The sequence below is a fragment of the Phoenix dactylifera genome, chromosome 1 (assembly GCF_051530095.1).
Source record: "Phoenix dactylifera cultivar Ajwa chromosome 1, Ajwa_hap1_PhDact_Kaust_v1.1, whole genome shotgun sequence".
Taxonomy (NCBI): Eukaryota; Viridiplantae; Streptophyta; class Magnoliopsida; order Arecales; family Arecaceae; genus Phoenix; species Phoenix dactylifera.
This window is the reverse complement of record NC_143190.1, coordinates 9,692,283-9,836,272: the sequence shown is the minus strand read 5'-3', so window position 1 is coordinate 9,836,272 and position 143,990 is coordinate 9,692,283. Positions and strand designations below refer to the sequence as shown.

The 143,990-nt window shown below is 38.8% G+C and overlaps 9 protein-coding genes, 1 long non-coding RNA gene and 3 pseudogenes across 10 annotated transcripts; 5 read left to right on the top strand and 8 right to left on the bottom strand.

The window, feature by feature from the left end:
* Window positions 1-22,714: 22,714 nt before the first annotated feature.
* LOC103716163 (uncharacterized) lies at window positions 22,715-25,004 on the top strand. Its single transcript, XM_008804050.5, has 3 exons — window positions 22,715-23,836; window positions 23,979-24,168; window positions 24,252-25,004. The coding sequence occupies exons 1-3, from the start codon at window positions 23,456-23,458 to the stop codon at window positions 24,812-24,814; spliced, it is 1,134 nt and encodes a 377-aa protein (XP_008802272.2). The 5' UTR covers window positions 22,715-23,455; the 3' UTR covers window positions 24,815-25,004.
* A 13,509-nt stretch (window positions 25,005-38,513) lies between these two features.
* LOC103716162 (GDP-mannose 3,5-epimerase 2-like) lies at window positions 38,514-45,338 on the bottom strand. The gene is made up of 7 exons (XM_008804049.4): window positions 45,224-45,338; window positions 43,542-43,958; window positions 40,026-40,119; window positions 39,801-39,930; window positions 39,559-39,691; window positions 39,039-39,246; window positions 38,514-38,953 (listed from the first exon to the last, which is right to left on the bottom strand). The coding sequence occupies exons 2-7, from the start codon at window positions 43,955-43,957 to the stop codon at window positions 38,798-38,800; spliced, it is 1,137 nt and encodes a 378-aa protein (XP_008802271.1). The 5' UTR covers window position 43,958; window positions 45,224-45,338; the 3' UTR covers window positions 38,514-38,797.
* An 8,339-nt stretch (window positions 45,339-53,677) lies between these two features.
* On the bottom strand, window positions 53,678-55,110 carry LOC120104038 (uncharacterized). Its single transcript, XR_016400363.1, has 4 exons — window positions 55,025-55,110; window positions 54,585-54,793; window positions 54,376-54,456; window positions 53,678-53,936 (listed from the first exon to the last, which is right to left on the bottom strand). It is a non-coding gene; the product is annotated as an uncharacterized LOC120104038 (long non-coding RNA).
* On the bottom strand, window positions 54,889-59,576 carry LOC149768484 (uncharacterized). The gene is made up of 8 exons (XM_089930275.1): window positions 58,881-59,576; window positions 56,716-56,892; window positions 56,392-56,636; window positions 56,072-56,275; window positions 55,877-55,969; window positions 55,686-55,787; window positions 55,197-55,589; window positions 54,889-55,089 (listed from the first exon to the last, which is right to left on the bottom strand). The coding sequence occupies exons 2-8, from the start codon at window positions 56,882-56,884 to the stop codon at window positions 55,042-55,044; spliced, it is 1,254 nt and encodes a 417-aa protein (XP_089786401.1). The 5' UTR covers window positions 56,885-56,892; window positions 58,881-59,576; the 3' UTR covers window positions 54,889-55,041.
* Window positions 59,577-61,675: 2,099 nt separating this feature from the next.
* Window positions 61,676-64,083, top strand: LOC103696603 (Pentatricopeptide repeat (PPR-like) superfamily protein). Its single transcript, XM_008778283.5, has one exon. It carries the CDS (start codon window positions 61,743-61,745, stop codon window positions 63,381-63,383), a length of 1,641 nt encoding a protein of 546 aa, XP_008776505.3. The 5' UTR covers window positions 61,676-61,742; the 3' UTR covers window positions 63,384-64,083.
* A 2,210-nt stretch (window positions 64,084-66,293) lies between these two features.
* LOC148715034 (uncharacterized) lies at window positions 66,294-70,929 on the top strand. The gene is made up of 7 exons (XM_088720616.1): window positions 66,294-66,828; window positions 68,194-68,296; window positions 70,034-70,103; window positions 70,214-70,252; window positions 70,386-70,503; window positions 70,599-70,656; window positions 70,789-70,929. Exons 1-7 carry the CDS (start codon window positions 66,737-66,739, stop codon window positions 70,885-70,887), a joined length of 579 nt encoding a protein of 192 aa, XP_088576742.1. The 5' UTR covers window positions 66,294-66,736; the 3' UTR covers window positions 70,888-70,929.
* Window positions 70,910-78,705, top strand: LOC103696600 (uncharacterized). Its single transcript, XM_008778279.5, has 10 exons — window positions 70,910-70,965; window positions 71,050-71,110; window positions 73,564-73,623; window positions 73,724-73,743; window positions 73,820-73,885; window positions 75,984-76,151; window positions 76,332-76,589; window positions 76,946-77,158; window positions 77,800-78,071; window positions 78,226-78,705. Exons 3-10 carry the CDS (start codon window positions 73,584-73,586, stop codon window positions 78,368-78,370), a joined length of 1,182 nt encoding a protein of 393 aa, XP_008776501.2. The 5' UTR covers window positions 70,910-70,965; window positions 71,050-71,110; window positions 73,564-73,583; the 3' UTR covers window positions 78,371-78,705.
* A 1,143-nt stretch (window positions 78,706-79,848) lies between these two features.
* Window positions 79,849-80,914, bottom strand: LOC103696599 (chitinase 2 pseudogene; annotated as a pseudogene).
* A 7,199-nt stretch (window positions 80,915-88,113) lies between these two features.
* Window positions 88,114-89,559, bottom strand: LOC103696602 (chitinase 2 pseudogene; annotated as a pseudogene).
* A 6,286-nt stretch (window positions 89,560-95,845) lies between these two features.
* On the bottom strand, window positions 95,846-96,926 carry LOC103696601 (chitinase 2 pseudogene; annotated as a pseudogene).
* A 2,062-nt stretch (window positions 96,927-98,988) lies between these two features.
* On the bottom strand, window positions 98,989-105,644 carry LOC103696597 (uncharacterized). The gene is made up of 2 exons (XM_008778275.5): window positions 105,343-105,644; window positions 98,989-101,491 (listed from the first exon to the last, which is right to left on the bottom strand). The coding sequence occupies exons 1-2, from the start codon at window positions 105,469-105,471 to the stop codon at window positions 101,390-101,392; spliced, it is 231 nt and encodes a 76-aa protein (XP_008776497.1). The 5' UTR covers window positions 105,472-105,644; the 3' UTR covers window positions 98,989-101,389.
* A 14,155-nt stretch (window positions 105,645-119,799) lies between these two features.
* LOC103696596 (CBL-interacting protein kinase 4-like) lies at window positions 119,800-121,702 on the top strand. Its single transcript, XM_008778274.5, has one exon. It carries the CDS (start codon window positions 120,074-120,076, stop codon window positions 121,367-121,369), a length of 1,296 nt encoding a protein of 431 aa, XP_008776496.2. The 5' UTR covers window positions 119,800-120,073; the 3' UTR covers window positions 121,370-121,702.
* A 2,465-nt stretch (window positions 121,703-124,167) lies between these two features.
* On the bottom strand, window positions 124,168-142,939 carry LOC103696595 (bZIP transcription factor RISBZ2-like). Its single transcript, XM_039114298.2, has 6 exons — window positions 142,042-142,939; window positions 140,479-140,575; window positions 132,188-132,377; window positions 125,415-125,490; window positions 125,208-125,333; window positions 124,168-124,775 (listed from the first exon to the last, which is right to left on the bottom strand). Exons 1-6 carry the CDS (start codon window positions 142,510-142,512, stop codon window positions 124,485-124,487), a joined length of 1,251 nt encoding a protein of 416 aa, XP_038970226.1. The 5' UTR covers window positions 142,513-142,939; the 3' UTR covers window positions 124,168-124,484.
* Window positions 142,940-143,990: the final 1,051 nt, after the last annotated feature.

The following is a 143,990-nucleotide window of genomic DNA, read 5'->3' as shown; positions in this document are numbered from 1 at the left end:
ACCTTTTTGACAAATCAAAAGGCTGAATTTGACTTAGTGGCTGGAGACAAAGTTGTAATCTTTAAGTTATCTTTCCAACCTGATAAGAATCATCTCAAAAGGACATTTGGTTGAAAAGTTACGGCTAAAAGATTACACATATGTCAACCTGAATTACAGCTACGGATAGATAGATTGCAGACCCTATTATTCATAGCTAACGTTCAAATTTGAAAATATATTAAATATAAAAGTTTTAGATAAATAAATCTTCTTTTCATATCATCAAGAATTGTATTAATATTATATTTCAATAAAAAGTTATGCCGAAAATACTAACACATGTTCAGAATTCCAACATTTGCCTTCAAAAGAAATCTCAATTTCTAATTTTCATTTGTTTGCTATAATCATAATAATGAACTAAGTTTATTTGTTTGTTATCATCAAAATCAAATAGTAAATCATTGAAACAATAGGGTTAACAATAGGAAAAAATATTTTTAGAGAGGGTCAGTATGTTATATAATTGGCATGCCATATGCTGCTTGCCAAGCATTTCCCATTGCTTGAAACATGTAAGACTTAAGTTTACGTTTGTTTTAGGGCCAAGTAGTTGCCTCTTATAACTGGAGTGGGACTCCAAGGATGTGTAAGATGTGGTTGTAAGTTTTCAGCCGTTGTCCGTTCTGTGAATCACCATCTTTCCTGGCAGCAGTATGTTCTAGTAGCTTTGCCCAAACGAAGACAATATGACATTTTAGATTTCCATGCAACCACTATTGGATTTTATGGACACCAGAAGATTAGAACACAAAGAAACATAAATCAAACTAGAATAGATCAAAACATACTTTGAGAGTCCTGAGCAGTCAATAATTGTCACGACCCCCGCCCCGTTCCCGGCGGGCCGCCGCGACGGTCCTAGGGTGCGGGTAGGCATAAGGCCACCAGCCACCGCGTAGAACCCTACTACCTATCAATCATCAATAAATCTTGAAAAATTTGGCATGATGCATGCACAAAATGATCACTTTTCCTATAGTGACCTGTCAGGATTATCTCAATACATACAACACACTACCTGTCAGAGCAGCAATCACATAATCCGTCACATAATGAACCTGGACAATATATATCAATACAATATCTCAGGCATATAACTCATATGTATAAAAATCTGGTTCCCATTCCATCCATGGTCAAACCCATATCCACAACAGGATCTATGACTGTAACTATACACTATATACAATAGAAGGTTTATAATACACCAAAAGGGTATAAACCTCTATCTACATTATACTATACTATACTATGGAGCGGCACAGCTAGCAGGCAACCACTAATCCTGCTCTTCTCTATACAATACCTGCCCTGCAATCAAAAACACCAAACTGGGGAGTGAGTATATAAATACTCAGTGAGTGGAGTAGAGAGTACTATGCACATGAGACCAGATATAATCATGGCTCGAGGTGAAATCTCAAGATCAATAATAAGATGAACATGATCTCAACATAGAGAATATGGAGTAAGTCATCAATATCACCACAATCAATATCAACTCATCTGAAGCATATATGGAATAATCAAGTCAACATATATGCTGCTCATGAATATGCTCAACATGTCATAGTACCGAATCATATAAATCAGGTGTCAATAGGCTGAATCATCAACAAGACAGCTATCGGGAGGTGGGTTTTACGCCCCAGGCGAACCAGCAACAACTCTCTACTGCCATATGCATACATCGAATATGACACCACACCAATATGTAAATCATCACTAGACAGCTGTCGGGAGGTGGGTTTTACGCCCCAGGCGAACCAGCAACAACTCCCTACTGTCACATGCATATGCAGGATAAGACACCATACCGATAACATAAATGCTAGACAGCTGTCGGGAGGTGGGTTTTACGCCCCAGGCGAACCAGCAACAACTCCCTACTGTCACATGCATATGCAGGATAAGACACCATACCGATAACATAAATGCTAGACAGCTATCAGGAGGTGGGTTTTACGCCCCAGGCGAACCAGCAACAACTCCCTACTGTCACATGCATATGCAGGATAAGACACCACACTGATCATGTAAATGCTGGCCAGTATCCAGAACAGAAATCCATCTCACATCTACATACTAAACGGCACCTCGCGGGAATTCTACATCCGCGGAAAGCCATACTGCACCTCGCGGGGTCTTACTATGCCCGGCGGCAAGCAGAATATAAGTCGTAGGACCGGCCGATCCTACGCCTAGGGCCGTGTCCCCCCCTAGGAAGGGACTGGGCTCCGCCCACCCAGAAGGCTACTATGTGCACAAAGGCCGATGTTCAACCCCATCGACTATAGGTGTCCTGCAGATACTGCCAAGCCATGCATAAATGCCATAATGCACCCTCCCAATACTCTACTAAAAAGGAGTATAATCAAGATTACCACTCACTCGATCATGACCCAATCATAAACTAACATCAGGGTTGGGAGTGAGGAATCACGGGAGTACAATGCAACTCAATATACCATGAGAAGGGCTGTACAAGTCTTTGAAATAGAGGAAATGAAATCAATTTACAAAAGAAATCATTTCACAATTCAGATCCAATTTCATTACTCATAAAGGAGTATAATCAAGCTACGACTCACAAGTCTTTAAAATAGAGGAAATGAAATCAATTTACAAAAGAAATCATTTCACAATTCGGAATCAATTTGATTACTCATCAACCCCTCGTAATTTCTCTCAATGTTCCCTCAAATGCGTGCACAAGATAATCAAGTATGGAGAAACAAAATTATAGAGGAATCTACTACAATATCAATCAATATGCTCAAGTGGAATCAATTCACACTTGGCGACATTCATGAAAATGAATTAAGGATGCTCATGGTGCAAAGTACATGACTCCCACTCACCTGTCAATCCGGCACAGCCCTGATACGCCTCCAAAAATCTACAGCAGGCAGTGGGGAACTTCTTCCTCTTGTTCCCTAGCTTCTTGCCCAACTGTGACATGCATTTACAATACATTTAGTCTTGTATCAAGGGCCATAATCTACGTGCCAATTATAATATAGGGAACTTTAATTGATTCAACTCCCCCGTTCCCTAAATCTTTTCTTTTCTTTCTCTTTTTCTTTTTCTATTAATTAACTCATCATTTATGTGTATTAGGGACTCCCTTGCACGAGTACAAGGTCTCCCTTAGCTTAATCTGGGCTTAATACCCTATTATGGCATGAAATCCCCTATTTTCCACCCGGATGAACAGTAACCCGAACTGACAGTGGGTTACTTCATCCCGGTTTTGATCCACTTTCAGGACTCCAAATTTGATGAAATTTTTACCTAACATTCTACACTCACAGAGGATTCCCAAGAGATAACATGCATCATCATCGGAGGCCGTTTGACCCCCTAAATAATTTGCCGAAGTTGGGACTTCGACACAGTTTTTCCGTAGTGCCGGAAAAATTTGTCAAAATCCGATTCTTCTTCTTTTAACCACCTCTACAACCCTTATCCGACCCCTCTAGACTATATCCACCCTTTGTATAGCCTAATGTCATCAAAAGACTAGATAGGGATGGATATTTACCTTTTTCTTTTTGGAAATCGAGGTCCTTGCGTAGAGGGGAAGGAGATCTACGTTTTTTCCTTCAGCTGGAAGTGCAACCGGGATCCCTTTCCTCCTTGAATCCCCTTCCTCTTCTTCTTTCTTCTTCTTCTTCTTCTCTTTTTCTTTCTTTCTTTCCTCTGTTTCACGCCTGAGAACCCCCTCCCTCTTTCTCTCGGTTTCACCAGCTCAAACCCTCCAATTAAATCACATCAAAACACTATTCACCCTTTGTTTAATATTATTAAATTCTCATTTTGCCCCTAACACTTCAACATATCTACCGTTATGCCATTAACTTTTGATTCCTTCCAATTTTACCCTTACCACTTCAACGCATCTACAACTATGCCATTATCTTTTGATTCCTTCCCATTTTACCCCTTATATCAATTTTAAAGGACTATTCTATCCCTTTTATATAAAAAATTTTTTTTTTTGGGGTTATTACAATAATGATTGCTGCAACAAAAACTTGCAGAAGATAAAAGCACAGAAATGGAATAGATCTTCCTCTCCTTCTCCTTTTTTATGCCTGTCTCCTCAATGGTATAGGTGCTTCAAAAAAAGCAAAGATCTTAATGCCCTAAAATTTCTCTATAGACAGATATATATAGAAGTAGAATGGAGACTCAGTCCAATTAGTAATATTAATGACAGAGCCTATTAACCAAATCTAGCCTACACCAATACTTGCTACACCACATGATTAAGACAACAGACCCCAAAATAACCATATGATCACAAATTAATTATGAGCTTCTTAATATTCATTCAAACAGTAACTTAGCCTGTATTACGTAACAAATCAAATTAAAATCAATCCATAATCAATGGAAGTCTACCTTTATGATAAATTTCAACATTCTCCCACTTGGACGATATTGATTAGGACTTAATTTTTCTAAAAAAAATATATTTATTATATACATATATATAATTCAAAAAATGATTCCCAAGCTAAGTTTACTTCATGTGGCCACATATAAAGATATCCTGAATTAACAACATCTTAAGTCAAAAATCTGGTCCAACAAAACCACTAACATCGAACATAGTGGTCTTTATATCATTTATTGATACAAGACCCTTCTATGGTTAAATGTTAGTAACTTATGGACGTGGATCTCAGTAATATAGTGCGTGTAGTGTAAACTTTGTATCCTTATGTAATCAAAACCTATAAAGTTTATTATCAATCCACTTTATGGTCTCAAATGAAACCCCTTTATACTTTCAAATGATAGCTGCTATAACAACTCTAAGCTTATGTCACAATTTTACCTTTATGTATCAAGACAAATCATGATGTCAATTATAACATAAGCAATACCTATATGCTTAAGTAATACCTTTATGTTTAAGACTTTTATTTAAACAACATTTACAAACAACTATATGTGCACAAATATAAATGTGATATTCCAATGTGAAAACAATGGAAAGGATACTTTATGACGTCCAAATAATATTTAACAAAACAATGCTCCCACTAACCAAGTCTTCAAAAGACCCCAATAGACCCATGTTTGCAACATGTTTAACAAATACATTAGATCTAAGTACTTATATCAATGGATCCGCCAGCATTGCATCAGTCTCTATATGCTCAATAACAATATCTTCCTTTTTAACTAAATCTCTGACTACGAGATACTTTATTTCTATATGTTTAGAAGCATTGGAACTCTTATTGTTCTTCGAAAAGAACATGATAACACTATTATCACAATAAATCTTAAGTGGTTTCAAGATGTAATCAATAATCATAAATTCTGAGATAAAGTTTCTCAACCAAACAACATGAGTTGCAGCTCCTAACATATTACAAGCTCTACCTGCATAGTAAAAGATGTCACAAGAGTCTGTTTTATACCTTTTTTCAAAAAATAACTCCTTCAGCCATCATAAAAAATATAACAAGAAGTAGATTTTATATCATCCATGCAACCAACAAAAAACAAAAAACAAAAAAACAAAATATATAGTTACCTCAAAATGAGCATACCTTCAATAGGCCAGCATAAAAGTTTTTTTTTAGTTTTCTATAAATATCTCATGACCTTTTTAGCTGCCTTTTAATTCTCCATATTTGTTATATATCTATCAAGTACACCAACAACATACGCTATATCTGGTCTAGTGCAGACTTGTGTATACATTAGACTGCCTACAACATTGGAATAGGGTATTCTCTCTATGGATTCTTTTTCTATATCATTCTTAGGATTCTGAATTTTGCTAAATTTATCTCCCTTGACCACAGGTGTCATCTTTAGGTAAATCTACTCAGTACATGATCAATATAAGCTCTCTAAGACAACCCCAATACACCACAGGTTCTATCCCTGTAAATCTCAACACCAAGTACAAATAAGGCTTCTCCAAGATCCTTCATATCACAAACCTTTTTTTTTTTATACAACGGTACCTCACGCTATAAGCATGAGTGTACCCATAAGAGTCATAGTGAAGAAGAAGGTGGAGAGGGGAAGGGTTAGACTCGAAACTCTTCCATATGAGTTCTCTTGAGTGGTGTGCCACAAAGGAGGCGACCCAGTCTGTTACACTATTCGATTCTCGAAGCACATGAGTGGCCCAGAATGCCATAAGCCCCTTCATGAGCTCACACATGTCATGCAGTAGCGGGTGCCAGTCGCCTCGTCCGTGCCTATCAACACTTTGCTAAATCCAGCCGATCACCATGGCAGCATCTCCTTCAAGGTGGATACACCGCTCCTAGCGCAATCCAGGCATAGGTAATACCCTCCCAAGTTGATCTCAACTCTACACCACTGACAAACTCATTAAATATGTGTCATCCCCCGATCGCCACCAGCCTACACTCATGATCCCTGATCATAAAGCCTACTCCACCATTGTCTCTCTCCTCGGAGATGCTACCATCAAAGTTGACCTTGAGGAAGCCAGGGGTGGGGGTTCCCAAGATAATATGATAGTCCTGGGCGCTACATGAGCTAGATAGGAAACCCAGATGTCTCCGGCCAACCCAGGTGAGGTCACAGTAGTACCACCAATGATCTCTACATTATGGAGTAGGGCACTATCAACCACTTTCCTCGGACGCACTTTCCTACCCTTAAATATCTAGTTGTTCCTGTTTAGCCAAATGTGATAGGCCACATAGGTACATCTAACCCTCTACTCCATAAAGCTCGGTCTTCGCTGGGACTCTTTCAACTAGCTCAAGAAGTCGTCAATAGAAGTCACTCCCTGCGGCAAATCTACAACACAACCCCAAACCTGCATTGCACAGCGGCATCTAAAGAGTCCATGACTGATGGTCTCCTCCGTATCGCGGTACTCTTCACAAACTCAAGCAACCCGCACCCCCTCCTGGCCAAGACTCCTTTGGTCGGCAAGCAACTCTATGCCACCTTCCATAGGAACAGGGCAAATCGAGAGTGGATACACATCCTCAAGATCTACCCTCCATCAATCCATCGAGTCGACCCCTCGTTGATCATGGTTGCAGCTCCTGGGCCTTAACCCTATTTTCCCTCGGACGTACTCCAGACCCTCCTATCCAAGGTCTCCATTGAAGGTAGTGGCACGACCAAGATCCACTCTGCCAACTGCACCCCAAAAGCTTGGAGGATGAAGTCTTCATCCCATCTCTTCTCACCGAGCACAAAGAGTTCACATACACTCCTCCCCGCCAAGCGACCTGGTTCAAACATGGTGGACCACTGTCTGAGAGGCTACTTTGACACCCAGCTATTCTCTAAGGCATCAATAAACTGACCATCGCCAATAGCCCATCTGATCATCGGCATCATCATCGAGGCACAGGCACAGATCTCTCTCCAGATGAAGGAACACCGGCGTCCAGCGTAGATAGGGGTGCAAATGGGTCGGGTCGGGTTGGGTCCTGAGTGACCCCGATCCGATCCGGTTTTTTGTTCGGGTCCTAATTTTGGACCCAGATCCGATCCGATTAAAGATCGGGTCGGGTTGGTTCCGAGTCGGATTCGGATCCGAGTCGGATCAGGTTCGGGTCCGGATTAGATCAATTTTTTCGTGCTTTTGGGAAAGAATTTGGGCAAATCTAATTTGGTCATATCATAATTATGAGGTGCTGGGTGACCCATGACTTGAAAGACTTGCAATCGAACGGATGACCCATGACTTACTAACTAAGTCGGTCTGCAAGCCAAATTTCATATCACACTATTTTTTATCTATATGACTGATTGGACGGAACTTGGTGTCTCCCGGCTCCCGTCTCACGAGGACAAAAAAAATCCCAGACCTTCTTCCAAAATCCAATTCCATTGCGGAAAACTGGCACATGACCCATATTCAGTTCAGTGTTCCCTCACTTCCTCCCTGCAAAAGTTAAAAAAAAAAAAAAACAAAAAACAGAAGGAAAAAAAAATAGCCACCGAGACACCAGAGGTATCAACAGTGTAATAGATCGAGAGAGAATCCTGATGGACCAATAGTGCCACGACCCACACACACAAAAAAAAAAACTCTCTTTTGCTTCCCCCCCCCCTCTCTCTCTTCGGGTCCATTCGGGTTGGATCGGGTCCGTTCGGTAAATCCAGACCCGACCTAAAAAATGATTTGGATCCAATTTAAGACCCGACTCGGATCCACGGATCCTAAAATTCGGATCGGGTCGGGTCGGGCTACGCGGGTCGACCCGACCTATTTGCAACCATAAGTATGGAAGGCAGAACCAATCATCCCCTCTCTGTACTTTGCCCTCATCAGCAAACTCCATAGGCTCTCTAGCTTCAGAAAGTATCTGGCCGTATGTCTAGCTACCATAATCTCCCGCCTAGTGATCAGAGAGTAGACGCCCATGCCCCCATAGCTAGTCACCTTAGATAACATATATTTAGCCTTATGCAACAACCTAGAGTGATTCACTTTATTTTCCACAAATCCAAGAGAACTCGTAGTGTCATCAAACTTAAGATACTATTGTCTCGATGCTTGCTTAAGACCATAAATAGATTTCTTAAGTCTGCATACCATATGCTCCTTTTCACTTCTCAACAAAACCTTTTGGTTGATTCATGTAGAGTTCTTCATGAAGATCACTATTCTAAAAAGTTGTCTTAACATCCATCTGATGAAGCTCTAGGTCAAAATAGGCTACTAGTGCCATAATTACTCTGAAAGAATCCTTACAAAATATCGGAGAAAAAGACTCATTGCAATCTATGCCCTCCTTTTGAGTTAATCCTTTTGCAACCAATTCGGCCTTGTTGCATCCAATATTACCATTAGAGTATTTCTTAGTTTTAAAAATGCATTTACACCTTACAGGCTTAAACCCTTAGGTAATTCCACAAGATCCCATACTTAATTGCTAGCCATGGACTGCATCTCATCATGCATAGCTTCAAGCCACTTATCTGACTGGAAACATAAATAGCCTAATCATATGAGACTAGATCAACCATATGACCAATATCATAGTCATTCTCACCTAAATAGACCATATGATCCTTAGGAATGAGTTCTCTAAGTGATCTTCTTATTGGTATTTCATTAATTGGTTGTAGAGGTGATATAATCAATTCAATTGCCTACTATTGTTCTTCCACTTCCCTTTCAATGGGACAAAATATGACCTTTTTCATGGACAACAATAATATAAACAATAACTTGTCTTTCCTCCAATGTCATATCTATAGTATGAAAATATCTTTAATTGTCCATACCGGACTTTAGAAACCTAGCATGGATAGACTCAACAATCTTTGTGCCTCTATTAGGGCGTAGAATCTATATCCTTTAGAATTACCTGGATAGCCAATGAAATAACAACGAGTGGTTCTAGGTCCAGACTTATTCTCTAATGGATTATAAATTTTAACCGCTGTAGGGCAACCCTAAATATGAACATGCTTAATACTAGGCTTCCTTCCAACCCACAACTCAAAAGGTGTCTTGGGAACAATCTTACTAGAAACCCTATGCAAGATATAGATGGCGGTCTTTAAGACCTTACCCTATAGATATCCTAGTAAATTGCACCCACTCATTTGCTTCTAACTATATCCTTAAAAGTACAATTATGCTTCTCAACTACACCATTTTGCTAAGAGGTTCCAGTCATGGTATATTGAGCAACTATCCTACATTCCTGCAAGTACTTGGCAAACGGTCCTATTTATTGGCCAAATTTATCATGCCGGCCATAATATTTACCACCACAATCAAATCTCACTATCTTAATTATCTTCCCACACTACTCAATTTTAAAGATTTTAAACTTGTCAAGTACTTCTAATTTTTTTCTTAAGAAGGTGGATGTACCCATAGCAAGAAAAATCTTCAATAAAAGTAATTAAATGCCTACTACTCCAAATAATAGGATCTAGGGGTCCAATGATATCTTATGAATGAGTTATAAAAGTTCATTACTATGTGTGGATTTCTTTCTTTCACATTTAGTAAATTTGCCCCTAAGATACTCAACCCAAGTATGAAAATCACCAAAGTAAAACGAAGACAAAATTTCATCATCAATTAACCTTTCAATCCTCTCTTTGGAAATTTGACCCAATCGCTTATGCCACAACATAAAGAATTTATCCTTAGCCAATTGCTTTTTAGAGACAATACCATCTACATACATGTTTTTTTCATCTCTAGCTAACTCTTACCCTTGAAATATTCAAATTTCTTATGTCCCTTCCTTTTACAGAAGAAGCACTTGAGAGCTTTTTTAATAGTAGCTTGTGGGCCTTCGAGATTCTTATTTTTACTCTAGAATTGTGAGTCTGACCTTCCCTTTTGAAACCACTACCCTTTTTTCTTATTATATGTGGGACTCTTATGGTGTTACTCATACACCACATTAGCACTCTCACCCTTTTTCCTAAAATATTTTTTCTTTTTTTTGAACACAAATAGAAATGAATTCATTCACATTCCATTTATCCCCTTGGGTATTATATGTGATTTTAAGCCGACTAAATTATGCAGGGAGAGAATTGAAAGGTTGATACACAAGAAAAACATTAGGGATAAGGATCTCAAGACTACTTAGCTTGGATACAATACTCTCTAGTTTCATGATGTAAGCCCTAACACCATGAATACCATAACACCTCATATTGATTAATTTATCCATTACCTCTCCAACCTCAGCCTTATTAGATTCTACATACCTCTTACTTATGGCATCAAAGAATTGCCAAACTTTACCATTATCAGGTATAACATCTTGAATGGAATCAAATATGGACCTCTTCATGATCATCAGACTAAAACGGTTTGCTCTCTCCCACTTTTCATAGGCAACCTTTGCTTTAAAGTACATCATCCCTGAGTGCAATATCCAAATCCATCAAACCCAATTCTAGCTAAATGTCACCCATTTTTTTATATTTTGTAGTTTATTTCAGTCAGAGTTTCAATGGAAGCAATAGTATTATTCACAGCAAAGGTGCTAACTGTTGATAACCTCAATGCAATTAATTAATGGACAGATATGGGTAACCAGTATGCTTAAAGATATTTATTGGCATTGCTTCAATGAGAGTCGCTGGTGCAATGCCACAAACTTTCTTTGGAAAGAAAGTGACCCACATAAGGTACCCTCTCCAGTATATAGTAGAATCAACTAGTAAGGTTTTATCAACTTATTTCCATCTACTTTGGTAGAGTGGATTCTTAGACCATACACACTCACTAGTCAAAAATATTCTATTTCAAAATTATAACATGTAATGAACTTTCTTTGGAGAGATGATTGTGTGCAATAATTTCTCAATGCTTCTCAATCCCTTTCAAAATATCAAACAAAAGGATCCCATAAATTTCAGTGAATGGGCCACTTTGGTGGTCACCATCCATTGAAATCCACAACTTTCAAAAAAAATTAGGGGTCAACAAGCCATTCCCATAAATCCATTTATTAACATTGATGCACCAATGGCATTTATAAAAATTAATATTACTCTCAATCCCTTGAAACACCAAACAGATAGATTTTGCAAATCTCAATGAATAGGCCACTTTAGTTGTCACCATTCATTGAAACTTATAACTCTCTAAAAATAGAGATCTACACAAAATATATCATTATTCAATCCAAATGTGAGAGCACGTAAAATTTATAACAACATTTTTTAGGACCCTTATGCAATACTTATATATGACGGGGATCGCAACATAATTATCAGAGTACCATTTCGTAATAAAACTTTCATACAAAGAGAAATGAATATTAATGAACCTTTTATGTTGAAAGTTCTATTACAGGGATTAAAATGCAATTTACTGAAGACTTTTATGAAATAAAACACTTCTTTAGGGGCTAAATTGATTTTTTTTTTTGTTTTCCGAATTTAGATTTCGGGTCGAAACCCAAAACCTGAAATCCATTAACTTTTCTTCTTTCTCACGATTGGGCGGAGGAGGGCGCCAAATCGGGCAGCCCATCCTTGCCCAAATCACCACCGGCAGCCCTGTCCTCCTTTAATTAGAGTCCGCTAGCCTCTCTCGGAGACACCGACCACCACTTTTTTGGCCCAATAATAATATAGAAGTCAAGTGGGACCAGCCCAATTAGTAATGTTACTGAGTTCACCTATTATAAAGCTCATTAACTAAATCAGGCTTACAGCAATACTCGCTATATCATATAACTAAAACAATATAGTCCAAAATAATCATCCAATCATAAATTAATTGTGAGTTTCTTAATATTCATTCGGACGACAATTTAGTCCATATTACATAACAAATCAAATTAAAATCAATTCATAATCGGTGGAAATCTACGAGAAATTCCAACAATCATTGCATGGAGGGTTTTAAGCGGATTGTGGCACAACGGGTGTCAAAATTTGGCCAAAAGTTTATGTCTAGGGCCAATGTGGGAGTTTAAGTGACATTAAAATAGTCGCGTTGGTTTTAGTCCCGCTGTTTTTTTTTTTTTTTTTTTTGCTGCTAAGGCGGGTGGATCATACTTGACGAGTACGGATACACCCAATAAAATCAAAAAACAAAATACCTCGAAATGCCACGGGCAGCTCCCCATCTCCAGTACATAGGGTACTGCTATAGTAACTGGCTACATAATCAATCATCTAGTTCGCAGCCCCATTGGCTTCACGGAAAACATGTTTGACCTGAAAGGCCCCTCTGTCCCTCACCAATGCCCAGATGTCTCGGAGCAAAGGGTGGACGCAACCATTATCCTTTGAGCCTCTCCGGATTCAGCTGATGACCGTGGCTGAGTCTTCCTCTAAAACAATGGAATTGGCTCATAAAACACACCAAACGTGACAGAGATGTGACTAAAAAAAACAGAGACTTTAAACTTCTTAATGCTAGGCAGGACGAAAAATGTCCCCAGGCGACGAACAAGGAACATTAGGTGTCAATAATGGTTGTTAAACTCCGTTTTGTTATTTTGTGTGCACAGCAACTCGATGGTCCATCGAGTCAAGCATCCAAGTTGCCGAAAAGGTACGGCATAACTCAACAAAGCCATGCTGATTCGACATAATAACGATGGTTCGGACGCGGCTGTTATTGAATTTTAAGCCTGAAATTTGTTTTTTAATGAAATTAATTCATGACAGCGTAACTTTAGAAGGCCAGGGACGAATTCTTTTATTTGGAGGAAACAGAGGGACTACGTCCCAGTGTTGAATTGGTAATCTCCAAGATTCTGCTCCATGTCATTGAGGGACTTTTTTTGACGGTTATTCTTAAAACATGGAACATGGCTGTTTTCGTTGTAGTTATTTTATGAAATTTGGGTGCTGTTTGGTATTATGTTTATTTTTTTGCTATTTTCAGAAATATTTTTTTAAAAAATTTTATAAATATAAATATATTTGATATAATTAATTATTTTTACAAATATAAATCCGGTGATGATGATGGAAATGATGGTAGTAGCTGCCGAGATAATGAAGGCACTAGTGGTGTTGATGGTGGGGGCAGTGGTAGAATAGCAGAGATGATGATGATAGTGATGGTGTGGTGGAGGTGATGGCCGTAATGATGCTGGCGAGGGTCATAACTATGCAATGTAGACAATGATAATTGCAGTAATGGTATGGTGAAAGTGGCAAAGATGATGGAAGTGGTGGCAATATCGGTAGAAGCGATGATTGTGATGGTGACAAAAATGATAGCAGTAGCGGTCGAGGTGATGGTAAAAATCTGAGTTTCTTCTTTTTAAATATATTAAAAGTGAAAATACTTTCATTTTTTTGAAATAATAAAAATAATTTTTGAAAATAAAAAATCCCTCAATTTCTGTGATTTTATTTTTAAAAATAAAATAAGAATTAAAACAATGCGAAGTAGACCCTTAGTTTTTTCAAATTTTTAATATAATAATTTAAAATATTTTTCGCACTATTTTCTTTATAAATTAAAGACATCCACGCAAGGGGAAGTCATGTCTCTACACATTATAGTCTGAATAAGAAACTAGGTGGATCATCTCTATGAGAATAATCAAAAGTTATCATGTTGAGCTATTTTTCCTTCCTTGAATTACATATCCTAGTTGTGATTGTTGTACACGTAAAATTACTGATCTTTGATATAAAAAGTTTGATCCAGATATAAAAATAACATTTTGAGAAAGAAAAAAAAAAGGAGACTAATTGCTTATGATTTGAAAATTATATAAACCAAAAGCCATGCAACTAATAAATCTAATCAAGACTAGCTCAACTGGTTGGTATTCTCTCTCCATTAGGAATAGGTCTAAGGTTCTAATGGTGGTTTTATGAGATTGAGGAACATCCAAACCGTTCTTAAATCTAATATCCATCGGTTTCTGAGACTAACTAGAATTAGTGAAAAACTGTATGCAATTAAATTTTTTGAACTTTATTATTGTTTTGATGAAATAAATTTGTAAGTCATATTCAAATAATGCTTAAAAGGAGATGATAAAGTGGCGTTGCACCAATCTAGGTGTATGAAAGTTAAATGTGATACAGAGGGCAGCAACCATGTGTTAACTCTTTGGACCCTTTAACTGTCCTTCTAGCCACTTGAGGTGTCTTTATTTCTCTTTCAATCATTTGCCCATAGAAAAAGAAGAAGGAATTCAGAGTCTCTCTTATGAGAGTCATTTGGATCTCATCTATTTTCTCCGACTTGGTAATTCAGAGACTCTTTTTGCCCTTCTTGTGTAATATAAGTTAAGGTGTTTTCAAGTTTATATAAAACAAAACTCTTTTTGCACAATATGTTCGCATTTTATCTCCGAGGCATAAAGATTTGTTCTAAAACTGGCCGTCTATTTAATATGGTCATGACCGCATGGTGTTCACAATGCATTGGATTCTCATTCCTGCAAAGAAGTACACACATTTCAGAACAGATCCTCAAAGGAGAAAAGCTTCAAGTGAAAGCGGACAGAAACCGTAAAAGCTTCAGCAACGGCTGCTTCAAAAAACAGCACCCCAAAATCAGAGAAATCAGTGTGACTCAGCATAAAAAAGAAAAAAATAAAAAAAAAAATAATTAATTATATTTATATAGAGGTTAATGGAGCTGTAGACTGAGTGACTTTTTTTTTTATAGCTAATCACTCTAGAGAGCTTTATGGACCGGTTGCCCGTGACAATTTTTTTTTTTTTTTTTTGGATAAGTTCGTTAGATTCGCATGACTATATGCCCTCCTTATCTTGACAGTTGTTGGATATAGAGAAAAAATAAAAAATAAAAAATAATTTATAGTCAATTATATTTATAAAAGAGCTAATGAAGTTGTAGACTGGTTCTATTTTTTTTAAGCTAATCATTCAAAAAATTCTCTAAACCAGTGACAGAGTTGCCCAAAATTTATTATATTTTATTTAATTGTTTTAGATGCAGGAAAAAAAAATCCCCACAAAATATAGTGTGGTCCGCATCCCAAAGGATCGTGACTGTATATGTCCTGCTTCGCCCTGACGACCGTCGGATAATCCACTGCTCCCTCTGAGATCAGCCGGAAGAATGGCGGAACTCGGATTGCTTTGACGTCTGTGCAAATGGATGATCCAACGGTTCCGGTAGAGAAAGAAGGCGTATTCTTCTTTCGCACGATGGATACAACCACGACCCTCCCACCGCACGAGGAATCCGAGTGGGCCCCAGAGACTTCGCGTTAGAGTCTGCACCGTGACATCATCTTAACCGTCGCCTTCTGCTTGACCGTCAGGATACGGACACGAAGACGTGGCGTCTCGTTGGTGAACAACGTGTCACGCCTCTTGTTTTCTTTTGGGGAGTATAAAAAAAAAGACCCTTCATCCCCTGCCTAGATTACAAAAATGCCACTACTTGGACTTTTGTTACTCATAAGAGAGGAGATTATTATATGAGTATGGCTGCTTTCAGGCTATGTCAGTACTACTGACTGAATTATTTTCTATATGCAGCTTATTATTTTAAAAATATTTTTTGAAAAAAATTATATATCTGCTACTTCTTTTTTTTTTGTCAACTTTTTTTTTTTTTTTTAATTAGCTGCACCCATATCGTAAGACACCGTTGTATAAAAAAAGTATATAATTGTAATATCCATTCTCTTTTTGTAATTTTAAAATTTTTAAAAGAATATTTATCGAAAAATAAAAAGTGTGGGATCATAGAGTAGAATCCTACTTAATTCAAGATCGACCAGGAGCAAAATTACGACCATTCTTATATAGTATATAGGTACATCGATGAGATAAGATTAAACATGAATAGCAACAAAATAAAATAGGCCTTTGGCCAGTGATGCGTATCATAATTTGCCATCTTCTTTTGGTTTTTTCAGAATTAAGTTTTCTAAAGTGGAGTATAATAAATTACAACCTCCCTGTACTTCTTTTAAATCAAAGATCTACTTCTCACTGTCATTTTTATCTGATATCCATTACATTTGCTCGGTTAAATTATCCCAAATGAGCTTTTTTTAGCATATCTCAAGTGTGTGCTACTTTTAACCTACTCGATTCTAATTGCCATGTTTTTCTACATTTCCACCTATTATTTTCATCAACTCTTAGAATTTCAATCCATGTAATGCACTCGATCCTATAGTTATTGTTAACTAGGTTACCCATATTCATACCGGATAATCGATGATAATATGTTCCAAAGGTGGAGGAAATACATCACTTATTCTACGTGTCGAGGTATCTCTTTCTACTCGTAACGAATTTAACCATCTTTTTGTCTTTAACTTTTGCATATCGCTTTAAATTTGCTATTCTTCACCTTGCTAATGTTTTGAGAAATGCATAGGAAAAACAAATCATGCAGGTAATATGGATGCTTATTTGGATTCAAATCGTGCATTGCATGTACAATGCTTAGGGGTTCTAAGTGAAGCCACCAATCTCATGAGACCTCCGGCCACTCCAGCTACTCTAACCTCCACTGCACCAAAGAGGTTAGCATGTTGCAGATCCTCATTTCGGAATTATCACTTCATACATATATAAAGATGCTGGGTAAAGCAATTTATCTAGAGTGATAATTATGTTTGCTTAACCAAAATGAAAACAGAAATAAAAGAGACTTCCATTTTGATAATTATGCTTGCTAACTCCACCAATGTGCCGTGTTTCTTTTTTTTTTTCCGCTGAAAACGGTAGTATCATACATAACGTGTACGGATACAGTCAAGAAAGTCAAAAAGCAAAATATCACGGAAAGCACTCGGTAACTCCGTCTCTTCTATCTAGAGATGGTCTTCAGAGTGGTTGGCAACAAAGGACGTCATCTAATCTGCAGCCTCATTGGCCTCTCTAGTGTGTGCTTTGGTTCAAGGTCCAATAAAAAAAAACTTGCTTTCAAATGAAAAAGTGGCGGTTTTTGCCATCTCATACTGTAATGGTTAAGATAATGCAGTGAGATGACATATGATTGAATAAAATCAATTCCTTTTCAAGAGAAAGGAGGGGGAGGGGGGAAATATTTTCTCAGCTGGACCATCTTTATTGCGAATGCAAGGAAAATTTTGTAAACAAATAACAGGTGACTACAGATCGTATCACCAACACTGAATAGTTTGGAGAAGAGCAAACAGCACCACGTAGTTGCCCACATTACCTTATCCACCCTCATTTGGCAGTGTCCAATCAAACCACTTCTCAAAACATATGGGTTAGAGAAAGGAGATAATATATATCCCGAGACTAAAGGTAATCAGTGGCGACCAACCAGCTCAAATCAATCCTTATCCATCCCATCGTTGTCTGCATCAATACTTAGCTCAGTAGATGTTACACCAACTTTGGTGCAATCGAAGCTTACAAAAGGATACATCTTTCTTGCAAGAAAAAGAGAGAGGTAGTGGGTGGGTCGTGCTGTCATCCTCCTCCAGCATTTCCAGCAGGATATAGGCGATAAGGTTACCATAAAGCAGACCCTGGCCAAGTACAAGAAGCTATAGGAACTGTGTATCATTTCCTCTTGGACCAGTCCTTTGAAAGCAGCTCAGACCAGCAAGAAGTACAGTTATAATAGAGGAACAGTCCTGCTCTTTTATTGGAGTCTTCTTTTTCAGTTAATGCGGAGACCTGTTCATTGGAGGATTCATAGCTTCCCATTGATTGCTAGAAATGGTTTCCAGCTAGTGGTGTTTTGTATTAGCCAGTTCATTTTGTTTAGTGTTGCAACAAAATCTAGATGAGAACTAAGAGAGAATTTTATTTTTAAGGTGTTTTCCATGAAAACAACATTTGAGGTGAACTCTTAGAATATACTACAATTTGCAGGTGTGAGGACCACAATAAAGACTTTTAAGCTTCCATGATGAGCTCTAGATTGATCATTAGAGAATGGAGCCCATTTAAATACTTATCCAATTGTGAGAAATATAGTGATGATATCCTGTGGGGCCCCTTTCAGGGCTTTACTTGTTGGCAGATAAATTGAGGTCTTCCATTTGAGAACAACTTGTTTAAAAATATTCAACATATACCTTCTATAGATCTTGACAAGAAATGTTGTTCTAAACAAGCATCCATTGGAATTTAATCACTCATTGGTCCTTCTGTAATATTCAATGATCAAAGGTTATTTGTTGTAGCACCGAAGTGGGTCCCGGTCACAGACTTCATGAGACAATTTGTACTCGGCAATAGCCTCCTTTGGTCCTTATCCAGTATAGAATAGACCTCTAACCATGGAACAACTGGAGAGACCTTCAAAGAAGCATGCATCAGGAGGAGGACAAGAAGAAGAATCTAAAGCCACAATCTCAGTGCTCTAAATATCTTTTCAATCTCATAGAGTAGGTTTGATACATGTTTGCTGGATCCGATTGTCAAATGCTGGTTGAAATTAGTACCAACTTGATAAAATGGACAGCCTATTATTCACAATGGATCTATGACGATGAGAACCATCTTTTTGGCTAAATGGCTAAGTAGTAATGGCTACTTATGTGTAATTTTTTTCTCTCTTTTTTGAGTCTAATTTGACAAAACGTAGGAATGATGTTAATATGACAACTCTACGATTGTTCAAGCCTAGAATTGCTTTTAATGATTGGTTATGAAAGAAAATGAATGCCTTTCTACATCCAAAATTTTGTTTCTAGTATGTTGAGGTGGGAGGAAGTGAAAATAAAATGGTTTCTAAACTCAATGTAGTAACTTGAAGGATTCATATTTAGAGGAAAAAGAAATCATAACCTCAAGGATTAGTGGCATTTTAGTGACAAAAGAAAAAGTCTAATGATGGAAGAGGTCGCTCCTCCCATTAACGACAAGCAATTCACACCTACCATAAACTATTGGCTACATGATAGGATTCCTACATAATAACTATGAATTGATAGATCACTTAGGACCATCCATTGTCGCATCCACTTAACAAGGTCATGCCCGTGATCGGGTAGCTGGGATAATCACTGCTGCTTTTAAGTGTTATTTGTCATATTTTACCTCTCTCGCTGCTTTAAATTGAACCTAGGATTGTAATTTTGAAGTAGACATGCTTGACTACCCTGGCCAATGCCATGTATTTTGCTCAATAAACATTGAAAATCTAGAGTTTTATGTGAAAGAACCACCGGTAGCAATCCAAGTGTGAGGATCTATGAGGGCATGTCTTTAGTTTCATATCAATTATGTACTAAGTAGATCTTAGATACTTATACCTAGTCAAAAAATTTAAATAATACCTTCTCGCTAGCCATTGGTGAGGTTATAAGTTGTCACAGATGACATCAGAATAGATGTAGCCATGGCCATAGCACGAGTTCATTTGGATTTATACCGGATTGATCATAGTGTTTGTAATTAGATCTAAGTAGATTTCGGGTTTTAGTCTGATGAGAATACGAAGATTTAAATAGAAAGAGTACATGAGAATCCATTACTATGTACTATTAAGTAAATCTTAGGTACCTGTGCATGGCTAGAGGTTTTGGGTTGTTACACCAAATCTGCCATGTGCTGATCCATTTGTAGTTTTGTAACATCTTCATTCGATTAGACCCATTTTGATCATCTGCCACTCTGGAGAAAAAAAAGAAAGAAAAGAAAAGAAGAGGAAAAACATTGGAGGGCAATCTCCAATACATAGCAAGTAAATATACCAGCACATGGAATCTCAAACTCTAATTGCATCGAATTATCTATACAGAGATCACAATTTATCTGGAGATCACAGTCTCTAACTACTACATTCTTTAACAACTTCTCTTATAATATAAATAGTGTACTTAATTTTCCCTGTTGATCGATAGCGGTCTGGTTGATGTTTTGTGATACTTCATAGAACTCCAACAAGCTCAGAATAGTGCAAGAATGGAGTTGGTTTCTGTATGTAGTCATGGATGCAGTCATGGATAATAACACAACATTCATTTGTAGGCTGTAGCTATCACAGGTCACAACTAGTATTTAATGGTAATTGACGGATTAGAACATGGAGCTACACTATGAATGGTAATGCTAGATAATCAATTAAGCAAGGATCTAGTGTTTACCTTTCAAGCCAAAATCATGTCTAGAAATTTGTTGCGCCTCGTCGACGCATGAGATCGTCTGAAGCCTCTCAGATCAGGATGAACTCGTGTATGAACTCATTGATACGTCGAAGTGTAAGATTGCATTTTTCCCTTTGTTTTGTCTCAAACAAATTGCTGGTATTCAATTTGATTAACTACTTGCATACATTTTTATTCCGTGCATGTCTTTTTCTAATAGAAATTATGAAATTCTTATACACAATATAGAAAGCCTCTGTGCCTACTTTGTGCTGACTTAATGACTCTCAATCACTATACATGGCTCCAATCTATTCTTTAAAGGTCTATCAAATCCTTTTCTTCCGCATAATTTAAGCATCCTAAATGGCAGATGATTTTTTTATTTCTATGTTATTAGGTAACAATGATGCCATTTGAAAACAAGGGACTCTAGAATGCGTATACTTCGGTTTATATCTTTGTACATTGTATTCTAGTGACCAAAATGCATCCGAGTTGTCATGTCCAACGTCTTCCTTGGCTTTGCTTCAGAATATTTGGGCCATGATGAGTCGAGATGTTGCATTTTAGATCAAGCATATATATAGAGACCAATGGAGCTACAGATTAGGTAGCCTCGTTTGTGGCCGATCGTTCTGAAAGAATCTATTGGTGGGGAAGAGAGAGTTGCCTAAAGCACACTAAAATTTATTATTTTTTAATTTTTTAAAATATATTTATACTAGGTGTTAAAAAAACTTCATTTTTTTGGTACAACGGCGGCTCACACCCTACGGATATGGATGTGGTCAACAAAATCCGAAAACAACAAAACAGATAGAGAACTCGGCACTATGTCATGCTCCCTCCATACAAAATCTCCAAAATGGTGAGCCAGAATGGAAGCAACCCAATCAACAGTGCAGTTTGCTTCTCTGTAGACATGTGTGGCCTAATAAGTACTACACTCATGCAGTAGACCGCGGATGTCCAGTAGTAGCGGCTTGCCCTCGTCTGCATGCCCCTGATCCCTGATCCAATCAATCACTGTGGCCGAGTCGCCCTCCAGGATGATTCGGTCCGCACTTAGAATCCGTCGGGCATAGGAGTTGCCCTTTCAGGCGGCTCTGAGCTCAGCACACACCACCGAAGAATCGAAGATGCGCTAAACCCCCGCCGCCATTAGTCTGGCCTCATAATCTTTGATGATGAAGCCTACGCCTCTACCTCTTCTGTCTCCGGTCACATTACTATCGAAATTCACCTTCAGAAAGCTGGAGGTGAAGGTACTCAGGATACAAAAACATATCTAGATGCTGAAAGATCAAAAAGAGGGCCCTAGATGAGCTGACCCCCCACTGTCACTAGTTTGGTCTCATGATCTCTGATGACGAAACTTACGCCTACGCCTCTTCTGGTCCTAGTCACATGGTCATCGAAATTTACTTTCAGGAAGCCAAAGATGGAGATACCCAAAATACGAAAATATATCTAAATGCTGCAAGTGCAAAAAGAGGGTATGAGATGTCTCCGATGGGTGAAATCTCCTTTGCTCAACCCCCACAAGTTACCTGCCCCATCCTCTCGTGCCACAAACGTGCAAGCTTCCATGCATTGAATGACGTTCAAATAAACCCATCTCGTCTTTTCCCACTTCCCGGCGGTATACGGAACGAATTATACCTTCAGTGCCGTGTTCCCCCGACACAGTCCCTATCGGAATCTCCTATCAGACAGTTCCAAAGCTCCCGCACGATCATTCAGTACGAGCGGAAGTCCGCATAAAATCTAACAGTTACGCGTCGCGGGGTCCGGCGCGCTCTCTCGTGTCAGGGCGTACGGATTTCCAGCTGGGGACCATTGAAACCGCTTGCTCGAAGGAACCAAACCCCTGAACATTCACTTATTTACCAAAAAGCAACGTGCCCAGGTCTCGCCCCTCTGATGGCCAAGTCAAGCGGTGACTTAGATCGTAAATATTGGTCTGTCATGGTGGTATCTTTGGCATATGGAATAGAGTACCGACTCTAGTGCGTCTTCCCGATGTGCCCCTTTTGCTTCGAGGGGGCAGTAAGGTGGGACCGCGGTACATCGGTAATTCTTTAAATGTGGAGGAGCATATTTGGAAATTGGCGGCCCACGGAACTAAAAGAAGGGGGTGGCGCGTCGGGCGCTGGGTCGGAAGGGGGAACACGTGGAGAGATCGTGGAGCGGATATAAACCGCTCCATAAACCGCGCCACGTAGCGGAGCCACGGTTGGGCTTTATCCTCGCCACGTCGGACCAGGGGCCCCGGTCCCGAGCTCGATTTAAACCCTCTCCTCCCCTGGGCCTCAATTCTCCCCTTCAAAGCCAAAGCCCGAGCCCCATTTTCCGATCGCCGCCGGAATTAATGGAAGAAATATCCTCTCCGGCCGGCGGGACTTCTCCTATGATTGCCTGAATCTCGACGGAAATTTCCTCCTATCGAGGGCCTTTCTCTAAATGCAAAGTTGACACCTTTATGGAGATCGAAAGAAACTCGTTTCGATCGATGGGGACTTGGTTTTTGAAGAGAAATTGGAGTGAGATTGGTGTATGGATGGCTTCTTCGTCTTCATTAATGAGTTTTTGACTGCGAGCACTTCTTATTCCCCCCCCCTTTTTTTTTTTTTTGGTTCTTTTGGTTGTGGCTTTGATTGGAGCTCGGTTTTGTTCTAGAAATCGCCAGAAGTTTCTAGTTTTAGTTTCGTTGCGTGCTCTTGTGATCAGGGAGTGGAAAGGGAGGAATCGGCGTTGAATCTTCGCGTTTATCTCCAATTTCGCCAATTTTGTACCTTGATCTCGTGATCTGGGCGTTGAATTTGGTTAGGGTTTTAGAGTCTGGGGGGTTTGGGAATGGAATAGTGGTTAGGGAAGGGTTGTTATAATCTCCGAAAGCGATGCCGTTTCAGATGAAGATCCAGCCGATCGGGCAGAAGGGAGCGGTGCGGACCGATCCGGCGAAGCCCGCCGGCAAGTCGCGGCTGAAGCGGCTCTTCGAGCGGCAGCTCCCGAGCGTGCTGCGGATCTCCTCCGCCGAGAAGCTCGCCGGCGCCGGCGACGACAAGGACAAAGAGAGGGACGATGGCGATGTGGTGGACCCTAGCTCGGTGTGCCTGGATAGAATGGTGCTGAGCTTCATCGAGGAGGGAAACGAGAAGCCGCCTCGGAGCCGCTGCAACTGCTTCAACGGAAACTACGACGACAGCTCCGACGACGAATTCGACGTGTCCGCGGGCGATGCCTCCGCCACCTCCGGCGACGCCGCGGAGATCCTTAAGGTAGTTATCATCTTACCGAATCGGACCGATCTCCATCATTTCACGACGATCGTCGCAATCTTGTAATAATTTTCTCCTAAAGTTTACCATTTGTAATCGATTTCTTTTCAAATTTAAAACATCTGTCCCCCTGTTAGTACAGGGCCTGGTGCCATGTGCGAGCGTCGCGGAGAGAAATCTCTTGGCGGACGCGTCAAAGATCGTGGAAAAGAACAAGACCTGGAGGAACAAAGACGATTGTCGGAGAATCGTCACCGACGACCTCCAATTCCTTGGCTACGACGCTTCCATCTGCAAGTCCCGGTGGGAGAAAACCCCTTCATTTCCGTCCGGTAACCATCTCCCCAAACCCTTCTTTCTCTGTGTGCGTGCAATATCTATCGATGAGAGTGGCTGATTGATGATGGGACGGCAGGAGAGTACGAATACTTGGACGTGATCGTCGCCGGCGGCGAGCGCCTCCTGGTGGACGTGGACTTCCGATCGGAGTTCGAGATCGCTCGGTCCACCAAGCACTACCGCGCCGTCCTTCAATCCCTGCCGTTGGTCTTCGTTGGCAAGCCCGACCGGCTTCAGCAAATCATCGCCGTCGTCTCCGAGGCGGCGAGGCAGAGCCTTAAGAAGAAAGGCCTCAGCTTTCCGCCCTGGAGGAAGCCGGAATACATGAAGGCCAAGTGGCTCTCCCCCTACCAGCGATCTACCGCCGCTGTCAAAGCCCAGCAGGAGAAAGGAACCGACGACGGGAAGGCGAAAGCGGAGAGCGATAGCAAAGTGCCCTGTTCCATCTCTGCCGTTAATTTTTCAGGTGAATTCGAGCTTCGTTTCGAAGAGCCCGGCCGTTCTCCGGTGGCTAATTCCGGCGTGTCGCCGGAGGAGAAGATCACCGTGGTGGTGTCGCCGTGGCAGCCGCCGGAGATGAAGCCAGAGACTGGGAAGCCGGGGACCAAGGTCGTCGCCGGCCTAGCTTCCGTCCTCTGAGTCCGAATTTTTGTTGTTTTTTCCGAAAAATTCGGTTTTTTTTTTATATTCGCTTTTTTGCCGGTTTTGTTGAGAGAGATATATATTATAAATTCTCTCTCTTTCTTTCTTGCCCTCGAAGGGATTGTAAGAACTAAGAAGAGTTTTGGTTACCTACTGATATGAATATAACCTAATATTAGATTATGAATATCAAAATGTAAAGATAGAAATTTCCCTTTCTATTTAAATCATGAAGCCAAGCATCTGGTACGTATATTCTAATGATTTATTTATTTATTTTATAATTTGTTATAATATTAAGAAGCTTTGTTTACGGTGTTCTTGGATTCAAAGTTTTTGGCAGTGGCGGTCTCCTGCAGGGAAACAGAGCAATGGAAGAGACGGAATAAAGGTTCTTCTCTCTCCCCTTTTATTTTTTAATCTCTCCTTCCAATATTTTGAGCAATTTTAAATTCAGAAAGAGAAAAATATGGGGGGAATAGAAGCCTGACTGCATTAGGTCTCGTGCACTCTCGGTTCCCGTGTAACGGAAAACAATCCCATGCTAATCTCGTGATCTTTCGCCCCACTTTTTATTTATACATATTTATATATATTAAATATAAAATATTATGTGAAGTTTCTCTAAAAATAGTTTACGAGCAAAGATATGAAGGCTCCATCGCCCGCGGAAAATTTAAGAATAAAAATGGATCAGATAGTTTTCTTCTAATTTATTGATATGATATTAACTTTATTTATTTTTATCTAATAATATTTTGCATTGTTTGGTCATAAAAATTAATTATTTGATTTATATTCATAATTATATCTATATTTTTACTATCTTATTTGCATCCATATTTATTTAATATTTATTTATGTAGTTATTAAATAAAATTAAAATAAAAATAAATATTTTTGATATGCGATGGAGGCGGGACTGTAGAGCCGTCCCTTTATTTTTTTTTACTACACTTCCTTTGTAAACCTTGGGAGCAATGATCGCGCTTTTTCCTGGGCTTTTGAAAGTGGGGTGGGGGTAAAAATGAAAGGCGGTGGGTAAAGTGGGGTTGCCCCAACTTTGAGGCAAATAATAAAAGCTTGTTTTCAGCATCTCGGAGCGTCGTCAAAAATAATATACTCTTATATCTCCCAGGGCCAGTCACCGGCTTCCGTGCACCTCCATCATTCCCGTGATCTTAGGTATTGATTTGCCGCTTTGACTGCCATTTTTACCCTGTGACTTACCGGTTCGACTAACGCTTTGACGATCTGGTAGTGGTAGGTCTCCGAAGACTCATTTGGTTCAAAAAAAAAAAATAAAGAAATCAAAAAAATAGTTTTATTATATTTAGTTGATCAGAGTGTATTTCAGATTAATTTATATTTAATTAAACATTTAATTTTTAAAAAAAATTATATGAAATATCTATTATATATTTAATAAAACAAAACAAAAGAGGCGGGCGGTGTCTTCTGCATTTTTTAATAAAATATAAAAAAGTTATTACCATAAAATTTTATTTTTTATTTTTTTGTTAACCACTCTTTTTTTTTTTCTGCGAACTAAATAAGTTCTCTGTGTTTGCTATTTTAGTTTTGTTCTATTATCAATGGGTTTTTGGAGGATGATCATTTGTTATTTAGCCATTATTTTATTAGGAAGATGGTTATATGGAATAATGGTATTACATCAATGGTTGTTATAGGAGAAATTATGGCTGCGATTTTTAAACTTTTATGTTCATGGGTAAACTGATATTTTGAGGCTGCGATCTGCATGGCAGCTTTTAAATGATTTTTTCTTTTTTGTTTAGTGAGTAGTTATTTGATTAGAAATGATCTTTTCTTCGTTGTTACGTGTGTCATGGTGCTAATAGCTAGTAGCTGCAATGAGCACCATAATTATTTTCAAATAAATCTGAGTCCAACGTTGAATCGGACATATAACTGATGTTAATTTAGTTACAAAAAAGGAAAGTAATGTCATTGTGGCCCATTGTGTGGGCATATTGCTATCATTGAAATCTTTTTTTCTTTTTTTTTTCCTTTCTTTTTTTTTTCTTTTTTTTTCTGTGGTGAAAGAGGAAGGGGGGAGGAAGGGCCAAGCCCACCTCCACGTAGCAACCAGAAGAATGTTTGATGGGGGCAAAAATGACCGTGTGTTGAGCATCCTGGCAGGTTTTACTCATATTCTCTCCACTTGTGGGCCCAGCTCGGTTTCTACTCTAGACTCCAGCATGAACTCTCCATGTGAGTACGTCACACCTGGCACCACCGAGGCTATTAGAGGACCAATAAGTCCTTCTATCCTATATATCCGAGCAGGAAGTATTTATCTTTTTAGAAAATATTAAGAAGAAAGGACTCGAGCAGCGGATAGATAGCCGTTATTTCTTGTGTAACAACTGGAAACGGTCTTGAAGAAGGCAACGGTAGGTAACGTGGAATTGGAGCTTCAGCATCAGGCTTTTTTGCTGCTGCACGTCATCCGCGGCGTATTTTAACTCGTTTCCGTACCCACCTTCTCTCTTGGGGGGACGCTGCTTTCTTTCTTTCACTCCATCTATCTAAAAAGAGGTGCGAGGGCCCTTTCCACTTTGAAGACATGATAACAAAGGCTTTCCCATAAGTCTTCCATATCCCCTCCTAATAATGAGTACCGTGATGATACCAAATTACCATTACTAATACTTGCTTTCCACAAAGCAACTTCCCACCAACTCCCCTCCCCTCTCCCACCTTCTGAACCCATCATTCCCCTGGACCCTCATGGGGGAGCAAGCCACCCTCACTTCCAGCCCCCACCCTCCTTTCTTAACCCTAGTTCATTAAACTTTTTTTTTTGGTACAACGGTTGCTCATCCTACTTTGGTATAGATGCAGCTAGCAGAATCAAAAACGATAATCTGGCATAACTATGAAGGAGGGACCCTCTGGTATGTCCAAAAAACCTCTCTGAAGGGCTGTGTTGCATAGGAGGCAACCCAATCGACGGCCATGTTCGCTTTCCGATACACCTGCATTATCTGAAAAGCATTGTAGGCTCTCATCGTTCGCCGAATGTCGCAGAGTAAAAGACTCACATCCCTCCTCTTATATCCAGTCGATCATTATGGCTGAGTCTCCTTCGAAGATAATGCGCTCCGCCCTCAGTCTTCGCCCCATGTAAAAGAGATTTAGCTTCACTCCTATAGTTTTCAGCCCATTGATGCTCCGTCTGCCCGTAGCAATAATTTATGAGTCATAACTCTTTATCACAAAAAGAATGATACTAATATTTAAATTTCAAAGTCTACACAAAATACTCTTCTATTGCTTGTTGAATTGACATCATATAAATTAACAACTGTGTGGAGAAGCACTTTTAAAACTATATGCTGCCAAAGCATTTCTTTTGTAAGAGAGCAATGAATCCATGATGGTTAAAAAAATAAAAAAGAGGAAGGAATGGAAAAGAGCTCCCATGGAGAAGGCACAACCTGTCCCTGCTTTACTCCATTTATATCTAGAACTCAACACTCCATGATTCTCTATCAAGGTGTACCATACTAAAGAAAAAGGCAGAGAAAAGCTTCTTTAATCTTCACCTGGCTTCCTAAAATTCCCACTGCCTGGAAAATGACCGCACTACGGGCCCTCTCTACCTTATATTGAATAGGGTACAAAACTAGCTGATCACTGACATGTTATATAAACAGCAAATACTCAAGCTTCGTTTGCTCGACCAAGCTTAAAGAAACCCGTTATCAAGCCAATCCCCAGTTCTTAAAAAGAAGAAAAAAACAAAAAGCCCATGCCTAGCTTTTGCTTATTTTCTGTGTTATGAAAACCCTATTTTAGAGTTAACAAATAAATTTCTAATATCAAAGAGATAGTTACACAGACGTACATATATATATATATATATATATATATATATATATACATATATATACATATATATATATATATATATATATATATATATATATATATATATACATATATATACATATATATATACATATATATATATATACATATATATATATATATATATACATATATATTTATATATACATATATATACATATACATATATATATATATACATATACATATACATATATATATATATATATATATACACATACATACATACATACATACATACATATATAAATGGACTAATTAGTTTCCTCTCGAGATGATAAGGTATCTACGCATCTCAAGCTCAAAATTGATAATAGGATTTTGAAATTAAAGACTACACTACTTTGGAATATTCCAAATTTTAGATATTGAAAAGTTGTTTGTGCGCATGCGGGTGCACGGGTGGTTGTAATTACTGAAATATATACTCTTTAGTTGATCATAATTTTCTTTTCTCACAAAAAAATATCATATATTTCTTTCTAGCACCAACTATAAACGTTTGTATGTCCTCTATATTTATCTTATGAAGATTCAAGAAGCAGAGAGGACAAGAAAAGTGAAGCTCGCAGTTACTGACTTCTACTTATCTTTGTCTATCTACTTATATTTAACTACTTGATTCATAGACTATGGATCTCCAAATCTCGTGTTTTGGAGTCTAAGTAGTTTAAAAATAGTAGACTACATCCAATAGCATAAATCATTGATGTTGGAGCTGTTTGATTTTGGTTAAATAATGATTAAAAGTTTTCATACTTAAAATATATATATTATGTATATAGGTTAAGAAGGGAGTATGGTGTGGATGGTTGGTGTGTTGGTTTGAGGTGGATGAGGTTGTTGGTTTGACTCTCTCTTCCCTCCTTTTTTATATTCTCATATGGAGGATTTATTTACGTGAAGGAGAGGCAGCTTGGTTATATTGCTTGGTTCTCTGTGCCTGTGCTCGTCCGACCCAAGGTTCTTTGCGCCCGAGCCTGTGCTCGCTCGACCCTGCTTGTCCGAGGTTCCTTACGCGTGCGACCTGAGGTTCTTTGCGCCTATGCTCGTCCGACCCATCTCGTGCATGTACTCGTCCGAAGCGCGAAGAGCCGAGGTCGTATCTCGACCGTGCTCATCCAAGAGGAGCCGAGGCGAGGTCGGACCACAGGTGCGATGAGCCAAGAGGTGCGTGGGTTGTGCCTCGCACCCAAGGCTCGAAGAGCCACGTCGCTTCCTCACTTGCACCTTTTCACAACCGACCTCTCATCTACTGGCCCTACTTCCGGTGTTTTTTCAAACTTTCTTACCTGTTTTGACCGTTGGATCGGTTTTGGGTCGCATCTGTCCCAAAAAAGTCTATAAATATTCCTCTTCTGATTAGACAGAGGACACAATCGAAAGCAGAGAACTTCTATTCTCTCTTTCTGCTATTTTTCTTTCAATCAACGGGCTTGCTGCATACTGATTCTAGGTTCGAAGGCTTCTTTGATCCGTGCAAATCATTGAGGCAGAAGGAACAATGCGAGAGGCTGTTGTATCTCAAGAATAGAATGACATCCAAGCCTAGTGCACTGTAAGGCGGCGAAATCTACTTCAAGGAAAGTGACCGACATACCATGCCTCAGCATCTCGGGTTCCATTTTTCCACTTTCTCTATTTATTTTCTCTAAGCGTATTTCTTCCTATTATTTGTTGAAGTAGAATATTTTAGATTTTACTAATTATGGGACAGTTTATTCCCAAAAGGATCCATCTTTGGAACCATATGCATTCTAATCGATCCCCCTCCAAAAAAAAAAGAGAGAAAGACATCTCCTCTCTTTCTGGCACACATTTGGTGTACCACAAAAGGTATTTCCCGCTTACTAGAATTTTACCAAAATATAAGTTCTCCAATCTCTTTCTTTATCACAATTCCCGCTTATTCAAAACTCTTTTTTATTAGAACTTATCTTTTCTTCCATAATTAAAACTTACAAATTAGTATTTATCTTTTAAAATAAAATTATTTTCTCTCATATTCTTAAAACATTTGGTGTTTGTTCTCCATCTTCAATGCATTCTTTTCACTCAATTTTTTTTTTAACAAAAAGAAAAATTTATCGTGCATATGTGTGAAATATGAAGAACTAGAGTATATATATAGCGCTTCTTTATTCCATGTAGTTCCTTCTCCCTTGTTTTCTTTTTCATTCCATCAGCGAGGCATGTGCAGTGCATCTACTTTGACGCATATGATGCGAAAGCTTGCATGCTGAATTACCTTCATATAACACCTCGCATGTGTTAGCGAAACCAGTTTTTCAAAAATATATATGACTTTTATTTTCTGAAAAAGTTTACACATGCGAGCCTTGAATCTTTATATTATTTCTGAAAAATCATAGCAAGTACATAGCAAATGCTGGATACTACAAATAACATTTGTGACACTTTTTTCAGAAAAAAATCATTACAGACCTTAAGGTCTTTAAGTGATCCTTTGAGAAATTAAACCATTATGTACGTGAGAGAAACTTCTTGTTTCCAGTAGAAATGTTTTAGATCACTTTTATATAGAAAATTTGAAATATAATATAAAGTGATGAAACAGCCAAAGAGGCTGTTGTAAAGTTTTTCTCTTTTGAGAAGAATTAATTGGACAAGGCCCAACTATAATCCAGTTAGCCTAGTCTAATCTTCAGCGAAAATACAGAACAAAGGATACAAATCACATACAACCACCTCTCTTTAACTCGACTATTTCCTCTCAAGCAATTATGAGACCTTCTTATGGTTGGAATAATCCTCTTCAACTTCCTTCTAAGAGCAACTCAGGAATTAGTGGGTCAACTGAAACTTGACTTGCACAACCACCATCTTGACGCTCAGCCTTTTTCTCTCAATAACCTTTCAATTCGTTTCAACCACAAACTCCAGCATTTAACACCAACCTCTTGTTCACCGCCGTGGTAACTGTGTTCTTTCCACAAAGTCTCTCCAAAGTTCACAGTGTTAGTGCTTCGATTGATAAGGGGGTTGAGTTGACCACTCTTGGAGACCGCCTTCCAAACCTGGAGGAAAAACTCACAACTAAGGGCTTGTTTAGGAAATTCAGAGGCATTAGATTGATTTTTTTATTAGATTCATGAAGTGGGCAGTCTATTTGAGCAGGCTCATATCAATCCAATACCTTTCAGCATAAAAATCCTGTAGGAGGCAAAAAAAAAAAGGACCTATTGAGGTATGTTTTTCTCTTCTGGCCAACAGGCTCCGAGATGGGATACATTCTAAGATTAGTATGAGCCTTTAGAAAAATATGGGTTGGATGTGGAAGGAAAAAAAAAATCTGCATAGGTGTTTCTTTCATTCTGCAGTCCAACAAGCCTATAGATGAGATTTAAGGCAAATTAGGATGGGCTTTTAGAAAAAAAGGGACTAGGCAAGCTAACAGGCCCAATTCCTATAAGAAATCTAGGCCAACAATGCTAGATTTCCCAAACTAGCCATAAGAGCTTGTTTTGATTTTTTTGCAAGATTGGACTGAAAATCCTTCAAAAAGCGGGCTTGCTGGCCCATGTAGCTCGCATCTTCCAAAAGCCTGCCCAAATCCAAACCTTTAGGTTTTCTCATAGGATTTGGTGTAAAACCCAACAAACTAGGCCCAGTTCACTTGATCGGCTCATCCATTTTTGGCCCAAATCGAAAAAAAAAAAAGAATTTCAGCACGTGTTTGGAGGGAAAAGAATTTCGATTGGAGTCTTCTTCCTCCCGAGATCATTGAATGGACTCTAACTCTGGGTCGGATTCTGGTCATGGCCGAGCCTATTTAGAGGTCCTTCCGGTCTCTTTTCCACTCCATCGGAGGTCCAACCTCGATCGGAGCTCCCCGCCAGAGGATTTCTTCAAATCCTTCTTCGATTGTCGATCGCCTTCACCCCGTCACTGAAAACCAGGTAAGGACCTGACCTTCCTTGAGCTACTCTTTCTCTTCTTCTTTCGGGGTCATTGGGAGCCCCAATTAGACTGGTGATCGCTGGATTTTTGATGAAAAAAGGACGATGTCCTGTTTCCTCTGTTTTGGTAGGTCAATCCCTATTTTTCTTGATTCCATCTGTTTCCGTCACCGATGCTCGTCGTCGTAGTCTTCCTCCAATCCCTCGCAGTGGCAGGGGACCATGGCAGGAGCTCCGACCATTGGAATGCTTGATTTTTATGGTTAAAAGGGTCGGAACTCCTATTTTGAGTGGTTTTGGCATTGCCAACCACCAATCGCCACCGGCCACCTGCTAGCCAGTCGTGGGTCTCCTGACCTCGGACATGACCCATAGTTACCCTCTTCTTTCCTCTTTCTCAATTAGAGATAGAAGCTTGCTCTCTCTTTCTCTCTCTAGACATGCCTAGGGATTCTAGTTTAAATCTTATCCTCCTTTACTCAGATCCAAGTTGACCCCTAGGTAAAGGCCCTGAACTGCTCCGATACCGGGGAGGTAGGCCGGCCCGTTATCTTGGTCTTTTTGGAATTCAGTCATCATATAACTTTATTGAGTCATTTAAATAATGTCTTTTTGGAATTCAGTTCACCTTATTCAGACAGACCCATGCAGTCGGGTACCGCCGCTTAACCGACCTTACCTTTCTTTCATCCTAATTTGGGCATGAGATTTTACCTCCAATTATATCTTAATTTTTAACTTTGTTTGGCTTCTAAGATAATGATAAAATTAATTGTATTTCAATGATATTAAAGCAGGCCAACCTGACCCATCTAACTGAAGTAAAATTTTGAAGCAAGAAGAGGTAAGTGATCTAATGCTTCAAAGTATATTTCTGATCTTTGGTAAAGTTATAATTAGTTTATTAACTTTAAATATAATCTATATTTTATACTTGATTAAACGGGTCAAACATGTAATTATAATGATAATAATTATTTTAAAATATGTTATGTGATTTAAAAAATATGACCGGATAAATTATAAAATTTGTTTTATATGTATGTATTCTCAGTACAGTTATGATCTGGCTTCCCCAATGGGGATTATTCGTTAGCCTTGTCGACTTGTAATCTGAAAAACTAGTTTCAACACTAAGCTATCGGTGATTAGAATAATGGTATCTATTATCTAACATTTTGTGCACCATGTATCTGACTTATGCCACTAGGTTATATAGCCATAGCCTGATATTGAGTCTAGTAATATTTTATAAAAATAATAATAAATTTCAAAAGAGATATATATACTATTTGAGATTTGATTTATTCGAATCAATATTATGCTATTTAGTTATTTATTTATTTGGTATTCTTAGACCCCACTTTATGGTATTATGTTGATTAGTGTGCTAGTATAACTCATTATTCTTTCTTTCTCTATTTTTTAGATCTTGAGTCATTATTGCTCGGGACTTGAGGAAATGCGCAGATCTGTTGAAGATATTCGCAATTATTGAAGTTCTAGTTTAGACTAGTTTAGTTGAATATTTTATTTTATTTGAATAATAATAATATTTAGTTAGCATATATTGACTATGATACTTTGAGATAATTAAAATGATTTGTTTAGATCTTGATTAAATTAATTTTTTGTGAATCACAAAATTATTATTATTGCTTTGAGATTATTTGTTGTGCTCTGGGCTCGAAGCGTAACATTTGGATTGAGAGGTGTTTGGTTGATAGATTAGCCATGCTTACATAAGCAGTCTAATCCATGAATCCTGCAAGATTTTCAGTCCCATCCTGTAAAAATATTCAAACAAATATTTCAAAGAGATGGCTTCAATCTCTGGTTCCTTTCCACATAAGATACACCTAAAAGGATTGTGGAAACCTCTTTTGATCAAGTTATCGCCAGGCAAGACTCTGTTTTGAATTGCCAGCCAAGATAAGATTAGCGTCCTGGTAAGGAGGGGACGATCCTATAGAGATTTAGCAAAGGCAGCCCAGACTCCTCCATTTTTGAGAAGAAATTTCCATCAGCGCTTCATCTCCATTTAACTACATCCCCATAAGAATTCAGAGCACTTTTTCGTGGTAATTAATTAATCAGAGTCAACTTGTAGCTGTTATAACAATTCTTTGTACCGTTTCTTTCCTATATATAACGTAAAAGATTGCATGATAGACTCCCTTCCGTATGCCAGATTGCCCTGGAATGCAATTATTTCTCAGGTTTATGGAGACTCTCTCTCTTCTAAAAAGTCAGTCGTGTGATCTTTGTCTTTACGGAATTCTTTGAGAAATCACAGTGCAAAGCATATGCAAGTACCTGCAAACGGTGGAAGAAACAATTTCTAGTTCTACAAAACTACATTATTCATGAGAGGGCTACGGGTGTCATGAAAAGTAATTATCTTTTCTTAGCTCATTGGATGCCACCTTATTTATGGGTATTGAGATTTTACTTCATGGTGCCTATCCAAGTCATGCGCATGCATCATTTTATATATTTTACGTAATGATAAGGAGTGGGTTTTAGTAAGAGAGGAAACATAATACTTTTGCACAACTACGTACGTAATTACCTCGTCTAGATACATCTTTAAATTGTATGAAATTGACACAGTTTCCTAACTTTTACTCCAATACCAACTTGCTGCATTGCTAAAGGTTTATAATGTAAACGATACTAAAGAAATCCTAATGTTGCTTGGCTTTGAGATAGGAAAATCCAGGATTCTAAAATTCTATTATAATAGGAGTCCCACACTTTCTATCCAAATTCAAAATCATATATTAATTATAACAAAAATTTTAATTTTATTTAAACAAAAGTATTTTATAGCAAATAAATATTATAAAATTATATTAAAATCACTACTTGTCCCAAAAGCTTAAGCTGATAAGATGAGGTAGATTTATTTATATATTTTATATTTTTCTTACAAATTACATAAAGAGACATATTAGCATACAAATTAAAATATTATTCAGATCAAGAACATGGTAAAAAATATATAATATATTATAGCGAAGTAATCTTGGAACAACATGAGACATATTAGCGCATAATATTCATGGTTAGATTTTTCTAGAAATTTTAGGTGCCACATCCATTGCATGTACACTATTAGCTCTTCTAAATAAATGCACTCCCTAGTGGAGCATGGTAGACGGAAACATTTGTCTGCTCCTAATTTTCCATGATGGAGATGAGGAAGGACAAGGAAAAAGACCCCAGGAACGCCGGCTTCTACAAGCTTTCGAAGACACTAAAGAGATATCCCGTGGGACTTTGCGCTTTTGCAGTCACACATTGGGCCTCCTTTAAGGGCTCATTTGGTTCGCAAAAAAAGAAGGAGGGAAAATATAGTCAATGGAAAAGTAATGAGATGCATCTTATTTGGTTGGAGTTTTCAAAGGAGAGAGACGAAAAGTTGTATTCCCATGGAAATATGATTTCACGTTTCATGAAAAAGTTATTCCTATGAGAAATGAAAAAGTTACTTTCCCATGAGCCAGAAATCACTCCATTTTTATTTTTTTCAAAAAAACCTTTCAACATTAAAGAGGCATTAAAGACCTAATTTTTATTAAGGGTATAATAGGAATTACACATATGGTCAACCAAACATAAACACTTTGGAAATCTGTCATTTTTCTATTGTCAACCAAACATGCCAAAAGTATTTTCTCAGGCATCCTCTTTCCAGAAATCTGCATTCCAAGAATCATATTCCTAGAAGAAAAAATACTTTCCGTAAACCAAATGAGCCCTAAATAACGAGGGCGGGCGGCGGTACCGAGATAGGCGGCAGGAAGAGGCTCGAGAGTGTGACGGGCTGGGAGATAGTAAGGGAAGGAGCAGAAAGAGAGATTTTTTTTTTTTCGATTAAGATGCCTAATGAAGCAGCTGCAACTTATCTCATAGCTGTTTATGGTTGATCTATTGCAAAATTATTTTCAGTTGCGATGGGACAAGCAACTCAATTTACTATGTAATTCAAGTTGCAAGCATTCTTCGTATCTACAACTTGACCTATATGCAGCTTCACTTGCAAAACTTCGAACAACCTCTTAGATTTCTTAAATGGGCTAAACCAAATTCAAGGCCTGCTCACTAGTAGCACATAATCTTGAGCTTGGGTCGAACATGGGTTTGACTATACTTAGATCAGGCTGACTGATGCCTAGTTCAACCTGTCTGATGTACATCCCTACTCGCTGCTATTTTGGCCAAACTGGTTGCACTTTTTTATATTGCTTGATGGATGAGAAGGTCCCTCCATGATCTGAAGTATGGTCTGCCAGGTTCATAAGACCGTAATCAAGGCCAATTCTTGCGTAGTTATCATCTGGTTAGTTTACTACATCAGATTCAGAAGCATTAAAAATACATCTCCCAATCTAGATGTTGGCATGAATGCAAGAGTAACAATCTACCATCCACACAAGTTGTGGGCCTGTTGGCCCTCCCCGTGATCCAGAGAAATTATACCCTACACCACATGCACCATGCCAAGCAACCTATCTCGTTCTTATGAACTCCATTCATCTTATGCGCATCCCGATGATCATGAATGAGTTGAGGTGATTAGCACGGTGCACAACCAGATTGGTACATATGGTGTAGGGGATAATTTCTCCAAGAACTAAGGTACCAAGCAGGCCGGGCTTTCCGAAAGCCATCTTAAATTTGTTAACCTGTTAGCTTGGTTGGCTAGGATCCAACTCTCCGTAGGAGAGGTTCGGGGTTCAATCCTTACGACAAATATCGAACATATTATCCTTAAAAAAAAAATCCGGAATTTATGGACACACTGCATACTCCGGCACTGATCATCAGATGTGTGAGGAATGAAGCTTGGCCTAGTAAAATCTATGTACTTTTATGCAACACTGAATGCAATGAAACCAAATTATTTTGAGAATGAATTCTTCATAACATGGCCATCTCTAAAGTCTATACTTAATAGCACTTATCTTCCATCTAAAGCCATTTACACAACATGACATCAAGATCTTGCCATCGACTATTAGTCCATTGGTTGGCCTTCCACTGGCAATAGGAAGCCTTGCTACCATCTATGTCACAAACTTCTACCCTGTGGTGGAGGTTGAGAGGACTCCAAAAAGATGCCTAAAAGCATGCAAACCAGTCTACTCCAAAAAAGTTGGTGAATGAGCATCAATGACACTAGAATAAATTGCTGGTCGTAACATCTCCATCTCATTTCGTTCAATCAAAATACGGCATTATTATATTTTCACAGCGGGATAGCCAGATATCAAGTCCTGACTCTGACCTCATTTTATTTTCAAGAATAAAATAAGCAATTCTTCTAACAAATTTGCAGAGTTAAATAGGGCACTGCAATTATACCATAAAAACCAGAGAAGAAGTGTGTTTAAATCAAATCAGAATGCTTTAGCAAGATCAGAGAACTTTGCCTTCATCTTCTCTCTTACTATAGTAAGGCAGGGAGAATGAAGTGGAATAACAAATAAACAAGGGACAATACCTAGCCTGCTCATAGGAGTCCAGAATCTGTATTGTTTATACTGCAAGTCAATGTAACAATACTTCTGCTATTGTCCTCTGATGGTTTAATTAATGAATTCTCACTTCTATTTTGAGCTCTTTCTGATTTAACTAAGAGTTTTTGGCATAGATAAAAGAAAATATAATGGCCTGCAGAAATACCTGACATAAACCCCCAAGTAAAGAATTAAATTTCCAGCAGATGGTAACTATGCTTCCTCCCTATCTTATCATTTTAGTTCAACTTCCAGCTTCCAGAGCTAGAGAAATAAGATTGTTCTAAACTAACATGGCAAGTGCAAGGATGATTTCTGGAGACTGGCTTGCCTAAAGACTGTAAACACTAAAGATTAAACAATAAAGAGAACATATCCCACTAATTTATTATTTGTATCTCATACATAGAAAAAAGCATGCAGGCAAGCGCCCATACCATTTCTATAGTGTAACATCTTAAAAAACATGTAGGCATAGCCTGAAAAGACTTCTAATACGATGAGAACAAACTTAACCCCTAAATAAACTCTGAAACAATAACAGAGAGCAGAGTAAATTCCAGAAATTCCCCTACTTCCAAACTAGATAGCTGTAACGTTCTCTCTCGAGGCAAATAGTAAACGCAAGCTTATCAACTTCATTCTTTTCCATCTGCTGCACGAAGCGAACCCAACTGGACAGGCGCCTGAGTTCCAACCACTTTTGAAGTCCCATACACAGACAAGTCAACACCCTTTGTTTTCTCTTTTTCAATTTGCTCCTTGATCCAGAAGTATGTGACCCTCAGCCCGTCCTATGGAATTTAAAAGAAAATCAATGTACGAGATGCTAAAACCAAACAAGCTAGATGAGTTCAAATGAAAGTAACTCTGCCGTACCTTCAATTTCATAGTAGGGGCCCAGCCCAATTTCTCCTTAATCAGTGTGTTGTCAGAGTTTCGGCCACGGACACCCTCTGGACCAGGAATATGATGGATGGGAAGCTTCTTGTTCCCAAAGCTAAGTACAATTTCAGCCATCTCATTCATACTCACCATTTCATCACTTCCAATATTCACTGGCTCTCTGAAGTCTGACTTTGTCAATCTAAAGCATGACAATAGATTTTTAAATGGAAATCAAGAAGAGAACGACCTCTATTTAAGAAATATTTAGAAACCAAACAAAAAATATCACCATTTAAAAAATTCTGTCTCTATTTATTGATTTATTTATGAAATTTTCCAGAATCTGAAGTTTTTATAATGCAATTGAAGAAGCAATCAGGATAATCAGTAAAATCTGTTGTTTGTTTTGCTAGTTTAAGAAGCAGAATCAAACTACCGGGCCCGGCATACAATTTTCAGTATTGAAAATAAAGCATCTAAGTAGACATTAAGTGTGGAGTCAACTGATTACCTCAATACACCTTCCACGCATTCATCGATAAAAGTGAATGATCGTGTTTGCTTTCCATCACCCCACATCTCAAACTTATCTGTTGATGTAATTGCCTTTCTACAGAAAGCAGCAGGGGCTTTCTCCCTTCCACCTACAGTGCATCATAGAAAAGCCTCAGAAGTTGTTGCTGAAACAAGTAGACCATCATGCAATCACTGGATTCACTAACTTATAAAATAGACTGGTAACTCACAAATTACCTTTCCATGTTCCAAATGGACCATATATATTGTGAAACCGCCCAACGCGACACTCTATACCAAAGTCCTTGGTGTAGTGCTTGCACAACTCCTCTGTTGCAAGCTTCTCCAATCCATAAGCATCTTGAGGCTACACGAGAAACAATATTCGGAAAATAACATGTGCTCAGAATGTGTGCAGCTAAAGAGGTGCTCACCAAGTACGAAGAGTGTTGATAAACATACCTCTGCAGGCCAAGCATCAGACTCCTTCAAACTAACATTCGTCTCCAACTGCTTAAATTCTGGGTAGATGCAAGCACTGGAGGCATAAAAGAACCTGCATGCCATAATTTGGACATTCTTTACATCAGTTCACATGAAAAGTGGCAAGAAAGAATACACAAAACCTTGAAAAATAGCCAGTTCCCAAGAGAATACAAAAGATACCAACATAGAATGAAGATACCAACATAGAGAGACAGGGGGAGAAGAAAAGAACTTGTGAATTAAAATTTTTCTTAAAACTCATGATGCAAAAAACCAGGATGTATTAGATATTCATACAAGATAAATATCTCCAAGAGCTCAATTTCCAGTGCATCATTGTTTCATCAATATTGGTTCAGAGAAGAGGACACCAAATCCTCCAATTTAAAATAAGACAAAACAGAAAATGCACAATTGTCAGATCTGAAGCATACATTTAATAAATAATAGAAAATATTTTAAAAGATTAAGAAGTATCATTGGTCAGCAACAAAGATATGTCAATTGATGCAAAATTCTAACTGCAAACTCCAGGAAACTCTCCTAATGGACAATTTATATTTCCTGGAATCCACTACACCTATTTCAAACCATGCCCCATTAATTTTAGAATTCTGTTAAACGATAAAAAAGCACATCGCATAATATGGAGATAAAACAATGGCTAGTATGAAGTGCAACTCACAGGATGTAACAAGTGATACTTTATTCTTAGAAAATAGCTCTACAAGTATGTGATCTTTAATGAAATAAATGTTACAACATTCCACTGTCGGGCTGAAAAAGGATAAGATATGGACCAGATACTGGCATATCCATATTCGTCTCCATATTTTTCATTGAATATGGATATGGATATTGATATTAAACGGAAACCAAAATAAGCATCCATATTAATATTAAAACAGATATGGATATGAATCTAATATTAAACATATCCGTATTTGTTTTAAATAGCTATAGATACAAGTCGGATATTAGTTATATCCGTTTTCTCCAACTAAATACAGGTTTAAATTGGATATTACGCAATTATAAATGAGATTTTGAGTGGAACTAAATAATAAAAACTAACATAAATGACATAATCACAAAGAATGAGAATGAAATCCACTATCAAGATTGCACGAGATGCAAAATAATCAAGTAATTGTCTAAGATGTAGTTATTGAACTTGCACGATGACTGATTTGACCAAGGGTTTGGATCGACCAGATTTGTATTAAAATTATATTTAAAAATTAACAATTATTTAAATAAAATATAGAATATAAAAATTATTAAAACAATTTCTATATTAAATATATTGTCACTCTTTAATTGCCGGGTAAATAAAAAGAAACATTAATTATCTATTTCTTAAATAGCTTGTAAAAAAAAATGCAAATATAGGAACATTAAGAAGTTTTTGATATTTTTAAATATTTTATATAGAAAGGTTTTGAAAATATCATAGAGAATAGAATAAAGTTATTTATATTCCATTTTTTATCAGAGGAAAAGGATTGATCTTTTTATGAAAAGAATTAATTATAAAAATATGAATATCACAACATATTTGAAACGACTATATTTTATAACATGAAAACTTTTGAATAAGTATAATAAACCATGATTATATAACAAAACTGTATTTTGTCATAGTGGCTATTTAGGTGGTGTTGAATGGTTTTCCCCCAAATATAGGTGGTTTGTAGATGCCAGATATCCAGACCTGGATCTGATATCCATCAAATTCATAGGCATTTATCTGGATTTGATTGGATGAGGATTTTTATTCAAAAGCAATCTGATCCAGATAAGGAAATGGATAGAGTCAGATAATATCCAACCCATTTTCAGCCCAATTCCACTGCCACACCTTTCTTATGAACACCTTGATCAAGGTAATGAGCACACAGTTTCTATCTTGAAACTCTATCATAAAATATATTCTATCTTAAGCCATATAAGATGAATTTTTTTAAATCTTATAGCTTAACTTTGCTCCCTTAATTTCATATAAGACATAAACATTTCTTGTTTATGTTCTTAAATATAAGCATCAATTGCTTAAAGACATAAACACAATGCTCATTTCTTGTTCTGAACAGGGAACTTTATGGTTTGTCTCCTATTTTGGTTATTGCAATCTGGAAAATGTAAATCAAACCCAAATAAGATGTCATAAATAAAGAGGAAAAGAGAGTAGAAAAGATAGCACCCAATACTTGACCCAAATAAGAACCTGAAACAGTAATCTACGGCAAAAAAAGAAGGAAAAAATAGAAAAAGGAGCCTTTCCATAGTTTGCTAAAGTAATAGATTAACATGGAAACAATTTTGCCTATGATGCGTCTTGAATAATTAAACGCGATAAAGATGAAAAAGGAAAAGAGATGAAAGGGCTAAGTTACTAGTCCTTGCATAGTTACACTCTTTATTTTGCATGAAGACACATTTTTTGAAGAGTAAATTTGAGAATACGTAAGAGAAAGAAATGCACCAATTATTTGATAGGAATAAGTTCTAAATCTATATTTGTAAAATTATATCTTTACAATTTATACTTATTATAATTGTAAGCTTCTCAACCATCAAATAATCATTCCAAACTTATTATTGTTTATAATTTTGTCTTGCACCATGAGGACTAGTCCATATGTGCATATGGGAGCAGAGAGTTTGCAGCATTAGTAGGGATGTAATCAACCTCAGCTTGATCAGGCTTGGGTCGCATTTTAATTTCATGCTTGAAATATGAAATCAAGCTTGATTTGTTTACTGCTATTTTGGATCAATCCAAGCTTAAGTTCAACCTGAGCCGAACGCTAGCCTAAAAGATCATCCTGGTGACCCTAAATCAAGCAAAAACCAATTTGAGCTTGAATCAGGCATGGGTAAATCTGAATTAAAATTTGATTCAAGTTTTATCTCAGCTTGGTTTGATATTGAATTCAAACCTGAACCAAGCCTGACTAAACATTTAATTGACTCAATGAATAGAAAAAATCACAAAAGCCTTTATCTGATGCTCCACTATGTACAACATAAATGTATGCGAATCTTTATATACCATAGAAATATGTTCAAGCCTTACCAGGTTGAACATGATCAAGCTGGGTCAATTTTTGGTTCAGCTGAAATTAATTTCAAGCCTGATTTTTATTGGTTCAAGCTTTATTTATATAGGTACAAACTGAGCTTGATTCGGGCTTTTCCCAAGCTAAGCTCAAGCTAGCTCGAGCTGCTCAGTTCATTTGACAGCCCTGAGCATTAGATGCCTTGCAATGAATTTTTTAGATTATGAATGCCAGCTAGAATGGAGTTTGTCATCATTTGATGGACTTGCTAGTATTATAGGCAACATAACAACAAACTAAGAGGCACTGGGAGAGGAAAATATCAACTAAAAATCTAGCAAACTTGACCTAAATCAAGCAAGAAAAGATAACAAGCAATACTTGAACCTAGAACTACAAAGATAATAAAGCAGAATTGAACTCCACAAACCTTTTGACGCCATTAATCCTTGCAGCTTCAAGCATGTTAAAACTGATCATCGTGTTATTGTACATAATTACAGAATGATTGGACTGGATAAATCCCATCCCTCCCATATCAGCTGCAAGATTGAACACATGGTCCACACCGCATGTGACCTTCAGGCAATTGTCCATGACCCTGAGGTCAACAAGGTGGAACTCATGGCAGAACATATCCTCACTCATATGTTCATTCTTCTTCCAGTCAGAGGCAATGATATAGTGGCCCTCACTTTTCAAACGCCTCGCAATGTGGGAGGCAATGAAGCCACCAGCACCAGTGATGGAAATGCGGAGCTTCTCTGAAGGCCAGTATGGCTCCCTCTCCAAATTTTCATAAGTGTATGCTCCATAATTGGTTCCTTCATTCCCAGTGCTGCCCATTCTGCAACAAAGGTAAACCCATGCAGTTTTCTCAGAGGATTGTGCTTAGATTTTTTTTGTTAAAGAAAGTCTGTGCTCAGAATTATAAGAAGAAACTAAAGAACATTTAAGGCCAAAATAAACCTTTTAGTGAAAAATATGACTAAAAAAGCAGGCTACTATGCTACAAATCACTAAGTCAAAAATAACAAGAAAGCAAATACAAGTTCAACACAAGTGCAACCAAGCAACACCGAAACCTAGAATCTAAGGTACAAACTATATCAGAAATCTACTGGAAAATGACAGATTAATCATGCTGCTCGTACATCCTGCATAAATGGAGTAGATAATGAGGCATGGGCAGATACGACAAGTACACCCTTAGACAGAGAATGGAGTCCAATAAATTTAGGGACATAAAATTCAAAATCTATGAGTCACAAGCTGCTGATAGACAGATAACAGAAAATACAAACAATTGGCAACCTTCCCTGCAAGTCCCACCCAAATCTTTGATTCGAATCGGACAAAATGACCACCATAAACCAACAAGCCTCAACATACCAAGATTCTTTACCTTGAGAAGCCTCAACATACCAAGATTCTTTACCTTGAGAAAAGTTCAAATCTAATATAAAGTATACTGTGTTCTCATAACAATTACATCAGAGTTTTAACAACCTCAATCATCATTGTTGCATAAAGAAAAGCTCTCTAATATTCAGATATTGTATACTAAAAAGGAATATCAAAAACAAGTGTGTGTGCTTAAACTTCCAATCACCCATAACGCTGACAAAGAGGATTACACGATATAGATAGAATCTCCTACAATGTGAAAGACTCCACAACAGAACTAGCAAAGGAAAAGAACAAGAAAAAGCCCTATGAGAAACAACCATCAAAAAGCTAGCTGTTTTCCATGTGATCCAATACAAGCTTGATTGAAGCATTTTTTACGTCCTGGGGGCATAAACGAAACAAATATGTTTTTCGAAGTCCAGAAATCGAAAACCCCGATCACCGGTGAAGCGCCCGTGAACAAAAAAAAAGCGAAGAAGAAATCAGATCAAAACACCGTAAAACTTGTGACAAACCGAATAATTTCTCAGAAAACCAAAACATTCGCCAAAAATAACCAATGAAAAAAAAAACTCCAAGGAATTCTAAAAGTAAACGAGTAATCGGGAAAAAAACATCCCAGCAAATCGGATCTCTCTTATCCCGAAAACAAATATTCCGCTAAAATCACAACTATATCGCGATAATCCAATGAAATGTTACCTCGGAAATTTCTAACAGAGTAGGAGAAGCGCGAAGGGCAGAGCAAGGAAGACAGCCTAAAGAGATTCCTGAAATCCCCGGCGCTCGCCGCCTGCTTTTATAGAAGAAAGAAAATTAAAAATTAAAAATATAATAAAAAAACGTCCTTTTTCTCACTTTTTTTTGTCGAATCTTGTGGATCAGGCGAGGCCGCGACACAGTGGACCCCAGGATCGGACGGTCGAGATTGGGAGATTTAATCGATTTACGCACCGCTTGTCGCTGGGAAGTTGGAACCACGTATCGAGCCGGGATCCGCCGGGACCCTCGTGGGAGCATGGCGGCCGGAAAGATTTTGTTCTTTTTTAATTTTTTTCTCTCCTTGGTTATGTTACATGTGAACGGGTTGCCGACATTAGTACACGGTGCGTCTCCCTGCTACTTCGATCCACAGCTCCTTTGGGCTCAGTGCGCGACATGGTGCGTCCCATGTACCAGACCCAGTGAACAACTGAAACCATATTAGGTATATTCCTCTTTAATAATTACTATATTATTTGTGTTTGGTTTTAAATGAGTAACTTTAGATGTTATATCGATGATTGATATTTTAACCAAATATGTTGTATATAATTTGATGGGCATGCATGTTGTGTGAAGCTTGTCCTCATGCTTTCATCTCTTTGTTTAGCAGAGGAGTTTTGGATTCGATCATTGGATGGTATATTCAAAAATCTAAACTTGGATAACTATTGCATGGATCGGTCTTGCTCTCCTTTTTTCCTCTCTTAGTAAAAAAAAAAAATTATTGGTATAATTTGCATTTGACCAACTTTGTATCATTTATCAGCAAGTTCAATATATTTATAGTGGATGCTACCAAATAAAAAACCAATAGGTTGTTGTAGCAGTAATATTATTGGTGATTTAGCATAACTATAAGTGATATTGATAATCTAACATGTGTTTGCCTCTCTTTTTTTTCTTGATCTTTCTTTCTTTTTGTCAAATATATATATATATATATTTCTTCTATCAATAATATTATAATATGTTAACGTTCCATCTAAATTTTCAAAGAAGCCTATAGATAGTGTAATGCTGTGAGAAGACCGTTAAAAATAAGTAACCAAGTTCTCAAGTGGCTAAGGAAGCCATTTAATAGTTTAGATGAATTAAATGTGTGAAATAATCTATGCCAACTTGCTCATTGGATGGTGTGGATAAGATTTCCATGGTATCAGTTTCTTCTAATGACTAGCCATCTCTAAAATCATTGTTTATTATCCCGAGGAAAACTATTAACATCATCTAAGCCATCAAGCTTTTTGACTAAATTATTTTAAAATATGATATTAGTCATCATAAATAGAAGCTAATGTTCCATTAATTTAATAATGAATGATGATGAAAAAATTACAACATTATTCAGTTGTGCTTGTTTATCCAGCTTGTTTAATTGACATGGAGATTTTAGTTCAAGAACATTTAATCGAGTGATCAAATAAAATGCCAAATAACAACTTAGGTCATTTTGTTATGTGGACATGGTTAATAAAAATTCTAAATAATGGCTAAATATTTCTACCTAATGTAACAGGAGATCTTTAGCTAAAATTATTATTATTAATTTTAAAATGATATAAGCTTACAACAACTTCTTGTTCTTACCATATCATATACAATATGAAAATTTCTGTATCTGACCACAAAAGGTTGGCATGAACGCTTTGACATCGTAAGTGAAGCATGGTACTCATCACTGTCCCAATACAAACTTCAATTGAATCAACCTATTTATCATTTACTCTTGATTAAGTTCCGAATCTGAAACAAGAAAGCTTCAACAATCAAATCAAAATTGTTAACGTATTACATCAATTAATATTTTCTTTCGCTTGTATCAGTTATCCAGCTAAAAAGTATTGGATACCTGACTTCCATTCTGTTGTAAGAAAAAAATTTCTCCGTTCTAGTTTGAATGACAAGGTGCCAAGTTAGTAAAAAGTAAGTTTTTTCATTAAATTGAACCTGTACCTAACGAAAATCCTGGGCCATAAAACCACCACTTGTTGCCGTTCGGATAAGTCATGTATCAGATACAATACTTAGCCATGTAGAGCGACGACACAAGGTGGCATTCGATATTGGGAGATCTTGTCTTGGATACGGTGTCGGGAACGTCATGGGCGTACAGCGGGCTGAAGAAGGAGCAGAGCCGTACGTGTCGTGGTGCGCGCAGTGTCAGGAAGCTGCGGTTTACGGGCGGATGGCGTTGGATCCGGAGAACCAGACTGGCCGGATTCCGCTAAAATCGCGGGAATCCAAGGATCGACGCGGATATCAAGTTAAATGAAACGTTGGATTATGCCCGGACAATACTATTGGACGGGGCAGCATGTGATTGGCGTAGAATTTGGAAGAGTAGGGCCATTCAACGCTTAGTTCGTATATTGCGGTGAGGATTTTGCAGTACACGTTGAAAATATGATATCAATCTGGCCCTGCCTCCCTCTAGCTGAGTCAATCATCAATTTTCGGATTAACACTGTATTTGGACATCAAATAGCTAACCATCCATTAAATAGTTTTAATTATTGGTATTCTGTCAGCAATCAACTAATTGGCAAGTAATTTTATTTGTTGTTTGTGTAGTGTAACAATTCATAACCTCATGAGTCTTGCTCATTTAAATTCTAATACCATGTATAACAATTTAAGATCTTATTCAAAATGGCTAGACAAAAGATATTTTTTTGAATTTCTTGATTCGGTATCAGTATTCAAGATCTACCCAACGAATAATTGATATGAGACTAAATACATATCCGCACGAGTTCTTGTATAGTGCTTCCATGTTTCGTGAGATAAAATAAAAAAAACACTAAAATAAAAAATTGCGCTTCTACCTGAAATAAACTTATCTAGATTAAGTATCTTTTTTTGGATCTTTAACCAAATAAACTTATAGCTGTCTAATTAATAGTTCTACCATATGCACTCTAGTTGCATTTTCAAACATGGCTGCATCTTATAGCTGCTGCGTCACTACCCAATTCATAAATAGTTGCAGATAGAAGAACACTGCTGCTTCAAAAGCAGGGTGGTTTCATTCATGTCCTAAGCTAGACTTTATTTGAATATTCCGATCTGGAGCCCTATATTTATGAATTCGGACATAAATCATGCTCTTTCAACAAAAAAATGAGGCACAATAATGGAGTTCACATCAAAGAAATTATATGAATATTTTTCATTAAAGATATGACAGAATTATAGGTTCACATGCTTGTGGAGATATTTCTGCATAAGCTTTTGAGGATCGACGGAAAGGATTAGGTTCTAGAATTAAGGCATGGAGCCATCAAATTTTTCAGGATGGTTAAGAAATATAACTGACCAAAACAGCACAAAGGATACTTGTTTCTTCAAAGGTGCTACTTAAATTAAAAAAAAAAAATCTGGTGAGAGTATGATCATAGTATTGAGTTCTAGAAGTTTCAAGCAAACTGACTCAACTGAATCGGTTAGAGGATCAACTGATTCAGCTTCATTCTCAGCTGGACAGACTATATCAACTCCAGCTGGATCAACCGGATCATAGAACAATCCAGAATACATGCCATTACTATATAAATGAATGTAATTCTGAACTATAGTGTATTCACTCCATTCTTTCTGTTTTCTCTGTTGCTGTAGCTTCATCCCAGATCTTATTTGTAAAACGTTTTCAATGAAACGCTGTTACATACAACTCTGTTTCAACATATCCTGAGAACAGAATACAGTTTCTGTTTCTATTCTTTCTTCTCAAATTCTATCATGGTATCAGAGCCAAGTTCCTGCATATAGATATGAAACCGCAGCTTCCAAGATTTGCAATGAAGATGGAGATTCTCTGGAGTCTTCTTGATATTTTTTTCTTCATCTGGCAAAATCAGTAACACCGGTTTTCACTTTCAGTAAAACTGGTTAGATGATCATCATATGCCTCGAATCCATCTTGAGGTAGCGTTACCTGATATTAAAGAAGACGAAGAACGAGAGATGAATTCAGGACCTCCTACCCAAATCAGGCAAGCAAGCACCGAAGGAATAGACGATACCACAAGAGGCGATGATGATCGCCTCTTATCTCCAAAACTCAAGTTCGTCTTATCAAAAATCCACATTCTGGTATCTTCTCAACTGTCTACTGATAATTACCTCATATGGCGTTCACAAATTGTCCGAATATTTCGAGCCAGTGGGTTTCTTGAGTTTCTGGATGAAAACTCATTTTCAAGACTCACATCAGATGATCCTACTGCATCTGATTACCAAAATAGCTTACTGACTGATCAATTGTTGGCCACGGCATTGACATCAACGATATCATCTGCCATTCTCCCCTACATCATTAATCTTGAACATACTCACCAAATATGGTCGACATTAGATCGGAGGCTCAACTCCTCTATTAGGAGTCATATTATTCAGCTCAAGAACGAGCTGTCTAACATCAGAAAAAATGATTTACCAATGCATCAGTACCTCCATTCAATTAGATCCAAGGTAGATGCCCTTTCAGCTGCCGGTTCTGTTCCAGATCCAGAGGATGTGATCTTACACATCTTGAATGGTTTGCCTAAGTCATATGACTCCTTTAGCACTGCCATTCGCACTAGAGCATCTAACATATCGTTAGATGAGCTCTATGCTCTGCTCAGTAGCAAAGAACTTATCATAAACAATAAAAATCACCCCTCAGCTGCATCAGATCCAGCATATGCATTATCTGCTATAAGAGGCCGAGGCAGAGGCAGAACTTTCTTCAATAGAAGTTGAGGTAGAGGCAGATTTTTTCAATTCCCTGTTACAGGGTCATCAACCAGTAGAACAAGAGATCTGCAACCTCTACCTGAATGTCAAATCTGCTATAAACGTGGACACACAACAGCCAATTGCTGGTTCAAAACTGACTTCAGATACAAGAGAGTTAATTCATTACAAACCAATAGTCTGAATCAAGAATATGTGCATCAGCCTCATCGTCTAGCAACAAATCAACATCAATCTCAAGCGTTTTTATCTGTTGGACCATCTCGTATTCAAGACTAGGTGATGGACAGCGACGCTACATCCCATATCACCAGCAATTCTTCCGTTATTCACAAGCCAACTCAATACCATGGACAAGAACAGGTCACAGTTGGCAATGGGGATGCTCTTTCCATTAATCAGCATGGTACCAGTACCTTACACACACCAAATTATTCTTTTCATCTCTCCAAATTATTACATGTGCCACATATTTCCAGAAATTTATTATCTGTTTACAAGCTTGCCTCTGATAATAATTGCACTATAATGTTTGATGATACCGGCTGCATAATCAAGGACATGAATTCCAACAAAATTCTATTCAAGGGGAGCTGTACTGAGGGCTTGTACACCATTCCATTCTCCTTTGCTTCACCAAAATCTGCTACAATTTCCAATAACCAGTGTGCACTATTATCAGACAGTTCATCTTCTTCAATTCGGCATCAACGCCTTGGGCATCCAGCGGCTAGAACACTTTCCCAAATACTTCATCTACTGAAAGTTCCTCACTCAACTAAAGGCTCTGGATTCTGTCAGCCATGCAGCCTTGCAAAGTCTCACAAATTACCTTTTGGATCAACAACGGAGCGCTCAAATAAACCTCTCCAGCTGATACATTCAGATGTATGGGGGGCGTCTTCCATGGCATCCACCAGTGGGTATCGTTTCTATGTCCTGTTTTTGGATGATTTCTCAAAATACTCTTGGATATACTCTATGACTGCTAAATCTGAAGTATATCAGCATTTTATACATTTCAAAGCTTTAGTTGAAAATCAGTTCTCTACCACTATTAAGTCTTTTCGCTCGGATGGAGGAGGGGAGTTCTGCAATGACAAGTTTCAAAAATTATTTCACCTGTCAGAAATTGAACATCAAATATCTGCACCCCACACACCTGAACAAAACGGGAGTGCTGAAAGGAAGCATCGTCACCTATTAGAAACTGTTAGGAGCCTTCTCATTCACTCATTAGCCCCTCTACACTTCTGGGTAGAAGCTTTGTTAACGGCTGTACACCTGATAAACAGGTTACCAATCTTGAGTTTGAACTCTAAATCACCGTTTGAAGTACTATTTCAGAGACTGCCTGATTATCATTTTTTAAAAGTGTTTGGTTGTCAATGTCACAAGCTTTTCCCAGAATTGTTGGCCCTACCTGATAGATGCTTTCGACACTTCGAGTTGGTCTGCCGAAGTTGACTTGGCTTCGCCAAAAGGCCTCATCTCCAAAGCCCGGCTCGCGAGGCCTCCCTCTCGCTGTAGGGAATCTCCCCCTCGCCTCCCTCTAGGATACTCCAATTGTTCAGCTAACCACACGGCGTCCAGTCGCCCAAACATACGAACATACTATAAAAGAAAGAGAGGCAGTCTCAAATGAGATTACCCCTCTGATTGGGGAAGCTATCTCCAAGATCATATCCCTGTGTATTCTTGGGCTATGCTCTTCAATACAAGGCTTATAGATGTTACAACCCTCAAACAGGAAAGGTGTTTATATCCAGACACGTTACATTTGATGAGTCTTCATTTCCTTTTGCCCAAGCTAAAAGCACCACATCAACACTACCTCCATTATTGTCGTTTTCATTATTAGTCCCACCATCTTATGACTTACAGTCCACATCAGGCAGTCCCATTTCCACGGCTCGGTCACAGATACCTTCTGCACCTTCATCTCAGTCACCTACACCTTCATCTCATCCAACTTCAGCATCTCTTCCTACACCGGTACAGGTAGACAATTCTGCAAACAAACACACAATGGTTACAAGGTCTAAGACTGGTTCTTTAAAACCTGCTCAAATATTTGATCTACATCATATGATCACTGCTACAACTGAACCCTCTACATTTATTCAAGCATTTGCTGATTCGAGATGGAGAGCAGCCATGTCAGCTGAGTACAATGCATTGCTGGATGAACAGACTTGGATACTAGTATCTCGGTCCTCTAATCAAAATATCGTGGGCTGCAAATAGACCTACAAAATAAAAAGAAATGCCGATGGATCTATAGCTCGTTACAAAGCAAGACTAGTTGCACAGGGTTATAAGCAAGAATATGGTCTTGACTACCTGGAAACGTTCAGTCCAGTGGCAAAATTTCCTACAATAAGGATTCTTCTAAGTCTTGCTATATCTTGTCATTGGCCTATACGTCAATTGGATGTATGTAATGCTTTTCTACATGGCACCCTTGATGAATAGGTTTACGTGCAGCAACCAAAAGGCTTCATTGACACATCGAAGCCTGACCATGTATGTTTATTGAAGAAAGCCATTTACGGGCTTAACACTACAAAAGAAGGAATAACTCTCGGCGCTTTTTTTTGTCTCTACCGACGCTTATAAGCGTCGGCGAATTCCCAGCCCACGCTTCGCAAAGCGTGGCTCAGACGTCGGGCAGGTGGGCGTGGGTCGGGTTTAACCCGACGCGTCAAAAAAGCGTCGTTGGTCTATGACGACGCTTTTAAGCGTCGTTCCTTTTATCATACTCCGACGCTTATAAGCGTCGGCGAGAAGGGTTGGTTGCTATAGTTTTAGGCCGACGCTTAAAAGCGTCGTTAAAGGCTTGCTTTTTCCGACGCTTTTAAGCGTCGTTTCTTCTATCAGACTCCGGGGAGAAGGGTTGGTTACTACGGGTTTAGGCCGACGCTCGTCGTTAAAGGCTTGCTTTTCCCGACGCTTTTAAGCGTCGTTTCTTCTATCAGACTCGGGGAGAAGGGTTGGTTACTACGGGTTTAGGCCGACGCTTAAAAGCGTCGTTAAAGGCGTGCTATTAGGTTTACGTTCCTGTTGCTTTTCCCGACGCTTATAAGCGTCGGCATTAAATTTTTTTAAAAAATTTTTTTTTGTAAAAGTAATTTTTAAATACTCTGTGTACATTAAATTCTTACAAAACAATAGAAACAAATACACTGAATCACATATATAACAAAATATGTGTCACAAACAAGAATTTTGATTACATTCATATTATCATATTTGATTACATTGTACTTCAAAAATATTCTAAAAACATACAAGTCAAATTCCTAAGTATACAATCTACCATGTGTTTTCCCCCGGTCAAACCAGTAACCTGTCAATTGCCAGTTCCTATTAATAACCCTCATCAGCGTTGCAGTCTTTGCAATGTACAAAGGCTAAAAACAGTCGACCTGTTCAACTGATTTTGACACCCTCAAAACTGATGTGTTACAAGACAGCATATAATTGTTGGTTGGTTCTTAACACCATGACGGTATGAAGCAGTTGCTCAAAACAAAAGTACTAGGATCATCGCGTCGCAGAGCAGCCAACCTGAAAATTGAGCTTTCACTTCTACTCCTTTCGGTTTATAAGATAAAAACACCTACAAAGCCCCATGTCATATATAAGCTCCAGAAAGAGGGCAAAGCATCACTCATTTGACAGTATTACCAGATTCTGGAAAGGACTTACAGTGCTTTTGTTTCAATAAAGAAAATCAAAGGAAAAAAGCAATCCTGTCCCCTCTCTCCATGTGATTGAAACTGGCCTTTGATTAATTAGACTTGGAAGATTTCAGCTTCTTTTTAGAACGCGCATTTTCTGCATTGACAATATATGACTCAGCATTGACATTTTCATGGGCTTCCTGCTGCTTAAACTCCTTTGCCTTCTTCTGCAATAGAAAGTATGTGAAACACATCATATGATAAGCATGCCAAAATTTAGCTCATTGTTGTTTAAATATATGACAATATGTGCCCCAGCACATCCAAAAAATGAAAATGTCAAAAACCCAGAACCTTTTCTGTAATGAAGGTACATGTTTAAAATGATGTCTTTTCCCCTAAAAAATCTCAATGAAGATTAGTCATAATTCAAATATTCGATCCCATAGTGGCACAATTACTGGGCCTACATCAGGCAATACAATTGATGCTATGCTCTTGGTTTGAATGGACTGCTTTTTTTGTTATGCTTTCTTATAATCTGGCTTTCCAGCAAAGATTGGGAAATAAAATTGAGCACATCCTAATGCTTACTACTGCCAGAGTAATATCACAAACATTAATATAATTACTAGATGAAGGTTGCCAGGAACAAAGGCACCACACCTTTAAGGACTTTGCCATGGCTGCAACCTCATCATTGTCATTGTCAGATTTAGTAGAATCAGCCACATGACTAGAAGGTTCCTGTAACACCCCAGATAAAAAAGAATGAAGACATGAAAAAGATGAGTGCTCAGAATTTACTCTAAAAAAAATAACAGAGGACAAACAAATTCCTAATTTGAAAATGGTATCAAGTGATCCGTACTTACAAAGTCGTCCATAAATGCCAATCTGTAGTGATCCTGGGACAAGCTGGCAATCACAAAGCATAAGCCCTGCCTCCATGCCTGTTCCATTCAGAAAAAAGATTGATACAATCAGAAAATATAGAATATCTTGTCCACAGACCGGCGTCCTGTTAAGAGCTCAAGAAGGACAACCCCGAAGCTGTAGACATCACTCCTAGCTGTCAAGTGACCTGCTCATAGAATAAAATTTGATTCAAAATGAACTCACAGCAATTAATTAGAAAAGCAAATGAATGGATGCTGCATTCCATTCTAACAATGAAGGAAAGCGGAAGAAGGCACATAGGTTTTGATAGATTCTACTTATCATGTTGCTCAAAAAAGATCTCATGATCATCATACAAGATTAATCAAAGGAATCTCCAAAATTTTAAAAACATATAAGTCAAATTCCTAAGTACACAATCTACAATATGTATCAAGGGTCGGCATCATCATCTCTACGAGTAGATGAAGTATCATCAACCTACAAGAAAAAAAAATATTTTAGAAACTAAAAATACGAAAGTCATCACGCTCATACAAGAATACATTATAATTACATAAAATATTCAAATAGATTTAGTTATGTACCGGAGGAGCAAATCTCTGCAAAAAGGATGAAATATGGTCAAGCTGGTCCTGCAAAGATTGTATCTTCAACTCTTGGCTTTGTTTCAACTCCGCCATATCAGTCATATGACTCTGCCTCATCTCCTCTATCCTTGTCTCATATGACTGCTTTATCTGTGCCATCTCTGTCTTCAAACTACAAACCTCTGCAGTGCTAGTACCTTGTCTGGCATCTTGGGTATATCGGCTCACTGCAGACAGCTGAGTGGGGGTAACTCCGATACCATAACCCCTCACGCGTCCATAACGTTCTGGGCCCATCAATTCTGCATAGACCTGAGCCTCGACGCGACTGGCCGCGTCGGATGATGATGACTCCCCGACGCGCTCTGAAATGAGATTTGTAGCTCTTTCCTATATCTCTCTCAAAAAAATAAACAGTCACATTAATAATTTAAAGAAAGTAAAATTAATAAAATAATTATGATCAAATAAAAAATGAATACATACAACTATATCTCTCGACTCGTCCCGGACAAAGCTGCCATCTCGGTGAGTGTGGGTCATCTTATAAAACTCTACCTCACCAGGCTCCCTTCCATGCTCTACTATCTACACATACGGAAAGTATATGGGCAAACTATATATCATGATACGTGCTATATGTTAGTAGAGTTTCAAATAGTTTCAAAAGAACTTACGAATTCATTTCTACGTCTCGCATAACTCTTCGAGCCTGAAGTATGAGGAACTGCTTGAGATGCTCGTGCAGCTCTACCAATATTAGAATATGTCTGCCAAAATAAAAGCACACAGTATAATATGATTCAATGTATATATTTGCAATCTATATTAGTAATAAAGATAATAGAAGATATTGAAACAATATACATGACCTGTCCTCTTTCAGAAAACCAGTAGTGAACAAGCTCCCTCCACTGCTGAGGGTATACATCAGGAGGAGTCACACGAGCAACCTCCTCCTCTGTCATACCCTCGCGCTTGAAGTCCGTCTTCAATTTTGCTTTATATTCTTTCCATTTGCGGTTGAGGGACTTTAGCACCCAATCATGGCTCTCTGGAGGGAGTACAAACTTACCCTACAACAAGGTACAGAATGTTATAATAATATTAAACCTCTAAAATAAAATTATGGTACAAAGCAAATTAACATACAGAAGGTGTCGAATTAAAAAGAATAAATTCAATTTATTACCTCTATAAGTTTAAGAAGCTCAACCTTATACGAAGGAAGTATGTCATTCCACTTCGTATAGTTGAGCGGACACAGCTGACCCTTGCGTGCAACCGATCCTAAAAAGCTTGATAGTAGACTTCCAGCTCTATTGATGGGCTGCCCCAATTCGTTGCATCGGATGATAATCTTCTCACCCAGAGGAAGCTTCCACACATCCTTTGCTTGAGTGGGTCCCCGTCTCGTCCTCACCGTCCCTTGTCCATCTATTAAAATTAAATAAAATATGTCTTAAAAAGTTGAAGACAAATATGAACATAAAATATGAACTTTAAATCGAATTACCCTGGATCCGGAGCTCATCCTCCGGGCAATCAGCAGGAGGCTCGCGTTGAGATCCTGACTCGTGCTGCTGATGCTCACATGGCTGCTGGGACTGTAGGGACTGATCAGAAGTAGATCCCACCTGAGAATGCTGGAACTCCACATCTCTAAATCGTCTCCCTCGGAGCATATTGTTACCTGGTATGCACAAAAAAGAATCAATATTTGGATCCAAGCAGGTTTGACATTTCCGGCAAGTCCTGTCCTAAACCAATCTCAACTATTTTAACTAGAATATTCTCCGCATCCTTCGCAGATTTTTTGATGCAGTCATTGACATTGAAACATGAAACTCCTTAAATTAAGTAAAGTACTTCTACTGGACATCTTGATGAAATATCAGTGCAAAAAAAATTTTTTTTGTGAGGGAATAACACTGCAAAGACATACTTGAGAATTCAGTTCCTGGAATTAGTTAAATTCTGCTTTTGCAGGTTACCAGATGGTGCCTAACGACAACCTTTCGATATGAGTACAGTCACTACCTTGCAGGTTACCAGTTGAAATTATATGTGGTACGTTCCATATGCAAATGAGTATAGGGTAAATCACTTAATATTAAGACATGCTGGGAATATATGCAGATAAATTGGTTCAGGATAGAAAGAAATACTATCTAGTAGCTCATACAAGCTGAAATTAAAGTCTTGGAGCCCTTTACACGAGTTGTTTGCTGCCAATGAGAAGATATATATCAGACAAGATGTAAGATTTTTATAAGATGGCTACCGTAGTTTTTTTTTTATAACAGTACAATATAACTCCTAATGGGACATTTGAGGTTAGATGGTTTTTTTTTTTTTGCAATATATATGTTTCTAGTCTCTTTGTCATAACTTCAATGATCATAACTTCAACTTTCTACGGCAGTAAAAGTATATCTTCTTTTGCTGATGTAAAAGAATAGCCATAACTATGTTAGTGCAAAGATAGCAAATAACATCTTAAGCATCTTTTTTTTTTCCTTCTTGTGTTTTAAGGCAACCCAACCAAGCTTGTTTTTTTCCAGTAGTATGTACGATGGTAGATTGATTCCTTGCTTTCTAACATCCCTGATTTCACAAGCAGGTCAATTTCTTGCTGTTAAGTACTCTCTTCCAAGGTAAAGTACCTAGGTCTGAAGAAGTGTGGTGTGACCGCCAGGACTTGGCTGAATGCTTGTAACTATCCCAGGATGTGCAAGTCACTGAAATCTCTTAAACAGAACAGAATGACAAGTTTTCATCTATGCTGCAAAATGGACTCTGCACTATTAATTTAACAGCAGTCTTTTTATTCAGAAAAGGGTAACAGCAGTAGCTGGCAATCCGAAAAGATATCAGGAAATTGCATGAAATTGATGATTTTTCAAGCAAGCAAATTCTCAAGTATCACCCATATGATTTTAAAGTTTTTACTAGCTAATGAGCTACAAAGGATATTCTTTAAAGCACAGTCAGTCACCATATGCTTATGTGTTCATTGATGCATAGGATATGGAAGTTTGACAAGATGAACAACAATTAGATATCATAAACATCAAAAGAAACCTTTATGCCTCATTCATGCACTTGAATTTACCTGACTGTTATCTACCAAAATTTATTATAAGGTGGCAGATGAGTCCTACCTCTAGGTCACTATTGAAGGCCTTTTTGTTTGGATAGTCCGGTCAGAAAACTATAACTCTGATAAACTATGATATACTTTTGAATGTTCCAAACAGAAGATAAAATACCAATAATACCATACTATACTAGACAATGATACCTTCTTTGATTACAAAGTAACAAAGAATAAATAGGTGTTTGTCGACCTAAGTTACTGGCTGGCATTAGATGACATAGACTGGCACTTGATCTTCAGATCCAATAAAATTATCAAATCAGCATTTGTAGGTCCAATAAATTTGACTTCATACACAGGATCCTACAGTATAAGTCCTTCTTCCCTAAACAATATGGGCATTTTCTGCTTTTTCTCAGTTGGCATGAAGGGACCAAATTGACCTAGACTCTGCCTGGTTTATCTGCAGACCTAGAAAATTAATCCCAAGCCCTTCCTAAAGATTGTAGAATTAATCAATTTTTTAACTTAGCCAAATAGCAACAAAATAATAAAAAATAATAATTGTTCAACGATCATACTTATCAGGGTTGCCGAGTCGATCGAGGTTTGAGGGCTGCTCGGACGGCGCCGGAGAGGAGGGAGGAGGAGGAGATCCTCGGGCGGAGGCAAAGCTAGAGAATATGTAAAAAAAGAAAAAAACACCCACGAACACACGAACAAGAAGAGGCGGAGAAGGAGGAGAACAAGCGAGAAGGAGGGAGAAGAGGGAGGAGGAGAAAAATACCTCAGGTGGAAGAGATCGGGGTTGGTCGGTCGGCGCCGGAGAGAAGGGAGGAGGAGAGGAGGTTGGAATCCGACGGTCGGCACCGGAGAGGAGGAAGACGGTTGACTAGGGCAGTGCCGGAGAGGAGGAAGACGGAAGCCGGAGAGGAGAAATAGGGGAAGTAGCCAGCGCAGAATGAGGGTTCGATCGGGGTCGGGCACTGAGTTTTGAGGGATTCTACCCTTAGACGACGCTTATAAGCGTCGTCCTGGATCGACGCTTCTACGCGTCGGGTATATTCGACGCTTATAAGCGTCGTGTTATCCAAGGGCCAAAAATGACGCTTAAAAGCGTCGTTCTAGGTCCAGTTCCCACGCCTTCCAGCGACGATTTCGCTAGAAGGCTGTGCCGACGCTTTTAAGCGTCGTCTATTCCTTTAAATTGCCGACGCTCTTAATAAGCGTCGGCAAAAGTTGACCCGGTAGAAAATTTTGCCGACGCTTTCTCCTAGCGTCGGCAAAAATGGGTCGGCTTTCTCTAATTTTATTGTACTGTAAACAGGCTCCAAGACAGTGGTTTGCGACATTCACAAATTTTCTTCTCAAATTGGGGTTCCACACGAGCAGTGCTGATTCCTCTCTACTGATTCATAATCAGGATGACACAGTGACGTATCTTCTAGTGTATGTGGATGACATTTTAATTACCGGAAATAACTTGCAATCTGTCACAAACCTTATCTCCACTCTTCAAGGAAGATTCAAAATGAAGGACTTGGGATCTTTATCCTATTTTTTGGGAATTCAAGTATCTTCTACGGCAATCGGCTTACATCTTAGTCAGAAAAAATATGCCATCTCTTTGCTACAAAAAGCGGGTATGGAGCACTGTCGTCCTCTTTCCTCTCCATTATCATTCAAATCAAAAGCTCCTAGCAATATGACAGATCCATATCCCGATCCACAATTCTACCATAGCCTGGCAGGATCTTTACAGTATCTTACAATTACTAGACCGAATATCACCTTTGCAGTAAATTACATCTGTCAATATATGCATCAACCGCTGCAACATCATTTTATCATGTTAAAACAGATACTTCGATATGTTCAAGGCTCTCTTGATCATGGTCTATTCTTCACCTCAGGCTCCTTTGCTCTACCAGCTTACTGCGACTCAGATTGGGCTGGTGATACAGATGACAGACGTTCTACCACGGGGTATTGCATCTATCTTGGGTCCAATCTCATCTCCTGGCATGCAAAGAAGCAGCCTATTGTGAAGTCATCCACTGAAGCATAATATCGGGCTCTAGCTGTCACTACCTCAGAAATAAAATGGCTTCGCAGATTACTTAATGATTTTTCTATTGCTAGGACATCACCTACACTACTTTACTGTGATAATGTATTTGCATTAGCTCTTGCCACTAATCCTGTTTTTCATGGCAGAACAAAACATATTGAGGTAGATTACCATTTTGTGTGGGAAAAAGTTCAATCTCATAAAGTTTGCCTAAGGCATATCTCCACTATTGATCAACCGGCAGATATATTTACAAAGTCGCTACCTACTGCTCGTCATCATCTTATCAGATCCAAGCTTCGGGTATTTCCACACCCATCAGCTTGCAGGGGGGTATTGAGTTCTAGAAGCTTCAAGCAAACTGACTCAACTGAATCAATTAGAGGATCAACTGATTCAGCTTCATTCCCAGCTGGACAGACTACATCAACTCCAGCTGGATCAACCGGATCATAGAACAATCCAGAATACATTCCATTACTATATAAATAAATGTAATTCTGAACTATAATGTATTCACTCCATTCTTTCTGTTTTCTCTGTTGCTGTAGCTTCATTCCAGATCTTATTTGTAAAACATTTTCAATGAAATGCTATTACATACAACTCTGTTTCAACATATCCTGAGAACAGAATATAGTTTCTGTTTCTATTCTTTCTTCTCAAATTCTATCACATAGCTTTTATTTTGTGCAGCCGTGAAACTTCATGTGGCCCTTCCAAGGATACGTACATTTTCTGTAATCTTCCAACTGCACCCCTTCAATACTTGACAGTCCCAAAATATATGGCCCTCTCTGAATCATCATCTGCTAACCTACTGGTCAATAAATTCCTGTACTTCTCAATCTTGAGATCCAGATATATTTGTTACCAAGAAATTTATGTTTGATTACTTGCTAATCTCTTAGAATCCTCTCTTGTCATTCCATCAGAAGTTCTGCTATTGCTAACATAAATTGGAGATTAGCCACTTCCCTTTCCAGCCAGTTAAAGCCATATAGGCTGATCTATAATGGGACACTGATCGTTGAGCCAAACATGCACCATTTCTGCATGAGCTACACTGAAGACCATCTGTCTTCTATGGCCATACATCTTATTATTGACCTACCTGAACACCTTCTATGCCCAATCCATGTCTTCAGACTTGCCTCTATGCGAGTCTTTATTAAATCCTTCAGTGTACAGTGGCAGATTTAGTCAATGCACCATTTATTTTTTGTTTTATGGGAAAAAAATTGAATGAAGATATGATGATAACATCTTATGATGCAAAAGCTAGACAGCAGAAATGCTCACCACAGAACACTCGAACTCATAGCAGCCTCACATCACACCTTCTCCCTATCCACTTGGTAACCTCAAAACCATGGCACAACCCACCCACCAAATAGCAAAGAGAGAGATGCATCCATCTGCCTTTGCAGTACCCTCCTCAGCCTCTATCTCCAAATTCATCACTGACCACACCCCTCTCTCCATGCTAGAGACCAAATGCACCAACATGAGAGACCTCCACCAGCTCCACTCACAAATAATCAAAACTGGCCTCGCCAAAGATACAATAGCCATCAGCAGAGTCCTAGCTTTCTGTGCCACCTCCCCCTATGGTGACCTCAACTATGCCATGCTCCTCTTCTCCCACCACCCACAACCCAATGCCTTCATGTGGAACACCCTCATCAGGGGCCTCTCCCGGAGCTCCACTCCCCACCTAGCCATCTCCCTCTTCTTCGACATGCTGCACTCACCCGAACAGCCTCAGAGGACAACTTATCCTTCCCTCTTTGTCGCCTACTCCCACCTTGGCCTAGCCCATCATGGCGCTCAGCTCCATGGCATGGTCGTAAAGCTCGGGCATGCATCCGATCCTTATATACGCAACTCGATGCTCTCCATGTACGCGAATTGTGGCCATATAACCGAAGCTTCAAGGTTGTTCAATGAGTGCTCGAGCTTCGACGACGTAGCGTCTTGGAACTCCATGATCATGGGCCTAGCAAAGAACAGTCGCGTCGACGACTCGAGACACTTGTTTGATGAGATGTCTTTCAGAAGTGTGGTGACTTGGAGTGCTATGATCAGCGGATACGTCAGAAATGGCAGGAATAAGGACGCATTGGATCTCTTTCATCAGATGCAGAAGGAGGGAGTGAAGCCCAACGCCAATACTCTGGTGAGCTTGTTAGGTGCATGTGCTGGTTTGGGAGCTTTGGAGCAAGGGGAATGGATCCATGCTTGCATTGAAAAGCACAATATCGAACTTAATTCAATCGTAATCACAGCTATAATAGATATGTACTGCAAATGTGGTAGCATAGATAAGGCTCTCAAAGTGTTCGAGAATGCCTCGATCAAAGGGTTATCATCATGGAACTCTATGATTTTGGGCCTAGGAGTTCATGGGCGCTTCCAAGAAGCAATTCAGGTATTCTCGAGGCTTCAATGCTCCGGCTTAAGACCGGATAACGTTACCTTTGTTGGCATTCTAACGGCTTGTAGCCATGCAGGCATGGTGGATGAAGCAATGCACTATTTTTCGCTAATGACCGATGCTTACAACATTGAACCAGAAATAGAGCATTATGGCTGCATGGTTGATGTGCTTGGCCGAGCGGGGCTTCTCGAAGAGGCCGAAGAGTTGATTCAAAGAATGCCCATGAGACCTGATTCTCTTTTATGGGGATCACTGCTTTCAGCTTGCAGGATACATGGGAACGCCGAGATTGGCGGGCGGGCTGGGGCACGGATCATGGAGTTGGATCCTAGGGACAGCGGCGGGTATGTGCTTCTGTCGAACACCTTTGCAGGCGCCGGGGAATTCAGTGATGCCGCGAGCACAAGGACGAGGATGAAGGAGAAGTGGGTGAGGAAGGAACCAGGGTGTAGTATGATTGAGGTGGAGGGTGCGGCGCATGAGTTTGTGGCTGGTGGAGTGTTGCATCCTCAGGCCAAAGAAATCTATGGAGTGTTGAATGGGCTGGCTCTGGAACTAGGAAGCATTGGATAGGGGGATGAAAGAACAAAGCTTGAATTGCTTATGAGTTGCCCAGAGACAGGAAACCAAGGCAGTCATTGATTCTTTTTCTTCTTATTGTTGTGGTTGTGCACTGAAAGGCCACTAGTCTGAGGGTGTTACCGGAAAAACAGAAAGGATGCCCCCATCCCTTGGCCATCTCAAGATAAATCTTGACGGTAGCATGTTGATGGATGGAATATCCAGAGGTGTAAGATTTATGATCAGAAACCACTTTGGCAGGCTGGTTGCAGCCGGAGGACGCCGCACGATAGGACTTACTGCAGTTGGGGCAGAGCTGCGTGCAGTTTGGGAGGGCATATCCTGCGCGAGGCGGACTTTTCGTGCCGAGCGGGTGTACCTTGAGGAGGACTCATCGGTGGTGATCGATTGGATCCAGGGTGCAGACAGGTACGGAGATGGTCATCCTCTTGTTCGTGAGACTCGTAGGCTGGCTATGGAGTTGGATGACTTACAGGCAGCACATGTGTTCCGAGAGACGAACCGGGTAGCAGACTGGATCGCCTTCTTTGTTGCGCGACACTCCGGAGAGATCCTTTGGACGCCCACAGTAGATTTACTGTCCTCTCTGTACTTTTTATTTTCTTGTGACTTGGCAGGATGTACTCACGTTAGAGCTATATGAATCGTCGTTTTCACCAAAAAAAAAAAAAAAAAAACAAACAAAAAACAACAGAAAGGTAGTCTGAGGAAAATTTATGCCTGGACCAGGGTTGTCAGGCTCTGCCTTGAAGAGTTGCAGCGTTATTATGGCAACCAGGAAGCTACAGCAGTTCATCATGGGACGAGGCTATGAGAGGGCAAGTTATAATAAGTAGATCATGGCTTGATACAAATAGTAAGATTGGGCAGCAGGGCCTGAGTTTAGCCCAAAACACTCAAGCCTTCAGCATGGTCAGTTTGATTGCTAAATCTTTCATTGCCCTTCCCCACCCCTCTCTCTCTCCCTCCCTGCCTGTTATAGTTAGGCAATGCCACCTTGACCAAAAACCAGGCCATGGGCAGGCTCGACTCAATTTACATCATAAAAATAATGCTGATTAATGATGCTTCAGTCAAAAGCCTATATAGAGGAGAAATTATTTCTTACATTGTGCATATCACACGGCCATGTATGGCACCAATCACCAAGGTGCATTATTGTGGGTTCCATTCATTGTATGCTCATCTCGATGATTAGCCCACAGGAATGCGCCTCATTGATTGGTGGCATGCACGGCTATGCTGATGCATGCGGTGCGGGCTATAGATTTTTTCTACATGAAGTGGGTCGTTGCGGCTATTCTTTATACATGAATAAGTATTTTCATTGCATCACAGGGTTTTTCCACTTGAAAACTTGGCAAGAGTTCGAGGATGGGCAATTGGGCACCAACCTCTTCCCCTTCGAATCTTTCTTAAGCTATATCAAAATGCCTCATTTTCTTATCAATTAAATGAGTTTTTAATCAACTAGAGATTTTGATCTCTTCTGCCACCCTTATATTCTATTTCAGCACTATTAAAATTTTCATCAAATAAAATAAAAACAATGATATTTTTTCTATTAGCTCAATTAGTTTCCAAAATATTTAAAAATAGCCTTATATATTGCTGTTGAGGAGGGATTAGCCTTATATATATGCGCGTGTGTATGTATGTATGCGTATAAAGTTTTCGATCCGACCCAACAATGTTGCACATTACCTCATTTATTTCAAACAATAATAAAATTACTGTTAGGTACATCAGCTGACCTTCCTTCATAATATGTCAAAGGTGAAATATCCTTCTCTTTTTCTCTTATTCCCCTTTTTCTCTAAGATGTAATGACGATGGTGAATGATAAGAAAAAGAAATTTATTGAGATTGCCCTAACAACAAAGCATCCTAATATATTTATCTAAATAAAAGTATGAAATATATGGAAGGCGTCAACTAGCATAATAGGTGAAGTCATCAAGAATTGGTACCAATAACTTGGAATTGAATCATGTCCTCATCAAACATGAACTAGACTCCTTTGATTCTAGTTCTCCAAATTGGTTGGTTATTAAAAAATATTTAAACAAAAATAAAAACACATATATAACTCTTCTAGCAAGTAAATTATACTGCAGCAATTTAATTGAACTTTTAAAAATATATTTCAACCATTCGAAATAGTAGAATTTTGAGGTGAGTGAAAGTGTTTGAATGCAGGACTCCTCACCAAGAAGCAAACAGAGTGACAAGATTAACTTGTTCTACAATTTTTGTTAGCACCAACTAAAGGCAGCAATGATTTTATATGAAACATTCATATCAAAAGTGAATATCTAACCAATTAGATATCTAAACATCCCTCATTTTTTATTTTTATTTTTTGATATGCATTTCTCTGAGATGCAATCATTTTGATTTAGATCTTTCTCTATCCAAGAAAAACAAGAGAAATGCATCAACTAAAAATGAAAAATATAGTTATTACTATTATTATTATTATTATAAATAATTTTTTTAATAAATAACTTGTACTTTTTTGCTTCTAAAATTAAAAATAATTCATAACTATCATCATCATCTATGTTGCTATCTCCACCATCACCGTCCATATTAATCTCCACCACGGCTTATTATCATTTTTCAATTATCTGTCACCGGCAGCATGACCTCCACCATTGCTCGTCAACGGGGCACCATCTCGGTTACCACAGTCATACTTCAAATAGTCATTATTTTTAAATATTAATATCAAAAATAAAAATTAATTTTAATTCTTATGATATTTGAGAACTACGATAAAACTGTATCCTTCCTTCTTTTTTCCCCGTTGGTACACATATCGGCATAGAGCCATACGTAGATAATCTTTAGTCAGATTTCTTTTCAAACCGTTCATCACAAAATTCCCGAATCTTGGGGCCTAAACACCCCAATCTTTCCCTGCGTTTAACTCCAATACGCTGCAAATTTCTAACACGGTAAGGTCCTATTTTTTGGGGCCGGGAACATGGAATAGTCTTTTGGTTATACAGGACCGTTCAAATCCCGAAGCCCTTCTCTCTAATTCTCTCAGGTTCCCCGACTCACCCCCCCTCTCTCTCGCGCGCGCGGTGACAGTCCACGCCTCACCTCTTCTTCGAGGAAACCCCACCCAAAGATCCCTTCTCCCTCTCACGAGAACTAGGGTTAGTGGATTCGTAGCTTGCTCTCCGGTTCGATTTCTTCGCTAGGAGATCTCTTTGCCCATGCCTCTCCAAGAAAGCCGCTTTCTTGGGCTCTCCGCAGTCCGTTTAACCACGCCTTAGCTCGGAGCATTGAGGCGTTGTTGCATCACTTCTGAGATCGGGAGAGGAGGGGCGGAGATGCGAATCTCGATCTGGGTTTTGTCGATCTGGTTGAGCTTTGGTTCGTTCTTGACATCTGGATCTTCTGAACCGGCGGATTTCCGACGGGCGTAAGCGGAATTTTCTTGAAAATTTTCTTGAAATTTGCATTGGAGTTCATTATTTTATTAGTTCTTCTCGTTTGATGTCACGGTTTGCTTTTCTTGCGATATCTTTGGCTGGAAAGATCGGTTTTTTCTGTCAGATAATGAATTTGCTTTGCTTAATTCATTTTTTTTTTAAAAAAAGAAAATCTTGTAACCTCTTTTCTGTCTTTTTGAACTAAATTCTGGAGTGGTTAATCTGTTATCTTCGTCCTGTCTGATGGTGAATTGATATTTGCCCAAAAAATTGGAATTTTGTCTTTTCTTAAGTGTTGTCCTTTTGTTTCTTTATTCATTAGGAAATTAGTCAAAATGAAAAATAATTAGAGAATTCACTGCTTTGTTGAATTTGATGGAAGTAGAATATTTTACTCATTACTTGAAGGATTATAGAAGTAAAGTCCATAACATTTTGAATGCGAAGTGTTACTTGCTTTTGATTTTTGTTGCATTGGTTCGAGTGATTTGTTATATGAAGATACTATGCAGCCATGGATCTTAGAAAGGTCTTACTTGGCAGTTTATAAGAATTTGGAAGTAGTCGCATGTCTGGGCTGCATATTGACTTCGCTTTTGAAACTCATAAAGTCCAAAAGGAATGTAAAACCATCCAATGTTAAAATTTGTCACTCTGTGAAACGTGACTTGAATATATCTTCCTCCTCAAGACAAGCTGTAATTAATTGAAAGTAATATGCACTGCACGTCTAAAAATATACTTGGTGACAAATGTTTGTTTCTTTCCATGCATGGTGCTATCTCTGCAAATGAGACCTGCCATGATTTTCCATTGTGCCATCAATGTTGAATCACCTATTGGACCAACCAATTTGTCCTTCAATGTTGAAAGACCAAGCCACCATCACTTGGCCAAACAACACTCCCCACATCAACTAAGTCTTCAATATGGATCAATTCTTTTTCGGATGAGTTTAATTGCTCAGATGGTATAACTTTTCGCACAATTGTGCCCATCAGTAACCTAGGATCGATTTACCAAGTTCTTTGATACCTAGCATATCTAAGACACTTCTCTTGATATGCTTGTGCTTTTAAGAGAATATGACACTCTTCTTGTGACTTGCATATTTCGAAAACACTCCTGCACAGTGCTTCTGTGCGCATGGACCTGCATATCGCTGAACTACATCATTGATTTTTTCTGTAGCATAGCTTATGTCAATTCATTTATAAAGAACAAAGTTATTACATTTTGCTACCACATTGCTGATAACTATTGCAGCTGAACTTTGATGTCAATAACTGTTCTGGTTAAATGCTGAAGTAGAACTACTTTTGTGGGCCATGTGTATTGACTATGAGCTTTTATAGATTTCCAATTGTGGAGCCAGATCCTGGTCATACTAAACTGAATCTTGCAAGAGAGGGTTTGGAGGCAATTGAAAGAATTACAACCCCTATAGCAGCTGTCGCTGTAAGTTGTAACTTTATCTGGAGATCTCTTATAATTTTATCTTAGAACAGGCTTGCTGTTAGGCATTGGTTTTTAACAGCACATCGTTTACAGTAATTAAGCATATGAGAACATTTGAACAATTTTAAATAAACGACTAAACACTTATTGCACTTTTCTGATGACATCATCTGTTTATCATTTCTTGTAACCTTTCCCCCTTTAAAGATGGGAAAACCTATCATCCATTCTAAATGATATTTATTGCAACTTTATTACTTTTGGCAGATTTCTTGACATTGTAAAAGCCAATTATAGGGCTTGTAAATTACAATAATGGTTTCATTTATGGTCTTATTCCAATATTTTCCACTGCTGATCAGAGAATAAAGAAAAGTTCAAGAGCCAAAATTCTTCATGCTTGGGATTGCATATTGGTTATTGAATTGATAGCAATAAATTTGCAAGGAAAATTTTCTTTCTGAATCATCTCTTAAGTGTGATCCATGCCATCAGGTTCCTCTTTTCATGCATTCTTATTGGGAGGTTAGATTCCTCAGAGTATCAACTGAACATGTCCCCTACTGCCCTACATTCCAGTGATTACTTTTTACCTAGTTTGAGTTTTCCTGTTAACCATTTTGGCTTCCGCATGCATGACTATTGCCAACATCAGTTGATATGCTTCTGAGATACTCTATTCAGTGGCCAGCGAGAACGCAATGTCGAAAGACAGTCTGCCTTTTAAAAAATTATTGTATTAGAGAGTAGGGCATGTGGATTCTTCTACCTATTAATGATGACTTATCTTGTTTTTAAAGGAAGCTTAGGAAAGTTGCAACAGCTGCTGTATGTTGATTTGAAATTTGATAAGTAAATTAAAAAACAGCCAATATATCTTTCTTAATTCCCAGCCACAGTTAGGACTGTCACAAGGGCTAGAGTAATTTGATAATTTTTATGTTTTCCATTTAGGCACCGAGGCCCATACTCCAATATCTGCTCTAATAATTATATAGCATATTCTCTTCCAGCATAAAATAGTGAACCAGGTTTCAGAAATAACCCAGTCAAACCACGTTCTAGTTGAACCTGTTTAAGTCCTAATAATTTGGGGATCACTGGGGTGGGGAGGCTCAATAGACTTTGAGCTCAGGAAACTTTTACCATGACACCTTCTCTTGCAAATATGACATTTTTACCACATCATCCAACATTACGAGAGGATATGACCATTTTATATGAACAATTTTTTGAAGATGGATTTGGGAGGCTGATCCAACTGAACTGATATAGCATAATTGTTACGGTTTCTGGATGTAAACACCTACAATTCCTTGTCACCAAGATAGTCACCAGTCGGGTTATCCATCTTAAGAAGGTGCGGCAAGTCTTTAGTAATTATCCTTGAAGTCTTTGTTTCAGCAAGTTGTTTCCTTTAATACTCTTGTTATGTTTGGCAGTTCTTCTTACAGGAAAACAGGTAATTCCAACTACTGGATGTGCCATAATTTCAGAAGCCATTTGCTGTTTTTAACCAGATGTAGTTTTTTGTCATGGATTATTAATGATTTTACTCTAAAGCTATTAGATGAAATTTGCTGTTGAAATTTTGGTTCTTTTGTAACACTGTCTTGATGAGTTACTGATCTTTGCATTTAAATTTGGTATTATTTTTTTTTGCTTCTTTATGAACGTTTCAGTAGCTTATATTATATTACATATTTTAACATTCACTTGTTGTAATTGCCATCCCAGGTTATTGGTCCATATCGGTCAGGAAAATCTTTTCTTCTCAATCAACTTCTCTCGCTGCAATGTGATGAAGGTGCAATCGCTGTTTTTGTGCTCTCGCTTTATGATATTTAAGATAAAAATGGACTAGGAAGAATATTTAATCATTCTTCTCTTAGCCTGCTAATAAATATTATTATGCAGGTTTTGGTGTTGGACATATGCGTGATACCAAGACAAAAGGTTAATTGATATTTATAATTTTTATTTGCCATATTTGAAGCTATTTCTTGTACCATTATATTTGTCCGATGTTTGTAGTTCTGTAACATGCTTAAATTATTTTCTACAGTAAGCAAATATATTTGTGATGCAGGAATATGGGTTTGGGGTAGCCCGGTGGAATTAGTTATTGATGGAACAAAGGTGTCAGTGCTGTACCTTGATACTGAAGGATTTGAAAGTGTTGGGAAATCAAATGTATATGATGATAGGTGACACTCTGATATTAGAAATCTTCATTGATACTGGTTTTGTGATTTTTCTGAGGAGCATGCGGTTAATCCAATTTGTGTTCTGTTCATTGAAGGATCTTTGCTCTGGCAACAGTAATGAGTTCTGTTCTTATCTACAACCTGCCTGAGACGGTTTGTTCTCCATCTGGCCAAAATCTTATCGGCCGATTATTAGCATTGTGCAAGTTCCAGAATTTCAATGTTAGGTTGAAAGTTAGTTGTACTTAGTTCTCAGGCTCCTCTTTTTGTTGATTTATGTTGTAGATTCGTGAGGCTGATATATCTCGTCTGTCATTTGCTGTTGAAATTGCAGAAGAATTCTATGGAAGGTCTGTTTGTGAGTTCTTTTTCAGAAGACTTTAGTTGCAAGTTTTTGTTTCATTGTTTTGTTCTAACAAGTTTCCTGACTTTTTTCTGTCTTCCAATGGTGATAGAGTTAAGGTAATCCACCAACCTCATATAGTGCGTTGAGTAGATATTATGTATGAATGGTTATATATTTGAAACAATTGGTTGTTTGTATAGGGACAGGATGTTGCATTTGAGCCTGCTAAACTCTTATGGCTTATCCAGCGAGATTTCCTGCGTAAGATGATGGTTTCCTTTCTATGGAGTGATTCTTTCTATTTAGTTTCTTCGTTTAAATTTGGGTTGCATTTCTTTGAGATGGTCATTGACTTATATGACTTTTAGAGTTTAATCTAATTTAGATCACTACGAGGGATGGATTGCACATTGTAATTGATAAATCGATTCAAGATTTTTTTTTTCCCCGGGACTCACTAGTAGGCAGTAGCTAATGCTTAGTTGTAAGATAGCCAATCTTCATTGTTTGTTCGTCTCTTCTTGCTTCAATATGATGTTAGTTGCCATACTTTTTATGAAAGACCTTGGGGCAACCTACACCAACTGTCATACCCTACCTTAAAGAAAAAAGAAAGAAAAGAAGAGAAAAAAGAAATAAAAAGAGAAGATAAAAATGTCATTTTCTCGAAGTTGCTTTCTGAGTGTCCTGAATTGGGAAGGAATTTTTTCCATCCTTGTATCAAATGTTGACTTGAATTTGGTGATTCATAACAAATTCTGGCATCATCCTTGGAGGTTTTATTATCTAAATGAATCTAAGCAAGAAAGCAACTTAATATGATACAAATTATCAGAAAATTTTGATTATTCAAGTTCTAGTAAAATTCAACTTACACTCTATGAGTTGGTGACTTTTTCTCCCTTATTCCATACTTTTCCCTATTACAGTACTCAAAAGGCACTTTCCACCTACATAAATTTCTCTTGGTTACAATTTTAGTGTTATTAGAGTGCCTTTAAGCCATCCATTTCTCACATAACTTGCTGCAGATAACCTCTGCAACTATCTCTTTTTTAGCTTATATTTGTTCGTTTCAGCTCAAAAGCAATTAAAATCTTAAACATTTGCTAGGTCTTCAGAATATCTGCTATGGTGGGAAAAATTAAAAACAATAATTTAAAGGCATATCTATTTCGTGTGCCATCTAGGTGTTATATTTGACAGGTAGAAGTTTGCATAATCTGCAAACTTATATGATCAATGTTGTGCTTGGTCACTTATGTTAAACAGTATAAAATATTGAAGAATTGTTAAAACACTTTTTGGGCATGCTATCCCTTGTATCTTTCAAACTTCTCATAGATACAACATGGAACTTATTTATGACACCATTTGTCAAATTCTATATATTTTTTTTTTCAAGAGCATAAGATGTAGATATTTTTCTTTATTTTTATCTTAAAAAAACTTATAAATCTCCCAAAAGAGATAGTTCCACCGGTCCTTCTTGAGATATTTTTTTGTCTCATTAGTTGTCAAAAAGAAAAACTTGATTCCAATAATCATTCTTAATAGAGGACATTGTACACATTTCAATTGCCTTACCATGATTTTTACCCATTAAAAAATATAACAGAGAGATTATAGGAGCCAGAGGAAAAAATGATCGCGATACTCATCTCTTCACATTGGGAAACAGAGTGGCTGGTTTATTCTTTGTTAATATGCCATCATGAAAACAACAGAAGGTTAGCATCAATGCTCATGAGTGGTGTAGAAGCACATGATTTAACGAGCATATATATGTTGCTCCATGTACTCATGAAATCATTGGCACCACTTATGTGATCAAAAGGAAGTGAACCAGCTTCATGCAATTTAGAGATTAAAGATCTCCAAAATGAGAAAAAGATATTGGATATATGATCCTTTAAAGGACCAAGAATATGTTGAATTTAAGAACTGCTAGTTTGATAAAAACCTTTGAAATGTAAAGAAGGGATGAAAAAAAGCATTAAGATAATAAAGCCATATAGATAGAGATGGAGGATGAATAATAGACTAACGAAAGGAAAGAAATGAAGAGGAGTCAGAGAAGTGTGAGGAGGGGACTTTAGGCTGACGCGCAAAATAAACAGTCCATGCATTGTCCGGTCTCCTTTATTTGGCGCAGAAAATCAAAATAAACTTTCTATGCATTGTCTGGTCTCCTTTATTTGGTACAGAAACAACTAATGTGGGCCAAACAGCGATCACTCTGCATTAGTGGTGGTCAGTGTAAGTGCATAGTTGTCCATGCTAGCTGTATAGCATGGACATAATTATATTGTATAATGGTGAGCGAGCTCCATGACCTTAACCAACCCGTGGATAAAATCTATTTATCTTGTTTCTCAGAATTACTGATGAGCAAGATGATGTGCTTTCAAAAGCTTATTGCACTCATTACATTTGTTTGAATATGTCTGAAAGCTTGACATTTAAACATCATTTTGAACGCATCCAACGGCAAGTACACGACTGAAGTATGGTTACTCTCTGTAATTTTCAGAGAATCAAGCCTCCTATTAACTAGATTTCTTTCTGGTTTAATTTTGAGATGTTTTTACACCCCTCTGTTTCTTACTGCATTACTTGCTCTATCACTTTTCTTAATTTTAATTCATTGCAATGGCATGATAGCCTGTATTGCTAAATCTGTGCAACTCAGCAAATTGTCTTTGATGATACAGAAGGGAAGTCGGTTCAAGAAATGGTGAATGAAGCTCTTCGGCGGGTCCCTAATGATAATGGTTAGATCCAACTAACTCCTGCTTCATGGTCCTTTTATTTTTATGGATAAATTATGAAGTCATATTACTTATTGATTTTACATTTTATTTGCAATTTCAGGAGACAAAAACATCAACCAGGTATCCTACTACCCAAACTGTCATGTTGTTGACTGAACAATATTTAGAACGCTTATTTTTTTTTTGGCTAAATTAGATAAATCAAATTCGAGAGTCCCTGGCAATTATGGGTGATAATAGTACAGCCTTTAGCTTACCACAGGTATGCTTATCTTATTTCTCTTAATGGTTTTCTAATGCTCTTCCATGTCCCTAGTTATGCATTTTAAGATTCCTAAGTTTTCAGAAAAACCTTTTCCTAGTTTTCCAGTATGATGCAGGTCTTTATTGTTTGAAATGGTTCAAATCTCATAAGCATTGTCCTTATACTATGCTTAAAAGATTACATGCATAATTTTTTTTATTTTGCTGTAAATCCTTGTTCTTTTTGAGGGAATCTTTTTGAACTTCCCTCATAAGTCATAACCAGCTTCTTTTGATATTCTGGTTACTGTTATACATTTTGCATGCTGATATATCTTGCTTTTTTTGATGTGCATAGCATGTTGATTGTTGAGTCATGCTAACACAGTGATAAGAATCTTTTTCAAATTTTCAATCTAATATAAGATTGTTGCTACATTTAGTCCACATTAGCCTCCAACCAATATCACATTGTTTGAATGATTTCTAGTATCTAAATTCCCCACATATAACGAAGGTTTTTGCATATGCCTTACTTGATTTTAATGTATAAACGAGCTGTTAACACTTTTGAGGGGCTTTTGCTATGGCATCCAAGAAAAATCTGTATAATATTTTCAACCATCCATTCCAAGATGACCAGCCAAGATAGTCTGTAAAATGACAGGTGGTAGCCATTTCATGGTTAGCATGGAGTGGCAAGTACAGAAATTTCTGGAATTTGGAGGGAAAAACATTTGGCTTGCCAAAAGAACCATGTCAAAGGGTATGCTTTCTCTTATATATACCGGAGAAATCATGCCTCGGTGTGAGTTAATAGGGTGAGACGAATTCCTCTCCTTCCCCATCCTGTGGTCCTCTAAGTTTGTGGCCATGGCTTGCAGCTCCTTTGTCCTGTTTCTGCAGCACCATCCCTCAAATCTTCACCACCTCTCCCTGCCCCACATTGCCTTTGCTGGTGGTGGCTGGTGCAGGAGGTGGTCTGCATGCTTATAAGGGCCTTGGACAGCAGGCAAAGTTGTGGGAGGGTGAGGGGAAGATGGCAGTGGAGCGGGGATTGCTGCCGATGGAGGGAAAAGCTGTATCAGGTAGAGGAATGGGTGAAGGCAGGCCAGGTAGTGGGGAAGTGAGGGAGTGATGGAGAGATGGGAAAGGTTTGAGGAACTTCATTGGAAGAATGTTGCCACCATCAAAGAAGAGGGAGGTGGTTGATGAGGTGGAGGAGAGTTGAGAGGGAGAGGGAGAGAGACGCTAAGTCGTGCAGACTCTGCTGTACAGGTATTCACTTTTTTTAGAAAAATAAATTAGAAAGGCAACCGGTTGCCAATTGATTTCCTACCCCTCACCCACTGAAGGTTGAGATATGTTTTTTCAAAATATTAGAAGATAATAAAAGAGTACCATAGCAAAACCCTTCTTTAGAAACCTAGGATTCTAGGACCCCTATTCAACTTTTGATGAATAGATGGGCCCAACAATACTTTACTCCTGGAGTCTGGCTTCGAGGTGGCCAACTCAGGGAGCTCTTGTTTGTAAGCGACATGCCTAAACCTAGTAATCTGAAATGGAACAACAGATTTCATGCCTTTTCTCCTTTTTTAGATACTATCTTGGCATGTAGATTGTAATTGCGCTATCTATTCTTAGGACATGTAAGAGGACTGACTTACAATGTCTCAAAACTCCAGGCATGCACAAGTATCGGACACCTAGGATAAGGAGAGGAGTTCAAGTCTGTGTCAGATCCAAAAAAGAGGAGGGGGATTAAGAAATTTTTAAATAGAGATTTAAAAAAGGGATTTGAAAGAAAAGCTCACTCTGACCATGGATGTTGTTAATCGGAGAATTACCCAACCCAATAAACCAAGAAAAAAAGGGAGAGAAATAATAAAAGAGAAAAAAAGAAAGCAAGTAGATGAATGATAAAACCCTTTGTCAACTCTGGTAACTAAGCTGTGGATTCAAACCCCTAAAACATGGTCGCAAGTCAGTGTATAACTGGAAATGCATCTGTTTGTTACATAAGTTGGTATCAATTGATATTCTGTCCTGATACTCCATGGCACCAGTGTCATGTCTCAATATTCTTGTAACTAAGTGCTTGAAATTTGTGGCAGCCTCATCTTCAAAGAACGAAGCTTTGTGAATTGAAGGACAGTGAACTTGATCCAATGTATGTAAAGAAGAGGGAGCAGTTGAAACGACTTGTTGCGTCCATTGCACGTCCAAAGATTGTGCAGGGTAAACATCTGAATGGGAAGGAGTTCGTATCCTTTCTAAAACAGGTGTTTTTTCTTGAAACTTGTGCTTATTACTAAATTTCCTGCTTATACAACAACTGATTAAATATGTATCATAGCAAACTTTGATATCAGCAAATTATAAGCTCTAACTAAAAGCACGATAGCTCAAAATTATTTATTGTCTTCTATGCTATTCTATAATTGCTTATGTTGTTGTTTCAGATTCTTGAAGCCTTGAACCAAGGAGAAATTCCATCAACAGGTTCTCTTGTTGAGGTTTTTAATAAGGCGATTCTTGAACGTTGCTTGAAGCTGTACCATCAACGGATGGACAGGTTGGGTCTCCCAGTACCAGTGGACAAATTACAGCAGGCTCATGATGAATCAAAAAAGGAAGCAAGAAAACTCTTTGACGAACAGCATTTTGGTCATCATCATGCTGAACAATCTGTCCTAAAACTTGACGAAGAGATGGAGAAGGTGCACATGGTGCTTTATGTCAAGCATAGTGTAGTTTAGCAGATTTATATATGAAACAGATCACTAGTTTATTTTTGGTATAAGCCTAGAAGAGCACATAAAAGTCACTTGTCTTCTACATCTTTGGGAAGCTTCATACTTGAATTTCCGAAAAACTTGTCATGTCTAGAATTTGAAAATTTGCAATTATAAATTACTCTGAATTTCTAAGCATCCTAATTTGTGAATTTGTATGGAACCATCTGATTTTGGGTATCAGCGTTTTTATTTCTGCTTTTATTTGAACTGTAGGCTTGCATCTATTTATATTTGTTACTGTATTCAGTAAAGTTTGTGCTTGGTATTCTCACATGCAGGTTTATAGAAATATCCTTCTGGCAAATGAATATCAGTCATCAAAATTGTGTGAGGCCTTGTACACAAAGTGCGAGGATCTAATGGATCAGCTTCAAGTCTTGAGACTTCCTTCTATGGCAAAATTTAATTCTGGTTTTCTTCGTTGCAATCAAAGTTTTGAAGAAGACTGTGTTGGGCCTTCAAAGGAAGCTTATGAGAAGAGAATGATGAAGGTTAGAGTTCCCTCTACCCTGTTCCTATATTCACATGATATCTTGCCATTTTCACTATAAACAGCTATTAAACAAGCAGAACGAAAGGATGGGTTGTGCTAATGGGTATACATTGAGGTGATGTAAGACAACTAATTGGAAACTGTTCTTTCTATCAAAAAAAGAGGGAACCTGTTCTCTAGGTTTGGGAAGCATGTAGAAGAACTTATCTGTCAGATATTTGATGGAAAATGAAAATTTAAACTATAATAAGAGTTTGTAAAGTTAACTAGATATCCTGCACTTTTTCCCCTCAAACAAAAAATTCATTTGGTTTTGTCTTCCTAGCCTTAAAATATTGCATAGACTACATGAATGTGAGATATTCAAAAACATTAGAAGAGTCTTTTATTCATTTTTAGGTGTGTGTGCGTGCATGTGCGTGCCTTCTGGCTTATGATTTTTTATAAGAATGGGTTGAGATGTAATTTTAAGATGTCAATCTCAATGATAAGATGAGAATGTTTGAGACAAAATTGTTGTTTCCTGTAATCCATGCCTGAGCTGCATCCAACTGCTTCTGCATGTCTTTGATGATTTGAGAGTCTTTGAATATCCGTTGCATGAGTTACACCTAATTGTGAAATTATGCATGCTTTCAGATGCTTGGGAAGTCACGTTCTCTTTTTATCAAGGATTACAACAACAGACTTTTCAATTGGTTAGTGGCTTTCTCCCTTGTTATGGTTGTAGTGGGCCGGTTCATCATCAAGTTCATTTTGCTAGAGATTGGTGCATGGATGATGTTTATTTTCTTGGAGACATATACAAGAATGTTCTGGTCGGCAGAGTCGCTGTACTACAATCCTGCTTGGCATTTTATTGTTGCTACTTGGGAAACTATAGTTTATAGCCCTTTTCTTGATCTAGATAGGTAGGAATTCTTCCCCTTTAACTTTTTTTCCCCTAATTTATTTTACACAGAATGTGCATCGTAATGCTTATTTTTTCACTGAGATAAACTTCATATGAGTTAATTAACTGCATTTACTTGTCAACATTCTCTTGTGTGGTTTTGACTCGGACAGATGGGCAATTCCTATTGGAGTTTTGCTAATGATTCTGCTTCTATACTGGCGGTGTTGCGAGAGGAGGAAACATGGTGCTCGTTCCCTGTTACCGCTGTATAATAAACCTCATAAAGGTGGCTCCGATCGCCCAAGATCGGACTGAAGACAAAGTCTGAAGGAAGTCTGCATCGTTCAGTTTCCTTGCCCACGAGATCTGCTATATGACTGTCATTCATCTCATTGGATGGGCCTTCTTTTTATGGTGCCCTGCCGATGGGTTCAGATTTTTTCTGGGCATTCATCTAGAGAGATGAAATTATCAAAGCATTGGACAAATAGCTGTAAGCATTTGTTCTGTTTTTTTTTTTTCCTGACATGTTGCTTCATATTCTTTGTTGCAGTTCATTTTCCTGGAACTGTCAATATTTATCAATATTATAGCGGACGTTGTTTTTTAGGTTCTCCATCTATCTATCCAGTTTTTCAGATTTGCTGCAAGTTCTTTGGAACTTAGATGGGCACCCTTTTGTTTATCCCTCTCAAAAACCATAGATGTTGGTGGTTGGCAGCCAGTCAACAGCTGATTGTCAAAATATGAGGCTCAAACTGGAAATGTATTAAAAAGATTTAGAAGGCAAAAAACATTTATTAGCTATGGCTTCTCATACTTGCTCTTTGTGCTAGCTGTGTGAGATGCTCTACTGAGTTTGAAACCCATCATAGCTTATTTTGTTATGCAGCCTATGCTCTCGATGCTGTCGAAGAACCTAGCACAATTATCCATCAGAATTTTATAGCGAGCTCTTACGGTTCCTTTAGGTAGATTGATGCTGAAGCTAATCATGATTGCCAACCAGCTGATCAGCGACCTTTTCTCTTGTGAAGGTTATGTGCTCTACACCACTCGTGATTCTATCATGTTTTAATATCAAAATCTTTCAAGGTAAATGTTTGAAGCCTAGCATATCACTATCCAAGGACTTCCACTTGAACCATTCCTTGCACCAATTCAGGATAAGCAGCCTTCACTTGTCTAACCAAGCTTCTTACACCATAAAAATAAGAATAATAAGGTTCTGGTCATGGAGGTGCCAACTTGCTAAGTTGGTAAAAGGTTGTACCAAAGACTTGTAAATTAAATCTTCACCAGGATGAGATTCGGATGGTTATCAATATATGGGAAGGGCTATCCCTGGTATAATCTTATTGCTTTGGGAGAAAAACTTATTATTGCATGTCCACTAAAAAGAAAGATTATAATTATGTTTGATCTTGGATAAATTTGAAAAGGATAGCGAAGAAAAGCTGTTCAATTCTATTCCCCACTTTTGTTTCTGTGGTTAGTTGCAACAAGCGAGTCATATGCGTAAGGGCTCTTATATTCATTTACTATTTTATAAATGAGTGCTAAGGAATTACAGATTGTTATCAAAGATGCCCCTTCTCAAAAGATTTAATTAATCACAAGGCTTACAGAAAACATGAACACCGACCTATAGGTAACCTTCAAAACAAGGGAGAAATCTGTGGTAGATCTTGAATTCGAAAAAGCGCTCTTGTTCACAATACTAATTTATACTTTCTCAAAGAGCTAAGATTGGAAATATCTAATTTATTTAATTCTATTAGTTTTCACGTCAACATCTTTTAGTAGACAAATTACAGGTTTTCTTCACTCACAACACGTATAAATTACCATTTTCCAGGCCAACATCTTTTACAAGAACACGAACTACAACACTTCATGTACGATAGCTGAAACTTCATACTTCAACTGAGATTAACGAGCGCTTGCCAACAAGTTTTGCGATTGCTTCTCGTAGCGGAAACCGTTGCTCTTGGAGTCATCCGCAGACCAAATAAAGATGCCATGAAGCTTTCCCTGCGTCCTGAGGCTGCTGCATGCACGGAAGAACCCGTTTTCCGGCGATAACCCTCCACTTCCATCCGTGGAAAAACTTGCCAATACTTTCCCTCCATTATAGTTGGAGCTCTGTTTTGCGAAGTAGCTCAGAAACTGAGATACCGTCGTGCTTGCATCGTAGGCATAGAATTGGAAGTTGACATAGTCTATGACATGCCCATACTTCCTCCACAAGGCCAAGTAATGGCTCTGGACTTCATCGTCATCAAAAGGAGCTATGGAAGCAAATGAGATGACACCGTTGTTCTTTAGCCTCGTCAATAACTGCCCGATACACTCTGCGAAAGTATCGGGATCGGCATGGAAGTGCTCATAGTCGATATCAATACCATCCAAATTGTACTCTCTGATGATTCCCGTCAGCGAACTGACAGCATTGCTGACCCAAGAATCTATGGAAGATGGTTGGAAATATGCCGAGCCACCGCCGACGCTATCTCCGCCGAGGCTGAGTGCAACCTTAACGTTGCCATGGCTCTGCTTAATGGCAGCTACCTGCGAGGGGGAGAGGTTGTCCGAGTCCCAGAAGATGTTGAACCGCCCGTTAGTAGGAGCTGGGGAATCGGTGGTGTAGTCTATTGCGAAGGAGAGGATGAAATGGAATTCAACACCGGGGTTAATGGGGACATCGGAGAACCGGACGCCTTTGAACTCGGCCCCGATGTATTCTCTGAAGAGATTGGAGCCAGCAGCTGATGCTGGTGCGAGAAGGGTGAGGAGGACTTGGAGGAGGAGGAGGAGGAGGAGAGAAGAGAGGAGGTTTGAGGAAGCCATTTGAAGTAAGTGATGGTGCTCCTTTGTCCGGTGAGGAATGGACTTCAGAATGGTTCTATTTATAGACTTGAGTGGAGGTATGTGGTGAGAGCTTAAGACAATTGGATTAGGGAATGGATGAGTATGGAGCACGCCAAGTTAGATGTCTGGAAGAGGAATGTGAAGATCTATACAGATGTGTATTTAGTACCACATCGATTATACACTGAGTAGATTTTGAGTATTCATACATAACCAAAAAATTCAAATAATATTTTTTGACTTGTCTTTTTAGGTGACATCTTAGGTTATGACAGATCCTGCTCATGACCTATATGGACTAGAAGATACTACAACATAGATCTATTAGGACCAATCACGACTTATCATGGTGTTTATGATTAGATTTGAATGGATCTGAACTATTAGCCTGACAAGCATATCAGGGCCTAAACTAGATGAGCATATATTTAGTCTCAAATCGGCTATGCACCGGATAGATTTTGGATACTTATACAAGGCTAAAGAATATCTTTTGTTTAGTCTTTTTAAGTGATTTTCTAGGCTGTGATAGAGAAAGCTGTTAGACTGATTCATGACCAGCCATTCTTCGGCCATTGAATGGTCTGCAACTGTAGGATAACTTTGGAGGAGGAGCAGCGGCAAATGAAGTTGGACGGCACTGCTGAAACTTTTGGATTGTAGCAATGTGGGTATTGTATTGGTTACGTTCTTTCAAGTATGAACTCCAATTTCGAAATTGCAGCAGAAGAGATGTGCTTAATCTTTGGATTATTATATGGCAGGCATGTAATCAGGCAACGCGTTTTATGGGGTTGCTTGCCTATCTCGAGTCCCACTGGCCTTGGGCAGCGTTGCATATCCGGAAATAAGGCGCGTCTTCTCGTAGCCATACGTTTGGCATTTACCAATAATTCTTATAGAGATAAAATTATTGAAGTCTCTGTATATTATTCGTTCATGCGAGAACAAGCATGAAATAGATAAGATTGTTTTTTTTTTTCTTTTCTTGTTTTTTTTTTGAAAAGAACCTTGGCCACTAGCAAGAGCGTACGACATTGTTAATTTTTATGTTTTAGAAATGTTGAATTAGTTTAAAGTTTTCTTGAATTGATTATGAATATCCTGCGAGTTCATCAGAACATCCGTGAACAATATTTGAACTATCCTTGTTGTCATTTACTGGGAATAATTTGAAAATTGTTCAACCAACAATAAGACCAAGAACAGTAAGAACAGTTGTATGACTCTCAGTAATATGGAGGTGATACCTCTAGGTGTAAAGGGAAGAAAATAGGGATATGTGGGTGAGGTTAAGTCTGGATCTAGTTTGACTAGGATCTAATTCATGGACTTGGTTGGGTTACGTCCAAATTTAGATGGATTCAAATATCTAACTTTAAGAAGTTGGATCCAAATTTTTTTTATTAATTTTTGCTAGGTCTACTCAGAACCATTTTGGTCCTATCCGGTCAGAATGATGTTTTTATTGTGTAATGCACCCTTTGAGTAATCATTATCTTTGAGAAGATGACTTACTCTAAGGCCTTATAAGGATTGACTTGGATGATTAGAACATCTTCAGAAAGGAGGCGGAGCACTTAGAATAGCTTAAGGAGTGCTTAGGCGTCTGTTGCGCGGCTTGTCCCTGAATCCACAAAAGTCTCAGTTCTTAATGAACCAGGGACGGTTGCTAGGACACAAAGCCATTAAGAATTACGAGGGGACCCGTGTGTTTTCAGGTTCATACTAATCCAAATAGATTGCGTCTTAGTTTAGAACTCATATTAGGTCTAAAGTTTAAGAATGGTTTTAGTTTAATTCAGGTTAAGTATACGTAGGATCTAGATGTACCTAGCCCAATTTTACACTTCAAATAGATAAAGTAAGGAGTATTTGAGATTTTGGAGAGACTGCGAGAAGTCCTAATTTTTTAGTTTGTACAGGTCTAGACATCAAATACTCATGATATAATTTTCTAGCAAAAAAAATAAAAAAATCAGAAATATAGGGATTTGTTTTATTTTTGTTGAGCAACACCATCCATATAAATCAAGGTTTGCCATCTTGATAGGGACCTTATATCGATACCATCCTAACATAGTATGCTTGGTGTAAGGTTAATTCGACATGCCAATATTCAGCATGCCCCAATTTCGGAGCATGATTTGTCGCTCCCTAGATCAGCAGCATGACATGGCTGTGGTACCGAGGGGCACAACCTACGATAATATGAAGCCAACATTACATTTAATTTTCAGATCCATCTAAAAAATAATAAGATAAATAGGAATCCAATTTCATTATTCATTAAATAAAGCAATATTGGTTCAGATTTTCTAAATCGAAATATAAATACCAAGCCCATAATCCTTAATATTCAAAAAAAAATTATTAACTACAAATTAATATATAATTTAAAATTCTAATTTTTTCATAAAATTATCAAGTTTGCTAGCACAAACTTCAAGCCTGGACCAACCTTCGTCCCTACTGATCTTATTTTTCTGGAAAGAAAAATAAAAACAGAGATATATGAGCGACATGGCTCAGTAAGTAAACCTTCACTATCTTACCGGATCAAGCATAAGTTTTTTCATGTCTATGCATTATTTTAAAAAAATAATAGATATTACAAAATAAAGCATTTCATAATACAATATATTAAAACATATCATAAAGCCAACCATGTATGCATAAATTATTCATATTTCATAAACATGGCTCCTGATGTATAGCGTTAATAAAATCATAAATCATTTATCATTCTCTCAGACTAAATACTAAGATCACTATTATACTCGTGACAAGACCGTAATCGACAAACACCAACTACTATTACCCATTGGTAGGGTCGTATGCTGTGGATCTGAGGCGTGACAAATCATGCCCTGGATTCAGAGCGTGACGAATATGGTATCAGAACAATAGGTTTGATCATGGGTAAAACTTAAAGTATAGCAATGGGTAGCTAGGTCCCGTTAAGTTAGGTTCGCATAGTTGAATAAGGAAAGATAGATTTTCTTAATTTTACTATTGCTCAACTATGAATATTGATTAATATTAGAATTTTAATAGGTGACAATAAGCAACAGAGAGGAGGAAGTCTTGATAAATTTTGCTGCTAGGATGAGAGGAGCAAGAGTGACAATGAGAAAAGATACCAACCAGCCAATTGAGCAAACTCCAAATGCAGCAGCCACTCGAGCAGACATTGCTGGAGTATACCGGGTGGTGGCTTAGCTCCTTTAGCAGCAATAGCAAATGTAGGCCGCTCTCTAACCTGCACCACCTATGGAGTCATCTTATGAGAGGTTTAGAAAGCTCAACCCATCAATGCTTAAGGGTGGAGCTGATCTTCTGGCCATAGAGACCTAGATTCAGGAGATGGAGAAAATGATGAATGTGAAGGTCAGGATGGCTATACCAATGTTGAGAGGAAACATTGACTTTTGGTGGACGGCTATGAAAGCTGGGAATAAGAATGATCAGCTGACATGCAAGGAGTTCAAGAAAATATCCTATGATCAATATTTTTCCGAATCAGTCAAATTAGCAAAAGAGAACGAGTTCTTGTCTTTGAGGTAGATGGATGACATGATGGTATTAGAGTATGCCAACAGATTTAATGAGTTAGACCAATTTTGTCCCCAACTCTTGGAGTCCGAGAGGAGCAAGACCAATAGATTTGAATAGGGTTTGAGATATCCGATCCGGTCTCATTTGTTGTCTCACATCTTCAACAATTATAAAGATGTGCTGGAACGAGCTCTGAAGGTCGAATCTGAATTGAAAAGATCAGAAAAGGAAAGGGGTAATAAGAAGAGGCCCAGACGAGCAGGAACTCAAAATGACCAGCAAGAAAATTCAGAGAACAACTTTGACAATAGGAAGGGAGCTAAGACCTGTGGATATTGCGGTAAAAATCATGCTAGGCCTTGTTTCAAGAAACTGGAGTATGTTTTGAGTGCGGCAAGAAGGGACATTTGGCACGAAATTGTCTTAACAAAAAGAATGAGTCTAGGCCCGCCAAACCTACTAATCAAAATTCACTTTAACCTAGCATGATGCCAGTGCAAGCGACCAAATAGTGACAAGTATCTTTCTAGATAACTACATAAATGTCATGTGCATTTGATTGTGAATCTTCTAACCCCTTTGTATCTTCTAAGTTTCTATCTCTTTAGAATGCATATCAGAAGAATTGAATCAACCATTATGTGTTCCCATCTCTTTTTAGAAACCTAATCTGATAGATGTTTTGTTAAGAATTTTATCACTTGGAAGTTAGGGTTTATACAAACCAGTCTAGAGTTGGACCTCAAAAGAGTTTGTTTAGATCTGAGTTTCGTAGCAGATGCATGGTGGAGCAATAGAAGAAGATTTAATATCCTTAAGGAATGAAGGTCCGTCAAATTTTGAGGATGAATATTTTTTGAAGGAGGAAAGAATGTAAGAACCAGGCCAACTGGGCCTGACTTGGACCAGTCGATAGGCCTGCTCCTTCAGAATAGGGGATTGCGATCCCCTTTCCGAGTAGCTCCAACGGCCACTGCGACCGGTACCAACGACCAGCGACCGTTAGAGACGGTGAACGGCCGACCATTATGGCCATTAGAGACGGTTGTAACCATCAAACAGCCGGCTGTTAGAGATGGTTGTAACTGTCGAATGGCCGGCCGTTGCAGCCGTTCTCCCTATGGGGGTTATAAAAACCCATAATTCCACTCCACCTCCACCCATCTCCTTCCTCCTCCATCTTCCACCCTTCTCCTCTCTCGTCCTTCATCTGTTTGGGCTCATCGTGCCCTCACCTGTGCCACCAGGGATCAAGATCGCAACGCCTTGCCGGAGCAAGGTAAAGTCTCCCATTTCCTTCCCATCTTATCCCCTGCCCCTCCCTCCTTCCGTTCAACCAGCAATGGCCGGAATCCGACAAAGGGCAACCGTGATAAGAGAAAAGAAGAAGAGGAGGAGGAGGAGGAGGAGGAAAAGAAGAAGAAGAAGAAGAAAGAGAGAAGACCACTTACTGTGGTCAATCCACTATAGGCCTCGACAACAGTCGCCGTTGGCCCTCAACCGCATCACCGCCGAGAAGGAGGTCTCTTCCCTCCCCTGTTCCTTAGTGCGGCATGCTCTGGCCTTCCTTTGGTGGTCGCTCCACCCTATTGCAGTCCTCGGCTATAGCCATCGTCGGCTCCCGGCCACAGCCGCAGCTGCCGCCGGGCCGGAGGTCCTTCCTCCCCCTTCTCTGCTTCTCGGTGGGTGGGTTTAGAAAAGGGGGAGAAAGAGAGAAAAGGGTGATGAAGAAAAGAGGAGAAGAAAAGAAGAAAAAGAAAAGAAGAAGAAGAAAAAAAAGAAGAAGAAAAGAAAAAATCAAGAAAAATGAATAAATACAAAAATAAAAATCAAGAGAGAGAGGTCCCACCCTTGGTGCAACCATTCTCTCGCTACTGGATTTATAGATTGAGGCCCGACTTACCCAGTCAGGACCTGAAGTCTGCTCAAGTCCATTTCAGGTTGCTTAGAGGTTTTAATTAGATTTTAAATCAGGAATAGCAGGTAATTTATTTTAAACCGATTTTGATAGGTGCATTGGAGTTGTCCAACTGAATCTAAAAATATTTTCGCGAATAGAGGTAAGTAAATCTTATACTCCTTACAAGTTTCCAAATTTTATTTATTTTTCTAGTATTGTAAAAATATAAAAAATAGTATTAAATGTTGATGATATCATGTTTTTTTAAAATTAAGGTTCAAGCATACAATATTATGAAACTCATGATTTAATGCGAATTAATTGATCTATGATTGTTTACCATTAGCACTATTTGCGAGCTATGAACTCCATATTCATAAAATTGCAATTTTGATATGAAAAGAATAATTTCATGATTATAAGCTTGGTATTTATGTTTCGATTTAGAAGCTCTGAATCAATATTGATTTTATTTAATGAATAATGAAATTAGATTCCTATTTATCTTATTATTTTTGAAATAGATCTGAAAGTTAAATATAATGTTAGCTTTATGTTATCGTGGGTTGTACCCCTCGGTAGCATGGCCGTGTCATGTTGTAGATCTGGGCTGTGACAAATCATGCTCCAGATCCAGAGTGTAACAATACCGGTATATTACGATACGATCGGTATGTACCGATGTTGATAAGTACAAATATAATACGATACAAATTTTTGATCGGTTTTCACCCTTTGCTTCTCCATTCATAAAGTTTGCATTCAAAAGCTGAAAGCATGGACGAACGAGAATTCCGAAGAGATTCGTTTACTATTTATAGTCTCCTCAACCAATCAATTCAAAATTTAGCTCTCAAATAAGCACATCAGCATCACGTTTTATTGTGATCTTCCATCTATCTAAACTTCTGCCCTTTTCCAATTCTTCATCTCACTGTAACTCTGATTGATTGGCTTGGAATTCCGCATTTGCTGCGGTACCTTTTTCAGGGGTCAGCCTTGACCCATTCTTAGCTCAGCCAAACAAAGGAAACTTTCGGCCCTGGCAATTCTTCTGGAAATATCACACGCCTTAACTAAAAGCCTTGGCTCCTCATGGATAGATAAAACATTTCCCTTCTTGTAGGCTTGTGAAATCCAAGTCCAACAGCAGCAGCATTATTGGCTAAGATGGGTCCAAGCCATTGGAAGTAAAAAACTTTTCCAGGCCATGCACATAGCATTCTTCCTGCTCGTTTTACTTCAGATAAATTTATATCCTAGATTGAAGTTAATTTGATATTGGAATATGAGTATGTTAGAGTCTAAAACACAATCTCTTTGGCAAACATTATTTATAAAACATAGTACAGAAGGAGGCAACTTTGGCACCAGAAGGAAGTCCTAGATCATTTTCTCATTTATGAAAAGATATATTCAGAGTTTTACAACCTTTTTGGTGTGGTCTGGCATTTATTTTGAGATAAGGAAAAGATTAGAGACTTTGGAAAGATTGCTGTTGGATGGTTTAACCTCTTTTTAAATTGTTTCAATTGTTTGCTGCCAAGCATAATATGGCTGCTGGTGACAATTGGAGCAAAAGAAACAATGATCGGCAGATTTCAATCAGGGGGCCATTATCTATGGATGAACATGTACAGAATGAATGGAGCGAAATGATAATCTTATTGAACTTGATAAGGCCAGGAAATGATGGCAGTGTCAAGATCAGGATATTCATGTGGTTAGCTATCAGGAACAGGTTAGAGTTGATACATTAGTTCTGGATGTGGTTTCTGCAATAGCGGGCAAGGGGATATAAAATACTAATTTACATAGCCCGAATAAAGGCGCTCTTTCTTCACGATACTAATTTATACTTTCTCAAAGAGCTAAGATTGGAAATATCTAATTTATTTAATTCCATTAGTTTTCACGTCAACATCTTTTACTAGACAAATTACAGGTTTTCTTCACTCACAACACGTATAAATTACCATTTTGCAGGCCAACTCTATTACGAGAACACGAACTACGACATTTCATGTACCATAGCTGAAACTTAATACTTCAATTGAGGTTAACGAGCGCTTGCCAACAAGTTTTGCGATTGCTTCTCGTAGGGGAAACCATTGCTCTTGGAGTCATCCGCAGACCAAATAAAGATGCCATGAAGCTTTCCCTGCGTCCTGAGGCTGCTGCATGCACGGAAGAAGCCGTTTTCCGGCGATAACCCTCCACTTCCATCCGTGGAAAAACTTGCCAATACTTTCCCTCCATTATAGTTGGAGCTCTGTTTTGCGAAGTAGCTCAGAAACTGAGATACCGTCGTGCTTGCATCGTAGGCATAGAATTGGAAGTTGACATAGTCTATGACATGCCCATACTTCCTCCACAAGGCCAAGTAATGGCTCTGGACTTCATCGTCATCAAAAGGAGCTATGGAAGCAAATGAGATGACACCCTTGTTCTTTAGCCTCGTCAATAACTGCCCGATACACTCTGCGAAAGTATCGGGATCGGCATGGAAGTGCTCATAGTCGATATCAATACCATCCAAATTGTACTGTCTGATGATTCCCGTCAGCGAACTGACAGCATTGCTGACCCAAGAATCTATGGAAGATGGTTGGAAATATGCCGAGCCACTGCCGACGCTATCTCCGCCGAGGCTGAGTGCAACCTTAACGGTGCCATGGCTCTGCTTAATGGCAGCTACCTGCGCGGGGGAGAGGTTGTCAGTGTCCCAGAAGATGTTGAACCGCCCGTTAGTAGGAGCTGGGGAATCGGTGGTGTAGTCTATTGCGAAGGAGAGGATGAAGTGGAATTCGACACCGGGGTTGATGGGGACATCGGAGAACCGGACGCCTTTGAACTCGGCCCCGATGTATTCTCTGAAGAGATTGGAGCCAGCAGCTGATGCTGGTGCGAGAAGGGTGAGGAGGACTTGGAGGAGGAGGAGGAGGAGGAGAGAAGAGAGGAGGTTTGAGGAAGCCATTTGAAGTAAGTGATGGTGCTCCTTTGTCCGGTGAGGAATGGACTGCAGAATGGTTCTATTTATAGACTTGAGTGGAGGTATGTGGTCAGAGCTCAAGACATATGGATAAGGGAACGGACAAGCATGGGGCTTAAGAAGTTGGATGTCTAGAAGCAAAATATGAGGATCTAGTGCATTTATTTTCACATTGATTATGTACTGAGTAGATCTTAGGTATTTATATAGGACCAATGAATTCAAATAATATCTTTTGCCCAGTCTTGTTAGATAACATCCTGAGTTATGACAAATGATATCGGAGTAGACTAGGCTCATAGCCTATATGGACTAGGAGATATTATAGTACAGATCCATTAGAAAAAATCATAGGCTTATTATGGTGTTTGTGATTAGTTTTGAATGGATTTGATCTACTAGCCTAGCAAGAATGTCACGGCCTAAACTAAAGGAGTATATAATAATTCATAAAGATGTATATTTAGTCCCATATCAGCTATGCACTAGGTAGATCTTGGATATTTATATAGAGCTAAGTAATCTAAATAATATCTTCTGGCTAGTTTTTCTAGATAATATTTTGAGTTGTGATAGAGAAAACTGTTAACTGATGCGTGACTAGCTTGGATAGTTTCTTTGGCTATCAAATGGTCTGCAACTGTAGGATAACTTTGGAGGAGGAGCAGCGGCAAATGAAGTTGGACGGCACTGCTGAAAATTTTGGATTGTAGCAATGTGAGTATTGTATTGGTTACGTTCTTTCAAGTATAAACTCCAAAAGATATCATTTCCACATATATTTCCACTGCAAAGAGGAGATGCGCTTAATCTTTGGATTATTATATGGCGGGCATGTAATCAGGCAACGCGTTTTATGGGGTTGCTTGCCAATCTCGAGTCCCACCGGCCTTGGGCAACCGGGAATAAAGCCTGTAATTTTTAGGTTTGTCTGGATACACTTAGCATCCATACCCACGTCATCTCGTAGTCATACGTTTGGCATTTACCAATAATTCTTATAGAGGTAAAATTGTTTAAATCTCTGTATATTCTTAGTTCATGCGAGAACAAGCATGAAAGAGATAAGATTGTTTTTTTTTTTTCTTTTTTTTTCTTTTATTTTTTTGAAAAGAACCTTGGCCACTAGCAAGAGAATACGACATTGCTAATTTTTATTTTTTAGAAATGCTGAATTAATTTAATATTTTTTTCAATTAATTATGAATAGCCTGCGAGTTTATCATGACATCCGTGAACAATATTTGAACCATCCTTGTTGTCATTTACCGGGAATCATTTGAAACTTGTTCAACCAACAATAAGACCAAGAACTGTTGTATGATTTTTAGTAATACGGAGGTGATACCTCTAGGTATAAAGGGAAGAAAATAGGGCTATGTGGGTTAGGTTTAGTCTGCATCTAGTTTAACTAGGATCTAATTCATGGACTTGGTTGGGTTAGGTCCAAATTTAGATGGATTCAAATTTCTAACTTTAAGAAATTGGATCTGATGGGATCCGATGCATTAGTGCTTGTATGATCGCACCCAACAGACATTCTCCACTTCCACGGTGCCTCGGGACTAGAAGTAGACGTTCATCATGTTGATCCCAAAGAGATAGGATCCTACGGAGCCGGGCCACTTTCGCCCAATTAGTCTCTGCAATACTTTGCATAAAGCCATTGGAAATATTCTAATTCACAGACTGAGGAGTATCTTGCCCAGAATCATCAGCTCGGAGTAGGAGGCGTTTGTTGGGGTGCACTGCATATCTGACAACGTGATAATTGCTCACGAGTTCATGGCCGACCTCCAGCAGGCCCCAGGACGAGGAGTATAATGGGAGTCAAGCTGGATATGACATATGATAGGTTGAGATGAAACTTTGTGGTCTACTCTTTAGAGTCCTTCGGTTTTCACCCAGTGTGGATCAGATGGATCTTAGGTTGTATTCAATCTCCATCCTTCGCCATCCTGGTGAATAGCTCCCCTACGTGCGACTTTGAGTCCTTGTTGAGGTTGAGACAGGGGTGCTCGTTCTTGCCGTTCCTGTTCATTATCTATGTGGATGCACTGTCGAGAGCGCTCCGGCATGCCACAGAGACTCGGGCAATGGATGTGTATTTTCCAACACTAGGAGCGACTCAAATTTCATACATGCTCTTTGCCGATGATTGCATGCTGCTGGCCCGTGCGACGAGGCGCTCTACACTGACGATCCAGAGGATTTTTGTGGCGTATTGTGCGACATCTAAGTAGCAGGTTAATTTGGCAAAATCAATCATTCAATTCAGTCCGAAGATCAAGCCGAGGGTGAAGTCTTCCATCCTGGAGATCTTGGGTGTAGGGGAGAAGGAGGGCATCCTGGTGTACCTTGGGGTGTCAGTTACTGGGCGGCGACTACGCAGAGGAGAGTGTGCCTCCTAGGAGAAGGGCATTAGGCACAATATGGAGGGGTGACAGGTGAGCTCTCTGTCCATGATGGGCAGAGTTACCCTGGTGCGGTCAGTCCTCAGTTTGATCCTGATATATGTACTCTCTAACACCATTGTGCCTCTTACACCGCTGAGGGCAATAGAGCGGCTGTTCATGAACTTCATCTGGAGCCGTCAAGTGGGAGAGAGAGGTATCCATCTGCTAGCCTGGGACGTGATCTATTAGCTGACTAGTGGTGGTGTCCTGGGGATTCACTCCATGTTAGAGCAGCAGGAGGTTCTTGCTACTAGATATGTAGCTAGGTTCCTTCTCAAGCCGGACAACTTATGAAGTTCTTTGATGAGGGCCAAATATGAGGATCTGATCGGGGCATCCTTCTTCTGCATTGGACGTCATAGCTCCTTCATCTGGAGAGAGATCTGTACTCGAGGCCCTGCGATCCTTGATGCAATCAGGTGGGAGGTTGGTGATGGGCAGGCGATTGATATCCTTGAGGATAGATGGCTGATTGCGATGCCGCTAAGTGGGTGGCCCACATTTCTTGATCTGGGGTGTCTAGCAGGGCGCAGAGTTTGTGATCTCTTTATTCCAAGTGAGTAGAGGTGGGATGAGGGCTTCACTCGGTGTGCTTTTGGGGAGGATCTGGCTGAGAGAGTATTGGCTATGCTGATCCCTATAGAGAAAAGAGCGGACAGGAGGGTCTGGAGTAGCTCTGGAAAATCGAGGGTTAGCTCTCGAGATCTCCGAGGTCTGGTGACTAGGGCGCCGACCCGGCAGCTCGAGGGGACTGGATCTGAAGGCTGCACATCCACCCCCGGGTTGCCATGTTCGTTTGGAAGGTAGCATGGGGGTGTCTGCTGACCAGGAGTGTACTAGCTAGCAAAAGGGTGAGGGACTTCCTAGCCTATAAGGCATGCCTGGAGGTGGAGGAATCCATCTGCCACGTCCTCTTGTGCTGTCCACGATCGGCCCAGATCTGGCAATACACGGGGATCTCTCCTGGCTTCGGACGATGCATGTCCCCGATGGAGGACTTTCTAGCTCGTTTGAGGGCATCTTCGAGGAGGCCAGGCATGGTGGAGTGGGGGGTCAGATGTGCCTATCTGGCCTATCATACTTGGTTGGATAGAAACTCCCAGACTTTCAAGGACAGATGGGTCCATCCGAGGGTTGTGGCGGATAGAGCTCTGCTTCACATGGCCAAGGTCATTGGTACTGCACCATCCTATTTTTCTAAGACGGTTAGGGACATCTGGATCTCACACTCAACTGAGTCAGCAACCAAGTTTGTCTTTGTTTCTTGGGAGCCCCCACTCCCTAGCTTTCAGAATGTAAATTTAGATGGCAGTGTTGCTGAGATAGGAGAGTGGGGGGAGCGGGCTTTGTTATTAGAGACCGCCACTCCAGACTTGTGAAGACGGGTGGACGACGGATCCATGGCACCTCTGTCCTCGGAGTTGAGCTGAGAGCGGCGTGGGAGGGCATCTCCTATATGAGACACACTTTGGGTGCAGATTGCATCCACCTAGAAGGGCATTCGGCTATTATGATCGAGTGGATCCGAGGCGACACACTGCGACAGACCGGCAGTTTCTGCTCCACGACATCTGGAGGATCATGGGGGGTTGTGGCTCCTTTAGGGTGACCCATGTTTATGTGGAGACGAATAGTGCAGCTGACTGGGTGGCCTCCTTCGTGACACATCACTCTGGCGGATTTCTTTGGGTGAATCAAGTGGATGTTCCTTACTCTCTTTGCTAACTTCTTTTTTCTGACTTTGTTGGATGTACTCATATGCATATTGTGTAAGGCGCCGGTATACCGAAAAAATGAAGTTGAATCTAGTTTTTTTTTAATTAATTTTTGCTGGTCTACTCAAGACCATTTTGGTCCTATCCGGTCAAGATGTTTTCAGGTTCATACTAATCCAAATAGATTGCATCTTAGTTTAAAACTCATATTAGGTCTCAATTTTAAGAATGGTTTTAGTCTAAATCAGGTCAAGTATATGTAGGATCTAGATTTACCTAGCCCAATTTTACACTTCAAACAGATAAAATAAGGAGTATTTGAGAATTTGGAGGGATTGTGAGAGGTCATAATTTTTGAGTCTATACAGGTCTAAGCATCCATACCCATGATATAATTTTCTAGTAGAAAAACATAAAAAAAAAATCAGAAACATAGTGAATTATTTTATTTTTGTTGAGCTACACGAAGCATATAAATCAAGATTTGCCATCTTGATAGGAATCCTGTACCGATACCATCCTAATACAGTATGCTTGGTATATGGTTGATTCGGCCTACCAACATTCAGCACTCCCTTCATACCATATATCAGTTCAATACCAATATATTACGACATGATCGATACGTACCGGTGAATACGATACAGATTTTTGATCGGTTTTCACCCTTTGCTGACTCCATTCATAAAGTTTGCATTCAAAAGCTGAAGGCATGGATGAACGAGAATTTGGAAGAGATTCGTTGACTATTTATAGTGTTGTCAACCAATCAATTCCAAATGTAGCTCTCAAATAAGCACATCAGACATCACGTTTTATCATGACATTCCATCCGTCTAAAACTTCTGCCATCTTCCAATTCTTCATCTCACTGTAACTAGCTGATTGATAGGCTTGGAATTCCGCGCGCATTTGCTGCGGCGCCTTTTTCAGGTGTCAGCCTTGACCCATTCTTGGCTCAGCCAAGCAAAGGAAACTTTCGGCCCGGGCAATTCTTCTAGAAATATCACACAACTTAACTAAAAGCCTTGGCTCCTCATGGATAGATAAAACGTTTCCCTTCTTGTAGGCTTGTGAAATCCAAGTCCAACAGCAGCAGCATTATTGGCTAAGATGGGTCCAAGCCATTGAAAATAAAAAGCTTTTCCAGGCCATGTACATAGCATTCTTCCTGCTCGTTTTACTTCAGATAAATTTGTATCTTAGATTGAAGTTAAATTGATGTTGGAATATGAGTATGTTAGAGTCTAAAACACAATCTCTTTGGCAAACATTATTTATAAAACATAGTACAGAAGGAGGCAACTTTGGCACCAGAAGGAAGTCCTAGATCATTTTCTCATTTATGAAAAGATATATTCAGAGTTTTACAACCTTTTTGGCGTGGCCTGGCATTTATTTTGAGATAAGGAAAAGATAAGAGACTTTGGAAAGATTGCTGTTGGATAGTTTAACCTCTTATTAAATTGTTTCCATTGTTTGCTACCAAACATAATATGGCTACTGGTGACAATTGGAGCAAAAGAAACAATGATCCGCAGATTTCAATCAGGAGGCCATTATCTATGGATGAACAGAATGAATGGAGCGAAATGATAATCTTATTGAACTTGTTAAGGCCAGGAAATGATTCAACACTGGAAAGGATCAGGAAATATACTGTTAAATCCTCCAATGCCTCAATGTGACAGTGTCAAGATTCCAATTTCTCGTTCACTTTGGTCTGCTGCAACACCAGAAAAGATCAGGATATTCATGTGGTTAGCTATCAAGAAATCACCTTCTCTTGCATTATCCACCTGCTAAAGAAATCTGGAGAAGGATTAAAGATGTAATTAAATTCAGAGAAAACCCCCATCCCTTCTTTCATTGGGGACCAAATGGAGATAAAAAGAACCAAGAGCTGTTTAAGAATAAAGGTCTCGGATAAATTAGCTTTACCTCTTAGTTGGTCTGTTTGAAAAGAAAGGAATAGTGGTCATTTAAGAGCAATATGAAACGCCGTTTTACCAAAAAAAAAAAAAAAAATGGAATAGTGGAATATTTCTGCATAAAAGCAACTCCTCAGAGAAGGTCCTAATCAAGACTTACTATTTGCAAAGATTGGAGCAATTATGTAATGAAAAGCTCATCAAGCTCCGTTTGCTGCATCATTTGTTTTCCTTTATCTTTCCTCTTCATGCTGTAATACTTTGTTCTAATATATGGGACAGGATTTCCCCTTCCATTTATACTTTTTTTCCCCAAAAATGAACCCACAGGCCACAAACAAACTAAATAAAATGTTTTCCATTCACTGTAAGTGGCTAAAATTTAGTTAGCAGCTAACTAATACAAACGATCACTTGCCAGCAAATCCTGTGATTGCTTCTCATAGAGAAAACCATTGCTCTTGGAGTCATCTGCAGACCAAATAAAGATACCATCCAGTTTTCCTTGCATCTTGAGCATTCTTGATGCATTGAAGAACCCATGTTCTGGCGACAGTCCTCCACTGCTGCTCCTATCGGTGGTGCAACTCACCAATATCTTCCCTCCATTGTAGTTGGACCTCTGCATCTCAAAGTATCCAAGAAACTGAGACACGGTCGTGCTCGCATCATATGCATAGAACTGGAAGTTGACGTAGTCGATTACACTTCCATACTTCCTCCACAGAGCTAAATAATGCCGCTGCACCTCATCATCCTCGAAAGGAGCTATCGATGCAAACGATATCACCCGGTTGTTCTTCAGTGTTGTCAGCAGCCGTCCGATGCACTCAGCAAAGGTATCAGGGTCGGCCATGAAGTGCTCGTAGTCGATATCGATGCCATCCAAGTTGTATCGTTTTATGATTCTTGACAGCGAGGTGACGGCATTGGCAACCCATGAATCAATGGAGAAAGGATGGAAGTATACATAGCCAGGGCCTAAGCTATCGCCTCCGAGGCTAAAAGCAACCTTCACATTGCCGTGGCTTTGCTTAATGGAGGTAACGTGTGAGGGGGTGAGGTTGTCATCGTCCCAGAAGATGTTGAAGTCTCCATTGGTGGGAGTCGGGTGCTTGGATGTGGTGTAGTCTACTGCAAAGGAGAGAATGAAGTGGAAATCGACGCTTGGATGTATGGGGACATCCAGGAAGCTGAGACAATTAGACTCTGCTCCAATATACTCTCTAAAGAGCCTGGAGCTTTGTGATGCAGAAGACATTAGTGAGAGAAGTGCGAGGAGGAAAAGAAAGGAGGGGTTGTTCCAGGGAGCCATTGGAGCATGAGGCATCAAGGGTGCTCATGCCTACAAAAACTTTTTTAAGGCATTGAGAGGTAGATTTGGACACCTGATGGGCCGGCATGGAGCTATCTCCCAAACAAGAGCCATACCATCATCAAATTCGATGTGTGTGAGAATCACAAGTATGTGGACATAGGCCAGAAAGATTCTTTTGAGCCCCAAGAAACGATTAGTTATAATACTTTCAGTCAAGGACCCCATCACAGCTGGACCTCAACTCATTAAAAGAATTTCTGCGATCGAACTTATGCACTAGGCTGTTTGTGGGTGAAGATGAAGATGTCACTGAGGATGGAACATTAAGTTGTCTCGCCAGCTTGTAGATTTTATGTTTGGCTTCTTTCTCCACTCAGATTCCACGGTTGGGCTCATTCAGTGTTAGGCCCCAAATTCGGAACATAAATATAACCCATGATAACACAAAGCCAAACATTTAATTTAACTTCTAAATTCATCTCAAAATATAATAAATAAAAATCTAATTTTATTATCTATTAATTGCAACCAATACGGGTTCAGAGCGTCTAAATCCAAAAATAAATACCAAACCTATAATTCTCAATATTTAGAAAATTATTAACTACAAATTCATAGTTAATTTAAAATACTAAAATTCTTCTACAAAATCGTTAAGTTTGCTAGCATGAACTCCAAGCTTAGACAATCCGTCGTTCCTATTGACCCTATTCATCTGGAGAGAAAAAAATAACAATAAAGATTTGTGAGCGATATATCTTAGTAAGTAAACCTTTCACTACTTTACCAGATCAAGTAAAAGTTTTTGCATGCATCAATAAATCATTTAGAGAAGATTATTACCATTAGCAAAAAAAAGAATATTTCATAATAACAGTATAATCATAAATCAATCATGCTCATATGCATAAATTATGCAAATTCTATAAAAATGGTCCTAGTGCATAAACAAAATTATAAATCATGCTAATTTTACAAAGTCATAAATCATTTGTCATTTCACCATATCATAATTTATAATAATTCTCTCATACTAAATGCTAAAGTCACCTAATACCCATAATAGGGTTGTAAACAATATCATGCCAACTACCGTAACCCACTGGTTGGGCCATATGCTAAGCTACTATACCCGCTGGCAAGGATCATATACCAAGTTATTATAACCTATTGACGAGGGCCGTATGCCAAGCTACTATTACTCGCTGGCAAGAGTTGTATGCCAAACTATTATAACCCATTAGCAAGCACCGTATACCAAGCTACTATAACTCACTGGCAAGGGCTGTACATAGCTATCTGAGAGCCCATAATCATATCTTTCTTAAAACAAATTTGTTTAAATCATATTTCCTTAAATCATATTTCCTTAAATCATATATGAAGAAATCGCTACAAGACTATAAAGAGTTTTGTAGTCCATAATTAAATCTTTAACAGTAGAATAATCAGGAAATTATTCTTTTCATAACAAAATACAAATTTATATATATGAAGTTCATAGTCCATAAATAGTGCTTAATAGTAAAATAATCATAAAATCATTATTTTGCAATATATTATGAGTTTCATAATATCGTATGCTCGATCCTTAAAACATGATATTATAAACATTTAATACTATTTTCGTATTTTCATAATACTAAAAAATAAGTAAAAATTTAGAACTAATAAAGAGTATTAGGGTTACTTATCTCCTCTACCTTAGACTTTCTAATTTCACTAAGTGTACTTGCTAAACCTATTTAAAAATATTAAGAGTAAGATTAATTCCTTTTCGATAACTTTAACAAATATTGAAATAATAAGTCAAAGAAAACGGTTGGCCGAATGATGGTGACCAGGTTAGGTCAGGTTTAAGCAACTCAATTAATGAATCATGGGGCACGAACTAGATTAAGGCTAAGGCCATTTAATAGGGTTCATCAATACTAGATTTCATAGGCACTTAATAGGGCTGGGGTGATCAATTTAGCAGGCTGCCCAAGTACCAGAGCAGATCAAGGCCCTTTGTAGGAGTCAACTCGAGTCCATAGGATAGGGAGATAGAACTCGATTGATGGATCCATGGGTTTTTAGAGAGAAAAATAGAGAAATAAAAGAGAAGGAAGAAAGAGAAAATAAGAGAGAAATAAGAGAGAAATGGCTCTCTCTCTCTCTCCTCCTCTCCTCTTCTTTTTTTCCTTCCTTCCTTCCTCTTCTTTTTTAGCAAAATAGACGATGAAGAAGGCTTTGATTGGTGATTGACCATGGTAGTCCGACGAGGTGGTAGCAGACGGTGGACACAGGATGGAGGGTGGCCGGTGGCGGCGGTCAGTCGACCAAAACCAAACCAAAATAGGGCCGAACAAAGATAATTTCCTATCTCAGTGTACTCAGATTCTAGCCCACTCGCCAATGGCTGGGGGCCTGGCTTTGACCACGAACCATCATGAGAAAACGGCCGAGGGCTTCAACAATGAACGCAGACGATAGGCATGGCCAAAAAAAGGGAAAAGAGGCAAAATATGAGATCCTTATTTTGTCGATTTCCGACTGATTTTGCGGCTGGCAGGTATAATTTTGGGTTATAGGAAGAAGAACAAGGAAAGGGGAAGAGGGTCGGAGCATTACCTTAGCTCGGACGTCATCGTCGGCCTTAATTTCCTGCGAAAACAGTAATAGGATGCCACGATTTTGAAGCGAGAAAAGAGAGAGAAGGAGAGCTAATGACCGCCAGTGAAGGGTTGAGGAGGGAAAAGGTGTTTATACTGAGAAGACTTAGGGCTCCAATGGCCCAGTCTCCGACTCTTAGTCGGAGTCGTCGGGGAGGCAGAAGACTCTCTAGGAGTCTTCCACACTCTATCACACACATGACATGAACAGGCGCCAGGCCGATCAAGTGGATCAGATCTGAACCGGGCCTTCACATTCAAAGTTTCAACTATTGGTTCATTAAGATGAAATCAGAAGTCTTCAGCATTTGGCATAAGAATGTGCAACACTGAATCAACATGCAAGGTTTAATATGGCATCTGCAACAGGGTGGTTTTATTCATTTGTAGCTGTGGCACTTAAACCAACAATGTTGTTTCTTTCAATTAATCTCGCATGATAGAATGGCCAAACCACCTCTGGATTTGTGAAACTGAACAACATATTTATGCTTGCTGATAAACACAACTGCCAGAAGAAATATGTTTCATGAGCTTTATCATGTTTCTATGAAACAGATGTGTTTTAAATGCTTAAATGATTTGTTTCCAAAGACACACTTAAGAGGATCTCATAACTGATTTATTAGCTTGCCAAAATAGACAGCTATGATTCCCTGCACCAACTTTGTTCCTTTGATGGTCAAGTATGGTTACTTTTCATGAATATCAGCCAATGAATTAAAAATCTCAACAGACCATCCAAGTGAAAGAGAAGGATAAACAGAAGTCAGTTATCAAGCATTCCACTTCTTTCGAATTAAAGCAGAAAGCCAAATAAAAGTAATCTGCAAACTCAGTATGCAACTTTGCATCTAGCAATTGGTGATGCTGAGTGCAGTTCTGAAAATTTTAGAAGTAATATAGCATCATTGTATCTGATTCAAGTTCAACAACTTAATCATATTCCAGGTAAACAACTAGCCAAATTTCCAGAACCATTTAGTAAATTTAAACCTGATCTAATTAGATCAATATGCTGGGTGGGTCATAAATGTTGTGAGCTTGGAGAAGATAACAACAGCCACAATATGCTCTTCAAGTATTAAAAAAGTTTATGTACTACTTTCGAATTTTTTGGTCGAATGATTCTTTGAACCAAGATTCGTCACTTGGTACCGAATCCCGTATCAATACCATCTTATTATAGTGTCGGTAGGCGGTACGGTACGAGACAGCAAGACGTATCGAATATTCGTACGTACGAGACTGCATACTGATTCGGTATGGTACACTCGATACGATACCGATCAGTACGGCAAATCTTGATTTGAACCGTTTCAAACAATGCAGTCTACAAATTATTCTTGAATATCCTAATACTTCATCAATTCCATACATTGTTCACAACTTATTTATGAAAGAAACTTAAATTACATATTAGTAGCATTATCTTATGTTTCTATTGTAGTAATGTTTATGTCACTATTGCCTCTCCCATGTTTGTTTCTCTAGTGACCATATATTAATAAAATTGCATATTGTACATTTTTTACTTATTATTATTGTTCAAGTTCCCCTGACAAATTTGGTTAGGTTTTTGCATTCTTTCTGGATTTACCAAACCAAATTATTCACGAGCCAACTGTGTCAATGACTTAGACACAGTCCCCCTTGCCATTCATAAGATTATTTATTTGAAAATTTTCAGCAGTCTTTTGCACAGTTTTTTATAATACATATAGGAATCTACTCAACAAAGAAAATGCTAGATGTTTTAGGAATTCCATCGCTGATAAGTTTCACCTTCAAAGCTAGAGATTGAGTATATGACCCTCATTTTTTCAAGGGCAAAGGCCCATCATAACTTCATCAAACTTGAGTAACCTATTAAACCTCTACAAGTTTCAACTGCATAGCGTAAGTTTACCACTACCATCATGGTTAAACTACAGCTCATTTAATCATTGTTCTTCTTGCGAGCCATCTCTCGTGCCATCTCTCGTAGTTCCTCTGGTGATGGGGGCCGAGGACCCTCAGGAGGATAAACCACATATTGACGCTGCATATAAAACATAATCAGCACTTGCCAAGTAATCATAAAGCAAAGCAAATTCTCATTCTTAAGAACAGCAAGATGACAGGATTTTCTTTTTACTTTCAAAATCCAAGTTTCCTCATCTCTCTCAAGATAAGGAAAGTCCATGCTCTTTTAATAAACTGAATTATGACGTCAATGTGAATAAGAATGAAACATTGAACAAATAGAACTCATGAATTCTGTGGTGATTTAATGGAAGTAAATAATCCATGATTAATGCTACATGCCAACATAAATTTGATCATGACTAAAATCATTTAGACAACCCTCAAACTCTGCAAGAGGTCCTAAAAAAATTTCATAACTCTTTAACATTTCATGCAAACACTTTCAAGAGATTCAGGTAAAAGCAAGAAATAATGAAATACAAGAATCATCATATATAGGCAATTAAGAAATAAATATCCTGACACAAATGAGTAAAGTAGAAGGTTTCTTTGCCAATTCAGCCATTAATAGTTGCTTTGTATGTTTTTTCGATGTCCTAAGTCAGCACTAAATAAATATTTTAAGCTTCTTAGTTATGCGTATGATTATACCCTGAGCAACTGGACTCTGATTTTTTTAGAAAATTTGTTACAAGCTATAGTTAAGGAAAAACATTAAAAGTTCAATCAAGAATCAGACATGTGAAACCTAAAAGAAAATGAAACATCAAGATGTTAGTTATTGGCCAGGAAAAAGGCTTAATCCTATTGATTGTGTTTCAAAGGCACATTTGCATGGAGCCTTGAGATTTGAACAGGCACAAAAGAAGCACAAGGGAGTAGCTGTCTCACAAGTTTACTTCAGGATGGACTTGTAAAACAACCTAAAAGCCAGTATACGTAACATAACCCTCGAAAAAATGACTTCGAAACAATGGAGTAGCTGTCATTCTATGACTTCAAGGAAACAGTTAACATAACCCTCTTTAAGGTTGCGATCCTAAAGGGTCAATAGAGGGAATCTACGACGTTAGAGATATGATTCCCATAGAGGCACAGATGCAAGATACATATGCTAATATATACTATTTCCTACTCTTAACCCTCATGAAATTTGATACAAGTTTCATGCTCAACATGTCAAAAATCCCTTGTAGCTGACAACCTGAGTATCATTCATCGCTCGTAAGCTGAAGCTACTGCAAGAAGAGAGTGATCAGCGATACTGTAAAACCTACAAGGAATAGTAAGCAATTGGCTTGTATTGCAAGTTTTCAAAAGAGAAGGGCATTAGGTCAGGAAACATTTAAGGTTGAATTGAATATAGAAAAATATTTTTCAAAATCAAAATAGAATACGTAAAATTATGAAAACATGTCAACTAATTACCATGAAAAGTTCAAGTACAGCCTTGACTAGGAAAGGAAAAAGGACTGCTCTCTGTCTTTCTTTCTCTGTGAGTGTATGTGTGTCAGCATTCATATTTGTAAATTTGTCTACAGCGTAGTACATATTCTGCACAGGTGCATGCCAAGTTTTAGCATAATACTGCAAGGCATGACCACTTTGTCAACGGCTCATACAAGAACAATATGTGAATTTCATGCCTTAAGCTCAAGTTATCTTTTGCACTTTTAGCTCCTCAGTCACATCTTATCTAGCCATTTTCATACTTGTTATGCTATCTCACAAAGGCACTCTTCCTCATTGACATGTATGTCATGTGACTGAAATCTCCTTCCCCATTGATAGATACGTGCTACGTCTTATGGCTTGTTCATCTTTCTTATGGAAAATACTTGATCTATTATATATCTTGAGTTTTAAGCATGTTTCTTTTTTTTTTTTGTTGAGTGCAAATGGAAGAAGCAAGAAGCTTCCCCCCATATTATATTATTAAGAAGAGGTAAATTTACACATGGGAAGAGGTGCAAAAGAATGTATAAGGGTAAGAGGAAAGAAAGAAGCAAGAGATACAAAGCTCATGATAGAGAAGCAAGATTCCTCCACAGTTGCCGGTGATTCTCCTCTGTTTTCACTGAGCATATGCACTCCCAACTATGAAAAGCATGTAGTGCCTTCTGAAGGATGAAGTAAATGGATCGATTCCTTCTGAGAAAAATTCTCTCATTTCATTGTTTCCAAAACTCCCAGCAAAATGTTGCAAGAAGCTGATCCCTTGCACTTCTCCTCACCAATTTTTTGTTCTTGGCTTTCCACTTTGTCCATAAATCATGGAAATTTGTCGGCCGGCCATTCAAATTCAATTGTAGTTTGATAGCAGACCAAATGCTTTTCGAGAACAGGCACCTTATAGATAAGTGATTAACCGAAGGGAGAGCTACAAGGTTAATAGAAGAGAAAGAAAGAGATCACCTAGTCCACCTAGAAGTCCAACAATATATGGAAAGAGGGTTCCAGCCAAAAGATGTTGAAGGAGACGAGGGATTTGTTAGCAAAGTTGACTTCAAGTCCACCATAGATCATAAGAGATAATTGGGGGGTTAAGGAGAATCCAGTTAAAGAAATCCTAAAAGCGAAGGCTTCCACACTCGTAGGTTTTCTTCTTTCCACTTTGTAGCAAAGACATCCAATTAGCAAAGTCGACATCCAGACATCCCCATTGGAAAATTTCCCCCCTCCTATTTTTTCTTCTTTCCATTTTGTAGATTGCCATAACAAAGAAATCAATACTCATCTGACAAGGTAGGGTGATGGTATGGTACATGTTTTGTGAACTCCCCTAAGTGAAGGGCAGTTGTACAACACAATAATTCATATACATCCTCCAAAAGGATAACAGGCCTATTAACAGTAAAATTCTTTGGCCCTTCTTGTTTTCAAGACAGTACCAAGGTAAAAGAATTGCATTGATCTTGTAAACAAAAAAGAAAGAAAAAGAAAAAAAATCAAATATCATTTATAATTTCTGATGGAATGCTCAAACTATCAAACATCATCAAGAAGCAATCAGGTCTAGGCTTGTAGGGTTCTCGACTCCCTCCATCCCAAAAAAAATCTCATCGTTATTCTCCTCAAAGTGACTCTTAAGTCAATAAACTCTACATCATATCTCTTAAATGCGACTCTTTCTCAGATCCCCTGAAATTCTTGTTTCCCGCTAACAGCCCCAAAAGTCTTCCAAGAAATTAGTTCTACATCGGTATAATGCATATTTTCCACCAACAATGAGGGAAAAAAAAAAAGATAATTTCATCATCCAACATCCAAGTAGCTTTTTGTCTCGCTGCAATCTCTTCTGCTATCAATATCAGGCAGAACCTCTTCTATTGATCGTTCCTTAGCTATCTCATCAAGCACAAGGCCCAAATCAAACTGTTCAACCTTAATAAAAAAAAAAAAAAAATCCTCGCTTTCTCATTCCTCTAACATTTCCATCCGTTAACTTTATATGCCACAAATGAGTGCGTGGATTGCCCCTTTCAGTTCTCGAAACCAAGTGCAGTCCTCAAAGTCCCCAATACTCATGCTGAATCAGTTCAGATTCAAACGAACCTTTCAAAAACAGTTGGAATGCGATCAGAAGTTGGACTGGGATCAATCTGACCAATGAGTAGCCGAAATTGAAGCATACTGAACCCAAAATGCCTACCTATTTCTCTTTTTTCTTTTCTTTTCTTTTCTTTTTTTGTTTTAGAAACAAAAGAGATATCCACCATAAATATCCACCATCAGGTAGTGGGATTCTCCCAGAATCCCATCCAAACAACTCTTTGTTCTTCCAAACCCCTAAAATTTAGAGTACTCTTCCAGACCCCCGATCCCATCTTTGAGTACCTATTCCCGCAACCATAACAGAATAAATTTGGAATAGATAGAGGAATAGAAGTATATGCAACAAAGAGAGAGAGATGGGTGGCTTACCAATCCCATGATCTTGTGGAGTGTCTTGGAGTCGGTGGCGACGGCGTAGGTGAGACCGATCGGGACGGTCACGTACACCGCAAACTTCCCGAGCTCCAGCAACCCTTTCGATGTCCCCAGCGACGACATCTCCTCGCTATTCCGCTATTCCGCTCGCCCTGCTCCACCGTCCTGTGAGCAGAGTCCGCCGTGCTTGAGTGCTTCTGGTCACCGCCGATCTGAATCGTGTCCTTGCGGCTAAGCCCAGAACCGCCTCGTGATGGCTATGCTCGACGCCCAAATCCTTAAACTGAGTTAGCCCCGTTTGGGAGCCTCTTGGAGGCCCAAAAACCACTGGCCCTCTAAAAATATTTGATAAAAATTTTGAAAAATTATTTTAATTTTTTTATAAAGCTAAAAATAATTTTTTGAAAAAAACTTTATTTTGAAGCTTTTCGAAAAAACTGTTTTAAGCTTTATCAAAAAAATATTTTTTTATACCAAAATACCCATAATAAAATATAACAATTACATACTTTGTCTCTTTATAAACCTAAAAATCTGCTGGAGCCCTAACAAAAAACGCTAGCCGTAGATCAGACTCCCTTTCCGTGCAAAAAAAAGTATTCTTGTTTTCTAGTTTTGTATGTATTTTTTGAATCATGTTTTAGATGAACAATTTTTTAATTTCTTATCTGTTCTTTCCGAAATCCATTCCTTTTTTTTTTAATCAACCTAGCGGTCCACGCTGAGGTCCTCCTCAAGCATGGACCGCGAAGAAAAGCATATGAACCGCGACATCGTGGTCCAGGCTCAAGCGGGGACTACGACACCGCGGTCCTCTTTTGAGCATGGCGCAGTCCAGGCTCAAGCCATTATCTAACAAAAAATTGAAAATAAATAAATAATAAATAAATAAACATAGTGTCGTCCGCCAAAATCCAACTGGGTTATAAGTACTATAATTCTCATAATAGTAAGTAATATACACCAAAGAAAGCATGAATGGATAGGATCAATAAAAGAAATTGATAGCTCCGATCATGTCTGATAAATATATTTTTATATTTAATTAAGACGTCTTATTTTTTTCATCGAATAGAATTTATGAATTAAAGTCGCTTTTGCCGATCCATGACATTAAACTAGATCTCTTTTAACGGGAAAAACATGTCAATTAGAACTATATCCAATTTTTTTCAATGAGAGAGTTCTAATTGGAAATAGAGAGAGTGAAGTGAGAAAGTTAATGGGCAACTAACATATTTTTTAAGATAACCGTGAGAATATTCTTGATATAAGATAGAATAGAGAGAAAATATTTTTTGATTTTGATATTATTATTTTTATTATAATGTAGATTTATTAATTCTGGTAGGAGAGTGACTTTTGAGACCTTTTAATAATATAAATATCATGATTAGCTCTAAGAAAATCATGAAGAAGGTTAAGAAATCCATTGTATTAGAAAATAAAAAATGCATAGAAAAAAAAAAAAAGAAATCCATTGAATGTCCTGCATAAGTTTATGCAAGATTGCCTTGTCGTCCCATCCTTTCTCTACTGATATTTTAATTTTTCAAGTAGTTAGTGCAGAGTAAAGAGGTACCCCTGCAAGAGGCCAAACCAGTAACCAAATAGCCCAAGAGGTATTGTGAGTCTCGGTTGGGCCACTCTGCACCAAAGTCTGGTTCAACGTTGATATAAAGTGTCAACCGTGATTCGCAGATTGAGCTGAGCCATTCAAAATTTCTGTACTTCAAGTCTCTCAGCTCATCTAGATTGAAGGAAAATCATACATACTAATGAGACTTTTAGCTCAACTCAATCAATTTTATTTCTTATTATTATTATTATATTTTCAACCAACTTGATAACGAAGCATGAATTTGAGCCGACGTAGATCAGATTTCATACTCAAATCCTACCAACAATTGCATCTAGGGTACTGTTTTTTATGCCATAAAGGTGGCTTCTTTCGCAAAATGCAAGTATTTGTGGATGCTTCTAGATGAATCTCGAATTTGGGTGATCCCTTCGCGTACATTTCATTATATATTTTACTTTGGTTGAAGAAATTAGGGATTTTTAGTAGTTGTTTTCATTAGCTGCATGGAGCAAACTGGTTCATACGTCGCTGAGAGATTGCACCTCTTCTCCAAATAAAAGGGGTTTTGTTTAACTTTTCTTTAAAATTTAGGTGGGATGGGTACGTTATACAACTCTTGTATAAATACATTTATAGGAGGCAAAGGAAGGTTCTTTTTTACCTTCCAAGACAAGGATTGGTGCTCGAAAAGAAAATTATACACTCCTAGAGATGATAGCTTCAAATTTAAAGGGTACTGTTGATAAAGTTTGATATAATGGATACACAACTGCTCACCTTGTTTTCTTACAGAACATCTGCTTGGACTCAGCTTTATGTTGTTTTGACAAAACATGACACCTTTCATGCTCATTTCCCCCCCATGATGGAGTTAAATCTACTCAAGTCCATAAGCCTGGAATGAAGAATATAGATTACATTGGATGTTGGGCAACCTGGGCTAGCTCAACCTAGGCTAACCCTTTTCAGCAAATAGTTTTGCCACTTAATTCTCTTGATTCTTCAGTACTTTCTACTAAAATACTTCCACACGAATCTACCCTCATTAGCATGCAAGTCGTCTATGGCCTATGCTCTACTTGCAATTGAAACTTTCTTTTGGTAACAAGTGAGATAATTCACTACAATCGAATGAAGGAGATGCCCCCTGCATCTGCTCTAATATAATAAGATAAGCTAGGAGGAAAGTCTTTCAAACCAGATCCTTTCAACTTGTTATTGGAACATAAAAGCTCAAGCCCAAGCCAAAGCCCAACTCGTCACAACCCGGGATTTCATCCAAAAAAACTAGTAGGAAGGTAATTTTTGATTTCCGTAGTCCTGTATAAGTACCCAAGATTGTATCGGCAAATAACCGTTGTGAGATTAAACACGCCCACACGGATCCTCATATACTTCCTTCGTTCAAGCTTTAACGTCCTCATCAGGCTAAGAGTTCAAATCCATTCAAATCTAATCGCAAGCGTCACGATCGGCCCGTGGTCAGTTTCCATAAACCCGTGTTGCAATGTCTCCTAGTCCACATAGGCTATGGGTCGAGTTCGCTCTGATACCATGTATCACAACTCAGGAGCTTACCTAAAAAGGCTAGCCGGAAGGGTTTTTTTTTTTGTTTATCTGTCTTGTATAAAATTTTCTCGGCGAATAATCAATATGAGACTAAACACACGTCCACACACAACACCAACCTAAAAGTTTGAAACTTCAGCGATAAACCTAGGACCACAGCCAATATCCCCCCAAGGGGTCTCATGATCCCACCTAAAGGTTGAGTGGGACATGGCTTGGCCCAGCCTAATGTCACACTTACAACTAAATACGCTACAAATACATGTGATAGTGACAGGACCACCCCTTTTGTAAAAGCTAAAATGGACAGCTATTCACCCTATTAACGTTCCACAAGGCATAAGCGATAAGCAATGGGGCATATTCAGTGGAATAAACCAAGCACTAACCGACCCTCGTTGCTTTATAAATTATAAGAGAGATCGTAAGCTTTTAGGGGCCACTTCTACTTTGCTGACACCCAACGGCAAAAGAGTCTCCAAATAGGTGGAATTGGTTATATGCTGAAATGATTATGTAACATCATCATATCTTTTCACAAGTTGAATCACTGCATCATGAGCAATGCTAACCAAGAAACACATGCATATGCCCTTTCACCTATCAGATATTGAATTCATTTGCTCCCTAATGGAGACTTTAAACGGGACCAGATCCACACAACTCAACGACAAGGAATCGGGTGCCAGCCTACATGGTTTTCCCTATCATATCTTTTCCTCTCATATAATCTACCTTTTTTTTTCTTGTCTTCTTTTTTTTTTCTTTTTTTTTTGTCCTTTCTATTATACTCTCTATAACTCTTGATTTCACTTTCTTAATAAAATTATTGAATGGGCTACGCACTCTCTTTCCTAAAGAAAATTATTATATAGCATAATCGCTTTTTACGTTGTTCAATTTTTGTTACAATAACGTTTCCAAAGCTCACCTACTGCATGATTTTATAGATATAAATTAATACTACTTGTTATGAAAATAAAGGGTTTCGGACTTAGTCCCACATCGACTAAATAGCGGAGAGGTCTGTTCCTTAAATGGAGGGGGGCTACCCCTTTCTCTTCAGAGGCGTCTTTTGTGGGGCAAAATTGTGAGAGGGGAAGAGACTATGCAATCCCTCCCAAAGCGAACAATATCTCTGAGGAAAAGCAGTTGCCTCCGCTGTTTCAGCCCAGTAGAGACTGAGCTCTGCGGTTCGAGGGATACCCTCGGCCTCATCACTGGTGCTTTAGTTGAGAACCCTTGACCCGGCACAGACCCCTCCGCTTGGGGGCTATGTTGTGGGAATAAAGGGTCTTAGACTTAGTCCCACATCGATTAAATAACGGAGAAGTCCATTCCTTAAATGGAAGGGGACCACCTCTTTCTTTTCATAGGCGTCTTTTACGAGATAAAACCATGAGGGGGAAAGAGACTATGAAACCCCTCCAAAGTGGACAATACCTCTGAGGAGAAGCAATCGTCTCCACTGTTTCAGCCCGGTGGGGATTGAGCCCTGGGATTTGGGGGATACCCTCTGCTTCATCACTAATAATGTTTAGTATCCACACTATAGAGCTACAAACATACGAACAACCAATCTTTGCACTTCGACACACAGTACCAATATTCTTTTGAACACTTGTTACCTACATGAAACCATAGAGCTGGAGCAGCATCGAAAAAATTGTGCTATGTCATATAGCCTAATAAAATGAATCAACCAAGAAACAAAAGCCATGCTAATAGTGGCACATCGATGATTGGTGAATCTAAAAAAAAAAATTGTTAAACCAAAAGATTTGTATGTTGTACCACTGTTATAGTAGATTAATCCCCCAGTAGTAATGAGTCTAAACGATGATAATTGCCAAAGCCATGCCAACCCCCATTAACCGTTGCCTATGGGCGCCCCAAGAATCCCTCCATCCTTTTATCATGGATCCATTGTTTTGTCTTCGCATGGAGGACAATAACTTGGTGCCATCATTTGTGCCACAACTTGCAATACCAAAAGAAAGCATACTCCTAGACAACGCATGGACGTATGCAAAGAGCCATCAGGGTGTGCCTGCAGCTCACACTACATGAGACAAAACATATGATGCAAGAGTTTTTGCCATAAATTAATGCTGAGATTTTTCTAGTTGGAACATTAACTATGCAGTGCCCATGTTGTGAGAGGAACAAAGCTTCAAGGTTAATTTCATATCTCATAAAAGGAAAAAGAAATACAAAACAAAGTAAATGCTTTTTGTGTTCTCTAATAGCCTGCTTAGTCCTCCTTTACCTGAGATTGTCTTTGAGCTGACTTGCAAGACCACTGAGCAAGCATTCAATGTCGGGTCGGGTTCTTCTCCTACCAGCATCGTACGAATGATAGAAACTCTGCTATAGCCATTTCTGTCCGTTCAATATACTCTACGGATGGAGGAATACATAGAGTTGAACATAGTAAAATAAGAAATTGAAAGATTTTGTTGAAATCGTTCATTTGGAAATTTTCCGAAAAGCTAATTATAAGTTCTCTCCATCAGAACAATAGGACCGTTATGCTTATTACTAAACTTGTTGAAGAGATGAAATAGAACCAAAATCTATCTTTCTTCTTGATTTTAATGTGAGAATTACTAAACCTAAAAAGAACAGGTGGCATCACTTGATTCATGTTTAAAGTTAATCTTGACTCCATGTTCTAGGATAAACCTTTTTTTTTTTTGGTGAAGGGGTAAGCAAGGATAAATTAACTATGCAAGTTGTGAAGGTAGTTTGAATTCACCACAAAACCATTTAGAATTTGTTAATTATCTCGTACGAGGAAGTTTAGGTGTATCTTATCTGTGAGGATCCATGTGGGTGTGTGTTTAGTCCCACATCGGTTATTTGCTGGGTAGATCTTAAATGCCTATACAGGATCAAAGAACCCAAATAATATCTTCTGGCTAGCCATTTTGGGTGAGGTCCTGAATTGTTACAAATGGTATTAGAGCGGACTTGGCTCATAACCTATATAGACTAGGGGACACTGCAGCATGGACCATTGGGGCTGACCAGGAGTCGATTGTGGTGTTTGTGATTAGATTCCAATGAATTTGAACCTTTAGCTTGACGAGTACATTAGGGCTTGAATAGAAAAAGTATGTGAGGACTGTGCAGGCGTATGTTTAGTCCCATATCGATTATTTGCTGAGTAAATCTTGGGTACTTATACAGAATCAAAAAATTTAAATAATACCTTCCAGCTAGCTATTTTGGGTGAGGTCCTGGGTTGTTATATTATCTTTACTTTTGATAAGATAAAATTTGTAATATTAGTTGTAGAAAAGGCAATAATCTGAATGTCAAAAAATATGCAGTGCCTATTAAACTTATAAATGAGCATAACTAATTATATGGCTCTATCATATGCCCCATAGAGAGGGTCTAAAGCCGTATAAAGAAAGTTCTCTAGGTCAATGGTGGCTTGCATTGGTGGAAACATCCTTTCTGTTGCACCAAAAACAAATTTATATCCGTCCAACCACTTCTACGTATGCACAAGAAATCATTTTTTTTAGTAGTTTGTACAATAAAGTACTCGTCAGCATAGTTCCATGACAGCCGATCAAACTGCAGCCTCCTGATGATCTAAAATAGTATTGTTGCCTTACAATGGTATAGAGTACTGGAACAAACAAGATTGCAGGTGGAAAGTAATTCTACGGCATCTTATGCAGCCAACTATATAGAAACTATTGTATAGAATTCTTATGGAACTATCTTATGTATTGTAGTAGAATGGTGGAATTTTCTTTTGGATTTACCCCCCCTCTCCCACAAAAAAAAAGGCAGAAGGGGACTAATGCGAATTAAGAAAAAAAAATCAATATCTTGAATCTTAAGACAATATGCAAAATATGAAGTCACTTTTACTTCACAAAACATTAGGCATACATTGCAGCATGTTTCCAGCAGGTATCTGCTTCGACAATATATGGTCTTAGTTCAAGAAAGAAGAGTTGATCTGATTCAATTAAAAGTAGGACAATTTAATTCAGAAATAAAGTTGAGCTAACTTGAATTATGCAGTCCTCAAAGAGTACTGATATGCAGCCCCAGTCCTAATATCAAATAGTATAAACATGGAGAGTGTTGCTGTTGAGAACTGACTAGCCTCAAGCACCATGGTGAAAGGCGTGACGACGCTGGAGAGCTCGGCGATTATCTGCTTTGGTCGGATTGGAGAAAGTGAGCAGCGCTTGGTCGCTATAGCAAAGATCCTCTTGGATGGTAGCACTCCAACCTAAAACAACATAGAGTAAGGAAGTCTCTAGTTGGAACATATCCGATAGAGGACTCTCCGATGCCTAAGTCAGTATAGTTATCAGAAAACAGAAAGACGTTGTCTCTCAATTTATTAGAGTATTCTTCTTGCTTACTTACCTCTTCTCCCCCTTCCTTATTTTTGTCTATAGCCGGTGAAGGAGCTTACCAACCACCAGAGAATTAGGACATATGGGTTGACCATAAATGATAGGCTAGAGTACAGCCTGAACATCAAGTATGAATGATTCGCACACGGATGACATCTTGCCTGTCACATTGGTGGGATCTTAATGATCACTAGGTCCCCTTATTAGGATGTGGCCAACTGTGGGAAGTTTTCGGTATACAAGCTCGACAGTATGGCGCTTGGCCCGCCTAGTGGCCGCTCCCGATTTGCCACGTGTTAGCGTCGTGACATGTTTTAATTGATTGGACCTTCTGGTGGGTTGTAGCCGGTTTGAAGGCGTATCAGGGAGAGATCAACTTCCACTCAGAAATTGGACTGGCTGACAAAATTCTTTGCTCCCATCATCAACTAGTATTGTCTTAACCTAATTCATCCATAATTATATCCTAGCCAATGAATCTTATCCCACCTATTTTAGTATGAAGAAATGTTAGTGCAACACCACTTATCTCTTGATACCAGGTAGAAAGATGAGATTGGTCGAACTCATTAACCCTTAATTTAGGAGCTAAATCAGGTACTCACATTAGAACAGAATGATGCAAAAATCTAAATATAATCATATGTTAAGATAAAATTACATTATACAATAACACAATAATCAAAAGATATTGGGGTATTAATTAAAAATGAGATAATTGATACTTATTTCAATCATTCATTCTATATGACACCAACGGTCGACCTTTCTCCTATAATCGTGGGACCAGCACTAAAAACTTTATCAATACTCATCTAAAGTTTTAATTTAGTGCCAGTGGTGCCATCCTTATGAAAATTTTGATTGTGACTTCCAATATTCATTATCTACATCATCTCTTTCTTCAGTAAATTAACACTGCGACAATGAAAGGAAGATGCAACACTAGATTGTCTTGAATCTGAGCACGACGTGCAGAAAAGAACAAAGTAATTGGTGGCCTGATGGTGAACCAATACTATAACATTTTTCTACTATTTATAATGCAAACAAATATAGTTCATAATATGCAATATGTGTGCGTAGAATACTTCATTGAAAGCTATCACTTTCCTTGGTCTCAGGTATATTGTTTGTCCATTGTCACAGTCAAAATAGAAAGGAGAAAATGGACGAAATTGCACAGATAAAATCATATGCTACACCATTTCTTAATCTTTAGATTGCTATTAGACTATAATAGGATCAAAAATTACAAGGTATTTGCTTTCTTGATGCCTAATAAATGGGGAAACAGGTTGGCGCGAACTCACCCAGCTTGGAACAGCAACGTAATTTCTTTGAAGCATGAGAGGATGATATCAAATTGATGGGTGGATTCTTTCATCTCATTTCATCAAGGATGTGCGGAGGAGATTCTCACACACAAATTTTGATAGAAAGCAAGGGAGATTTGTCTTTATTTTTTTTCGAGGATGCACCATCCAATGGGTGTGATCACTGGGCAAGCCCTAACTCAGAGATCCACAAACTTTATTGAGAGCTAATACAAGCATCCAAGAGCTAATCTTCTTCTAATGAATTTTAGTAGTGCTAAGAGGAAAATTAATTTCTAAGAACTTACATGGTACTACTTTATTCTTTTTCTCAATCCTTGTAGAAGGAAACTTCCAAGGAACGCAAGGTATTCCTTTAGAAAGCATATAGAAATTAATAGACACACTCCATGTAGTATATGTGCCAATTAAGCTTTTTCGATCCATTAATTACGCCATTATACTAAATACAATTTTCCAATACTATTCTCCTGCTTCTGAAGTGCTTTTTGGTTATTGATTGATACTTCCATTTAATAAAGAAGCAAGCACAACAATCTACCGCAGCTAGTTTTTTTTTTTTTTTTTTTTAATCATGCTACAAACAAAAATTATCATTATTCCAAGTTTTCAATGCTAAACGGGACAATCACTCACTGAACAACAATTAGTGAATATGCTGAGATCCAAAGATGGTGACATTACTGTTGTTTTTGCATAGATGCAATCAAATGCTATCAGAAGGAAATCTATTTTACACTTTGTAGTGGTTCAATGAGTATCCAAATCTATCATTCTATCTTTTTTGTTCTCCAGAAGTCACTATCTTAACATAGTTTTTCGAAATAGTGGACAACCACAGCAGACGAAGGGGTGGGGTGGGGGAGGGAGGGACTACCCTACGTGACAAGAAAAAAACTAGGATACAACATATGAGAACTGCCATTCCAGTCATTGTTCCCCTTCTGGAAAATTGAAATGGGCCATGCCATCTGCCCCTCACTATATTCTCATTGCCAAAGTAGTTTATACACCAGCTCAATAGGGATCTGCTTGTCTTTGATCCTCTACCAAAGGACCAGCCAACACCCAGGCATGGGACTGGAATTAGTATGAGTTAATGAATTCTTTTTGTATACTTCTCCTTAGAAACTTAAGTGCATTGGGGTGTCCAGACTGTGTAAGAGCCCAACTCCAAAGATGATATCATTCATCTTCACCATCCAGTTCTATTACAACTAACCTTTTTAAAGGCAGGTATTGATGCTTCACTATGTATCCTTATAGAGCTTAGCAGATCACTAATCTCCAGCAGAAATAAGGATTGAACAAAGGAATAGATATTTCCATAACATGAAGCTTGACTACGTGCTCTAAAAATGTGTGATAACATTTTATGCAATGCCATACCTTGTTGTTCTCTAATAGAGAAGTTATATTCTAGTTGCAGAGTTGGTTCTGTAATATATACTATTCTGCAGTACAAGTTGGATCATCTGCCCCTTAATTTGTTTAAAGGTATAATGAAGGACATCATTTAGTTTCCCAACATTAAGTATTCAAATTGATTTCATTCACAGGTTAAGTTGACCTCATAGATTCAAAAAAACAAAAAAAAAAAAGAGGGTTCTTGAGTATAAGGTAAGTCTCTCATGTAGTAAATACTTGAAATGGAGTGTGATGCGGGATTTGCACCCCGTCACCAGCATAGTCCCCACCGATCCGAGCAGCAGAAGAGAAAGTATCTCTCAGAAAGTATTGTCCGCTTTGGGTCCGATTCGGGAGTCGAGCGTACCCGGAGCCCTCCTCACGGCGCCTCACGGTTTTGCCCCACAAAAGGCGCCTCCTGAGGGAAGGGTTATTGAGCCCCCCATTATATGGCACAGACCTTCCCGCTACACGGTCGATGTGGGACTAAATTCGAGGAACCCCCCATAACACAGCCCCCCAGCGGGGAGGTCCTGTGCCCGGGTCGGCTCCTTACTGGATAGGCGGAGGTTCAGGCCCTCTTTCTAGCGCCATCTGATGCGGGATTTGCACCCCGTCACCAGCATAGTCCTCACCGATCCGAGCAGCGGAAGAGAAAGTGTCCCTCAGAAGGTATTGTCCGCTTTGGGTCCGATTCGGAGGTCGAGCGTACCCAGAGCCCTCCTCACGGCGCCTCACGGTTTTGCCCCACAAAAGGCGCCTCCTGAGGGAAGGGTTATTGAGCCCCCCATTATATGGCACAGACCTTCCTGCTACACGGTCGATGTGGGAAAGTCGCACGGGTGCCTTTTTTTTTTTTTTTTTTTTTGGTACAACGACTAGGAAGATAGTAAGAAGATTGCGTAAGAGGGAGGGGGTGGCTACAAAATACGTCCAAAAGATTTCTCCCTAGTGATGAGCAGCGAAGGAGGTGACCCAGTCTACAACTCTATTCGTCTTCTGATATATATGAGCAATCTAAAATGAGTCACAGTCTCTTGCTATCCTGCGGATATTTTTGAGCAGTGAGTGGCCATCACCCCTCCACTTCTCATCTCAAATCCACTCGACCACCATCGCTGAATCTCCTTCTAGAAAGATATTGTTAGTCCTAAAATACGTCTTGCTATCCTTGGACTGCTATACTACTACTTTTACAGTAATTAACTAGAAACTACCTCTCGAGAAAACTCCTGAAAATTTAACTCCTGTCTAATGTTGCAATGAGCACTTATTGTATTATGAATAATCCTCAACCAATCATTCCATTTTTATTATTTTTTGCTGCTTTTCTTTCGCATGCATGCACGAGTTTTAATTTTTCAGAATTACTCAGCATCTTTCAAGAAAAATAAGTCATGTGACAATGGACGAAGTTATCCATGGAACTCTTGGTGACCTGCTACTTATGATAATATCCTTATGTATTTTCTTAAACTCATTCAAGCTCCTCATATGTTAATCTATTATTGGATTGGGAAAAAACAAAAGAAAGAAAACACACGTGGCATATTGCTTACTTGGCAAGATATGGTCCGTCCAAGTATGGGCCATCCTAGTAGTATAGACAACAAAAGAGAACCAAACATGAGACTTCTTACCTGCTTAACCAAATAAACCGCTCTAATATTTTAAATTACAGATGCCACCCTCACTTGTCTTAAAATAACTAGAAAACCCCAGTGGGTTCAACAAGTGTGAGAATCTGTACCAAAAAATAAATAAATAATAGATTTAATTTGTGGAGACTTACCAATTACGATACTGGGAAACAAAACATAGTTCATGGACTAAAACAGGATAAAAAATCTACCTTAACTTTCTTGGATGCTTCACTCCAAAGCAAGAGAATATCCAAGTGAAAACCATTAACGGAATTTTCTCAAAAGGGACCACCAAAGGAAGTAAAAAAAACACACACATATTCTCGTTTTATTCTTTTCTTCTGGTATATGATTTATAATTTTATAATTATGATCAGTTAATGGTTTATTAGAGCTTTTATATTTACAAACATATAGGTACATAAAAATTTATATGATTTTCATACAAATTGCAGGCATTCAACATGAGATTCCATTGGACCCATAAATTAAATATAACCCAAAACGCTGTACCTCGTAATACTTTGAGCCAATATATTTAATTGATTCGTCCGGCTTTAATGCAGCTAGGAAAGGTCGTATCATAGAGGTTAAGAAAAAAAAAAAAAAAGTTTAGAAGGACAATAAGTGTACTTGGACTATAGTTATTATCTCAAATTACAATATTTAATATATTAATGACTAATTATTCAAGCCCTCGGTGTTTGAAAAGACCCATATGACAATAATGTATCCCAAACTTAAAAGGTGCCACAGCTCTCCATCGTTGTCATGGCTAATAAACTAGTTGAAAGATTCGTAGCCTGTGGTGGTGGGCCATGCAATTAGATCACAATTCTATACGTTGAAATGACTTCCAGCCGGACACCAGCGCGCACAAGCTTTCTCCACTTGTTTTTCACAAGCTGGACCAAATTGGTTCAGCTTTCATGCCATTTGACCCCACTCAACCCAATTTCAAAGGCCAGAATAGCTCGATTCCACACCCAACCTGGCCCACTCCACCCAACCCAGACAAAGAATATTCCTCAATCTTCCACCTTTCTCATTCTTGAATCGTGCATTCTTTCTACTTCCACTGTGCCCTACTGTTTATGATTATGATTACAGTTGGAAGAAGACTAGCAATGAGCAGCCTAATGGTTGGACTTTTACTGTTAAAACTTCGAGATATTTTCATCGCATTTGATACAGAACTTTTATTTTTGGGGCTTGATGGAGCCTTGTACGGCTGTTTTTAAACAACGATAAAATAGTACTATGAAAAGAGTTAAATAAAAACACTTCAGAGTCCCACAAGGAGGCCATTTTGTCGTCTTGCAAATTAATTTCATTCAAAGTGGATTCACGTTTTAACTTGTCGATCTCACAAGAAATTATAGTAATCTCTTGGAGTATACGGCTCTGCACCGCACCAATCATATGTTCATCTCCATGATCATAATAAAAACAAGCATTTATGGTTGGGATGATGCATGTAGTGTAGGATACAAGTGTTTCAGTCTCATGCCTCCCCAGCTTTGCTTATTTCACAAGGAAAACGAAGGCCGAACCTATTATCACCTACTGGAATACCAATTCTTTTCTATTTCTAGGAGCAAAAATTATATACGGCAGGTGCCATAAAACAAAATCTAGAGTGAACTTTTTATTTTGCTATATATCCTCTAATATGCATCTTAATGGAGAAATCTAAAAATCAAGAACTTCTTCTACTGATCGAGTGGTCAGTCCCATGATTAGAAGAAAAAAAAATATCGCACATGGCATTGTTTTTTTTCTTCATCAAGTTTCTCCATTTGTCCTCTTACTCGTCAAGCCATCTCTCCTGTTGATGAGATTTTTTTTGAATCCCTTTCTCCTCCAAGTCTCCATCTTGTCCATGATCTTTGCACTTATAAGTTTGTGCAATCTAAGAAATAATATGTATATAAATTTTTTATATTAAACAAAACTAGAAAACTGTGTATTATATCTTGGTACCGATGAACACCATATTTTGAAAACTGTGTATTAATTTACCTAAAAGTGTGTATTAGTTTGCTACATTATTAATTTATTTGGTGTGCATTACTTGGCCATATAGTGTGTACTAAAACAAATATGGTTTAGAAATTATGTATCGATTTATTTGGAGGTATGTATTGGATCACTACTGGATGTATATCAAAGACGTTTGTAGTATGTATCAGAAAGTTAATGAATGTGTATCACTTGACTATGTAGTATGTACTGATGAATATGATGCTCTATAAGTTGTGTATCAATTTGCTTAAATATGTGCATTTGATTGCTAGCTGACTAATTTTTTTAAACATGCATTGATGAACATTATGTTCTAGTGTGTGTATCAATTTACTTATAGATATGTATTGGTTTGGTAGATGACTAATTTGCTTGGTGTCTATTATTTTATTGTTTATTTTTTAATTATAGGACTGACGACTTCGTTAATAAAATATTTTGACTTTTAGAATTTTTTTTTAAGAAGATCCCTAGAGAAAATTTAGTAAAATAGAAAATTCGTTCCATATTTTCTTCTTTGGTGCCTAACCCCGACTTTTGTTCCAATTTCTATTCAATGAAGAATGGATGCCTTCTAAGTTCTAAGATTATTTATATAGATCGAGCAATCAGGGAGACTAAATAAACTAAACTAATACCAAGGTGACAATAGCCAACCAAGTGGAAGAGCCCCATGCCCCCGCTTATAATCACGGCTTGCCACCCACCCCACCAAACCAAGGAACCAAAACAAACGGTTAGAGGAAGGGAGAAGTAGAGGCCACCCTCCTCATGGACCTAAGAAGGTCCAAATCCGTACCTACGCCGCCAAGACGCCACCAGCCGCCGGAGGTTCTTCTTGGCAGGTACGAGTTCGGCCGACTCCTCGGCCGCGGCACCTTTGCCAAGGTGTACTACGCCCGCTCCCTCGCCGACGGCTCCGGCGTCGCCGTCAAGGTCCTCGACAAGCCCGAAGTCCTCGGCACGGGCATGGCCCCACGAGTCCTCCGCGAAGTCTCCGCCATGCGCCGCCTCTCGCATCCTAATATTCTCAAGCTCCACGAAGTCATGGCCACCAAGTCCAAGATATATCTGGTCATGGAGCACGCCGCCGGCGGCGACCTCCACTCCCTGGTGGCCCGCCGAGGCCGCCTTCCGGAGCCCGTCGCCCGGCGCTACTTCCAGCAGCTCGTCTCCGCCATGCGCTACTGCCACGCCCGCGGCGTCACACACCGCGACGTCAAGCCGCAGAACCTCCTCCTCGACCGCCACGGCAACCTCAAGGTCTCCGACTTTGGCCTCTCCGCGCTCCCCGACCAGCTCCTCAACGACGGCCGCCTCCACACCGCCTGCGGCACCCCGGCCTACACCGCGCCGGAGGTCGTCCGCCGGAAGGGCTACGACGGCGCCAAGGCCGACGCCTGGTCGTGCGGCGTCATCCTCTTTGTGCTGCTCGCCGGCTCGCTGCCGTTCGACGACGCCAACCTCGCGAACATGTACAGAAAAATCCACAGGCGGGAGTACGAGTTCCCCTCGTGGATCTCCGGGTCGGCGCGCCGGCTGGTGGCGAGGCTGCTCGACCCGAACCCGGAGACGAGGATGACAATTGAGGCGCTGGCGGATCACCCTTGGTTCAAGAGGTCGCTCAGTCTCGACTCCCAGCTGAGCCTGATGGACTTGCCCCCCCGCGACGGCGCCGCTGCGTGGGCTGCTACCACCATGAACGCTTTCGACATAATATCGCTGTCGTCGGGACTGGATTTGTCGGGCTTGTTCGACGACCGGAAGAAGAGGGAGAAGCGGTTCACGTCGACGGCGTCGGTCCAGACGATCATGCGAAGGATCGAGGAGATGGGTGCAAAATTGGGCTACTTGGTCGAGTGGAGGAAGGAAGGAGCTGTTGGGTTGCGGAGGTGGGGGTCGGTGGTGTTGGTGGTGGAGGTGTCGGAGGTGGTGTCGCCGCTGCTTCTGGTGGAGCTGAGGGTGGACGACGGCAGCACAGGTGAAGTAGAGGAATTTGGTTGGGAAGAATTGAAGGCAGAGCTTGGGGACATTGTTTTTGCTTGGCAGAGTAGTGAGGATTCATGAGGGTAGAAGGGGACTCCAATTTGGCTGTTAACATTAGTGTAGATACAGTGTTTCCTACAATCCAGAGGAAGTGTTTGTTGTTTGATGCACTAGAATTTTCTTTGTTTCTTATTTTGGGTTTGTTTTCCCATTTCTAGTCATGGGATAGATTGGAGTGAGTGTTGGTTCCCGGCCAATTGAAGAGGTCTCATGTCAGTAATTCGCTATGGGAAGAGAATACCAGTGGGGAAGTAGTGAGTTTCCACAGTTGAGAACATTCCAAAGAGTCTCAGTGAATTGTTGGCATCCTTTCAGGTGTAGAAACATATGCAAAGGAAAACTGGATTTGTTTCATGCTGCTTATTTGCGAAAAATTTTGAACTCCCAATCTTTATATGTAAAAAGCTTGTGCTCCTCCTATTTTGTTTTAAGTTACTCAAGTTTTGGGCAGGGTGGGTAAAGTTTCAGGTCAGGTTAGGCCTTAACAAGATCCATTGATAGGTCTAGGCATATCATTTATGTTTTAATACTATAAATAGATTCAACTGCTAAATTCTATATAAGTATCCTTGCCATACATATTGTGTGAAGGATGTTGGAAGAGAAAGTGCAGGTATCGAATCAAAATTTTTAATTTTTTAGATAAGCCAAAACTTTGAGATTGTTATTGAAACGCAAACAGTCTAGCCGTGGACTAGGTTACATAGTTTTTTCTTTTTCTGGAGAAAGTCTGCAGTATTTTCAGATAGAGTTACAGCCAATGGCTAATTATGCCGGTCCCTAGTCACCTCCATCGAATGCCGCGTTATATATGCTACCATATTGAAATCACTACCAACTATTATGGTGGAATGAAAAAATAAGAAGAAGAAGAATGGGTCTAAAGACGTGTGCAATCTTTTTTTTTTTCTTTTTTTCTTTCTAAAACAGATATTTCATGCATTACGAGTACTGATACACTCAATAAAATGAGAAAACAAATCCCAGACTCTTTCTTTTTAGCCCATAAGATGCCTCCAGGGTGACAGGCCACATAAAAAGCTATTCAGTCTGCGGTCCAGTTAGCCTCTCTAAATACATGTTAAGTCTGCGGTCATTCCATCTTTCACCATCACCCAAATATTTCGAAGTAGAACCCAATCTCCTCTTCAGTTCCAAGCTGTATCATTCCTTTCATTTATCTACTATAAAGAAGAAAAAAAATTAGAATTATAGTAAGCCCTCTAGTTGTCGATAGCTTCTCATCTTATATTATCGAAGCAATTTTCATTTTGAACACCATTACACCACCGAATTCCTCTCCGTCCGTTTCCCAAAAGAAGAAACTATGGTCTCCAAGCCATGGGTTTGGAAGGCATCAAACATCACCTCTAAAAAAGGAGAAACATGGGGTCACATCACAACAGAATAAGGGCCGTCATGGCTGCCGGCGGCACAGTGGTATTTCGGCTCCATCATGTAAGCAGATAGAGACATAGCATAACGTATCCTTCACCACGAGACTGCTGCATCGTCCCCGCCCCACAAATACATGGCGAAATTGGTGGACGACAGTTCTTGCTCTTATGGTAACTCACTGGTAGAAACGGAGGGAGGGACTGGTGGATGAACGCGATCGCTTCTAATGTTGAAATAAAGGAGAAGAAAAAGGGAGGTGAAATTAAGAGAAGTGTAAAATGATGCGTGCATCTTGGCGTGTAAGTTTTGATAGATGAAGAGATATCCAAGAAAACAAGCCATATGAAAAATGACCGTGCTTCCGTGAGAAAGGGGAAGAAACAAGAGGCGACATGTTTTAGGAAAGGGCACGCGCGATGCACTTGGTCGGGGACAAGGGGCACACCTGGAGAGGGGAGGACCGGGCAACACCACCGAGTTTCAGTTACATGTGGGAATAGGTTTTTCCAAAAGTTTGCAATCCTTGAGGCCTTATGGTGAAGGTGATTTTTAATTTGACAATTCTCTTACATCAAGTTGAATGCTGGATTTGAGCTAGAACCGGCAGAGAATAGAAAAAAAAATTGCAAATGGCCGAGCAGCCCGTGAACTACTCAAGCTCGACTCAACTCGAATCAATTATTACCGAACTCGAGAAACTGGAGTTATTTTTGGAGTCAAGTTTGAAAAGCAAAATACTTGGATCGAAAATTTACGAGCCTTGTTGAGATTGTATATAAATATATCTATATATATCTATACATACATACATACGTAGATATTGGAATTTACCTCCTACCATACCCTAACATTTAGGCATGAACAGAACAAATTTATTATTCATCAAAACCCATAAAAAAAAATTCCTGCCGTGCTAATATTCATGATAAATGAAGTGGGCATATCACCCAAGAGACTTTGATAATTAGGTTTTTGGCACAAATTTGTGTGCATTAAGAGGGACCTTGAACCAAGCTTAAAACTGTTTTCCCAACTGACCTAGAAAACTTGGGCGTACATTTTCTTTTTTGTTCCGATTATGGTGGATTTTAATATCGCAATCCACCATAATGGCAGGCAAAGGCATCATTTCTTGCAGCAGTTTTGAACTCTTTCAGCTATTTTCAAATTGGGGTTAAATAGCATACTATTATATATTCTAAACATTTTTTCAAAAGACATGCATGAGTGTGTCTAATGGTGTTTATAATTCAATATTAATGATTGCAAATGCAGGTCAACCAGTAGTTTTGAACTTCAAGAGTCCACGTTTTTCACAAAATGTGCAGATAAACTAAAGTCTTAGGCATGTAATGCTTTTAAAGCAACTTTTATTCCATGTATAAAGTGGGTTAAGACCAAATTTATACACAGTACTCCTCTGCATCAACTTTAGGATGACATGTATTAATCAAGGTTCTGCTTGGCATCAAGTACGAAAATTTCTTAATACAAGTATCAAAGATGTTAAAGAGAACAACACCGTTCATTAGATAGACATACTACTGATGGTGCCAATACGTAGCATCCAAAATAAGAATCAGATAGATTTCCTTTACAATGCACAGAAAGTTGACAACATCAACAGTAGGCAGTTTCAGAATTTCTTTATACCTGGTTTTGTTTGCTGTTGACAGAGCTCTCAGGAACCCGTGCAGCAGCATCCCAATGATCAGTGGAGGTGCTCAAGACTAGCCACCTATTGGATCGAAGCGGTCCTACCCATCTTCTCACCAGCCACAGCGCCACGCATAGCATCCCCGACTGGAGGAGCAGGGGCAAACTCCGGGAGACACGTATTGATTCTTTGGTCATGTGGCGGTGGCTGGAAGAAGTGGTTTGGGTCATCTTGGATAGGAATAGCAACATCAGATGTTGCATCAGGTGGACTCCCACTGAAAGGCATGCTGATTGTTGATACGTCGGAGATGTTCGGGTGCAAAGGACTCATACCAGTTACTCTCTTTACGGTGTGCTCTGCCATCTTCACCTGTACGTATAGACATTAGATTGTTTACAAACGCCTGATCAGATAGGTCTGCCTATAGTTGGAGACAATTTCAATAAAAACATAGGATCAAATGCAATTTTTCTTCAAAGAAACCATCTAATAAAAATCTAGCTGTCCATTTTCACAGTCACCATGAATCAGGACTATCAATTAGTTCCATTTACATGATTGAAAATACCCGCATCATCCATGTACTTCAAGCAATATGCTTGATAGCATGGATGAGTTAATAGGCAAGGATAAAAGTGCTGACCAAGCTATTACTATGTTTAACCAATCTTATGAGAGAGGCAACTCCTCAACCACAAATTCCACGAGGCTGGCACAAGCATAACAGCTGTATGAACCAAAATATAAGGGAACTGGCAAACCATCATTTTGAACATGGAGTTTCATATGTAGTTAGCATACCTTAGCTCTCAGAGTCTCTACATCTGCTTTTAGTATCCTATTATCCACAGCAGCATCATTGTACTTTTGGTCGATATCAGTAAGACGCTTTAACAACGATGAGTTTTCAAGTCTTAATTGTGAGACCTATGTAACAATGTCATTCAAGTCAAACAAAATCATGGCATTGTTTGCAAATTACAAGAAAACAGACTTATGAAACCAGACCTGTGCCTCGAGCTCATTCAAATGTGCTTGCTTTCTCCTCCTCGAACGTCTTGCCGATTCTCGATTTGAAAGCATCCTGGCGGCAAACAAATCAATTGAAATTCAACCAAACAAATTACAAATCTAACGCATTAGAAAAGTTAAACTTGTACGCCTTCACAACAGATAGTGGGACCATCAACAGTAGCAAATATCTATGGCAACTTAAAGATGTAAAAGGTCTTACTGAAGATTACATATTGTTCCCTATGGATCAAGGATTTTGCTCTTGGGGAACAGGATGATATCCGCAGTATCATCATCCAAAAGGAAAGCAGAAGCGAGACAAATGCAGGACATCAATTCTCTCTTGAACTGGGATGTTAATGCACACGGTGATCTTTCTCCTTGAGGAAGAAACGGACCCAACAATGAAGTGCAAGATACGAGGAAGAAGCATTGAAGAGAACTCTCACAGAATAATGGAGAGTAGATCTAGGAATATTATTTAATTTAAGATGCTCTTTACAATGGCGAGGAACTTCTATTTGTAGTTAGAGGAACCGGTGAACCTTCCCACAAATGTGTCCGCATTCGTTTCTTTCAAATGAGGAAAACAAAAAGAATATTTTCTATAATATGCCTCTTGATAATATCTTGACTCATCTTAACGTCGCTTGATCAGATATGATCTTCAAGATTATTTTGTAATCTGCGGTAGCCTTCTAGAACTGACTTAAGCGTAGAAACCAAGAATCTATGGTGGCTAGCTTGTTCTTCCATTTTGACCAAGTATTGACCATGGGACGTGTTCCCAGTGTTGATGGATCATACTTTAAGTATCTGTTCAACTGGATCTTTTGGTGTAATTGCTGGCAATTAAGCTAGATCCAGCTTCTCATCTCCATCGAAAGCAAAAAGATTTGCAACATTAACGATAGGAGAGAGATCATACCCCTCGAGAAGCTCAACACGATAAGCATTGTCATTGACCACCATAAATTTTGAAAGGGCCAAGCTTCCATTGGTTTAGCTTGTTGTAGGTTCTAGCAGGAAATCTCTCCTTCTGAAGGTAGACCATCATAAGTTCACCTTCTATGAAAACTTTGTGCTGATAGGGTGCGTCAGTGGCTTCTTTATATTTGGTATTAGACTCCCCAAGCTGCTTCTGTGATTATGAATGTTTTCGATCTGATCCATCAAGTCTTTTGCATCACAACTAACTACCTGCGTATTTGGTAGCAGCACCAAAGCGAGCACACTGTTTGGTGTCCTCCTATACACAATCTCTAATGGACTTGAACCAGTAGAACGGATGCACGAGCTATTATAAGCGAACTTGGCTTGAGGAAGAGCCAAGTCCAAACTATCAGCATGTCTCACACAAGGCATCTGAGTAAATTCCAGAGGCTTCTATTGACCACTTCAATTTGACCATCCATTTGAGGGTGGTAGGCACTGCTAAACTGCAATGTTGTCCCCAATTTTAGCCACAGCATCCTCCAGAAGTGACTCATATATTTTATGTCACGATTTGAAGTGCCAATCTTAGCAACTCCAGGCAGTCGAACCACCTCTATTAAGTGCAAATATACAACATGAGAAGCATCCATCATCTTTCTGCAAGGGATGAAGTGAGCTAAACCTATCCACCACTATAAATATGCAGTCAAATATGCATGGTGTTCTAGGCAATCCAAGAATGAAGTCCATGCTCACTTCGATCCATGGAGCTATAGGGATAGGCAAAGGGGTATAAAGAACTATGTTCAGCACATAACCAATTGCTATATGGCAAATCTGACATCTCATCATGAACCAAGATCACATCACACCAAATCAGGGCCAATGATACTTTCTTATACAAGGGCCATGGTTTTGTCCTGTTCAAGATGACCACCCAGTCCTCTAAAGTGTAGTTCTTGGATGATTTTCTCTCTCATGGAACAATCTGAGATGCAAAGGGAAGTTCTGAAGAAAAGTCATCAATCATAGAGAAGTTAGGAGTACGTTTGTGCTTAAAGACTAGATAGCTCCAAAATCTACATTTTCTTATGCAGATCTTTTAGTAGGTCAAAACCCACTACCTCTGCAGAGAGAGTACCAAGTAGAATATGTTGGTGGCTGCGTGCATCTGCTACTTAGTTCACAGTGCCGAACTTTGCTTGATCACAAAGTCCAACTGTTAGCAGAAATGTAGTCCATCATCCATGTCAGCAATTAAGGTGGTGATTTCCATCAAGGACAATGCCTCACGATTAGAGTACAAAGTCACATTGTTGGAGATACGATTTATGACATTGCAAGGCCTATGTTGTAGCATAAAACTCTATATCGTAGGTAGAGTAATTGAGGCGGCTTTCATTCAGCTTTTTGTTGAAGTAGGCCATTAGTTGACCCTCTTGAGAGAGAACTGCGCCAATGACAACTTTAAATGCATCAATTCAACCTCGAACACTTTGACAAAGTTAAGTAGTCTAAGATAGGTACTTGCATTATTAACTCTTTCAATTTGTGGAAGTTTTTCTTGACATTGAACATCCAAATAAACTTCCTTTGCTTCATGCAGTTAATGGTGGGGGTGACAATGGATGAAAAGTACTTCCTGAAGTGCCGATAAAATGATACAAGGTTGCAAAAGCTCTCGACATCATGGACGTTTCAAGAAGATGACCACTCTTTGATGGCTTTGACCTCCTCATCAACTCATATGCTATCTTCAAATATGACATATCCCAAGAAGTTCAATTTGGGCACAATCCACGAATGCTTCTTGGAGTTCACATACAGCCATGGTCGGCGAAACCGTCCCCATCCCAAACCACCCAGTTCGGGGTGTCCCGAGCCGTACCGGCGGCTGGGGCAAGAAGGAAAAGAGAGGCCGGCTGGGGCCGGCCGGCGGAGGCCTAGGAACCTCCGCGCAGAGAGCCCCACCTCCGCGAATTTCCGACCTCCACCTCCTCCGCACGGTGGCTCCCCAGCACTCCATCGGCCTCCCTTGGCCTCCCCCTTCTCTCTCTTTTGCTACCCTGTTCTCCTCCCCTGCTTCTACTATGTCGGTACAGGGTCGGCACAGCACGATGCAAGGCCGTACCAACCTGTGCCGCCAGACAAACGGTCTGGAGCTTGATACTAACACAGCAGACGTTGCATACGGCGCTTAGCATAAGGCTCCAAGAACCTATCTCAAGTGCTCAATATACTCGCAAGAATTGTGGCTGCACATAAGTATGTCAGCATGAATGTGCTCAGAGCACTGGAGAGATGAATGATATGACATATCATCCAATGGAGGGATGAGAAATCAGCACTTCACCATGATCTTGTTGATGAGAAAGGTCAAGCAGGGTCAATCTTGGAGAAGATATGGGCTCCTACAAGCTAGTCTAACATATCATCCAATGGAGGGATGAGAAATCAGCACTTCACCATGATCTTGTTGATGATGCAGCTGTCCGCACACGTTCTTCAGGACTTATATTTCTTTGGAGGGAGCAAGGCAGGTACGACACAAGGACTTAAACTCTTGTGGATCAAGCCTTTCTACAAAAACTCATTTACTTGCCTTTATGACTCCTCATGCTCCCTTGACACCATGCAGTTATGTGGGAGATTTGGCCAGTTGGCATCGGGTACAAGGTCTATTATGTGCTGGATGTCACGCATAGAAGATTGACATTTACCCTCTAGTACAAAGGACGAATTGGAGGAAGGATGGTTGAGTCTTCCATCCATCCTCTTGTGTTCAGTGAAACATGAAGGATGGATGCAAATGATTCCCTCCTTCTGTTTGGTATAGGAGGAATTAAAGAAAGAATGGATGATATTTGTATGACATTTTTACTAAACTACCCTCGGATGATAAAGGTGAAGAGGGACAACGGTTGAGCTGATGAGGTAGAGTAGAGGAGGAGATGGATGGTGGTGGGCTGGGGCAATGATGGGTTGGTGGCATTGAGGAGAAGAGGGAAGGCCGCTAGAGTAGACAAGAGGTGGAGCATGGGTCTCTTGTCTAGTAGAAGAGTGAAGAAGTGTTAGGATTTTGTCAAAAAATTAATAAGAGGTAATTTTGTCAACGTAAAAACCCACTCCTCATATACTCCATTTATCCTTCCTTGCATTCTCCGAATTTGGGAGGATCCAAATTTGTAGGCCAGGATGAATGGGCAATTCCTCCTTTTCATCCATTTGTCCTCAGATTTTTTGAACCAAACGGTGGATGGGGGCCATCCATCCTCTCATGACCCCAACCAAACACATGGTTAGGGAGCTCTTTAGGCAACAGATCATCAAACTCGTCAAGGGTGGCTTCATGTCATCAGGCATAGGATTTACACCAGCCTCTTCCTTGTGGATGACCATATATAAGCAACCTGAGCCCTTACTTTCAATGCGGAAGCTTTTGATAGTAAGGAGACTTGGATCCTTCTCCTTCCTTGGTTGAGATTCCTCTTTCATAAGTCGGAGCACAATACATACTTTATCTTTACAAAAAGAGTATATGTTGTATCTTCCATCATGGATCATCCCTTGATCATATTGCCAAGGGCAACCCAGTAATATGTGGCAAGCATCTATCATCAAAAACAATATGTGGCAAGCAACCACCAATGCTACTTCACACTATACATTGTCAACCTATGTGTCACCAATAGAGATATTGGAAATTGAACATTTGAAAATGGTTACCTCATTGCCTCTTTTGAACCAAGCCATTCTGTATGGCCTCTCTATTTTTAGATTAGGCTTATCAATAACTTCTTAAGATACAATATTTATGTGCTACCCGCTATTGATGATGATGTTGCAGACACATAGATACTAAATTTGTGTAGGTATACATGTAATTTGATTTTTGTAAAGATATACATGCAAAAAAGAATAATTTACAAGGGTATATATGCAAATAGTAAATTTGCGAGGGTATTCACATAATTTTAGATATTTAAAAATGCATATATTAAAAATACCCTTAAGATTATATCAAGAATTTGATTTAAACATTTATTTAAAAACACGTTCATTTACAAGTTCATCCTTTAATATAAATACTTCACATCTCTCCTAGATTCTCCATATGTTAAGGTTATTTTGGATAATGACTATGAACCTTCCATCAAATCCAAGGGACATTAGAGTATTCATAACATGAAATGAAAACTTCTGATTCATCCAAATTAACTATGAAAATTGAAAACCTTTATCTTTATCTTCATGTTGGCTGATGGTTTCATAAGCTATAAGAATTTTTGATCTCTTCATCTTTTCTAGATTATATGTTATTTTTCTTTTCCATTAATTATTTACCCTAAAATACTGATCAAACACTCAGGTGGAGAAGCTAACCTTATGAAATGTAATAACTATATGTTCGACATTTTTATTTTCAGTACTATAATTTTAATATTAATGCCCCAGGTACTATACTAGTAGCATAAAATGCAAGTTCTTGACAAGAACCATCAGCTAGTTAGCATAGTTTAGTAGCAAATATATGTTGATATGTTCATATATTTGTGAATTTAAAAACAATAGTGTTATATGATAAGTGTTGTCATGTCCAATTTTTTAAAGCTATAAGTGGTGACCACTTAGGGACAGTGGTAGCAAGTGACTGCCGACTAGGTAATACTGTATGGAAGGTGCTTCCATTTACTTAGTTAACTTGTCTAAGGCCTATATTAAGCCAGCTGGCTCCATGAAACACTCGATGCATGATAGACAAACTTTGAGTTTGTCTACCTGCTATGCAATTTGCCTCCTGCATTTGATAGAAAAACTGTAAGTTGTTTTAGTTTTCTCAGTAACAAGAAAACGCAAGTGGTCTGTACAACTGTTTTATACATTTAGTGAATTAGACAAGCTGACATGCACATTCTTCTCTTTTTCTATTTCATATGGAATAGCAAAGATATTTTGTTAACCAACAATAATTAGCAGTGACAAGAACTGCTCTCAGAAACAAATGTGGCCAAATTTCACAAATTGTTGTTCAGCTCCCATTATCAATTCAAAAGCCGTAAAGATCATTCCCTAGAGTTCAGTAAGACTAGTCGAGGTAAATTCTCCAAGAATTGTTAACTCTGAGATCTGAAGAACGCATAAGGCCCTATGCTATGCGGGATCTTTATAAATCTATGGTTTTAAAGCATTATGTTGCCCTGATTGTTTAGCTGCCATTTTCAACAAACAAAGATTAAACTCAAAGAAGAGAAAAAAATAATGAAAATATTTTAGGTGATTTTACCGATTAATAAACTCAATATCACTATTTGTATAATATAGCAGCCTAAAATAGCAAGTGACGGTTGACAATTATGAAGCATGGATGTGGATAAAGGATTACTAAAAGCCTTCATGGTAAATCTTCTAAATATAGAGTATCGCATGGTGGAATATGGGGATAAAAAAATGAGCGCATGCATGCATGCATGGATGGCAAACCTTTACAGAAAGAAATATTGCATGCCTGTTGCCCACCCACTAGCCCAAGTTCAACATTCATCAAAGAAAATAAGCAAAACCCTCATCCCCCCCCCCCCCCCCCTCCTTGAAGATATCAGGAAGTAGCCAGCACATGTCCAGGACATATCTAGAGCTTTAAAAGAAATAATAATGAAAAAAAATATGATACTTAAAAATAAACACTGACAAATATCCTAGCTATATCCAACAAGTATTGGTATCTGATATATATATATATATCAGATCATGCACTTTGAAATATCTGTACTACCAAGTTCAGAAGCAACAAGATAAGGATACTAACTGGATAATTACATATTCATGTTTACCTCCTCACACGCTTTGCATCAGCAGGGTCTGTATTTTCTGTTGTTTCCACTTCTTCAAGTTCCTCATCATCCGACTGCTCTCCTGATGATCCACTGGTAGTTAGCCTCCCTTGGACACCTAAGTTCTGCATGACGGTAGGAGCTGGACCTCCACTTGGTCCACTACCTGCTTGCACCTTAGAATTGTTTCCTGTCATGCAAGGGTAGATGTAAGAAGAAAAAAAGAAAGAAAGAAAGAAAAAGAAATATCTCATGTTAAAAAAACAGATCCATGCACCCCAATGTGTTCATAAAAAGTAGCAATCCACCAATAACATTTTAATGGACTATAAGGATATGACGTAATAGAAATATATGTGATTAGTAAAACAATAATTAATTCAGAAAAGGAAAACAAAAGGTACATTTTCAAAGATATTGACCAAGTCAATGTGTTTTACTGAAAAAAATGTCCAGACTAATTTGCGAGTATAACCACTGCTGAAGGACACTATTATAGAACAGGATGGCATAATGTTGTCGGCATGATCATCTGGTGACTCACAGCAAATGCGGGAGTAATAGGGAAAGTATTAGAACTAAAAAGGAATGTACTAGGTACGTTACAGTTTTTCTTCTTTCACTTCTTTTCTGTTGGAGGAGGAGGCCAGAAAAAGTATCTTCAAAGGACCTCGAACCATAAAGATTTAAGCATCACTATTCAACCTTATAAAATACATTCCTATTAAAATTACACTTCATATAATATATTACACTCTTGAGTATCATTTCAATATTTATCATCTAATGCTTCTGTCAAGAGTTCCAATTAAACAATCACCCCTGCCTAGTCTTATCAACTATACACCAAGAGGCATTGCTTGCATACAGGACAGTATGCAGCTATACTGATGCTACACAATATTATAAATTGGTCGTGGTCCAAGCCAGTTACACCTAAAAGTTCTCTATCCATTTCTCCATACTTGTCAACGTTGCCACACAAAACGTTTTTAAAAGAATTCACATTTAATGTTTATATGCTCCTCTTCATTGGCCATCATATAAATGTCTCGTGGTTCTCTGGCATTTTGTTTTCATCATCAACCAAAACCAAGTGTCATTTCTCCAATCTTACCTCTCTCAGCAATTGCATAAAATCTCAGACTCAACAGCAGACTTGGGCATCGTCTAAACGGGCCACTGGGCCAGAGGTCTAAACGGGCCGTGCCTGGCCCGGCCCGTCTGGAGAGAGGGGGAGAAAAATAGCCGTTTCCAACGGCTATTTTGGGATTTTTCCAAAAATGCCCCTCCCAACAATCCAAAAACGGCTAAATTGAGGGGTATTTTGGGAAAAAAATTTGGGCTTCTATAAATACCCCTTTCCTCCCTCATTCTCACCACACCAAACCAACTATTCTCTCCTTCTCTACTACTATTATTTCTCTCTTCTAAAGTGCTCTTCTAGCAATTTAATTTTTAGTTTGCATTTAGCAAGTGTTCAAGTGCTACACAAGAGGAGGTTCCTGTTGAGAAGAGAAGGTCACTCCTGTTGAGAGCACAAGAGGAAGCTCAGAATCTCGGCTCTGCCTCTGCCCTCCGACCCTCTACTCAATTCCTCCTTGTGGTTAGTTTTTATTTTTTGAATTCATCAATTTAGATATGCCATCTTTTGAGGAAAGTCATTTTGGCATTCCTCCTGTTTCTGAGGGAGAAGAAACTAATCCCCAACCCCATGTTCCTAGTTCCTCTAGAACTAGTGAACCGAGTGAAGATCAAACCTATTCTCGTAAGAGGACTAGTGCTGTATGGAATGAATTTGATAGAGTTATGGTTGATGGAGTCTGAAAAGCTAAATGTAAAAAATGTGCCAAACTTTATAGTTGTAGTAGTAGTGGGGGAACAGGGCATTTAAAAAGACATCAAGAGAGTCATAGGATGCATGATTCTCATGCTCAAACTCAAAGTACCCTTAATATACAAGGGGGATTACTTGTAGGTAATTTTGCATATAATCAAAAAAATCAAAGAAAAGCACTTGTAAAATGGATAGTTAAGGATGAATTACCTTTTAGTTTATGTGAATCTTTTAATTTTGAAGAATATGTTCAATTAAACCTACAACCTGCTTACAAAAGAACTAGTAGGCGTACATTTAGAAGAGTAGCTATGACTAACTTTTTAGCAATGAGACAAAGTTTAATTGAAACACTTTCTACTTTAAATGTAAAAATTTCATTAACTTCTGATATTTGGTCAGCATCTGTAGGTAGTAATTGTTTTATTGCCATTACTGCTCATTATATTGATAATGATTGGAAAATAAATAAACGTATTCTTGCTTTTCGTGCTTTTGATTTTCCACATTCTGGGCAACAAATTTCAAATGTCATTTATCAAACTGCATGTTCATATAATATTAATGATAAAATTATGTCTATTACTTTTGATAATGCATCTAATAATAATTCTGCTGTTACATTATTAAAAGACTCATTGCATCCCATGTTAGATGGAAATTTATTGCATATTAGATGTGCATGTCATATCTTAAATCTTTCTGTTCAAGCTGGCATGGGCATGATTCAAGATGTAATTTCAAAAATTAGAAATGCAGTTTCTTTTATTCATGCTTCAAGATCAAAACTTCAAGAATTTAAGGAACTATGTATAAATCATGGTAAACGTTTTAAAAAATTTAAAATTGATGTAATTACTTGTTGGAACTCAACATATAGCATGATACATGATGCATACCCATATAAAAACTTATTAAGTGCATATATTAATGATCGTGGATTAGGCTTTACATTGACTGAAACTGATTGGAATAAAGAAAAAATTTTGGAAGATTTTTTGCTTAGTTTTTATAATGCTACCAATGTTCTTTCTGGTATTTATTATCCAACTTCATGTTCATTTTTACAACAAGCATATATAATTAGTCAAAAATTTGCAGAACATAGATATGATGATGTTTTAATGCCTATTATTGAACAAATGAAATCTAAATGGAATGAGTATTGGGACAAGATATGTCCTATGCATAACTTAGCTGCTGTATTTGATCCAAGAGTTAAATTGAATGGCGTGCTAATTTTACTTGATGCATACTGTGAAAATATGATTCAAGATCCTGAACCTGCTAAAATTGAGGTAAAACAACTTCTTTATGATATTTATGCTATATATGATGAAAAAATTCGTGGATCTAGATTCTCCGTACAAAGCTCTATTTCTTCTTCTAGTAGTTCTCATTTGTCATCTATTTTTTCATTCATTGCACAGAGAAAACACACACATGCTTCAAGTTTATCTTCATCTTCTTCATCTTTAAGTAGTGAACTAGAATTTTATTTACGAAATGATCTTCAGTCTGCATATGATGAAAATCAAATAGAGAGTCTACATGTATTATCTTGGTGGAAGAGTGTTAAAAATCAATATCCTGTTATGTCTGCAATTGCATGCGATATTTTAGCTGTGCCGATGTCCACGGTAGCATCGGAATCCGCTTTTAGTGCAGGTCGGCGTGTTCTTGACGAAAAGAGTAGTAGGATGACGGGCGAAACGGTTGAGATGCTTCTCTGCTTCAAAGATTGGTTGGATGTTGAGGCAAGACTTCAAGATAAAGGTGGACATAATACAACATCCTCTGATGATGATGATACAAACACCACTGAAGAGTGAATACAGATTCACTGAATCACTGATGATTAGTAAGATTTCTTAATTTTTTATAATTATACATTTTTATTTTTTTAATTGTTAAAGTGAGTCATCTCTATTTTTTCTCCTTTCTTATTGTATTCTGAAGGTCAGACCAAGGTCCAAACCTCCCTTCATGTACCATTTTGATTTAAATTAATAAACTGATAGGGGTCTATGCCAAACCCCCCACCATTAAGGTGGCTTTATATTAATAAATCCTTAGTTTTCAATATTTATTAATTTATTAAAAAAAATTTATGAAGCATTTATTTTAATGGAGACGGGCCGTGCCTGGCCCGGCCCAGGCCCTTATGGGCCGTGCCGGGCTGGCCCGCGGGCCGTGCCGTGCTTGGCCCGCGGGCCAAGAGCGGGCCGTGCTTGCGGGCCAAGAGCGGGCCGTGCCGAGCTCGGCCCGCGGGCCAGAAACCCGTGACCCAGCACGGCCCCCTTGAATGGGCTGTGCCAGGCACGGCCCGGTACTGTAGCTAGCGGGCCGTGCCAGGCACGGCCCGCTTCATGCCGGGCCGCCCACGGCCCGGCCCAGTGCCCAAGTCTACTCAACAGTTGATCATCCTAGCATATTTTTTTGTTTTTCAATATACAGTGAGCCCTACAAATCCAAAGTCCACATTATTCATCATGATTTGCAATATTTATAGGCAAAATTCAAATATTACAAGTAGATTTGCAACTTGGTCTCACCCAGACCTGATCAGCCCAACTTGCTTGTTAGGGGGAGTAAGGCCGAGGTTTTATGAACTTGGGTGTGGTTTGGGCTCATAAATCCCGACCCGACCCCAAATTGGGTTGGAGCTAGGGTTGAGTATTAACCCACTTACCCAACCCAACACAAAATATAACTAAATTAATTTTCACCTTCCAACTAAATACTTATATGCTTCATTTAATTAAATTTTAACCCTACTAAGTAACAAAATTGTGTAATTGCCTAAATGAGATCTTATTAAATACAATTACTGACCTATAAAAAATGTCTGAAAGACTGAAACATTTCCTCGACCTTAAATTACTTGCACAACTCATCCTAACTGGATTAGTCTGACCTAACCCAGCACAACCAAAGAGTAATCCGATCCAACCCAAATCTAGCTTTAAGATGCGGTTGGGGTTGGATATCCCAGATCAATGTAGGGATGGGAGATGTAATGTTTGGGTTGGGTTGGGTTGGGTTACGTTTGGGTGAGCCCTCAACCTACCCAAACCGCCCAAGTTGCAACCTTAATTTTTGTAAATCTAAAGATCTTTTTACTTGACTTTTGGATAATCCAGGATTAATAAAAGAAATAGAAAGATAAGAAAACATAAAATGTTACCAGAAAAGGGTAATTATGGGAAATTTATATGTGAAAGAGAAGATGAGCTTCCAAATAGAAATATGGATAACAATAATACAAAAAGAGTTGGTGCGAGTATGGATAACAATAATATGACAAGCTCAAAGAAGCAATACCTTAGACTCTCCAATAACAAGTAAAGTGATCAATGACCAAAAATTAGTGAAAGCAGTAACATTTGGTAAATTTAAGGGTGTAAATTGAGAGCTAAGCAATTGCTAGAATCTTGCAATCTAACTCCCTCTTGTAGTTTAAAGGCTTATAGGTACTCACATTTATTCATCAATGAATTCTTAATGGAAGGTTTATTGTAGTTTAAAACTATTGTTTGCATTTTTTTTTGCTTGTTAGAGCATGCGAATGTATTTGTATCATATTTTTGAAACGTTTGACCTAGGAATAGCAAGAGCAGTTCCAATTTGTTACCTAGAAGAATCTGAACTAGTAATATTTTGGTCCATATGTCTTAAGATATGCAGATCATAATGAATAGTCCGGATTCTCAGTTTGTCCATGCATCTTACATCCCAATTTAATCATTATCATTCACTTTTTAAATCGATAGGTAAAATAGTATAAAAGCATTCCATAGTGGGATTATAAATTGTTCAAATATTGTAAATCATGGCACTTATGTTCATATCTTCTTGGTAGGAATCTAGGTGTAGATCTGAAATTCTCAGACATGAACTTGTATTCATAATTCTTGAGTACTGCCCTCTCCACTTTGCCTTAAAAATTTTAAATTCCAATAGCCTATAATTTGTCTTCTTTTAATAAACATCTTCTTCCATAATTTCTTAAAACTTTCTAGTGTCTTCAGAACATCTATGTGGTCTATTTAACTTGTTCCCTTTCACATATTAGCTAGCTTTTGAATATCATTAAATCTATCTTTTGAACTTTGAAACTCATTATGAAAATCATAAACTCTGCATACTTCAATCTAGTTTGCTGCTCCTTTCAAATTCTTATACCTTCAAAATCTTCTGTATCTCTAGCCTTCTAACATATTTTGAAGCAAATCTTCGTTTTCCACCAGTGGCTACTTTAATATGTGAATACTGTTTTTGTGCTTGTGCACGCATCATCATGTGAATTTTCACTTTTCTTTTCTGATCTTAACTGCCAATGGCCTGTAATTTGCCTTCTTCTAGTTAACACTCTTCCATAATTTCTTAAGCCTTCAAAGTCCTTAAACTTGTCTATGTCTAACTTGTTCCTTTCACATATTTGCTAGCTTTTGAATATTACTAGAACTACCTTTTGAATTTGAAAATTCATTATGAAACTCATTAAACTCTACATACTTCGATATAGTTTGCAGCTCTTTTCAAATTCTTCAAAATCTTATGCATCTCTAGCCTTCTAACATGTTTCGAAGCAAATCTTCCTTTTCCACTAGTTGTCGCTTTAATATGTGAATTTTGCTTTTGTGCGTACTTATGCATCATTATTAGCAATACATCTCCAAAAACTATCGTAGCTACTTTAGTCTTACATTATGCACCACATCATTTATGTTCCTATTATATCCATCCCTTGTTGAAAAATAATAAAAGTAATATTTTGGTCAGTTATTTCTTTGTATGAATCACTATTCTTAAATTGTATCCGCGGCATAGCCAGACATATTGTATTGAACAATTATTCCTTGCTAGCTAGGAAGCACGGATACTCCAAAATAGGTGTCGTGGCAGTATTAGATATGAATCAAATACAGAAACGGCTCCAGTTGGCACTGATACATGTTCGATACAGGAAATAAGTATCATCGTTGTTTTAATGTTTTTTACGGACCGGATACTTCCTGGATACACTTGGATACTTATAGCACATGCTCAAATATTTCCCAGATACTCTTCGATACTTTAAGGATACAAATACCTTCTGGATACTCCTCGAATACTTGAGGAATACTTTTAGTGTTAGTAGTAGGTTATCACATCCATGACAAGTGGGTTTTTAACCTAGGTTTCTATATGGGTCCAATAATATAAAAGAAACAATGATTTGATTTTATTTGGTTCATTTTTAAGTACTTAACTTTTGCTAAATTCTTGAATTTTGCTGCCCTTAATCTCATTAATTCTTCCCTAGGCTGCATCTTTCTTTTAATTATGTTGCTGGTTTTATGGCTGCTACATACCTTTCCAATATAATACAACTCAACTCAACTCAACTAAGCATCAACCCCAAACTAGTTGGGATTGGCTATATCAATTCTTTTCCTCTCTTCTACTTTGTTCAGGGCCACACTTTATGAAAGATGCAAAGATATCAGATCCTTTCTTACTAATTCATCCCATGTGATTTTCACTCTACCTCTACCCCTCTGTTATCAAATTACTACATTGTACTAGTGCATCTCTCATACTATATTGTACATATCCAAACCATCTAAATCGCCCTTCTCTCAATTTGTCTTCAGCTAGTGCTACCTCATAATAGAATATAGAATGTTTGATGCATTATATTATATGTTTGCTGTAGATTTGTCTTTTTTGATTAAATGTTAATATTTTAATGATGGACATGAAGGTGTATTACAAGGTTCGCCGTACCGGTACCGAACCCCGTACCGGTGCCGCACTAGTATAGGCGTACCGAGTGTCGGTACGGTACGGTACGCTCGGTACCGACCGTACCGATATTGGTGTACCGATACCGGTATCCATCGGTATGGGTACGGTACGCTCGGTACCGACCGGTACCGACCGGTACAGCGAACCTTGGTGTATTATGTATGGACTATGCTCGTATACTATTAACCTATTAAGCATAAACCATGCTGCTATCAAGTATCTTATATTTCGTAATTTTGAATATTGTTATATATGGTGTTCTTTGATAAACTAATCATGCTTCTCGGATGTTTTTAAGTATACATATAGGGAGGGGTTTTTCTGAGAGGATCTTAAGCATATATCTAAAATTTATTTATTTGTTTCTGTAATCTAGACGTGTCATATACAATTTTTTCAAGATTTTCCATATTGGCATATCCATATCGCGTCGTATCCATATCTGTGCTTTCTTGTTAAAAGTTTTAGAAAGAATTCTCGTGTACCAACAGATGTTATTCTATAAAGATTTTACGGGCTCTTAAAATATCCTTAATATCATTTCTTTGAATCAAATATAATATACGATAGGAATCTGCATATAGATATATAATTAAAAAAACGTCTTGCAGCAACTTGTAGAATTAGTTTATTAAGAAACCACAGCTTGGAAAATGAATACCTTTGGCAGGAGCTTGAGATCCTAGCTCTGAAGCATCCAAAGACTGCGATTTAATATCAGTTAAAGAAGAAGAATCCTGTGGATTTACACCAGAACCCTGCATAAAGAAACAAAAACTATTTTAGGGGAAGCATAAGACCACCTAAGCAGAACATTCGGCCCTTGGCTACCCTGAATGTTCAAATGTACACTGGAAGCGTATATTTCCAAAGTTTGCTGCAGATGACTAAATGCAGAACCAGTTGCATGCCCATGCAATGCTGGGGATGCAGCCGCCAACTAGACCTTTCATCTTGGAGCATATGTTTTTTGAGTGTAATGGGCAGACACCTGCCTAACCATTGAATGGACAGAATACACACCCTTTTACCTCCAACTTCATCTATGTTGGTTGTGTTGTCAGGACGTCCATGCATAACGTGCTACATATTCTGAATTTGGTGCTAGACAGTGTACAATTAAGTAGATAGCAGGAATTCTTGAACAACATTCATTTTAGGGGGAAAATAGTAAACTAAAGCAGGAAAAGAATTTGATGCAGTATGTTAAGGAAACAGCATATTGTATGGTGATTGTGATGAAGCATCTACCAGGATAAAATTAGTTTCATTTACAGCACTTTTATGGATACCAAAGATGGAGATATCAATTGGACAACTGAAATTGATTGGTGTATGATCCATCCATTTAATCAAGAAAAACAAGTTCTCTTGCAAAGCCCGTCTTGCCTTTTCAATGCCTATAAATGAGTCTATTATGAATCACTTTAAAGGTTTCAAACATCTCAAGGTTATCTGCCACCACCCATTGTTATAACTACTGCAAGAAATGATTAGTATAACGTATGTTAACCTTTTCTACTTAGAATAGCTAAGGGCCACATTGTGCCTCAATTTTATCCTCATTCTACGCACATCATCCTCATTTTTTATCAGGCAAAGGTTTATCCTGTAAACATGTGCTTGGTATTAAGTTGTTTAACAGCCACCTTAGGTCTCATGGTTAAATATTAAGATGAACATTGCTCCTCGATTAATAGTGTCATCCGAGGTGGCAAGCTCTAAACTTTAGCAGGGGCAGAAACTCGATTTGATTTCATGGCCAAAAATTTAGTCCTCATTCAACCCCAGTGCTTTGAACAGGAGTAATGTAATGATCGAAATATCTATTCCTTCTATCTAGAACATTCAAATAATTATATGATAAAATGAACAACATATAACGACAGGACACACTATAATAATACCGAGATAAATGAAACTACTAGCACATATACAAAAAATAACTCCCTTGATCATAGAAACCAAATCCATACCCACCAAGCAAGAAAAAAGCATCCATATCTTCCAAGACTTCTAATCAAAGAGGCAGAAAAGAAACTTGTACGGAGATATAGAATTAAAGATAAAATCTCAAGGCAAGGAGAAGAGCCCAGTAATTTAATATAATACCAAAATCAAACAAACATAAAAGACAGACAATAAAAGAAAAGATTTGAAACAGAGGGGAAAAATAAGATCTAAAAAATTAGATAAATCTTTAAAAAAAAATAGATAGCTTTACCCGAGACATGGCAACTGCCGCACAGTACATATCAAGCTGCTGCTTTAGAAGCACAGGATCAACATCCGCAGGCGGATCGGACGGCCCACGCTGGATCACGGCAGCGGCGGCGGCAAGGACGGTGGGCGCCTTGATCTGGATCACCTCGTCATCTTCCCCTCTCCCCCCATCTTTCCTCCCACCATCATAACTGTTAGAAGCAACAACGGAGGCAGGAGAGAGGCTAGGGTTACAATTAGGGTTGGAATTAGGGTCGGGGTTAGGGTTAGGAGGGACCGGGGAAGTGGTGCTGGGGACAGCGGCCTCCTCGGCGACCTCCAGGAACTTCTCGAAGTACCACTCTGAGGGGCTCCGATTCAACGCGCCACGAGGCCCGCCGTCGGTGGCGTCCGGCGGCAGCAGCCCCGGGCCGCCGGGGGAGGGAGCCCAGAACGAGTCGGATATCCCGTCCACTGAGAAAACCCTCTCCATCTCCCCTCTCCTTTCTTTTTCTCCGCTCGGTTCCTCTCTATAACCCACCTATTCTAAGTTTATCCCGAATTAATTAATCCACATTTTTTATATATCCCCAGTCCCCCTTCTATCACCCTATTTCGGCAGCTGAAGCTGGGGTGGAATAAGAGAGAGGGAGAGGAGGAGAAGGATGCCTGTAATTTTCACGGAAGGGTGAGATGATGCGGCCTATAAAGAAGAGAGCACTTTACCAAAAGACGCATGTCATCTCATAGATTTCTGCTTTATGAGTTCTTTCTTTCCTTCTTTCTTTGGCTTTCGTTTCTCTTTCTTTGCCTCTCTCTTTTATTCAACTTTTCTAGGTGGAGGCTTGTCGTCCGGGTGAAAGGGAACCTCTGGGATCCTGGGCGTGGTCATGGCTTGTCCGGCCTTCAAACTGCAGCTCAAGGGAAAAAGAATAAAAAATTAGCTAAGGAGGTCATGACTAGATGCGTTCGTGGCACGACCTATTTGATGGGACCCACCTTAAAAAAATTTACGAAGACCGTCAACTGGTTTGAGACGGAAATCTTGGATTATGGTTGAGCTAGTTGGGTGGAGGTCTGAAACATTCTCTCTTTGTTGTAGTCTTGTAGAAGAGATCTCAAGCATAATTTAAGGTGACAGAATTATACCATGCCAAGTAGAGAAGCTAATGGGAAGTGATGACAAGAAAACCACACATTTTGTTACAAAGCATTTCTTGGATTGATCTTCTTAAGCCTTGCATCAAAAGATATGCCATGATCACCTCCTGATCCGGGACATAGGGATAATGATGAGGAATGGAGTGGCCTTCCAGGCTAAGCATATATTCAGAGAAGCCAATGGGGCGGCCGATTGGGTGGCTGCCTATGCGGCTCACCACTCAGGATACATCCTCTTAGCAGAAGATGGAGAGCTGCTACATGCACTCCACGAGCTAGTATTTTTTGATTTTATTGGGTGTATTCGTATACGCATTGTATAAAGAACCCGCCACAACAGCCAAAAAAAAAAGAAGAAAGAAAGAAAGAAAAAAAAAGGAAGAAGGAGAAGAAGAAGGCATGCCATGACAAAAGTTGGAGCATGTGGGCTAGCAACCAACCAGGCCTTCCAAGTCTTATGCTGCATGCCATTTGAGTTAAGGACATTGAATTAGAATCATGTTGGGTTTAATTGGATTAGGATGCATCTAGTGTTGCTCGTAGTCATTTGGAAACCATATTCAAGAAACACATTAAAGATGAAAATAAGGAGCATTTCATTGAATTAACCGCACATGGTATAGGTATTGGAGGCAAGAGGGCGAAGTACTTTGAATAGGGACTTTGTTGATATTCTCGTGGGCCAAAAAATGGTAACCCAGCCCGGCCCCCTTTCATGGGTCGTGCCAGGCACGGCCCGTTACTGTAGCAAGCGGGCCGTGCCAGGCCATGGGCGGCCCGGCCCAGCGCCCATCTCTATTCTCGTATGAG

Excerpts from the sequence above, each read along its gene's own strand:
- LOC103716163 (XM_008804050.5), top strand. The coding sequence starts at position 23,456 with ATGCCGTTTCAGATGAAGATCCAGCCGATCGGGCAGAAGGGAGCGGTG. Across the intron at positions 23,837-23,978 it reads ACGCCGCGGAGATCCTTAAG|GGCCTGGTGCCATGTGCGAG; the intron begins GTAGTTATCATC and ends CTGTTAGTACAG. Across the intron at positions 24,169-24,251 it reads AACCCCTTCATTTCCGTCCG|GAGAGTACGAATACTTGGAC; the intron begins GTAACCATCTCC and ends ATGGGACGGCAG.
- LOC103716162 (XM_008804049.4), bottom strand. The coding sequence starts at position 43,957 with ATGGGCAGCACTGGGAATGAAGGAACCAATTATGGAGCATACACTTAT. Across the intron at positions 40,120-43,541 it reads AGGATTAATGGCGTCAAAAG|GTTCTTTTATGCCTCCAGTG; the intron begins GTTTGTGGAGTT and ends TATGGCATGCAG. Across the intron at positions 39,692-39,800 it reads TCCATTTGGAACATGGAAAG|GTGGAAGGGAGAAAGCCCCT; the intron begins GTAATTTGTGAG and ends GATGCACTGTAG.
- LOC149768484 (XM_089930275.1), bottom strand. The coding sequence starts at position 56,884 with ATGCTCCGAGGGAGACGATTTAGAGATGTGGAGTTCCAGCATTCTCAG. Across the intron at positions 56,276-56,391 it reads AGCTTCTTAAACTTATAGAG|GGTAAGTTTGTACTCCCTCC; the intron begins GTAATAAATTGA and ends ACCTTGTTGTAG. Across the intron at positions 55,788-55,876 it reads CGAGACGTAGAAATGAATTC|ATAGTAGAGCATGGAAGGGA; the intron begins GTAAGTTCTTTT and ends CCGTATGTGTAG.
- LOC103696603 (XM_008778283.5), top strand. The coding sequence starts at position 61,743 with ATGGCACAACCCACCCACCAAATAGCAAAGAGAGAGATGCATCCATCT.
- LOC148715034 (XM_088720616.1), top strand. The coding sequence starts at position 66,737 with ATGCGAATCTCGATCTGGGTTTTGTCGATCTGGTTGAGCTTTGGTTCG. Across the intron at positions 66,829-68,193 it reads CCGGCGGATTTCCGACGGGC|ATTTCCAATTGTGGAGCCAG; the intron begins GTAAGCGGAATT and ends GAGCTTTTATAG. Across the intron at positions 70,104-70,213 it reads CTCGCTGCAATGTGATGAAG|GTTTTGGTGTTGGACATATG; the intron begins GTGCAATCGCTG and ends ATTATTATGCAG.
- LOC103696600 (XM_008778279.5), top strand. The coding sequence starts at position 73,584 with ATGGTGAATGAAGCTCTTCGGCGGGTCCCTAATGATAATG. Across the intron at positions 73,624-73,723 it reads GCGGGTCCCTAATGATAATG|GAGACAAAAACATCAACCAG; the intron begins GTTAGATCCAAC and ends TTGCAATTTCAG. Across the intron at positions 76,152-76,331 it reads TCGTATCCTTTCTAAAACAG|ATTCTTGAAGCCTTGAACCA; the intron begins GTGTTTTTTCTT and ends TTGTTGTTTCAG.
- LOC103696597 (XM_008778275.5), bottom strand. The coding sequence starts at position 105,471 with ATGTCGTCGCTGGGGACATCGAAAGGGTTGCTGGAGCTCGGGAAGTTT. Across the intron at positions 101,492-105,342 it reads TCCACAAGATCATGGGATTG|CGTCAATATGTGGTTTATCC; the intron begins GTAAGCCACCCA and ends TTTTATATGCAG.
- LOC103696596 (XM_008778274.5), top strand. The coding sequence starts at position 120,074 with ATGGACCTAAGAAGGTCCAAATCCGTACCTACGCCGCCAAGACGCCAC.
- LOC103696595 (XM_039114298.2), bottom strand. The coding sequence starts at position 142,512 with ATGGAGAGGGTTTTCTCAGTGGACGGGATATCCGACTCGTTCTGGGCT. Across the intron at positions 132,378-140,478 it reads ATCTCAAGCTCCTGCCAAAG|GAAACAATTCTAAGGTGCAA; the intron begins GTATTCATTTTC and ends CTTGCATGACAG. Across the intron at positions 125,334-125,414 it reads TGAATGAGCTCGAGGCACAG|GTCTCACAATTAAGACTTGA; the intron begins GTCTGGTTTCAT and ends ATTGTTACATAG.